General features: G+C 35.9%; 8 protein-coding genes, 2 long non-coding RNA genes and 2 pseudogenes across 13 annotated transcripts; 6 read left to right on the forward strand and 6 right to left on the reverse strand.

Annotated features, from left to right (window-relative positions):
* Positions 1-16,628: 16,628 nt before the first annotated feature.
* On the forward strand, positions 16,629-28,033 carry LOC146935765 (uncharacterized). The gene is made up of 3 exons (XM_085749094.1): positions 16,629-17,515; positions 18,345-18,728; positions 27,890-28,033. The coding sequence occupies exons 1-3, from the start codon at positions 16,646-16,648 to the stop codon at positions 28,031-28,033; spliced, it is 1,398 nt and encodes a 465-aa protein (XP_085605220.1). The 5' UTR covers positions 16,629-16,645.
* Positions 28,034-30,431: 2,398 nt separating this feature from the next.
* On the forward strand, positions 30,432-35,255 carry LOC146935766 (putative disease resistance RPP13-like protein 1). Of its 2 annotated transcripts, XR_015030354.1 has the most exons (3): positions 30,432-34,101; positions 34,227-34,355; positions 34,669-35,255. XR_015030354.1 is itself a non-coding variant. In XM_085750860.1 (2 exons), exon 1 carries the CDS (start codon positions 30,525-30,527, stop codon positions 34,086-34,088), a length of 3,564 nt encoding a protein of 1,187 aa, XP_085606986.1. In that variant the 3' UTR covers positions 34,089-34,101; positions 34,227-35,255. The 2 variants fall into 2 exon arrangements, 1 of the variants encoding a protein (XP_085606986.1); XM_085750860.1 differs by having other exon boundaries at positions 30,525-34,101; positions 34,227-35,255.
* A 644-nt stretch (positions 35,256-35,899) lies between these two features.
* On the reverse strand, positions 35,900-43,145 carry LOC146935767 (putative disease resistance RPP13-like protein 1). Its single transcript, XM_085750857.1, has 5 exons — positions 38,395-43,145; positions 36,914-37,773; positions 36,653-36,742; positions 36,413-36,534; positions 35,900-36,294 (listed from the first exon to the last, which is right to left on the reverse strand). The coding sequence occupies exon 1, from the start codon at positions 42,974-42,976 to the stop codon at positions 38,408-38,410; it is 4,569 nt and encodes a 1,522-aa protein (XP_085606983.1). The 5' UTR covers positions 42,977-43,145; the 3' UTR covers positions 35,900-36,294; positions 36,413-36,534; positions 36,653-36,742; positions 36,914-37,773; positions 38,395-38,407.
* Positions 43,146-43,810: 665 nt separating this feature from the next.
* LOC146935768 (uncharacterized) lies at positions 43,811-45,530 on the reverse strand. Its single transcript, XM_085749095.1, has 2 exons — positions 44,037-45,530; positions 43,811-43,927 (listed from the first exon to the last, which is right to left on the reverse strand). Exons 1-2 carry the CDS (start codon positions 45,528-45,530, stop codon positions 43,811-43,813), a joined length of 1,611 nt encoding a protein of 536 aa, XP_085605221.1.
* Positions 45,531-49,157: 3,627 nt separating this feature from the next.
* LOC146935769 (putative disease resistance RPP13-like protein 1) lies at positions 49,158-58,804 on the forward strand (annotated as a pseudogene).
* A 4,416-nt stretch (positions 58,805-63,220) lies between these two features.
* Positions 63,221-67,050, reverse strand: LOC146935770 (putative disease resistance RPP13-like protein 1). The gene has a single exon (XM_085750859.1). It carries the CDS (start codon positions 67,010-67,012, stop codon positions 63,227-63,229), a length of 3,786 nt encoding a protein of 1,261 aa, XP_085606985.1. The 5' UTR covers positions 67,013-67,050; the 3' UTR covers positions 63,221-63,226.
* Positions 67,051-68,602: 1,552 nt separating this feature from the next.
* LOC146935771 (putative disease resistance RPP13-like protein 1) lies at positions 68,603-73,984 on the forward strand. Of its 3 annotated transcripts, none has more exons than XM_085750862.1 (4): positions 68,603-72,116; positions 72,239-72,386; positions 72,597-72,729; positions 73,548-73,984. In XM_085750862.1, exon 1 carries the CDS (start codon positions 68,603-68,605, stop codon positions 72,101-72,103), a length of 3,501 nt encoding a protein of 1,166 aa, XP_085606988.1. In that variant the 3' UTR covers positions 72,104-72,116; positions 72,239-72,386; positions 72,597-72,729; positions 73,548-73,984. The 3 variants fall into 3 exon arrangements, with proteins under 3 accessions (XP_085606988.1, XP_085606987.1, XP_085606989.1); XM_085750861.1 differs by having other exon boundaries at positions 73,553-73,984; XM_085750863.1 differs by having other exon boundaries at positions 72,597-72,680; positions 73,553-73,984.
* Positions 73,985-96,129: 22,145 nt separating this feature from the next.
* Positions 96,130-97,751, reverse strand: LOC146935772 (uncharacterized; annotated as a pseudogene).
* Positions 97,752-100,443: 2,692 nt separating this feature from the next.
* On the reverse strand, positions 100,444-100,959 carry LOC146935773 (uncharacterized). The gene has a single exon (XM_085757354.1). The coding sequence runs from the start codon at positions 100,957-100,959 to the stop codon at positions 100,444-100,446; it is 516 nt and encodes a 171-aa protein (XP_085613480.1).
* Positions 100,960-127,253: 26,294 nt separating this feature from the next.
* On the reverse strand, positions 127,254-130,364 carry LOC146935774 (uncharacterized). The gene is made up of 5 exons (XR_015030355.1): positions 129,785-130,364; positions 129,648-129,698; positions 129,483-129,517; positions 128,664-128,724; positions 127,254-127,556 (listed from the first exon to the last, which is right to left on the reverse strand). It is a non-coding gene; the product is annotated as an uncharacterized LOC146935774 (long non-coding RNA).
* A 2,028-nt stretch (positions 130,365-132,392) lies between these two features.
* Positions 132,393-136,014, forward strand: LOC146935775 (putative disease resistance RPP13-like protein 1). Its single transcript, XM_085750864.1, has one exon. The coding sequence runs from the start codon at positions 132,393-132,395 to the stop codon at positions 136,005-136,007; it is 3,615 nt and encodes a 1,204-aa protein (XP_085606990.1). The 3' UTR covers positions 136,008-136,014.
* A 427-nt stretch (positions 136,015-136,441) lies between these two features.
* Positions 136,442-137,385, forward strand: LOC146935776 (uncharacterized). Its single transcript, XR_015030356.1, has 2 exons — positions 136,442-136,578; positions 137,041-137,385. It is a non-coding gene; the product is annotated as an uncharacterized LOC146935776 (long non-coding RNA).
* The last annotated feature ends 6,794 nt before the right edge of the window (positions 137,386-144,179 follow it).

The raw sequence follows: 144,179 nt of genomic DNA on the forward strand, positions 1-144,179 counted from the left end.
GAACCGAACCGGCCGGAGCTAGCAAATCGAACCGGAGTGGAAAACGGACCGGACGGACGGCGGCGGTAGTAGCTCGGACCGGATTTTGTCAAGAACAAAGGTAAATACGTTTCTATGTAAGCTTATGTATAGATCCGGTAATTTTGGTGTGTTTCATAAACTTTTCTTTTTCAAACTTCAAAGTTAGATCTACTCCGATCGGAACCTTTTCTCAAAAAAATAAATTCGGATTCATAACAAGCACAAAAATGGATGTTCAAAACTTAAAAAATAATCGAATCCGAGCAAAAATAAAATTCCGACGCGGTGGTCGGCCACCGCGCCGGAATAAAAGTCCGACCGGAGAAGAAGGTGGGGGGCCGCCGTGAATTGTAGAGAGAAGGGAGAGCATTTTTGCTTTGTTTTTTTAGAGAGAGAAATAAGTTTGTGAAATGAAGATTTGTGAAGAGTATATGCTTTTATACCCCCTTTATTCCCTTTGATTCTGCGCGCCCCCTCTCCCTGCTGTCTACCATATTCCATCGTTTATAGCCTTCAGATCTCTCTCTTTTCTTTTAATCCAATGGTTACTGTGTATTAACTGTGATTTTGTGCTTGCTGTTCATTATATGGCCATGTGACCTCAAGACTAGGCCGTTGGATCCTAGATCCAACGCCCGAGGATGCTCTTGGGAGGATTCACTCTCTGATCTTGATCAACTTTGATCAAATGGCTACTGTGTTCCCAACTTTTTACCTTGATTTTTTCCGTGTTATTTTTTTTAGCCTTTAGATCAATCTAGTGGCTGTGATGAGCCCTTTAGTGATTACATTTGGACCCCTTGATGCATCAAGTGGTCCAGATTTATTCCTGCTGAGCCAATTTTAATTTTATTAATTTCTTCTCCATTTTTACTATTTTCTACACCACTTTTGGCATTTAAATGCCTCTTTTTATTCCTAAAAATATATCTCCATCCTTTTAAACTTTCTAACCTTAAGATTTGTTTTAAATGCCTATTTTCATTACTTTCTAACCTTAAGATTATGTTAATTGTGTTTAGAATTTTTTGCATGCATATTTTATTTTTGTCATTCATTTTATTTTTGCTTTTGGTTTGTTTTATTATTGTTATTGATTTTAGTGTGTATTCTAGGTAATTGATGTAATTTACTTTTCGCATTTTTATTTCTTGCTTTAGAATCCCCTTAGGATGGTATGTAATAATGTAGTAATTGCACACACCGACACAAGCACCGACACTATCACTTTATTTATCGCTTACGCTTGCTTTATTTTTCCGCATCGTTACGCTAGCTTTACCGTTAGTTTAGAAAAACCTTTTTATCTCAAAAATCAAATAAGCAAAAAGCCAAATATTTTCTCAATAAACCTTGGATCCAAATCCAAGTTGTTTTTCTTTTTATTTTCTTAATCAAATTCCTAAATGAATCTTAATTAAACTTAGACTAAATTTTTCAAATAAAATGAAACAACCTCACTTCTATTTTATTCCTCTATACCTTGAGGTCTCGCAACCCTTCTTAAAATCATTTTCAAAAATAAATTAAAATCAACCTAACCCACAAAAAATACTTTGAGAGTGAACTACGGCGGTTTTGATCCCTTTTTAGGGTACGTAGGCAGAGGGTTTATTCCTTCCAAATCGATCAAATAAAAATAACAAAAGCTCATACCTCTTCACTTAGACTTTTAGCAATAAATTTTCAAATAAAAATAACCTAGTACAAGATAAAGTTAGAAAGAGGTTCTCACAGAGTATCGTGATCTTTAGAGGTGCTTAACACCTTCCTCTATCGAAACCAACCCCCGGATCCAAAAAGGGTTTTTAATTCATCTTTTCCCTTCCCACGAATAAAGATCGAAAAGTCCAAACGATTGAAGGTTCAAAACCAATTAATGGATTGACACCCGAAAATCAGGGTCTATAAAATGGCGACTTCACTGGGGATGCTACGCGGGTTAAACCCACCTTTCTTCCTTTATTATCGTGCTTTATTTGTTTATACTTTGTATATATTTACCTTGTTGCGTGAGGGGTGAGAAAATAAGTCCTATACCCGGACTTGGGTGAAACATAAGATAGGAGTGGTAGACTCATAGTGGCATACCGAGAGTATTCTCGTGTCTTGTCACACGTGAGATAACCACACTTAGAGGAGGAGCTTAAAGTGATATATGTCGGCGGGTGTTGTCACACTTAGACTCTATTGCTTTTAAGTTTCCGTTGAACGCTAGGGACCTTTAGTAACCCTTAACCCATCTTGGCCTTTTTAGGATGTAGTGCGGTAGGCTAACCGGGTGTTGTCTCGGTATTAGTCGACTTGCAAAGCTACACCCAAACTAGACTTTCCTACGAACGATGTTGGACCGGGTGTTGTCACGGTATCCGATAAAGTTCTGTGGCGGTTGTAATTTGGGAACCTTGGTAGAACCCTTGTTACTTGTGCAAATGGAAACCATAGTCCTTACCAAATGGTGTTGTTATCCCTAAGCTCCAACATTGTATACCTTAAACCTCATCATGTTTTCCTTGCATAATCATGCATACATGCATTCATCCATAAACCTTTTTTCATCCAAAAAAAATATTGAAAGATTTAGCCAAGCTTTTTGTAAACATCAAAGGTATGGGCCTTGTAAGAATGAACACCAAGTAATACAATTTCAAAAATCTCAACTAAGCTTTAGCTTTTGTTAAGAACTTCTTCCGGGTTCGTTCTTACCTTTTGAAAAGGAAACCTATTGCAATATCTTTACAACTTTCAAACGAAACCATGTTCCTTTATGATGTTTACAATTCACTTTGACAAAAAGTATCGGTATATTTTTGCATAAGCATTTCATGCATCATGTGCATTCATAGTTTCTAGTCCGTGTCTTATACTTTGTTTCTATCTACAAAAGGTCAATCCATCAGTAAAGTGATCCGATGTCTTCATCCAAGTTCGGTTCGCATATGCAAACACTCGTGCAAACGCAAAAGATTGACCAGCTTGAGCAAGAGGTCCATGAGCTTCGTGGAGAGGTAACAACACTTCGGGCTGAGGTAGAGAGGTTAACTAGCCTAGTATCTTCATTGATGGCTGCAAAGGATCCACCGCTTGTTCATGAAAAGTCTCAGCCATTATGTCAGCCAATGTGCATGAAACGACCTCGACAACAGGTTCCTCAACAGCCTCAGCCATTTACTTCCCAGAATCAGGATCCTCAGTCGCTTACTTCCCAGAACCAGGCTCCTCAGCAACATATTCTTCAAAATCAGGCTTGGAAAACATCACAGTTTGACCCAATTCCTATCAAATATGCGACTTTGCTTCCCATCTTGCTTAAGAAGGAACTTGTTCAAACCAGGCCACTTCATTGGGTGCCGAATCCGTTGCCATCTTGGTATTGCCCTGATCTCAAATGTGATTTGCATCAAGGGGCACCAGGTCATGACACTGAGCAGTGTTATTCTTTGAAGGAAGAAGTTCAGAAGTTGATTGAAAATAACATCGGATTCTGCGAAGACCCGGATATAAAAGTGCTACTTCAGCAATAACATCTGGCTTCTCACTCTGTTACCGCTGTTAGGCCCATCAATGCTGTTCAAAATCCGGGTTATCAGCCCCAGTTTCAACAAAGTCAACAACAGTATTTGGTTTCTCACTTTGTTGCTGCTATTAAGCCCATCACCAATACTGTTCAAAATCCGGGTTATCAGTCCCAGTTTCAGCAATATCAACAACAACCTCGACAACAGACTTCAAGGTAACAGATTGAACCTATTCCCATGACGTATGCAGAGTTGTTTCCAAGGTTGCTTGAAAGGAATTTGATCTTCACCAAGGCACCTTCTCCCGTGCCAGCAAAGTTGACATCCCGGTACAGGCCTGATCTCTTTTGTGCTTTCTATCAAGGGGCACCAGGTCATGATATTGAGCACTGTTTTGCATTGCAGAAGATAGTTCAGAAGTTGATCCAGAAAAACCTCATACCTTTTGAAGAGTTTGAAAACGCAAGTTAATCCGCTATCGGATCTTGGAACCTGATGTTGATGCATGGAATGTTAAGATGCAATTGGGTCTTTGCTGATGTTTATTTCTATTACTCATCTATTTAATTAATATGTTTGTTTGTTGCTTTATGCCTTTCAAAAGAAAAATCCTTTCGTCCCACCCGAGACGGAAGTGAACTTGTTTAGGGCTTTTTGCTTTATGTATTTTCGTCATTAATTAAAAGGTCGTATCGATCCCGACTTTGTTTTTATTTTGTGCTTTTTCTGGAAAAATGGTACTACAAAAACCAAAAAAATTCTTTTTCTTTAAATCATTTTCGCATATCTGCATAATCATAATGTTTATATCAATAATCAAATCATGCATTAATAAACCCGTTGAACATTAAAACCATGTACTCTCTCTCGACTTTGAGTTCCTTGTATCCGAGACTGAAAAGGAGGATGATGAAGAAGTTTTCAATGAGATTTCTCGCCTACTGGGGCATCTTGGCCGTCGAAGCTGCAAATATCAAGAAAGATTGTCCAGAAGAGGACTTTCATGTACAAAGACTAGCACGAGATGCTACCATCTTCCTTGCAGGGATATTGTACTTCAAGTGCACACTTTAACAGGGGCAACCCCCCCACCATCCCTCAGTATACAATTTAAAGGCAGTGTCCCACATGGAGGTCAAAGTTCTGTCAACGGAATTTCCAATGAAAGTTAAGCTTGATTGAATTTAAAAGTGTTATTGCCGTGTGCCATGGACAATTATATCAAAAGGATAAAGCAAGTATTCGACAAAGAAGGCTCGTCCCCGTGAATGTCAAGAAAGTGACCTTGTGCTTCAAAGTTATATGATTACAGGGGCATTGAATGCCTAATTACAAAAGATAGTGACAAACCTGTATGTCCTGTGAATACCGATGCAGTCAAGAAATACTTTGTAAAAAAAAAAAACGTCTCGATGGATTGAAAACCCAAAAGGGCGGTCCATGCAAAAGTTAGAGACATGAAAAAAGAAAAAAGCTCGATAAGTCGCAAACCTAAAAAGGCGGCTTAGGCAAAAAAGAGCGTCTCGATGGACTGAAAACCTGAAAGGGCGATCCATGCAAAGGTTAGAGACATGTAAAAAAAAGAAGGAAAAGCTCGATAAGTCACAAACCTGAAAAGGCGACTTAGGCAAAAAAAAGTGTCTCGATGGACTGAAAACCCGAAAGGGCGGTTCATGCAAAAGTTAGAGACATATGAAAAATGAAAAAGTGTTTATCCTGATAGGTTGAAACCTACAAGGGCGATCTATGCAAAAGTTAAGGATTATGACAAAGTAACTGCATTTGGTCGGACATGATTCACTTGGGGCATTTCAGTCGTCAAAAGACCGCCGACTCATGGCAAAGTAACTGCATCAAATAAGATATGATTCATCTGGGGCATTTTCAACTGTCAAAAGACTTTCGTTATGAAGCATTTGCAAATCAAAGACTCGGAACAGTGGAGGTCAAAGTTGTTAGGGAGAACAGTGGTTATTGTGTTCAATGTACCTTTCCCATATAATTACCATTTTCCAAACTTTTAAAATCTGTGGAGCCACGCCTTTGGCAGGTCACCACTCTTTTACATCTAATTTGAACCTGTGCCCATTTATTTAAAATTCTCAGTTATTCTGTTTGCATAATTTTCTTCTATTTTTGATGTGCATACTCAAAGCGAAAATTTAAAACTTTTTTTAATTGTCTTTTGAAAAGCATAAACAGCAGGTACATCTTCTTTGAACTCATGAGTAATAGAAGCATTCATCAACATTCGTCCCAAGGACAGTTAAACTCTGCAAGGAAGGTATGAGCAAGTACTGTGAGATGTCCTCTGTCAAAAAAAAAAGAGAAAAAGAATACAAAAAAAAAAAAAAAAAAGAAAAAGCTTGCTAAGTTGAAAACCTAAAAGAGCGGCTTAGGCAAAAATGAGCGTTCCGGTGGATTGAAAACCTGAAAGGGCAGTCCAGGCAAAAATTAGGGGCAAGCAAAAAAGAAGTATATTCCCGGTGGATTGAAAACCCAAAAGGGCGGTCCAGGCAAAAATTAGGGATTCAAAAAAAAACAATACAAAAAATGAACAAAAGAAAAACACAAAGACAGAGGCATCACAATTTCAAGTGGGTTAAATGGAAGAATGCACTTTGTGCTAGCTTACAAATGGCGACTTCTGCCAGACTTTGATTGATGGGTTTTATCCCGAGAAATGGCAACTTCTGTCTGTGGTTTGATGAACGACGTCTTTTGCCTGTGGTTTGACAAATGGCGACTTCCGCCAGTGGCTTGATTAATGGCATCTTTTGCTTGTGCGTTGATTGATGGGTTTTTATCTCAAGAAATGGCGACTTCTGTCAGGTTTCTGATTGGCGGGCTTTACCCCAAGGAATGATCGATTCACCATCAACTGTGATTGTTGGGTTGTTGGGTTGTATCCCCCATAAGTGGGTTTGATTATTGTGGTTTTGATTATTGGGTCATATCCCCATCAGTGGTTTGATTATTGGGATGTATCCCATCAGCGGTATAATTAATGTGCTATTACCCCCTTTTGCGGTATGATTAATGGGTTGTTACCTATCCAGTGGTTGAATTGACGATATGTTACATCTTCCGTGGCCTGATTAAGGAGTTTGTTACATCTTCAGTGGCCTGATTAATGGGTTGTTACCCCTTCAGCGGTATGATCAATGGGTTGTTATCTCTTCAAGTGGTTTGATTATGAGGCATTCTCTCCTCAGCAGTATGATCAGTGGGTTGTTATCCCTTCAAGTGGTTTGATTATGGGACATTCTCCCTTCAATGGTTTGATTAATGGGTTGTTTCTCCCTTCAAGTGGTTTGATTATGGGGCATTCTCCTTTTAGTATTTGATTATTGGGCCCTTCCCCTTGCAGTAGTTGATTATGGGTCCTGACCCCATCAGTTTGGTTTGAATATATGCTTTACCCCATCAGTTTGGTTTGAATATGAGCTTTACCCCATCAGTTTTGTTTGAATATAGGCTTTGCCCTGTCAATGGTTAAGAATGCGGGTTTTACCCCATCATTGGTTTGAAAGGCTTTACCCTGGCGGTGTTTGGATTCATCCCCAGTAATGTTATCCCCAATGAAGGGTGCTGGATGCTTGTAACATGATGTCGGGCCACTTCCGTGTCACTTGCCCAATCGTGTCTCAACAATCTTTCTATTATACTATCATATGAGTCTCATACATATGCATTCATTCATGCATACATAGCATGCATACAAATATCATTTATACATGGTTGCATTATCCCTAGTGTCTTATTTCAATTGAAAAAGGTGTCATCCCCAAAATATTTGATTCAAAGTTCACCACCATTTAAATTCATTTCAAAGGGCAGGTCCCACCAAGTATTCATCTTTACCAAATGTTTTTTTTAATTACCCCAATGTTTGCTCAAGCCTTGTGTTTGTCTTTACCAATTCTAAAGGTAATAGACATGTGTTTTCTATCTTGCGTTGTTTGTCTTTACCTAATTCACGGTAATAGACAAGTCTTTTACCTAATTCATGGTAATTGACTGATTTCTTTCTTGGTTGTCTTTACCTAATTCACGGTAATAGACAGGTCCTTTACCTAATTCACGGTAATTGACTGTTTTCTTTCTTGGTTGTCTTTTACCTAATTCACAGTAATTGACTGATTTCTTTCTTGGTTGTCTTTACCTAATTCACGGTAATAGACAGGTCTTTTACCTAATTCACGGTAATTGACTGATTTCTTTCTTGGTTGTCTTTACCTAATTCACGGTAATAGACAGGTCTTTTACCTAATTCACGGTAATTGATTAATTTCTTTCTTGCATTGTTTGTCTTTGCACAATTCACGGTAATAGACAGGTCTTTTACCTAATTCACGGTAATTGATTAATTTCTTTCTTGCATTGTTTGTCTTTACCCAATTCACGGTAATAGACAGGTCTTTTACCTAATTCACGGTAATTGATTAATTTCTTTCTTGCATTGTTTGTCTTTACCCAATTCACGGTAACTGATAAGTCTTTACCTAATTCACGGTAATTGACTGACTTCTCCCTTACTTTGTTTGTCTTTACCAATTCTAAAGGTAACTGATGTATATCTTTTATCCTTGTAATGTCGTCTTTACCAATTCTAAAGGTAACTGACGTATATCTTTTCTCCTTGTAATGTCGTCTTTACCAGTTCTAAAGGTAACAGGCATGTGTTTATGCTTCTTGTAAGGACGTCTTTACCAATCTAAAGGTAATAGGCAGTCATTTCCTCCCCAGTGATGACTACCAGTCTGTTCCCCAGTCAGTATATGTTCGTCGTCGTTGCATTCATAATTGCATGGCATGCATGCATACTATAATACTCATAAGCATTGCATTCTTAGTACTACGACTGGTCCAAAAGTGGTGTACTTAATATTTAAGTCTCCTCGACCCGTCGATTTAAAAGTTTTCTTTCAAATCTTCGCGACGAAGAAACTTAAATAGGGGCATCTGTCATACCCTAATTTTGAACCAGTTAAAACCTTTGGTCGTATTTTAAAGCGGCTCAAGATCTCTTTTACTTTGTTTTAATCAGTTAAAATCCTTGTTTTGTCGTGTTTAACATTTTAAAACTTTTATCTTGTATTCGTGTTTCACGTACTTTTAAAAATCGCTTTTTAGGTATTTTAAATTTTCACGCTTACTTTTACAAAATTTAAAGTCTTCTTAATTCATTTCTTTTTAACCTTTTTAATTAATTTCCTTTTCGTTCGTATCGTTTAAACCATTCAAGGAATTTTCGCTCGCATTTTAAATACCGTTTTTTAACTACTTCAGTCTAAATTTCGGCAGAGATGTATTTTAAAATACCTCATTTACTGAAAGGGACAATTTTAATATCTTGTTTTTTTTATTTTATTTTATTTTATTTTTTTTATTTTCATTTACTTTATTTATATATATATTTAGTTTTTATTTTTGTATATATATGTATAGGAATGTCACTCACGTGACAATTCCCTTTCCCCTTTATAATTTTTTTTTTTTATTTTTTGTTTATTTTTAAGTTTTAGTTTGTCCATATGGCAGTCACAGATTGGTCCTCTTTGTCCTCTTTTTCAAGTCTCTGATACAAGGGCAGTATGGTCATTTGGCTGTATCAGAGATAACCCTAATTTTTTATTATAAAAAGCCTATCACACTGCAGAACGCATCAGAGTTTTTTTGGCAGTCACTATTCATCTGTCACATCACAAACAATTTCCAATTTTCTCTTCCTTCTCTTTTGGATCAAACACCCAAAAATATCAACAAACCTCATGAACATCATGAACACCTCATCAATGTTCATCCATAAAAAAAATCCAGCAACACAAAACTAATCAAAAATCATCATCAATCAACACTATTATCACAAAATCACTCAAACACATAACATCACACAAAAACCGAACCGGATCTACACACCACTATTCACAACCGAACCGGATTATTGAGGGAGTGCTAGAACCGAACCGGAAAAGGATTAGGAAGAAAGGGAGCTTGCAAGAATCGAACCGGCCGGAGCTAGCAAATCGAACCGGAGTGGAAAACGGACCGGACGGACGGCGGTGGTAGTAGCTCGGACCGGATTTTGTCAAGAACAAAGGTAAATACGTTTCTATGTAAGCTTATGTATAGATCCGGTAATTTTGGTGTGTTTCATAAACTTTTCTTTTTCAAACTTCAAAGTTAGATCTACTCTGATCGGAACCTTTTCTCAAAAAAATAAGTTCGGATTCATAACAAGCACAAAAATGGATGTTCAAAACTTAAAAAAAAATTCAAATCCGAGCAAAAAAAATTCCGACGCGGTGGTCGGCCACTGCGCCGGAATAAAAGTTCCGACCGGAGAAGAAGGTGGGGGGCCGCCGTGAATTGTAGAGAGAAGGAGAGCATTTTTGCTTTGTTTTTTTTTTAGAGAGAGAAATAAGTTTGTGAAATGAAGATTTGTGAAGAGAATATGCTTTTATACCCCCTTTATTCCCTTTGATTCTGCGCGCCCCCTCTCCCTGTTGTCTACCATATTCCATCGTTTATAGCCTTCAGATCTATCTCTTTTCTTTTAATCCAATGGTTACTGTGTATTAACTGTGATTTTGTGCTTGCTGTTCATTATATGGCCATGTGACCTCAAGACTAGGCCGTTGGATCCTAGATCCAACGCCCGAGGATGCTCTTTAGATCAATCTAGTGGTTGTGATGAGCCCTTTAGTGATTAAATTTGGACCCCTTGATGCATCAAGTGGTCCAGATTTAATCATGCTGAGCCAATTTTAATTTTATTAATTTCTTCTCCATTTTTACTATTTTCTACACCACTTTTGGCATTTAAATGCCTCTTTTTATTCCTAAAAATATATCTCCATCCTTTTAAACTTTCTAACCTTAAGATTTGTTTTAAATGCCTATTTTCATTACTTTCCCCTAATGTATGCTTGTTTATTTTTAATTGTGGTACTCAAATTAATTTGTGCTTACTTATGTTAATTGTGTTTAGAATTTTTTGCATGCATATTTTATTTTTGTCATTCATTTTATTTTTGCTTTTGGTTTGTTTTATTATTGTTATTGATTTTAGTGTGTATTCTAGGTAATTGATGTAATTTACTTTTCGCATTTTTATTTCTTGCTTTAGAATCCCCTTAGGATGGTATGTAATAATGTAGTAATTGCACACACCGACACAAGCACCGACACTATCACTTTATTTATCGCTTACGCTTGCTTTATTTTTCCGCATCGTTACGCTAGCTTTACCGTTAGTTTAGAAAAACCTTTTTATCTCAAAAATCAAATAAGCAAAAAGCCAAATATTTTCTCAATAAACCTTGGATCCAAATCCAAGTTGTTTTTCTTTTTATTTTCTTAATCAAATTCCTAAATGAATCTTAATTAAACTTAGACTAAATTTTTCAAATAAAATGAAACAACCTCACTTCTATTTTATTCTTCTATACCTTGAGGTCTCGCAACCCTTCTTAAAATCATTTTCAAAAATAAATTAAAATCAACCTAACCCACAAAAAATATTTTGAGAGTGAACTACGACGGTTTTGATCCCTTTTTAGGGTACGTAGGCAGAGGGTTTATTCCTTCCAAATCGATCAAATAAAAATAACAAAAGCTCATACCTCTTCACTTAAACTTTTAGCAATAAATTTTCAAATAAAAATAACCTAGTACAAGATAAAGTTAGAAAGAGGTTCTCACGGAGTACCGTGATCTTTAGAGGTGCTTAACACCTTCCTCTATCGAAACCAACCCCCGGATCCAAAAAGGGTTTTTAATTCATCTTTTCCCTTCCCACGAATAAAGATCGAAAAGTCCAAACGATTGAAGGTTCAAAACCAATTAATGGATTGGCACCCGAAAATCAGGGTCTACAAATCAGTTACAAAATATTGGAATTAAAAACATGTCTCAACACCAAGTCAAGCCTTATAATTAAATATAATATGATAATAGTTTTCTATTAAAATATTTTTCTATATTTCTCAATTAAAAATATGGGACACAAAATATTTGAAACTTTTGAAATATAATCAAAAATTACAACAAATGCTACATATGTAACATTGCGTTCCAATGAAATTGAAACCAAGGTAATGGTTGAAAAGAAAAATGGTAAGTTATACTTCAGAGATGATTTGCATAACTTGGGTGATTACTAAAAGATTACTCACAAAGTTACCGACAATTAATTGAGTTCTGGTATGTACTTAGTTTTAAGGTATTTTATTTTAAAAAATGATAAGTTCAAATACTTGCTTTTAATTCATATGAAAATAAAATTTCACTTGGCTTGGATTTTGTAGAATTGCTCTCATGAGCATTGAGACAGAAGTGACTGTGGTGGATTACTTAGGCTATTTGATGTTTCGCCATGAGTACTCAGAGATGACCTGCCAAAAAAAAGAGGTGACCCACACAATTTGTAAAGAGTGTGGGCTAATCTTTGCAATGTACAAAGGTTCTTTGAAGGATTGTCTATCAAGTTTTAGAGCATCTGAAACATTTGATAAAAATGTCATACATGTGAGGATACAAATGTAACATTAAATATGGTTTATAAGGAAATATTTCAAAATGTATTTTAGTTAGCTCTTATTATTAGAAAACTTTCCATTAATTTATTGACATTGGTGATAAATTTATACTTTTGCATATCATTATTAGAGTATTGTCTTTTTTTAACCATAATATGAATGCTTTGTTAATATATTGTCATATGTTAATAACTAATTCACTGTTGGTTATTAAATAATATAATGATCTAACGCTATAACAGACCCGTGCGGTAGTACGGGTCAAGAGTCTAGTAAACACAACTGCTACACCAGCTGCTATAGCAACGCCTAACCCATCTAGCAGCAGCCCACGCCAGAAAATGACAGCAAAAACCAAACAAAACCTGCTGGCATCCCAGGCACACCATCCAGAACCGCAAAGCCACTGCTGAAACATCACTGCACCGCAGAAAAAACCGATACTCCCAACCCCACTAACGACAAAATTAACGCACCAAGCAATCCCTCGGTAAGCGGGATTCAAATAATATACTAACGGCAAAACAAACCGATACTCCCAACCCCACTAATGACAAAACAAACAGAGATGTAGATTTGAAGATACGGTAAGCGGTGTAACAAATAATATACTAACGATTCATGGCTAAAAACTAGTAAAGGTACTTATCCAAATCAAGACGCTCAATCTGAATTCTGACCTCGTTCACTTCGCTACAGGATTAAAATATGTGTAAATCACAATCATTCATTTTACACAATTTTAAAACAGAACCCCATGCCATGTAGTGCCCCATAGACTTTGAAAGTTTGCAAGAGCAATACAATACAAGTAACAGGTAGAATTAGAATACAAGTTGATATTTGAAAAGAAATCCGACTTATTTACTCACCAAAAACTTCAGCAAACAGTCTTGTAAATAGGTTGATTTGTTGATCAAGTAAAAGCTAAAAAACTTAAGTGCTTGACAGTGTAAAATTGTTTCAAAAAATAAGAATTCATAATGCTTCTTGTTTGTTAATCAAGTAAAAGCTAAAAAAAATACAGTGTTTGACTGTGTCAAACTATTTCAACAAATAACTTAGAAACGTTAAATAAATCCGGTAATGAATTTCAGAAACAAATCTAATTAATTTCAAAAGGGAATTTATAAATGAAACAAAAAAGATTTGTTTCTTTTTCCTTGTTTCACTAAGCAATCGTGTTCTGTCCTTTTTTTCTCCTCAATAAATAAAATCAATTTACTTTGCTTCTTTCATCACTATCATCATCCATATACATAGCCCACAAACCCCATTTCAACAAGTTTAGATTTTGATAAAACATCACTACTACACTACTAAAAGAACCCAAATCAAATTTTTCACTGTACCAAAAGAACCCAAATCAAAATAACCTAAACGTGTTAACTTACCAAAAGAACCCAAACCAAAATAACCTAAACGTGTTATGTGTATCCTCACAGGTTATGGCCACATAACTAACTTAAAACATGTTAACTTAAAACATTTTTCACTGTACCAAAAGAACCCAAATCAAATTTTCTAAATCAAAAACTTAAAGCAAAGGTGAAGGATTACATAAATAAAAAAACCCAAATCAGAAACCCTAAAATTTTAAATCACAAATTAGCAACAATAAAATCAATTTAGCAAATTTGATTCACTAACCTTTTAGAGCAATGAAATCAACGGTAATGGATTGTGGACTGGGTGAGTTGGAATCTGAGCAATATATTGGGTGCGAGAAGAATCTGAATCAACTATTGCACCGATTGGACCGATTCAAAGCTAGGTTAGGGTTTGGGAGTGACAAGAATTTGAATCGAGTGTGTAGGCTAGGTTGGGAGTGTGAGAGCGAGAGTGTGTGAAGCCATAACGAGGAAGAGGAAGGAGGAAGGAGTGAGGAGCGAGTGTGAGTTGGTGAACGACGAAAAGGAGCGAATGAGTTGGTGGTGAGTGAGTTTGAGATTTGGGGGAAAATGAGAAAGCGGGGAATGAAATTTTGGGTAGAGAGGGTAAATGAAATTTGCAACACGCCTTTTAATTCATTTAACAAAAAACACCTGCGACAGTTGCAACAAACAGTCAAAACAAGTGTTGCAAATGTACATTTTGAGGCAGTTATAAGGTAGGGGTCGTAGATGAAGTGTCACAATTTGCAGTTTTTCTTGTAGTGAGACAACCGCTTGTCTCCCACGTTCTCCCTTGAGGAAACCGCTTCTCCTTTGAAATTTGAATCTTTCCCGCTCCAAAGGCAAGTGCTTGAGTTCTACGGCTTCGCCTCTTGCTCCGTTTCTTGTCGAACTTCACTGCTTCGAGACTTTTCACGCTAAATCCAACATCTCGTCGAACTCCTTCATTTGAGGCAAAGACTTCGATTCCTCCAAAAGTAAAAGTCAACTGATGTTGACCACATTAATTGAGGCTGGTGAAAATACCAGCTAACAGCCATTACAACGACTCTTCATTAACCCACCTTTATAAATAGGAGGCTCCCCGCAACCTCTAAGGTAGAATCTCTTTCACTTCTAAACCCTCATTCTGAACCTCTACTAACTTGAGTGTCAGTGTGTTTGCATGTACACACCCCCCGCCATTCAAGTACTCAACTGACGCGCTTTCACCACCATCAACCACCGCATTAAAGAAGCACCAGCAGCCATCTTCTGATCAGGTACTATCAAAAACGCCTCAACAAATAGGGGAAAATCATCGGACAAGAGTGTTGGAACAAAATGTGTTTGACAATGAACCTTAAAGAGTTTTGATGATAACAAGGTATTAAAAATTGTAAATTGGACTAGCTAATATTTGTTCAAGTGTACAGGACCATAATTATAAAGTTACATCATCATTGGTTCTGAATGAGCAAATAAAGGGCTATGGAAACAACAAAAATTTGAAGCTTGGACGCTCCTGAAGGCAACTTGCTCCTGAAGAAATAGCGCTCCTGAGGTAAGCTGCTCCTGAAGAATAGTGATCCTGAAGACAAGAGGTCCAGAAGCCACATCATCAGAAGCTGCATCATCAGAAGCTGCAGAAGTCATCTCATCAGAAGCTGCATCATCAGAAGCTGCATCATCAGAAGCCGCATCATCAGAAGCTGCCTCATCAGAAGCCATTTCACCAGAAGCTGAATATCAACTGGATTTGCAAAGAATCAAGAATTGAAGAATTATCAATGCAAAAGCTGTCTATTGGATTTGAAAACACAAACAAAGGATTAGTGGAGTTTGCAACGGTCATTTCAAAGGTGTTTGAAGGTGTGTGTTTGCAATTTGGACGAAAGCGTTGACATTGTACTTTGTACGAATTGTACAACCACGTTCTCCACTACTCTGTTTTGTGTCTGCGCTTCAAGACAAGAAAACAGCTCCAGAATACGGTCTCGCCTGCATATATGTTCCTTTGGATAAGGAATGGTTTTCAAATTTGTTCTTCATAGGACAACAACCAAATCAGGCAAAAGATCATTGGTGAAAGATCAAGCTTCAACAACGACTCTTTGGTGTGCTGGCAATTTCACAACGTCTCTTTCACACCTCTATATAAAGGAGTGAAGACCTAGAGAATTGGCAATGCATGAACTCTGAACGAAAGACTCACAAAGATTTTCACAAGTACCAAACCTCTGCTGAAATTGTTCTGCATTCACTTAAAATTTCTGTGTCTCAAAGTCATATCTTAGAAATTCTTAAGTCCATTGAGTCTGTATCTGATTTGTATTGTGAGCACCTCTGATTGTATATCAAGTGTTCAACCTTAAACAATTTTCTGTGTAATTTTGTTTAGTTAGGAAGTCTCTTGCAGTTGTGCTTGAGCAGGAAGTCTCTTGATTGTGTTCTTGAGCAAAGGAAGTCTCTTGCTTGTGTGCTTGAGCATTGGAAGTCTCTTGCTTGTGTGCTTGAGCATTTGTAATCAGATATTACTCATAGTGAAATCTCCTTGGAAGTGCAAGGGGGACTGGACTACTTCCGGTTTGTGGAAGGAACCAGTATAATTGCTTTGTGTCGTTCTTCTTCTCTCTCTCTGTTTTATTCCGCTGCATTTAGATTCTGATCATCACTTCAGAAGCTGTCTCACTTAGCTTCTGATCAGTGTATTCAGTTGTTTAGAGAAACGAAGAATTTTTCAAAACACAATTCAACCCCCCTTCTTGTGTTTTTCTCACCTTCAATTGGTATCTAGAGCCTTGGTCTGTTGTGTAACACTTAACCGTGCAACAGTCAAAGATCTGAGAAAAACATGTCTACTCCTACTCCTACTGGTCCTGGTGATACTAGCTATAAACATGTCTCACATGATTATAGTGATAGTAAGAAAACCAGTGTTGGAAAAGTTCCAAAGTTCAATGGAGATGCTGAAGAGTTCTCTTGGTGGAAGACCAACTTTTACAGTTACATCATGAGCCTAGATGAAGAATTATGGGATATTCTGGAAGATGGTGTTGGTGATTTAGTCCTTGATGAAGAAGGAGCTGCTGTTGATAGAAAGAAACATACTCTAGAACTGAGGAAACTTTACAAGAAGCATCATATTATCAGAGGAGCTCTTGTCACTGCCATACCCAAAGCAGAATACATGAAGATGAGTGACAAATCCACTGCTAAAGCTATGTTTGCTTCTCTCTGTTCAAATTATGAAGGGAGCAAGAAGGTCAAAGAAGCAAAGGCTCTCCTGCTTGTACATCAGTATGAGTTATTCAAGATGAAGGATGATGAAACTATTGAGGAGATGTACTCAAGGTTTCAAACCTTAGTTTCTGGTCTACAGATTCTAAAGAAGAGCTATGTTGCTTCTGATCATGTAAGCAAGATACTCAGAAGCTTACCTGCCAGATGGAGACCAAAAGTGACTGCCATTGAGGAAGCTAAAGATTTAAACACTTTAAGTGTCGAAGATCTTGTTAGTTCTCTCAAAGTTCATGAGTTAAGTCTTAATGAACATGAGTCTTCTAAGAAGAGTAAATCAATAGCTCTTCCATCCAAAGGCAAGTCATCAAAAGCTCTCAAAGTGGTTGAATCTGAAGAGGAAGAACAGTCAAGTTCAGATTCTGAACCAGATGCTGCAGAAATGGCCATGCTTTCAAACAGACTTCAATATCTGGCCAAGAAGAACAGAAAGTTTCTCTCCAGAAGGGGTAACTCCAGAAGCTCAAGGAAAGAAGATCAGAAGGGATGCTTCAACTGTAAGAAGCCAGGTCACTTCATTGCTGAATGCCCTGATCTTCAAAGAGAAAAGTCAAAGGACAAGTCAAAGAGGTCTACATTCAAACCAAGCAAATTCAAGAAGCAGATTAAGCAGAGTTTAATGGCAACCTGGGATGATTTGGGTAGTGAATCTGGATCTGATAAAGAGGAAGCTGATGAAGATGCAAAGGTAGCTGTTGGGTTGGTAGCAACAGCAACTTCAGAAGCTGGATCAGATTCAGACTCAGAAGATGAAAATGAGGTATATTCCAAAATTCCCAGAGATGAACTTGTTGAGTCACTTAAAGAACTTCTTACACATTTTGAAGTAAGAACCAATGAGTTGAAGGATTTAAAAGAAAAATATGCTGATTTGGTACAACAGCAAAAATCAACTCTATTGGATCTGAAAGCTTCTGAACAAGGACTCAGGGGCTTTGACTTCATGTGTAAAACATATGAAGATCAGCTCAGGTTCTTATGTCAGAAGCTACAAGAAAAGTGTAATGAAAAACCCTTAAGTAATCATGAAATTGCTCTTGAAGATTTCATTATATCTGGCATTGACAGAAGCAGAGTAGCTTCTATGATTTATAGCATTTACAAGAACAATGGCAGAGGAATTGGTTTTCCAGAAGTGAAACTGGAGAAAACCAATCTAAAGTCTTGTTGTGAATGCATCAAGGAAGGTCTGAAAACATTCTTTGTACCAGAAGGGGCTGAGTTGGAAACTGTTGTTCAATCAGAACCTGAAGCTTCTAGTTCTAAGGCTAAGACTACTTCAAAGCCAAAGAACTCTAAGTCAAAGGCTATGATCAAATCTGATTCCAAGACTTCAAAGGTTAGGATCCTGAAAAGATCAGAACCTATTCCTCAGAGTCTGGTGAAACCAAAATCTGGGGTTCTGAAGTCTAAGTTTCAGAAGAAGACAGTTACTGCTTCTGAAGTATCAAAACCTAAGGTGATGGTTAATCAGAAGCAACCCAACTCACAGCACAAGGTACAAGAAGTGAAGAGTAAAGCCTTAAGTACTAACCTTCCAGGACCCATAGAACAATGGGTACCTAAATCTAAAAATGTCAATGATGCAGGTATGTCTAAGAGCAGTGCCAAAGCAAAGGTCATGGTACCTAGACAGCGGTTGCTCAAGACACATGACAGGAGACAAGTCCATGTTCCTCAGCCTAACAATGAAAGAGGGAGGAAATGTGAAATTTGGAGGCAACCAGTCAGGCAAGATCATAGGTACAGGAACTATTGGTAATTCCTCTACCTCAATTAATAATGTATGGTTGGTAGATGGTCTTGAACATAACCTTTTGAGCATTAGTCAATTTTGTGATAATGGTTATGATGTGCTTTTTGAAAAACCCAACTGTACAGTAATCAACAAGGAAGACAAATCCATTGTGTTCAAGGGAAAGAGAGTTGACAATGTCTATAAAATCAATTTTTCTGAACTGGCTGATCAGAAGGTGATTTGCCTACTATCAGTGAATGATAAGAAATGGATGTGGCACAGAAGGTTGGGACATGCTAACTGGAGATTAATCTCTAAGCTTAGTAAGTTACAACTTGTGAAAGGGCTACCAGACATTGACTATCATTCAGATGCACTCTGTGGTGCATGTCAGAGAGGGAAAATTGTGAAATCATCTTTTAAAACCAAAGACATTGTTTCAACCTCAAGACCTTTAGAATTACTCCATATTGATTTATTTGGACCAGTGAATACTGCATCCTTATATGGAAGTAGATATGGATTAGTCATTGTTGATGATTACAGCAGATGGACTTGGGTGAAATTCATAAAGAGTAAAGATGTTGCGTGTGATGTATTCAGTAGCTTCTGCACTCAAATTCAATCTGAAAAAGAATCAAAAATTTTGAAAGTCAGAAGTGATCATGGTGGAGAATTTGAAAATGAGCCATTTGAAGCTTTTTGTGAAAAACATGGAATTTTCCATGAATTCTCTTCTCCTAGAACACCACAACAAAATGGGGTTGTAGAGAGAAAGAATAGAACTTTACAAGAAATGGCCAGAACCATGATTCATGAAAACAATTTACCAAAACATTTTTGGGCAGAAGCAGTGAATACAGCATGCTATGTTCAAAACAGGATCTATATTAGACCTATTTTTGAGAAAACAGCATATGAACTCTTTAAAGGAAGAAAACCCAATATCTCTTACTTTCATCAATTTGGATGTACATGTTACATTCTGAACAACAAGCTCTACCTAAAGAAATTTGATGCCAAGGCCCAAAGAGGAATCTTTTTAGGTTACTCTGAAAGGTCAAAGGCATACAGAGTGTATAATTCAGAGACACTCTGTGTTGAAGAATCTATGCACGTTAAATTTGATGACAAGGAGCTTGAAGATAAAACTTCAAAGCAAGGTGAAAGTTTTGCAGAGATACAGGTTCCTGAGGCTACTCCAGAGCCTGATCAGATAGCTGAGTCTGAAGATAGTCCAGAAGCTGAACCCACATCAGAAGCGCAAGATGAAACTGCTTCTGATGAAGCACAAGATGGCTCACATCAAGAAGATCCTCCCAGAAACACATTCAAACACAAGTCTTCACATCCTGACGAGCTAATCATTGGAAACAAAGATAGTCCAAGAAGAACAAGATCACATTTCAGACAAGAAGAGTCAATGATTGGACTAATCTCAATGATTGAACCTACAACAGTTGATGAAGCACTTTCAGATGATGGATGGATCCTAGCTATGCAAGAAGAGTTGAATCAATTTCAAAGAAATGATGTGTGGGATCTGGTACCCAAACCTCAGCACAAGAACATTATTGGAACAAAATGGGTATTCAGAAACAAGCTGAATGAGCAAGGTGAAGTAACAAGAAACAAAGCCAGACTTGTTGCACAAGGGTATAGTCAACAAGAAGGCATTGATTACACTGAAACGTTTGCTCCAGTTGCAAGATTGGAAGCAATCAGGTTACTTCTTTCCTATGCAGTTAATCATGGCATAATATTATATCAAATGGATGTCAAGAGTGCATTTCTAAATGGTGTCATAGAAGAAGAAGTGTATGTCAAGCAACCTCCTGGATTTGAGGATATTAAATATCCTGACCATGTTTTTAAATTGAAGAAATCACTATATGGCTTGAAACAAGCTCCCAGAGCTTGGTATGATAGACTAAGTAATTTCTTAATCAAAAATGATTTTAAGAGAGGACAGGTTGACACTACACTCTTCAGAAGGACCCTTGGGAAAGATATTCTTGTTGTGCAAATATATGTTGATGATATAATATTTGGTTCTACTAATGCATCTCTTTGCAAGGAATTTTCTGAGTTAATGCAGGATGAATTTGAAATGAGCATGATGGGAGAGCTGAAGTTCTTCCTTGGCATTCAAATCAATCAATGCAAAGATGGAGTCTATGTTCATCAATCAAAGTACACAAAGGAGCTTCTGAATAAGTTCAAACTTGAAGATTGTAAAGTGATGAACACTCCAATGCATCCTACGTGCAACCTGAGCAAAGAAGATGAAGGAGCTAAAGTAGATCAGAAGCTATATAGAGGTATGATTGGTTCTTTGTTATACCTCACTGCATCTAGGCCAGACATTTTATTCAGTGTATGCTTGTGTGCAAGATTCTTGTTGTGCAAATATATGTTGATGATATAATATTTGGTTCTACTAATGCATCTCTTTGCAAGGAATTTTCTGAGTTAATGCAGGATGAATTTGAAATGAGCATGATGGGAGAGCTGAAGTTCTTCCTTGGCATTCAAATCAATCAATGCAAAGATGGAGTCTATGTTCATCAATCAAAGTACACAAAGGAGCTTCTGAATAAGTTCAAACTTGAAGATTGTAAAGTGATGAACACTCCAATGCATCCTACGTGCAACCTGAGCAAAGAAGATGAAGGAGCTAAAGTAGATCAGAAGCTATATAGAGGTATGATTGGTTCTTTGTTATACCTCACTGCATCTAGGCCAGACATTTTATTCAGTGTATGCTTGTGTGCAAGATTCCAATCAGATCCTAGAGAATCTCATATGACTGCTGTCAAGAGAATCTTCAGGTATTTGAAAGGAACAACTAATCTTGGACTCCTTTATAGGAAATCCTTAGATTATAAGCTAATTGGATTCTGTGATGCTGATTATGCTGGTGATAGGATTGAAAGAAAGTCAACCAGTGGCAATTGTCAATTTCTGGGTGATAATCTTATATCCTGGGCTAGCAAAAGACAAACAACTATTGCTATGTCTACAGCAGAAGCAGAATACATTTCAGCTGCAAGTTGTTGTACACAACTACTTTGGATGAAACATCAGTTGGAAGATTATCAGATAACTGCTAACAGTATTCCCATTTATTGTGATAATACTGCTGCTATTTGTTTGTCTAAAAATCCAATTTTGCATTCAAGAGCGAAGCACATTGAAATCAAACATCATTTTATCAGAGATTATGTTCAAAAAGGAATTTTAGATATACAATTCATTGATACTGAAAATCAATGGGCTGATATATTTACTAAGCCTTTAACTGTTGAAAGATTTGATTTTATAAAGAAAAATTTGAACATGCACTTTGTATCTGATTAAATGCTTGCTTGCTCCTGAATAGGATTTTAGGTTCTGAAGTTAGTTCAGAAGCGGTAGTCCATCAGAAGCTCTTTATTGAGGTTCTGAGGAAAACTTGCTTCTGATGATGACGTCAGCATCTGAAGTCCAGAAGCTGGATTTGTTGCTCCTGAATAGTTGAATTAGTGGAAACGTTGGAAGTTACCTTTTAAAAAGTAACTTCTGGCCCACTAACTTGGTAGTTACTCTGTGAACTTCTTACGTGGCCTGTATGTGTTGGTGTATAACTAAAAGGGCAATGATGATTTAAAAGCTTTGAAAGTACTTTTCACGCGCCCCCAATTTTGTCATTAATGTTATGTTTGTTTGTCTCTTTTGAATTGCAATCGTTTTACTTTTAACACTTTGTCAATTCACACACTACTCACTCACAACAAACACATTTGCTCTCAAACCTCTTGCGAAGTAAGCACATTCTCTCAACCTTAGAACCCTAAAATCTTCATCTTCTTCAAATCTTCGTCAATCATCAAATGGCATCATCAAGCTCGCAACGAGAAGATTCAGTATCTACTTCACGAATGGTCCCTGAATATGACTACAGAGGAAGAAGCATGAAATTGGAAGAATGGGATTTGCAGGTTCAGATAGAGAATCCAGTGGACTTTGATTCTCTGAATTTTCATAGGTGTTCAATCAGAAGCTACTATGAAGAGCAAGGACTCATGGATTATTTCAAAATGTTGAATGGACCAACATATGAAGCTCTGGTTAGACACTTCTGGGTAAGAGCAAAATTCTACAACAAAGCGGCATCCTTAGCTGAGGAAAGTCAGATGGTGCTAATGTATCCTGAATTAGAAGGGAAAACAAGAGAAGAAATGGGTCTTGCGCCATTTGTTGAAGATGAAATCAGGTCCAGCATCTGTGGTATTCCAGTAAGACTTGCACAATGGCACATAGAGTATGTTCTCAAGGCTGCAGCCTCTGGATACTACTCTGGAATTGATCTTTCAGATGCTGCTGAAAAACGCATTTGGAAGAAGCAAGCCAACTTGGTGATATACAATTCTGAGAAGGAGAAGAAATATGCTGAATTGAGCATGGAAACTAAGATGCTTCTGAAGATTCAGAATGAGAACCTGTTTCCAAGTGGTGACTGTGTGAAACCAAATCTAGCTCAGAAGGTCCTTCTCCAGCACTTCATCAAGAAGGAAAAGGTGAATGTGCCCAAATACATGTTCAAGTATTTGGTAGAGTGTTTAAAACAGAGTCAGCTACTGGATAAACCCTGGGTTCCTTATGGAAGACTCCTCTCAGAGATATTCTATCAAGGAGGTATCTTGGATAGTCTCAGTCAGTCTCAAGGCTTCACAGATCAGCTACTTGACACAAAAACTGGAAAATTCATTAATGCTCATACTCTCTTGAATATGAAGCTAATCAGTAAAGTCACCAAACTTCAAACTGATTTAAGTGAATCTTTTGTTAAGTCTGATCTTATGAAGGACTTTCCACCCATCTGCAAGAAGGATCCCATTGAAGTGCAGATGTACTATATCAAGGAACATTTTGAGGCAACCAATGAGAGAATCAGATTGGAAGATATTCCAGAGGAAATGTATGGTGGTGCTCTGCCACGAGCCAGAGGCAGAAAGTCAAAAAGGAAGATGACTGCAGAGGAATATCTAGAGGTTGAACAACCTGCTAAAAAGGCAAAAGTTGCTTCTGACAAGCTCAAAATTGGTAGTTCATCAGTACCTTCTATTGAAGAAGCCATTGAAGACATGGATTTCAGGATGATCATGGGTGTTGGCATTTCTCTTGATCAACCTGCTATACCAAAGAGGAAGAGGAAGCCAGCCTTGAAGAGAACCAAGGATTTTCCTCATATCACCTTAACAGCTCTAGCTGCTTCTGATCTAGAGTTAAAAGAGTTACAAGAGAAGAAGGCAGCAGCTGAAAAAGTCTTGGAAATTGCTGCTGAGCTACAAGAGTCTGTAGTATCAGAAGCCAAGCAACTGTTGCAGATGTCCAGTGAGCCTGCTAAGGAGGATTCTGATCCTGAACCAGAAAAGGTAATTAATATATCATCAGATTCCGCATCCAAATCATTATCAGATTCTGATGATTCTGATGATGATATACCCTTAGCTCAACTGTTTCGAAAACCAGTAAAAAGCCAATCAACATCAACCAAAACCAACGATAAGCCCTCTCAGTCAACTACTTATGAACCAGTTGGTCACATAATTAATGAGAAGTTGGCTGAATTGGCTGAGCAGAGAGAAAGAGTCATTGATACTATTTTTCGCCTTCATCCTCAACCTCTTAACATTCAACCTCTCAACATGATTCCTCCAGAAAATGTTGAATCTACTTCAGAAAAGGCCTCTGAAACAACTCCAGAAGCAGCTGCTTCTGAAAATGTTGTTTCAGAAAACCCCCATCAACAAACACCTGAACCACAAAAACCCACAACACCCCCACAATCACCAATAGCTACCATTGACCCCCAACTCAACACTCAAACATCAGCTTCACCACAACAACCACCAATTGAAACTGAGTTTCAACCTTTACCTGAACACTCTCCTGAACCAACTCCCATGGATGTTGACATCTCTCTAGTCAATGTTCAAGCCTCAACCTCCACCACACACATTGATTCTGACCAGCCTTCATCTTCTAACACACAAGCACTCCTTACCATTCCAGTTCCTAATCCTATTCAAGATTTAGAAATCAGTGATTCTGATCTTGAAACCCTTGATCATCCACCCACAAACATCCTGGAATCTGGATATATTAATTCTGAGCTTCTCACAATCTTGAGTCAGATGCATAATCTGGTGGATCAAAGAAGGACAATTGATCTCACAGGTGCATATGAAGACTCCTGGGCATCTCTTCAGAACCGGGCAGCTGGGCTTATTGAAGAAATCAAGGCTAAATGCATCAGAGTCAAGCAAGCATCAGTCAGAAGGGTAATGGAGCATGTGAATCAGAGTCTTAGAGTAAGAAGCTCTACACTGCTCCTGGCAAACCAGCCTTTCTTCTTTGAAACGGATTACTTGACCAGAGAAGCAAGGCTGTGTAAGCTTCTGAAGAAACAGATGGCACAGCAGCAGCAAGAAGCTAGAGAAAGGGAACAAGCTCTTCTTCAGAGGCAACAACAACTTGAAGAACTGTTGAAGAAGAAGATTGAAGAAATGGAAGAAATGAAGAAACAACAACAAACCAACCCTTAGTTGCACACCCTTGTGTTTTACTTTTTGTTTTGTTGTTTGTTTTATTTTCTTAGTTCTTGCTTCTGAAATCATCTTGTCTTATTTTTTTTGCTTCTGAATGCTTACTGATTCTGACTGTTTAGCTGCTTCTGACAATTGAATATACATGATTTTTGCTCTGATTTATTTAGTTCATTGCTTAGTATACTCTCTCACGTTTGAGTTTTTCTCATATCTTTTTGTCTTTTGTGCTTAAATTTAATTTCAATTTTTTTTTGATAATGACAAAAGGGGGAGTATATGTGACAAGTATTTAATGGCTCTGAGCCCCATTAATGGCATTTGAAATTTTTGAAAAACTTCTATCTTTTTACCTTATTGGTATAAGCTATGAACGAACGAAGGAGTATCAAAATTCAAGTAAAGTTAATTGAACCATTCTTCTTATCTATAAGTTAATTCTTTCAATGATTCAATTTTGCTTTTAAGCTCTGATAATATTATTGCGCGAAAAATGAATTTAATTAACCTGGATAGAACTTAGGGGGAGCTTACAAACCTCACCTTAAAGACTATCAGACTCAGGGGGAGTTTGAGCTTACAAACCTCAGATTCTGAGCTTACAAACCTCAGAACCCCAAAGTCAACTTGTTAATTAGATTAACAACAATTGATCAATTTTAAATACTTTTGTTTGTCATCATCAAAAAGGGGGAGATTGTTGGAACAAAATGTGTTTGACAATGAACCTTAAAGAGTTTTGATGATAACAAGGTATTAAAAATTGTAAATTGGACTAGCTAATATTTGTTCAAGTGTACAGGACCATAATTATAAAGTTACATCATCATTGGTTCTGAATGAGCAAATAAAGGGCTATGGAAACAACAAAAATTTGAAGCTTGGACGCTCCTGAAGGCAACTTGCTCCTGAAGAAATAGCGCTCCTGAGGTAAGCTGCTCCTGAAGAATATTGCTCCTGAAGACAAGAGGTCCAGAAGCCACATCATCAGAAGCTGCATCATCAGAAGCTGCAGAAGTCATCTCATCAGAAGCTGCATCATCAGAAGCTGCATCATCAGAAGCCGCATCATCAGAAGCTGCCTCATCAGAAGCCATTTCACCAGAAGCTGAATATCAACTGGATTTGCAAAGAATCAAGAATTGAAGAATTATCAATGCAAAAGCTGTCTATTGGATTCGAAAACACAAACAAAGGATTAGTGGAGTTTGCAACGGTCATTTCAAAGGTGTTTGAAGGTGTGTGTTTGCAATTTGGACGAAAGCGTTGACATTGTACTTTGTACGAATTGTACAACCACGTTCTCCACTACTCTGTTTTGTGTCTGCGCTTCAAGACAAGAAAACAGCTCCAGAATACGGTCTCGCCTGCATATATGTTCCTTTGGATAAGGAATGGTTTTCAAATTTGTTCTTCATAGGACAACAACCAAATCAGGCAAAAGATCATTGGTGAAAGATCAAGCTTCAACAACGACTCTTTGGTGTGCTGGCAATTTCACAACGTCTCTTTCACACCTCTATATAAAGGAGTGAAGACCTAGAGAATTGGCAATGCATGAACTCTGAACGAAAGACTCACAAAGATTTTCACAAGTACCAAACCTCTGCTGAAATTGTTCTGCATTCACTTAGAATTTCTGTGTCTCAAAGTCATATCTTAGAAATTCTTAAGTCCATTGAGTCTGTATCTGATTTGTATTGTGAGCACCTCTGATTGTATATCAAGTGTTCAACCTTAAACAATTTTCTGTGTAATTTTGTTTAGTTAGGAAGTCTCTTGCAGTTGTGCTTGAGCAGGAAGTCTCTTGATTGTGTTCTTGAGCAAAGGAAGTCTCTTGCTTGTGTGCTTGAGCATTGGAAGTCTCTTGCTTGTGTGCTTGAGCATTTGTAATCAGATATTACTCATAGTGAAATCTCCTTGGAAGTGCAAGGGGGACTGGACTACTTCCGGTTTGTGGAAGGAACCAGTATAATTGCTTTGTGTCGTTCTTCTTCTCTCTCTCTGTTTTATTCCGCTGCATTTAGATTCTGATCATCACTTCAGAAGCTGTCTCACTTAGCTTCTGATCAGTGTATTCAGTTGTTTAGAGAAACGAAGAATTTTTCAAAACACAATTCAACCCCCCTTCTTGTGTTTTTCTCACCTGCAAAGAGTAGAGAACTTTAACTAAGTGGAAGAAATTACATGACATCTCTCTAAATGCAAGGAGAGTACATTACTATTATAAATAGAAGAATACTAACTAACACTAACTAGAAGAAACCTCACGGAGAAACTATTTTTTCTCTCAATATTTTTCTCTCACTCACAACAACTTGTTGTCTTTCTTCTGATTTGGGATGTTAACAATATTGGGAAAAACCCAAGTTTCACATTAGATAGATATGATTCTTGATGAGAGATTATAAAGATAAGACACTCCTCACCTTATAAGTCGGTTTTATAAGGATGAGTTAAACCTAAAATTTCAACAAACAATGGTTCACGAGCAAATTATTTATGAGAGTGTACATCCGTTTCTCCGACCACAGGAGTGTACATCCGTTTCTCCGACCACTTGAATTTATGACCATACACATAAGAACAGTAACCAACCAATTGTGAAAGACAAAGCCATTTTGTCAAAATGGTTTTACTAAGATGCATAGACAATTCCACATAAGTGTGCTTTACCCACTTTCTCGCGTTCACATTTTACATTTTAAATAAAATAAATTGACTAGAGAAATGTAGAGAATCTCTTTTACTTTTGCCCTTACACACACTCCTGCGTTCACACTTCTTTTTCGTCTTACAAACTAAGAAACTGATGGAGACTATTTTGGGAGAAACATTACTCTCACTCCCAACTTTTGTGAAGAGGTTGTTAGACAATCTTGATTCGATTGAGTTTGTTGACAACTTTCGGAGCATGAAGTTTGACTATTTTGGGAGAACAGCTAGGTGAATCTTCTACACGTTCTGATAGTGTCTTTTTTTAATAAAGGAAATAACTTATTGCATTTCATTAATCAAAATATGTTCAATATAATGTAGTATCTCAACTAATATTTGGAATAGAAACTAGCTTCTAATGTGGCCGCCTTAGCTAAAGCATGAGTAACCTCATTTTCCTCTCTGCACAAACTCAACATGTGAGTTTTCATAATAATTCCTAAAGAGAGATTTACAATTATCAATAATATTCTCAAATTCTATAACATCACTCGTTTGAGAAAGAAAGTTGTCAACCACTCTCTTAGCATCCATCTTGAAACCAATAGGTCCCAAATTAAGAACATGGACCCATTCCAAGACTCATAAATGTCCAAGAGCTTCTCGAATGTGAACCTCACGAATGGGGCTGAACCATTATGTCTTGGCTAGGACAAAAGTGTCATTTTCATCTCTAATGCACACTCCTATTCCGACCTTGTTAGAGAGCTCAAAAAATAGAGACATCGATGTTACATTTGACTCTACCGGCATTTGGCTTCATCCACATTACATTTCGCTCCGGCTGCTTACGGTTAGATGAAGTATCCTGAATAGCTCTTCTGTCTTCCGATAAGAGTTTGAAACATTAAGGTGGAAATAAATTAAACAATAAATTTAAGTATAGAAATCAATTTTGTAGCCAAAAGCTACAAATCAATTAATTTTAGAGGCAAAATCAATTATAATTAAGAACCCCAAACATATTAAAATCAATTTTATGTCTACAGAATCACTTGAGCTCTCCCAAAATCAATCCAAACATGCACTAAATCTAGTGTTTTCAAACGTGGATGGATATTTTTTTTATAATATTATATCTCTTTTTCTCTCTCCGTTTAATGGTATAGATGTGTTTAATGGTAGGTGTCGTTTAACCTGGGAAAGCAAACTTCTTTCCCACCATGGGAAAGTTGCCTTTCCCAGACACTTGTCCATTGCAATCGGTTGTGGAGAAAGAATAAAAAACTCTTAGCTTAACTTTTTAATATTGTTTGTAATTTTACTAGTGCACCTCACCTTTTCTTCACAACAGCACAAAATACACATCACCATTATTACTGTTCATGTTATGTCTTTGCTTCTGAGAGTATTTTTAATGTCTTGCTTCTGAACCATTAAAGCTTTACATAACATATAAAAAAGAAAGAAAAAACTTAATCTATTTCATCTTCCATCTTTGAACCATTAAAGTATTTTTAATGTCTTGCTTCTTGCATATTCACATTACTAGTGTATGGCCTTTTTTTTGTTCCTCCTTCAATTTAAACACCTCTCAAAACTGACTTTCCTTCATAGACCAAATCCCATAGTTTTCCTCGGCTGAACTGCAAAATTTCAACTACAACCAATTTTTTGACTTCAGAGAACTTTGTCATGTTTTCCTTCTCAAGTTCATGAAACTGTGCTTCAAGTGTTTTTTGTAGATCTGGATCTCAGTTTCAATCTTCAAAGCCATAATCTCGTATTCAATAGTTTTAGTTTTAGCTGAGGAAGAAATTGGAACAAGAACCATTTTTATTTTTCTCTACTCATTTATATATATATATATATAACTTAGTGTCGTTTTTCTCTACCGCTCGAACAAAAAAAGTGGTATTATACCAAAAAAAAATTAAATCATATTCTAGCAAAAAAAAAATTAATTTTTGCTTTTAATAAGTAAATAAAGCTGTGACCGGTTATTAGAAGAAGAAAAAAAACGGAAACCCACATTCAATTTTTTTTTTTTTTGAACAAGGGAAGCCCACATTCAATTATAAACATAAAACAATTTTTTGTGGGGTCAATTTTTTTGTTTGCCAAAAAGTTGCAAGAAGGTTGCCATCAACAAATCTGAACCATTTATCTAAAATAATACTCCATTCGTTTCAATATGAGTGTCGCTTTAGCCAATTGCGCACACATTAAGAAATAGAATAAAATAATCATTAGACATAACACTTTTACTAAACTGCCCTTACTTTATAAGAAAAAGACAAATTTAAAGTTGGATTAAAAATTGTGTGAGAGAAAAGTTGGAAGAAAAATATAGAGTTGTATTGGCAATGTTAAAGTGACATTTATTTTGAAACAATTTTTTTTAGATAAAGTGACACTCATTTTGAAACGGAGGGAATAATATACCAATGAGTGAAACATATTCTTTTCCATGATCGGAAAGAAGTTTGCTTTCCCAAGTTAACGGCACCTTAATGGTATATACAATTGAGAAAAATGAAAAAAGTTCCACCTACCATAATCCATTCCCATTAAAACCCACACATTTCAAAAGGATTTGTGCACCGAAAGCACAAGTGAATTGACAGCATAGATACATATACGCGTATCTCTTTTTCACGTTAAATTGACTTTACTAAAATCAAAGCGGGATCAGAGAGTGAAGGACACACTTGCATTTTTTGTCATTTCTTAAGCTATTCTTCTTCTTCATCATCTGCTTATTGTTACAAACAAAACAAGCAATGGAGGGTATTGTGTTAGAAACATTCATCTCATTTACTGTGAAAAAATTGTTAAACAAGATTGTTTCTGGCGTGTTCGAGGACAAATTCCAGATCATGAAGCTTGATGTTTCACTCTTGAAACAGATCAAGTCAAAATTGGTGAAACTTCGAGCTGTATTTCAGAATGCTGAGGAGAAACAGATCACTGCCAATCTTACTTTTGTAGAGAATTGGTTGGATACGCTGAGATATGCTGTCTTTGAAGTTGAAAGTTTGTTTGACGAAATCAAGACTGAGGCGTTGCGCTGCAATGTTGAAGCTGAGCCTGCTACTTCTCAGGTGCTGAATAATCTTTCGTCTCCTTTCAAACGTTTTAATAGTGGAGTCATTAATTCTAAATTGCAAAACTTAATTCAAAGATTAGAAGACTCGGTTCTAAGTTCCATCCATGTTTGGTATGGAGCTCCAACAAGTTCTGTTGTAATTTATGGAAGAGATGATGATAAAAAGAAACTTAAACATCTTTTATTGTCTAGTGATGGCGATGATAGTAAAATAAGAGTTATTTCCATTGTCGGTATGGGAGGGATTGGTAAAACAACCCTTGCTAAACTCCTTTACAATGACCCCGAAGTAGATGACAATTTTGAGTTCAAACTGTGGGCAGATATCAGTTCCATAGATTTTGATATTTGCAGAATTTTTGAAACCATTCTTCAATCTATTGTTTCACAAACCATTTACCCAAATCTTTTGCTCGTATTGGATAACGTGTCAGATGTACAATCTATCAATTGGATATATCTGATGAATATCTTTAATGCTGCGAAAATAGGAAGTAGGATCATCGTCACAGCACGGGATGAAAGAGTTACAACATCCATGCAATACTCTCTTTATGTCCATTATTTAAGACCTCTTGAATGGGAAAGTTGCTGGTCTTTAATTGCAAATCATGCATTTGGAGCATGTAACTACCAACAACGTTCCAATCTAGAAGATATTGGCAGGGGGATTGCAAAAAAAGGTGGTGGATTACCATTAATTGCACTAGCACTTGGGACTCTTCTTCACACCAATATTTCCCCAAATTATTGGAATTATGTGCTAGAAACTAATATTTGGGAATTGAGAGATGATAAGGTGCAAGCTGCTCTACAATTGAGCTACAGTTATCTTTCGGCTCCTTTAAAACTCTGCTTTGCATATTGTTCAACTTTTCCGAAGAAGACTATCTTAGAAAAGAAAATGGTAGTTCAGTCGTGGATTGCAGAAGACTTGGTAGAATCACCCACAAGTTCGAAAAGTATGGAAAAAGTTGGGGAAGAATACTTTGATGAGCTAGTATCAAGGTCGTTGATACAACGACGATCTATTGTTGATGAGGAAGATAGCTTTGAAATGCATAACCTCGTCCATGATTTAGCTACAAATTCTTCATCTCAATATCCCATCCGGTTTGACTACCATAGATTCTCATACAATAGAGGGATGTATGACTCATTTAATAAATTTGATAAATTGTATGGATTATATGGTCTACGTACCTTTCTAGCATTACCAATACAGAAACCACAACCTTTTTGCTTGTTATCGAACAAGGTAGTACATGACTTGGTGCCAACATTTAAACAGTTATGCATGTTGTCTTTGTCAAACTACAAGAGTATCACTGAGGTTCCCAACTCTATTGGAAATTTGTTATACCTGCGGTACTTAAATCTTTCTCACACTAAGATTGAAACGTTGCCTTCTGAAACATGCAAGCTTTTCAATCTGCATTTCTTGTTACTGTCAGGTTGTAAAAGGCTCACTAAGTTGCCAGAGGAAATGGGAAAATTGGTTAATCTACGTCACCTGGATGTTACTGACACTGCATTGAGAGAGATGCCCATACATATAGCCAAACTAGAAAATCTCCAATATTTATCTGATTTTGTTGTCAGCAAACATAATGGTGGATTGAAGGTTGCAGAGCTGGGAAAATTTCCCCACCTATATGGAAAGCTTTCCATCTCACAATTGCAAAATGTCAATGACCCCTTTGAAGCAGTTCAAGCCAATATGAAGATGAAAGAACAGATAGACGAGTTGGCTTTGCAATGGGATTCTGGTAGTATTTTTTCAGATTCACAAAGTGTTGTACTTGAACATTTGCAACCCTCAACAAATTTGAAGCGTCTCACCATCAAAGGCTATAGTGGAATCAGTTTTCCAAATTGGTTGGGTTGTTTTTTATATAGCAACATGGTGTATTTGAGGATCTCAAATTGTGATGATTGTTTATGGCTTCCACCTCTTGGACAATTGGGTAATTTAAAAGAACTCATTATTGAAGGGATGCAATCAGTAGAGACAATTGATATTGAGTTCTATGGAGGTGATAGTTCTACTTCATTTCAACCATTTCCCTCATTGGAGACTCTTCACTTTGTAAATATGCAAAAGTGGGAGGAGTGGAACCTGATTGAAGGTACAGCTAAAGAGTTTCCTAGTCTAAAAACTTTGTCATTAAGTAAGTGCCCGAAACTTAGAGTAGGAAACATACTTGACAAATTTCATTCCTTAACTGAACTTGAGTTAAGAGAATGTCCTCAATCGATGCAATCGATGCCATCATCAGACCATGTATTCAGGCAACCGTTGTCCCCTTTAAATTTTATTCAAGAATTGAACATAGACGTCTTTCCTTCTCCAATGTCTTTGCCAACAGTCTGTCTACCAAAAACCTTGAAATCGCTCATAATTAGTAATTGTGAGAATCTAGAGTTCCTTCCTCATGAATACTTGCACAATTACACGTCGCTTGAAGAATTGACAATATCTTATAGCTGTAATTCAATGATATCATTTACCTTGGGCACTCTCCCTGTCCTCAAGAGTTTGTTTATTGAGGGATGTAAAAATCTGAAATCGATATTAATAGCAGAAGATGAGTCGCAAAAGAGTCTCTTATTTCCTAGAAGCATCAAAATATGGGACTGTAATGAACTGGAGTCATTTCCCCCAGGCGGATTGCACACTCCAAACCTCATTCATTTTGTAGTGTGGAAGTGTCAGAAGCTTCAGTCACTACCAGAAGCAATGAATACTCTAACTGACCTTCAAGAAATGGAAATTGATGATCTGCCAAATCTTCAATCTTTTGTCATAGATGATTTGCCTATCAGTTTGCGGGAACTGACTGTTGGCTCTGTTGGAAGTATTTTGTGGAATACCGAGCGAACATGGGAACATCTCACTTGTCTTTCAGTGTTGCGAATTAATGGCAATGCTACGGTGAACACGCTGATGGTGCCGCTTCTACCTGCATCGCTTGTTACACTATGCATCCGTGGTTTTCATGATACAAATATTGATGGGAAGTGGCTTCAACATCTCACTTCTCTCCAAAACCTTGAGATTGTTAACGCTCCCAAACTCAAGTCGTTGCCAAAAAAAGGATTTCCTTCCTCTCTTTCGGTACTAAATATGACTTGTTGCCCATTGCTAAAAGCAATTTTGCGGAGGAAGCGAGGGAAAGAGTGGAGAAAGATTGCTCACATACCTGCCATAATTATTGATGATGAATTGATCACATGAGTTTCTTATCATGGTCAGTCACTGAAATACCTATTTTTCTGTTTCTTTCTTATCATGTCATCATCAATTAATATTGTTAATTTCAATAGTAACATCAAAATACAAAATTATAACACTAACACTCTTTTTTAATTATAGAATTATATTCGGTTTCACCTCTGCTTCTGCTCAATATTGTTGTTGTGAGAAAGCAAATTCGCATGTCCAGTAAATGTTTTACTGATGATGAACATATGAAAAGGAGAAACATCAACCGAGTCAAAATATGTAAGGGGCTCTTGTTGTCTATATGAATTCATATATATTTTAATGAGTTGGCTTAAATGCATTGAATTTTTTCAAACTTTTGTAATGTGGTTTAGGTTCTTCTCCAATCTACTAACATAGTAAATATAATATTTGCATTTCCACATTTCTGTGTTTATCTAACTGTTTTGACTTAACATCAGCATATATTAAAACACAAACTCATGTTTTAAACATAGAACTATTCTTTGTCATCTCTGATTGTGCCAATATGGATATTTTATTCTTCTTTTTCTACTTGCCACCTTTAAGCAGAGTTCTCTAATGGTTGCAGCTGAATTGGATTGCTTATGAAGGCCAACAAACTTTCAAATCTCTGTGATTTTGAGTTTGCTGTCTTTCTTTGTAGATGTGTCTCAATTTTATGTGAGTATTTATTGTTCCTTTTGCCGATGATGCTGGTTTTTAACTTTCAAAAGTTACATTCATTTTGATTAACTAATGATCCCTTCTTTAATTTTTTCCCTATGTTTTTAATATATATTGTGATGCATGTACAGAAAATTATCTTTTATCTCTGTTAATATAATTTCCTTTTATCCATAGAGTCATGCAGGCAAGACCATACATCCTTAAGATACTCCCTTAAGATACTCCCTGAACATGTCATTCAGAGAAGGATCATCCTTCCAAGCATGAAAGAGCATAGAGTCATGCAGGCAAGAGTACAGCAGCCATCTATTCAGTTCATTTACAGACATTGCAGAACCACTTTTTCATTTATTTAAAAAATACATCGTATTTTGAATCCTACACTTGATCTGTAAATATGAGTTTGATACAATAGAATCATTGCTATGTGGATGAAAAAATGGCCAGTATATGCGTGTTTGTTAATACAGTTCCATTTTTATGAGAAAACTGTATAGAACTTGCAAATGCAGAAAAGTGATGTGTACCACATGTAAATGGTGAAAAATAAATAATAAACACCATATGATTGATGTTAGAATAGTAGTCATAAACGACTGACTACTTGCCAAAGAATTCATACACACTAGTAGCCATAAATCATTGGAGAAATGAGGATATATGCATAAAACTAAACAAGGTGAAAATAATTGATTTTTGTAACTAGGAACTTTTATGAGATGATTTCTTACACGTGGTTTTGGCAAATCTAACTAGGAACTTAGGGTGGAGATGTGTATCAAATGGTCCATGGGTGGATTTTCCTTCTCTTCACTTCCTCTCAGCATATAAATATGCTATTGCTATACATTTTACTTCCAGATCAAGCTCTCGAGAAGATTACTCAATCAAATTAAAAAAAAAAGTCTCTTTGGGGTAAATATTTTTGGACATCAATGAATAATATATTTGTTTAGAGGCGAACATAAAAATGACTCTATTTTTTCTTCATTAGATTTTTTTCCACTACATGTATAGAAAACCAATTGTCTTTTAGACCACTGCTCATGTGAAAATAATAGCTTATCTTTCCTTGCCAGCTTAATGGTATCATAGCTTATTCAGATACAAATGGTATTGTAGCAACAAATCAATTTCTGAATAACTGTGCAGAGTGTTTTATTCCATTTTGAGAATTTTATTCATTCATAATGAGCATGTGGCAAAATGAAATTAAAACTAATGTTTTCACCACCTGATTCACAGCAGGTATCAGAAACAATATTTTCAAAAAAAAACACCTCCACATAAGCTGGAAAAAGTGCTTCTATCACAAAACCCACCCTAAGTTGCTTAATTTGAATGAATACAGATAGCTTTTGAAATTACAAAAAGTATTCAGCTTATAAGAAAAAACTTCTCCTCTTTGATTTTCATGAGTAGGGATCCTCTACTGCATCCAGCGCTTGGCGGGAAAGAAGTTTCTGCGAAATCAACTCTGACAGACAGTTGCTTCTTCTATGAGTTGCTCCAATAATTATCTCCTTTTCTGAATAATGTAATAAAACCGGAAGAGAGGTAGGAGTAAATAATAGTGAATAGCAAAGTGCAGCGAAACAAAAGCTTGTAAAAATTAAATAACTTGGTCTCGGGGAGGGAAAACTCACAATAGTTGTGGTGTCTGAGAACCTCAGGGCTCAAACAAAAATCACATGCACAAAGGGCCAAAACAAGCATAGATTTTCAAAGAAGACGATTCCTCATCCATTAGCTCAACAGTATACCGACTCTGTGAGGTTGAAGTTAAACAATTTATCAGTTATGTCATGAACACGTGTATTTAAAGGACTAATGTTAAAAAAAAAAAAAAAAACTATCAAAGAGGAAGTTTAGAGAAGAATAATTACAAAGAAGTATTGAATTTAATTAAAAGAGGATGTTGCTGCTTCCATCTTGGTTCCAGTCACACAATCACCCTTGAGACTAAGCCACCAAATCTGATAGATGAAGTAGTTAACATGTAGTCCCAGAACACAATTACTTAATTGTTGTTGTAAAAAATAAAGGAATTCAATTTGATGTGTTGTATTGTATGCTGATGTGAATATCGAAATTAATATTTATTGGTGATAGAATAATAAATAAGAAAGAATATTTCGGTGACGCACCTGGACACAACACTCATGCGATCATTTTGTTGCTGATAACTATGGAGGAAATGTGAACAATCTTGCACCACTATTTATTGGTAATGAATTGAGCTTGGTAGCTCATTCTATGACAAGGTATTTGAGAGAGGTGGGACGTTGAAGCCACTTCCCATCCAAGCACTTTATATCTTTAACAAAATAGAATGCAGGTCAGAGTGCACATCTCTTTTCGTTTGCACCTTAACTATACCACCACTAAAAATTCACAGCACTGGGGTAGGCAATTGAGATGTTCCCATAATCTATTCCCCAAAATCCTCCGATCGAGCCAATATTCAGTTCCTGTAAACTGATAGGCAACCCATCGATGGAAGTAGATTTCAGATTTGGAAGATTTCTAATTTTCATGTCGTGAAGGCCAGCCACAGTGTTTCTTACAATTTTGCACCACAAATTAAATGAGCTTAGGAGTGGGTAATCCACCTAGGGAAAATAACTCCAGTTCATCACAAACTGTATTGTGATGCTTCTAGAAATGATGAGAGACTCTGCTGAGGCATATCTTCTGCAATCAATATTGATTTCAAATTTTTAGAACTGGCAATACACAAACTTTCATAAAAAGCAGAAGATTTTTGCCAAAGAGGGACGGAAATCTCAATAAATATTAGTAACAAATAAATCTACAGCAGAGACAACAACTCATGAACAAAAACTAGTAAAAATAAACTGAGGGAAGGAGAAAAACACAATACTAGTGTTGCGAAGAAAGGCACTTCAGGCTTCAAGAAAAATCTCCTTCTCATCCACTTTTGATCGAAAAAATAGTTACTGGACTAGCTGCAGGCCATGCATCTGTGTTTTGCCCCTTGTAACAGCTGCCAGATTGTCACAAGCATGAGCGACTTAGTATATACATCTACATTTGAAAAATTATTTAGTGTTATCTTGTATGCTGATGGTAAAGTTAGTTACCAATATTTATCGATAGCAAAATAACAAACAAAAGAGAAGCTCAAGAAAAAAAGTAATTTATTGATGGAAAGAAAGATGAGCATTATCGAACATGCATGTAGTAAAAGCTATCGAAGGGGAAATTAATTTATAGCTGAGATGCCACTGCTGAAATCTTGGTGCAAGCCATAAATCACGCTCAATACAACCATTGCACATTAAAACCAGCTCATTAGAATATATATAGTCATATATACAAATAGAGTACCTAACATATTTGAAGTCAGTTTCTGTTTCTCTTTTTCATTTGTTCCTAATTAGTAATACATTAATGGACTTGGTTGCAGGTTGTGCTTGCAAATTTGACTCTCGCAACAACATGATTGGGAAGAAGCAGGGGTGACAGAATACAATTCTATAATTAAAATAACAAGTCAGTGTTAGAGTTATAATACGGTATATTGATGTTGCTAATGAAATTAAGAATGTTAATTAAGGATGACATAATAAGAAAGAAACAAAAAAAAAGCCTTTCAGAGACTCACCCGAATAGGAAACTCATGTGATCAATTCGTCATCTATAATTATTGAGGGAATGTGAGCAATCTTACGCCACTCTTTCCCTTTCTTCCTCCGCAAACTTGCTGCCAGTAATGGACAGTGAGTCATACTTAATACTAAAAGAGAGGAAGGAAATCCTTTCGTTGGCCACGACTTGAGTTTCGGGGCATTAACAATCTCAAGGTTTTGAAGAGAAGTGAGACGTTGAAGCCACTTCCGATCAATGCTTTTACCACTAAGACCACAGATGCATAGTGTCACGAGAGATGCAGGTAGCAATGGCACCATGAATGAGTTCACCATATCACCACCTTTAATTCGCAACACTGACAGACAATTGAGACGTTCCCAAGTTGGCTTTGAATTCCACAAAACCCCTCCAACAGATCCAACAGTCAGTTCCCGTAAACTGGTAGGCAAATCATCTATAACAAAAGATTGAAGATTTGGTAGATCATCAATTTCCATTTCATGAAGACCGGTTAGAGTGCTCATTTCTTTGGGCAGTGAACGAAGCTTCTCACACTTCCACACTGAAAAATAAATGAGGTTTGGAGTGGCCAATCCACCTGGGGAAAATGACTCCAATTCGTTACAATCCCATATTTTGATGCTTCTAAGAAACGAGAGACTCTTTTCCGACACTCCTTCTTCAATTAATATCGATTTCAGATTTTTACAACCCTCAATAAACAAACTATTGAGGACAGGGAGAACACCGAAGGGAAATGATATCATTGAATTACAACTATAAGATATTTTCAATTCCTCAAGTGATGTGTAATTGAAGTATTCATGAGGAAGGAACTCTAGATTCTCACAGTTACTGATTATGAGAACTCTCAAGGTTTTTGGGAGACCGTCTATTGCCAAAGACATCGGAGATGGAAAACCGTCTATGGTCAACCGTCGAAGAAAATTTAAAGGGAACATGATCAGTTGCCTGAATGCATGATCTGATGATGGCATTGATTGCACCAATAGAGGAAATTCTCTTAACTCAGGTTCAGTTAAGGAAGGATATTTGTCAAGAATGTTTCCTAATCTCAGTTTTGGGCACTTAATTAAAGACAATGTTTTTAGACAAGGAAACTCTTTATTCGTTCCTTCAATCAAGTTCCACTCCTCCCACTCTTGCATATTCTCAAAATGTAGAGTCTCCAAGGAGGGAAATGGTTGAAATGAAGGAGAACCATCACTTCCATAGAACTCGGTTCCAATTGTCTGTACTGATTGCATCTCTTCAATAATGAGTTTTTTCAGATTACCCAACTGCCCAAGAGGTGGAAGCCATAAACAATCATCACAATTCGAGAGCCTTAAGTACACCATGTTGCTAAATAAGGAATCACCCAACCAATTCGGAAAGCTGATTCCACCATAGCCTTTGATGGTAAGACTTTTTAAATTTGTTGAGGGTTGCAAATGTTCAAGTACAACACTTTGAATTTGTGAATCTGAAAAAGTAATACAGCAATCCCATTCTAAAGATAACTTGTCTATCCGTTCTTTCATCTTCATATTGGCTTGAACGGCTTCAAAGGGGTCATTGACATTTTGTAGCTGTGATATGGAAAGTTTTCCATGTAGGTCGGGATGTTTTCCCAGCGCTCCAACATTAGACCCATCAGTATGTTTACTGACAACAAAGCTAGACAGACTTTGGAGATTTTCTAGTTTGGCTATTTGTACAGGCATCTCTCTCAATGCAGTGTCACTAACGTCAAGGTGGCGCAAATTAACCAATTTTCCCATGTCCTCGGGCAATTCAGTGAGCTTTTTACAGCCTGCCAGCAACAAGAACTGCAGATTGTAAAGCTTGCATGTTTCAGAAGGCAACCTATCAATCTTAGTGTACGAAAGATTCAAGTACCGCAGGTATAACAAATTTCCAATAGAGTTGGGAACCTCAGTGATACTCTTGTAGCTTGACAAAGACAACACGCGTAATTGTTTCATTGTTGGCAGCAAGTCATGTACTACATTGTTTGATAGCAAAGAAAGAGGCAATTGTTTCTGTAATGGTAATGCTAGAAAGGTACGGTGATCTTTTAATCCATACAATTTATCAAATTTATTATATGAGTCATATATCCCTCTATTGTATGAGAATTTATGTACCCTATCATGTAAGTTATGTTCGTCCATATATCCTTCTGTTGCTAAATCATGGGCGAGGTAATGCATTTCAAAGTTTACTTCATCATTACCAATAGATCGTCGATGTATCAACGACCTTGACACTAGTACATCAAAGTATTCTTCCCCAACTTTTTCCTGATTCGTGGACGATTCTACTAAGCCTTCTGCAATCCACAACTCAACTGTCAAATATTTTTCTATGATGGATTTCTTTGGAAAAATTGAACAATATTCAAAGCATCGTTTTAAAGGAGTTGGAAGATGATGGTAGCTCAATTGTATAAATGGTCGCACATCATGATCTATCAATAACCGAATGTCACTTTCTAGCACATAATTCCAGTAATCTTGGGACAATTTGGTGCGAAGAATATCCCCAAGTGCTACTGCAGCAAATGGTGATCCATAACATTTTTTTGCAATTTCTCTGCCAATTTCTTCTAGATTGGATTGGTATTGGTTGTTACATGCTCCAAATGCATGTCCAGCAAGTAAAGACCAGCAATCTTCACTTTCTAGAGGTGTCATGTAGTGGACAAAAAGAGATATTTGTATGGATAGTGCAAGGGACTGCATTGATAGTGCAACCCTTTCATCCTCTGTTGTGATGATGATCCTACTACCCGTTTCGCAAACATTAAAGATATTCACCAGTAATGTCCAATTGATAGATCTTGCATCAGACACCTCATCCAAAACTAGCAAAAACTTTGGGTAAATGTTACTCAGGTCACTTATGTCATCTGTATTTGTATTCAAGTTATCAAGATTGGTTTCCAAAACACTCAAATCATCAAAGTCGTTTGAAACATGTGCCCACACTTTTAACTCAAATTTGTCATATACTTCAGGATCATTGTAAAGAAGTTTAGCAAGGGTTGTTTTACCAATCCCTTCGATACCCACAATGGAAATAATTGCTGTTTTACTATCACCATCACTAGACAACAAAAGATGTTTAAGTTTCATTATATCATTTTCTCTTCCATAAATTGAAGAAGATTCATCATTCAAAATAGAACTGGTAGGAGTTTCACGCCAAACACTTTTGGAACTGGAGCCACCAAATTGACCATGTGCTCGTGAACTAAAGAATTCAAATCTTTGAATAAATTTTTGCAATTTAGAATTAGTGACTCCATTAAACCATTTGAAAGGAGAAGAAAGAGTTGTCATCACCTGAGAAGAAGGCATTAGGGGTTGATACTCTGCTTCCACTTTGCAACACAATATCCGAGGGCTGATTTCGTCAAACAAATAACCAACTTCAAAGACAACATTTCTCAGCATATCCAGCCAAAACCCTGCAGGAACTATCTCCCCAGCATCATGAAGATCCAACAATGTTATCTTGACATCAACATCAATAAGAACTCTCAGAAGTGTTATCTTAAGCTTTTCCAAGAGTGTAAAGTCAAGCTTAGTGCTCCGGAAGTTGTCAACGAACTCACTAGAAACAATCTTCTCTAACAACGCCTTCAGAGAAGTTGAGAGTGAGATGAGTTGCTTGGAAGATTTATCAACCAGAACAGAACTTGTAGGAGGAGTTCCATTCCAATCGATTTTGAAAACACCTAACCGTAAAAACGAGAATCCTAATCTTTGAGTTAATTTTTGCATTTTAGAATTCATGGCCCTATTGAACAATTTGACAGGATTATAAAGACTATTCAGCACTGGAGAAGGAGTTAGGATTTCATTCTCTAGTTCCCCTTTGAAGTGCCACGCCCCACGGTTGATTTCGTCAAACAAATTGTAAACTTGAAAGACATCACTTCCCACCATATCCAACCAAAGTACCGTACTCTCCCCAATACCATCAATGACATAATTAACAGTAATATTAGGGGTGATCTGTTTCATCTCAACATATTTAACTATGGCATGAACTTTAAGCAGTGTTGACTTGAGCTTTTCTAAAAGTGAAAAGTCAAGCTCTGTGCCTTTGAACTTGTCAACAAACTCATTAGAAACAAGCTTTTCTAACAACACCTTCACAAAATCTGAGTATGTTTTTCCATTAACAGCCTCCATTAGTTTCTTTTTTCCTGAGGGGAAAGCCTCCATAACATCAGCATTGAAAACACGTAATTCACCTACCTGTTCTCCTGAACTCAAGCCTTCTAATTTTTCAATTAATTTTTGCAATTTAGAATTAATGACCCTCCTGAACTCAGCCTCTACTTTGCAGCGCAACGCCTTAGTCTTGAATTCATCAAACAAATTGTCAACTTCAAAGACAGCATATCTCAGCACATCTTTGACATCATCAGCAACAGAAGCATCATTAAGTACAATTGAAACCCTCAAGAGTGTTTTCCTCATCTTTATCAAGAGTGAAACGTCAAGATTTGTGCGTAGGACCAGCTCTATAGAAGAAAGTTTGTCTAACAATGCTTTAACAAGATCAATTCTAAAATCCATCAGGTGCTTAGTTTGTAAGAAGAATAACAAGAACAAAATGCAAGTCTACGGATAACAAAACTCTGTTCCTATTTGATTTTAGTGACAAGTCTCATTAACTAACGTGTGATTGTGAAAGAAAGAACTAATGGTTTGAGATAGATGGGTTATCAAGTGGATAAGAAATGTCTGATCCTCTTTGATTACGGAATTATTGGCTGAAATATAAACTGAAGACCAAAACAAATGTGTACATGTCTAGAGACCATTAAAAAATGTTTAAATGTCTAGAGACCATTAAAATGTTTGTAAAACTTGTTTTTCATAAAATATTTTATAGAAAATAGATTGATTGTGATTATTTTAACAGGAAGATTGATTGTGATTGAAATGTTAAAAGAAAATTTTCTAAAATTATTTTGGTGCTTTTTTGAAGTATACTTATTTCTTAATAATCCTCTATTAATGTCATGATCAACATTGATGTATAACAGGAATAATTAATTTTGTATATGCAAAAATAACATATAATAAAATATTGGGATGCTTTTCATAGTTATGAGTTAAGACCATACATATAAAATGAGTAAAATTGAAAATGTACTTGCATTTCCTTTTGGCGATGCCATGAAGGAGATTTTTTTTTTGATAGGCCAAGAGAAAGGTTAAGCATCCGGGAGAATCTGAAGCATCCCAACAAGGTTGGCACCCAACAGAAGCCCCCATCCTCTACCGCCTTTCCAATACGTAATATTATTAAAAAAAAAGGGAAAAATATTTACAATAAGGGGGGACTAGGCTAAAACCCTCAAAAGAAAAATAAATATATACAGGAAAAACAAGGGACCGAAATAGCTAAGGAAATCTATAATTAGGCATCCCATTCCTGTCCCTAGTAAAATCCGCCAACAAAGAAGAAGGCAACATAGTGAACCACGTAGTATCAAGCCGGGAATCATTATTACCAATCCCCTGGATGTTCCAAAAAATAATATTCATTTAAACGGAGGACGAGGACCCTGAGAGCGGGTTTTGTATGAAGCCTTTTGCACGTTCTTTTTTTCTGAGACTTTGAAACTACCTCTTTAAATGGCACCTCATTAACTGCAGCCTTTGCTAGCCAAGTTTGCATAAAATCTAAGTCTTTCTGCAACACCGGGTCTACAGGAGTACCATCCGGCGCCATAATACTACTGACATCTAATGTTTTTTCCTTGACTGGGGATAAAATATTTTCTTGGTTCTTCTCCAAATCATTTCTAGCTATCTCATCAGATACATTCTCAAGTTGTATGCTAAAAGTATTATTAGTAATAGCAGGGCTATGAGAAATAGGAGTTACCATAATTGTCGGTGTTACAACCGGGATGTCATCTCTGTGGTCAATAATATTGTCCCCTTGGGATTGGGACGCTGCATCCATCTCTAAAGTAGCCTCCAAAGATGCGGCCTCAAGTGGTATTTGAGCTAGAATATCTGAATTTGTGGATTGGTGCTGCGGATGTGGGACAATTTCCATTTCCTTCTCCAAAGGTGTCACCTCAATTGTTTTCTGAACGGGAACATCTGAATTCATTGATTGTTGTGGGACTGCTTCCGTTTCCTCATCTACATTTATCAGTTCTGAATCATTTTCTTTTGAGGAGCCAAAAGCTACAGAGGAACCAATGCCAGATGGGTTATCTTTTATTGGTACCCAAGTAACCTTATTTGCAGGGACTTGCTTCTTCCCCTGCGCAATTTGTTCCTTATGTGTCGTTGTTTCCTTCCTAGGATAAAGCCGTCTGCAAGCAGTGACATCATGACCTATATTCTGACAGTGAGAACAGAAATCCGGTAACCATTCATTGGCCACTTCAACTGTAAAGGAGTACCCTTCTCTTTCGACCTCAATTTCGTGAAAGAGCTTGCGAGAGAAATCCATATCAACCAGAATTCGTGCATAGTGACCGAACAAGCGCTTGGACGTCGCGTTGTCAATCAAAAGAGGTGTACCAATCGCACTGGCAATCTCTCGGAGTGTCTGCTCCATCCAATACTCCTGAGGCAATTCAAGCAATCGAATCCACACCTGAGCATGTGTGTTGCGCTGAGTATGCATATTAAAATCTTTGGACCACTCAAACAGTCGAAGAACACCCGGCTTCAAGTTGATCGTGCCCGCAGCCCAGACCGTGCGAATATCCATCTCTGTTGCAAAGAAAAATTCATAGTACCCTCTTCCTAAAGGCGTCATACTCCATGCTCCTGTTGTCTTCCAAAGTTTTTGGAGTTTCAACTGAATTTCTTTGGTCGCATAAGGCTTGTCGCCTTTGTTCAGAACCAGCCTACCTCGCAAATTTGTCTTACATAAAGCCATTCCTTTTTCATAGATATTCTGCGTAATCTTGATGCTAACTCTTTCACCTCGAATCAAAGGTTGAGGTAAATTGTCGTTGGAAGCAACCTTGGTCGAAGCTGTCAAAGCCTGTGCAAATGAAATCACCGGAGAAGCAACTGGTGGGGGTGGTGTGACAACCCTCGCAGCCTTTGGGGGCGCTGCCGGAACAGACATCTCAGCCTGCCAGTCAAACATGGCAGCTGAGATCGAACTTAGAAAATTTAAGAACGTGAACCAACCAAAACGGTTTCACGTAAACCAAAAGAAGTAAAAAGCAATTAATCCACAATTGGGAAGCAAAATTGGCTCATTGAATGGCAAAAGCTAATCCCACCGAACAAGCAAAATCAATAGGTGAACAATTGTTAAGAAGTAGTTTCAAGAGCCGATCACCTATTGAATGGAATTCCCAACACAAGACTCCAAAAAAGTGCAGAAAATACCACTAACGTAATTTTGATGGTCAATGGTATTTTACCTATAAGATTTTGTGCACAATCTTTGACATGCTTTTTCCCAACACAAGACATGCCAAAATCACACACAATTTAAAAAAAAAAAAACACAAGATTCCTGTTCAGAATCTGCAATAAACAACAAGAGAGACTTATGACATTAAAGTTTGATTACTTAATCGAGGCAGGTTAATGAAACCCCCAAAGAATTTTTTAGATTAACATTATTTTATTACACTTTGGTTTCAGAGATAAACAACTATGCTACAGCATGTTCTACTGAAACATAATATTTGATTAACAGCACATAAGTTCTGTTTGTGACATGAAGAATAAGGAAGTTATATACCACTTGAGTAAAAGGATCACAAGGAATTCTCATAAGAAGTCCTGTTTGGACTGAAGTTCTGTTTTATTCATTTTCTTCCACTAGATTACAAGTGCACTATTCAACAACAATTGCCGTTGAATGGGTTAGCTACAATGGTCAAACAATCTCGTTGTATGCTTTCAGTTTAAAAAACACATGTAGTATTAATCTAGATTATGCCAAATTATTCCTATAGTACAAGTTAGATATTTATAAATTCAATTATACAAAAATAGTAACTACATATCAGTAAAACTTTAACTGGACTTGGTTGCAGGTCGTGGATGCAAACCAAGTTATAACGACTTCTCATAACAGCAAGGTTCGGCAAACCAATTTAATTGTGGAAGGTAATGAAAGAAACAAAAAACAAGTACTATGGAGACTCACCAGAACATGAAATGAAAGTCATGTGATTAATTCATCATTGATAATTATAGACGGAATGTGAGCAATCTTACGCCACTCTTTCCCTCGCTTCCTCCACAAACTTGCATCCAGTAACAGACAGTGAGTCATACTTCCCATCAATTCTTGGAGAATTAAGACCACAAATGCATAGCCTCACAAGCGATACTGGTAGCAATGGAACCATCATTATGTTCACCGTATCATTACTGTTGATTGGCAACACTGAAAGACAGGGGAGATGTTCCTAAGTTGGCTCATTATTCCAAATAATCCCTCCAATAGAACCAACAGTCAGTTCCTGTAAGCTGATAGGCAAATCATCTATGGCAAAATATTGAAGATTCGGAAGATTATCAATTTCCATTTCTTGAAGGCCAGTAAGAGTGCTCATTGCTTCAGGGTAATGAATGAAGCTTTTTACACTTCCACACTGCAATATAAACAAGGTTTAGAGTGGGCAATCCACCTGTGGAAAATGACTCTAGTTCATTACAATCCCATATTTTCATGCTTTTAAGAAATGAGAGACTCTTTTGCGACGAATCTTCTGCAATTAATATCGATGAATGTAGCAATCTTATAAATATTAATATATATTTATATTTATTTAAGAAAAAATTCTACATCTTACATTTTTTTTTCCATTATAGAATATTTTATCAATTAAAGTTTGAAAACACAATGCTATATATCATATACATTTTCTCTTAAAAAAAAATCCTACACAGTTATACGTTGCAAATATATAGGCCTTGAAACTATAGATATCATGTTCATTATTATTGCCAGATTCAATTCCCATGTATTTTGATTTGATTCCAATCTAATCTATCATCACTTTATAATATAAATTGATATTTTCTACTTTGACTTAGGCTTTGGACAGTCTGCATTGCATTACTGTCACAGTATGTGCACACACAACTTTGCCAACTTTTTCCTAGTGAGACTGAGAGAGGAGGGAGTCAATGCAATATGGTGAAAGGCTTAATTTTGAGGGGGTTCAAGACAATAAAAACATAGTAAGATAGATTTAAATTTGAATAGTTGAGAAGGTGCAGTTCAACCGCCTGGCCACCATGTGGCTCTGCCAATGTTGTTGAGGTTAACTTAAAATCAATTTAAGTAGGTACATGTAAACTTAGTTTACATGACCCACTTAAATTGAGTTTATATGTACATATTTAAAATGAGATTACGTAGAATCATTAAACAAGATTGAAGAGTTTAAAGTCAAATTTAACTTTTAGTATGTACACTTAAACTCTGTTTACATGACCTACTTAAACTAAGTTTGCATGACCTACTTAAACAAAGTTTAAGATTAAATTACAGTAGAATCAAGTCTTCTCCATTGTTAAAGCAAGTCCTTTCTTTCCTTTAAATTTCGTTTCACTCAATCTCAATTACAGTAGAATCAAGTCTTCTCCATCGAAGGGAGAAATATTGCTTCGTGTTCTAGGTTTTTGAAGAAGAAAGAAGGAAGAGCTGTTAGTTTTCTGGATGAATTTGAAAGTTAAATTTATTTAAGGGTAATTTTTTCATTTTGTGGTGTAACTAGGAATACATGCGGTGTAATTAGAAAAATTCAAAAGAGAAATAATATATCTATAATTACAACTTTTGAATAATTTTCTCTCTCCTACTCACGTTGTGTTTTTATTCTTTTTTTTTCTCTTTCTATCGTTTTTAATCAATAAGAAAAAATAACAAGAAGGTTGTCCTAGAAGTTGTACAAATATCAATTCTCATATAAAAAAAAGTATATTATATATCCTCTTTCATTTATACTAGGTGGGCTTAGTGTTTTCAAATCCGAACCGATTCAAAATAAAACCGCAAACCGATCCAGAAAACAAATAAACGATTATCCATTCCTAGACTAACTATGTTTATTTGAACAATTCAATTAGGTCTAAGTTAAAAGCTATGGTCAGTGGTCATTCATTCTCACGAAATCATGTTTATAGTTGATCAGGATATAAAAAGCATTAAGAACAATTGAATTGAATAAAAACTAGATTGTTATTCACAATAAATAGAGTTTTACAGCAACATGTTTCAATTAGGGTTACACAGAATCATCGAAGACCTAATCTCGAAGAGATTTAGCTACTCATAATTGAGTTTACAAATAACATAATCAATGGAAGAATTAAAACATACATGAACTGAATAAAGGATGATGAAATCACCCTCCTAGCAATCTTCAGGTCTCAAAATCGTACTTTTGCTCTCTAAAATCGTAATACTTAATTCTGGAACCGGCATCAGCTTAAATAGGAAAAATTTACTTAAGCAAAAATCGCGTCACGCCTGTAAAAATCGTGTCACGGTTGCCTTAAAACCATAGATTCCTTCCAGATCCTTCTTCAAAATCGTACCACGCGACCAGAAATCGGACCACGATTTCCGTGGCAGAACCTAACCTTCATTCTGTACTAAAAATCGTGTCAAGCCATAAGAAATCGCGCCACAATTTTATACTTTCAGCACCTCCAGAATTTCTGCTTTTCACACCCATGGATACCTCATATTGCCTCAGAACACTATCAAAATGTCAATATAAGTCCTAAAAATTACGTAATGACAGTAGGTCATCATTGCACTCCACTTAGGCATGGCAACAAATCCCATACCCGTCGTTACCCACCCAAACCAAGCCCAATTTGACGGGTTTTCCCAGTTTTGACTCGGGTTGGGTATGTGTTTGGGTTTTCCTCATTTTCAAAACACGGGTATGGGATTTATAACCGATCAATACCAGTTTTCATTTTAAATTCGGAAAAGTTGTGCTGAAAGTCCATAAAAATTCACTGTGACCTACGTGCAGTAATTTGACCATAACTCAAGTTCTATAAATCCTTTTGAAGTCAAACCAACAGCATTAGAAAGCTAACATCCATACCTACAACTTTCGTGTTTACACCTAAAGCCAATTCAAAACTGAAATGTGTGAAGAAGATGCTAAAACATGAAACAGAGAATGCTGTCAAAGATAGCTCTCGGGAAAACTCCCTTTTTCATCCCAAAATCCCAATTTTGAATCCCCTAAGCCCAAATTTGGTCCAAAAGTTTGTTTAAACGTTTCTAAACATGAAAAGACACCCAAATCCATATAAAACTTGAACTAAAACACCCTTTCAACAAAAATCACCATTTGACCCATTTTTCATGAAAACCTTCAAGAACACCATAAATTCACTTCAAGTTCTATGATTATGATTACCCATTGCATCAATCATTAACAAAAACATATCATAACAATAACAGTAACAAGCAGCCATGAATTCATCAACAACAACATTATATTTCATCAATTTTGAGTGAAATCAAATTTCTCTTATCATCAAAATCAAACAACAACAACCATTAATTCTCAATTCTTCACTTAAACCCTAATTCTCGATCTCTCAAAAACTCTTCCTACAACTCGTTAAATCTAATCGTTAGAATCATACACATAATAAGATTGAATGCTAGTCTCACCCTTACCTTAGAATTATCGATGCAGCCTCTTCTCTCTTCTCTTTGTCTTCTCTTCTCTTCTCTTCTATTCTCTTCTCTTCTCTTCTCTCTAAACCTTGTTTTCTCCAAAAACTGATCGTACGTTCTATGTCTTTCTAAACCCAACTTCTCTTATTTATAACCCCTCATCTAATTTCTCTTACACCTCAAAATTACTCTTTTCCTCGTAATCTTATTTATTTCTAAATTAAATATATATCTCTCCCACTTAATAATATTAATACACCAAATAACGCATAATAGCATATTTCATCAAAATATATATGTATATAATATTTTAACACCAAATAACAAATATACCTCTTCACTGAATAACAAATATATTTCTACACCAGATAACATATATATTTCCATACAAAATAACAAATATATTTCTACACTAAATAACATATATATTTCTACACAAAATAACAAATATATTTCTACACCAAATAACATATATATTTCTACACAAAATAACAAATATATCCCTACATCAAATAACAAATATATTTCTACACAAAATAACCCCACAACTTAATATTTATTTTATTTTCGAATCTTATTTTATTAAACAATAAAATAAGTCACAACGTCTCATAAATTTCTCTAAAATCATATAAATCACATAAATCTTATAAATCACACTAATCATATAAATATATTCTAAAACTCATTAAAATAATTAAATAATCGAAACAGGCGTTACAATTACCATTACAAGAACAATCGCCTCTATGTTTGCTATCAAACAAGGTAGTACATGATTTGCTTCCAACAATGATACAGTTACGCACGTTGTCTTTGTCAAACTACAAGAGTATCACTGAGATTCCCACCTCTATTGGAAATTTGTTATACTTGCGGTACTTAAATCTTTCTCACACTAATATTGAAAGGTTGCCTTCTGAAACATGCAAGCTTTCCAATATGCAGTTCTTGTTGTTGGCAGGCTGTAGAAGGCTCATTGAATTGCCAGAGGACATAGGGAAATTGGTTAATCTCTGTCGCCTTGATGTTAGAGACACTTCATTGAGGGAGATGCCTATACAAATAACCAAACTATTAAAGCTCCAAACTTTGTCTGACTTTGTTGTCAGCAGACACAATGATGGATTGAGGCTTGCGGAGTTGGGAAAATTTCCGCACCTATTTGGGAAACTCTCCATCTCACAGCTACAAGATGTTAATGACCCCTTTGAAGAAGATCAAGGCAATATGAAAAAGAAACAAAAAATAGAAAAGTTAGCTTTAGAATGGGATTGTGGTGGTACTTCTTCAGATTCACAAATTCAAAGGGATGTTCTTGAACATTTGCGACCCTCAACAAATTTGAAAAGTCTCACCATCAAAGGCTATGGTGGAATCAACTTTCCAAATTGGTTAGGTGATTTTTTATATAGAAACATGGTGTATTTAAGCATCGCAAATTGTGATAATTGTTTATGGCTTCCACCCCTTGGATATTTGAGAAATTTGAAAGAACTCATTATTAAAGGGATGCAATCCGTACAAACAATTGGTAATGAGTTCTATGAAACTGATGGTTCTTCATTTCAACCATTTCCCTCTTTGGAGACTCTACACTTTGAGGATATGCAAGAGTGCGAGGAATGGAACTTGATTGGAGGCACGAATGAAGAGTTTCCTAGTCTACAAAATTTGTCAATAACTAAGTGCCCGAAATTGAGAATAGGAAAAATACCCGACAAATTTCGTTCCTTATCCGAACTTGATTTAAGAGAATGTCCTCTATTGGTGCAATCATTTCCATCCTCAGTTCGTGTATTCAGGCAATTGATGTTCCCATGCAATTCCCTTCGACAGTTGACCATAGATGGCTTTCCATCTTCGATGTCTTTCCCAAAAGACGGTCTACCGAAAACCTTGAAATTTCTCATAATTAGTAACTGTGAGAATCTAGAGTTCCTTCCTCATGAATACTCGCACAATTACACATCTCTTGAGGAATTGAAAATATCTTATAGCTGTAATTCCATGATATCATTTACCTTGGGCGCTCTCCCTGTCCTCAAAAGTCTATTTATTGAGGGTTGTAAAAATCTGAAATCTATATTAATTGCAGAAGAAGGGTCGCAAAAAAGTCTCCCATTTCTTAGAAGCATCAAGATATGGGATTGTAATGAATTGGAGTCATTTCCCCCAGGTGGATTTCTGTAATATCCCGCCTGTCAGTATCGGAATATTACCAATCGATAGCGCCTGAGGATTTATATTTTGGAAAGTAAGTATAATGGAAATATTTATTATGTTATGTCAGCTAAATACGAGTCAAGTATCAGAGTCGGATTTAACACGCTTAAGATAAGGGTATAATGGTAATTGCTCGCAAAAGGGGTATTTAAGTGATTTTTGGCTCAAAATATTCATTCTTCACTTGTCTTTCTCTCTCTAGGGTTGAGAGAAAGATTTTTCTCCTCCTTCTCTCTAGGCCATCGCCCCTTCCTCTCTCCCAATTCATTCAAACTCTCTCAAGGATCCTTTGGTTGGGGTTGTAGCAAGCATCATGATCTTCTTCTTCTCCTTCAAGTAGCAACTAGAAAGCTTGGATTGATTGTTAAGCTAAGAACCATGGATGAAGCAAGAGTTAGAGTTTGATCTTTGGAAGCTTAAGCTTGTGCAATCTTATTTAGGTGAGTTCCATAGATAGATATCCTACCTTTGGGTTGTTCAATCTTGTGAAGAAATCATGTTTTATGTTAGTTTAGCTTTTATGAATCTTTAGTACCCCAAAATAATTCTTGTTTTTTATAAGTTAAAATTGCCATGAGGTATGTTTAAATGAAGCTATACATGTTGCTGGATGTATTGGAGCATTACAGGGTTCAATTGGACGAGTTTTAGGTCGAAAATGGCGAAAACCCGTAGCCGAAAACACTGAAAACGCAAAATTCGCAACGCTGCGCCTGAGCAAGGGCGCTAGGCGCCCACAAGTCAGGGAGCTAGCGCTAGGCACCCTCCCTCTGGCGCCAGGCGCCCCAGACAGGACAACGTCCGCGTTGTCTTGTGTTCGGGTGCTTGGGGCCAGTCGTGTGGGGGTCCGAGGCGATCGTTTCGAAGTATTCTTTTGCTGTTTTCACTTACTTTCCTACTGGAACAAACTTGACTTTATCAAATCTTAAAGTTTATAAACGCTTGAAACTTGGGTTTATGGCATTATCGGTCTCTAGACATTATTGAAAATTTGCATACATCGTCCATTGATCCTTTAATCAAAAACCATGGCAATCTTAACATGAAAGGCAAGAATGACTTATGAGAGTTTAAGCCGATTTACTCGGGTAGATGATGAACTAAGAAAGGGAATGAACGTAGAGCCTCGACATAGCTTGTCGAGAACTAGAAGTTAAGCATGAACCGTATGTAGGTTAAGACGCGAAGTATATTCTCTTCGCACGTGACTAAGAATGATTAAGTATGTAAGATAAGCCGTGAATTGATAGCAAACTCTTCACATATGATTAGATATGAATATGAATGTTTATGAATGTTAAGACCATGATATGTATGTGTAGTTTATCACACTAAGGATCGCTTAAGGATTCGTGGTAAATGAGTAAGTAAGGCGTAGGTAACGTGAGAACGGGATAAGGTTCTTTCGAGAGGGGCCCACACGTCACTGAGGGAGTCCGATTACCTTAGCTAGGTATTTTCGGTATGTATGGGATTGTACTCGGGTTTACTCCACCCCGGGGCTCTCCGTAAAATGAACTCAAATAATGTTGTTTGTTAAACGCTAACTTAATGATTGAATCTGACTATGCATATTTATTAGACACGTATATGTTATGTCATAGAGCCTTGACGTAGATCGTCAAGAATTAGTAGAGCATGGACGTAAATTATCAAGAACTAGTAAGATAGCAAGATAAGATACGTTGTTAGATACATCGTATTATGCAAATAGAGAAAGATGTGCCGATGACGGTCTTAGTTTTCCCCTAATCGTCCAGTTTAGAAACGTGTCATGATTATGTTAGACTTAGGCCTCGCTACGTAGAGCGTATGCTTGGCATTGCGGTTTTAGAATTCCCCTTACCGCCATGACACGTGTAGAAGTGAAGCCTATAACAAGTAAGATGAACCCATGATGGTCTAGCATGCACTACCGTCTAGGAAAGCAAGATCACACACGTATAATCAACCGTCAGGTTGTAATGTAGACACGTGGTGACCATAGGTTTCCCCTGAGGTTATCTATAGCCTAGGATTTAGGGGAACTCACTGAGACATTATGTCTCATCCCAATCCTTATTTGTTGCAGATTAACAGGTTGGACATCAAGGTAGTAGCCGGATGGATATTTCAGCAAAAACTCGTTCGTACTCGCAGCGTGATGATTATGGATTTCAAGGACGTATTTGTGATACTATAGTCAAGATGAATTGTATTGATAATGTACGAACGCGTTTTGTTGTATAATATATATTCATACGAAGTTTTTATGTTGTAAATTTTTAATGTATCCAGTACTAAACCAACACACATGCTAGACTTTCTAGATACGTCTAGTGTGGGTGTTACAATTTCCCACTTCAAACCTTGTTTACATTGCAGTGTGGAAGTGTGAAAAGCTTCGTGCACTACCTGAAGCAATGAGCAGTCTTTCAGGCCTTCAAGAAATGGAAATTGATAATCTACCAAATCTTCAATCTTTTGTGATAGATGATTTGCCCATCGGTTTACAGGAACTGACTGTTGGCTCTGTTGAAGGGATTACGTGGAATACTGAACCAACTTAGGAACATCTCCCTCATCTTTCAGTGTTGAAAATTAATGGTGATGATATTGTGAGCACGATGATGAAGCCATTGCTACCTACATCGCTTGTGACACTTCACATCTGTGGTCTTAATGATAAAAGGATTGATGGGAAGTGGTTGCAACATCTCATCTCTCTTCGATACCTTGAAATTGTTAACGCTACCAAACTCAAGTTGTTGCCAAAAAAGGGATTGCCTTCGTCTCTTTCTGTACTAAGTATCACTCATTGTCCATTACTGGTTGCAAAGTTGCAGAGGAAGCGAGGGAAAGAGTGGCGTAAGACACTACTACAAAATTGGGAAAATATAGCGCCTCATAAATAGCGCTTTTAACACTAAAGCGCTATAAATTAAAACACGGAGGTCTTAGCTAGCGCTTTTTTGAAAAAGCGCTATCTATCATTTTAAGTATATATAGTGCTTTGTATTGAAAGCGTCAGTATAGGCTAAGTAAAAATAATAGTTATTTAAATAAAAAACATGATTAATCGTATATGGCACTTTTTATGAAAAGCGCTATATATAAATCAACCTTAAATAGCGCTTATAGGTTAAAAAAAGCGCTATTGTATGCTTGAGAAAGATAGCGCTTATAGGTTAAAAAAAGCGCCATTTTATTAACTGATTTAATGTACATTAACTAACAGGTCCCCTGTTCGATCCCCTGCATAGCATATTTCAAATATTTTTTGAATTTTTATGAAAAATGGATTGCATCTTTCAAAAAAAAAAATGAAAAATGGATTGCAGTAACAAAGCACACCTTTTTTTTTTTAAAAAAAATTGGTACAAACTTTTTTAATTCTTTTATCATATATATAACAAACCTTTGTTATGTATATTATATATAACAAACTAAATCTAAACTTTTAAAAAAAAAACAAATCTAAACTTTTTCCCAAAAAACAAATCCAAACTAAAAAAACAAATCAAATGTCCTGGTCCCACTAAATCCTACTTTTCCATAAATCCTACTTTGCACGTTGCGTTTTTTGTTTTTTTATTTATATTTGAAAAAAAAACGCTTTATACACTAACAACAAAGCGTAACTTCTTTTTTGTTATATACTCAAAAGTAACAAAGAATCCTAATTTTAATGGAAATCCCTATTTTAATGCATCCTAAAGATAAAATAAAAACTATAACATAATTTTCATGAAGTTTGCGTTTTTTGTTTTTTTATTTATATTTGAAAAAAAAATGCTTTTTTTTGTTACACAAAAAAAAAAAAACGCTTTATACACTAACAACAAAGCGTAACTTCTTTTTGTTATATACTCAAAAGTAACAAAGAATCCCAATTTTAATGGAAATCCCTATTTTAATGCATCCTAAAGATAAAATAAAAACTATAACATAATTTTCATTAAACGTATTTTTTAAAGCAATTAATAACATAACCCAAAACTACTTTACTCAAAACTTTCATTAGATCGTGTGCAGGAAATTCAGTCCAGAACCACCACATCTATTGATTCATTCATCACCAACCACCTATATCTATCAATTCATTCATCACCATCACTCGCTTCCTTCGATCTATTCCAAAACCATAACCGTCTCTTTCGATTCATTCCAGAACAACCACCTCTATCTCACTCTTAATTGCGGTGCATCCTATCGTCGCTGCCGTCGACCGGTTACAACTTTTTCAATACTCAATTCTTCATCTCAGGTACCATCTTCATTCTTTCCTTACCTCAATTTAACTCAAATATTCTTTAATTTTTTCATATTTTCATCTGGATATTTTAGGTTTTCAAGGTTCAAACTAAATTTAAGACTTCACTGTTAGTGATTAGGATGAATTTGACAATCGAAAATTCAAAATTTTTGTTTGATGAATAATTATTGAAATTTGACAATTGTTTATTAAAGATTTTGGGTTTAATTAAACTCTACACAACTAGTAAGATGAATAATTTTTCTTTTGGTTCAATTTTTTTTTATATATATAAACAATAACACTTTTTGTGTGTGACTAGAATTATTTTCTAATAAACTAATTGAATGATGTGATAATATGATATACACTATGCATATGCCTTTTGTATAACCTACTAATCAATTCCATAATCATCCATCGTGACTTCTACATGGCATACCAAATAAACTAACTTATACAATTACTTATTATTTTATTTTTTGTAGTGTCCTTGCCAAGAAAATGGTATAGATTGCGGGTACTTTGTGATGAGGTTTATGAAAGATATTCTCATTTCAAAACTAAATGAGATTCCAAAGTTGGTATGTTTTTTTATATTAAAGTATAATATCTATGTATAATTAAGTTTATTAAGTAACATGGTTATTTTTAATGTTATAATATATACAGTACATTGATGGTTTCAAGTGTATGACATACTCAAAAGATAAACTAATAGAAATCTAAGAAGAATGGTGTCGGTTCATGATCAGCCTAAAAGTTATATGATTTTTTTTATAATAAGGTGAGTTTAATGTTTCTAAATATATTTGCTAGAAGTGGTACGTAGTTGTTTTAATTTATAATCTTGCTTTAATTTCTACTCATGATCAGTAGTACTTTGAATTTATCTCTAATATAATATAGCGTTATTGCTTAATGGCGTTTTCTGGTATATATTCAGGTGGAGGAGAGTGAACGAAATTTGGAAATGAATGATGATTTGCGTGCTTGTTTTGGATAAAAATGTTGAGAAGACCAAGAAAATAGATGAAGACTGCATGATACCAAAGAAGATTTTGATCTTTATGTCAACTAATTAGTTGTAACTCTTAGAGATATCCATGTTACCATATTAGAGGCTATACATTTCTGACTTTTATGCTATATATACATACATTTTTTATGATATGGTTATGTTTTATTCGATAAATAATAGTCTCAATTATAATGTGCCTAAATTATATACATTTCCCTTTAAATTTCAGACTTTATATATATATATATATATATATATATATATATATATATATATATATTACTTTAAATTAATAAAAAAAAACGCTATCTGGAAAGGAATTTTTTTTGACAAAAATAAAATAAAATAAATACTTTTCCTAGCGCTTTTTTTCCTTTATAAAGCGTTATCTAAACCTATTGTTACATAGCGCTTTTAAAACAAAGGGTTAATTATATTTCTAGTCCCTATAAAATAGCGACCTTGTAAGTTTAGTCCCTACTTAATTTTAATAGCATTTTTAGTCCCTATAAAAAAAATTTACTTATAATTTTAGTCCCTGCTAAAACAAAGTTTGATTAATTATCCTTAAACTCTTAAATTTTTGAACGATTTTTTTGAGACAAGATTAGAACACTATGAAAGGTTCGTTTACTAAAATTTAGAATTTTCTGACATGAAATGAATTAAATATGAATTTTTTAAAACGACAAAAGTTAAAGATAAAAAGTAATAAAATCTGGATGTAGAAATCAAATTTTGCGATAATTTTTTGCGGACGAACTTTTAGTAATGTTCTAAACATGTCTGCAAAAAATTGTTCAAAAATTTAAGAGTTTAAGCATAAATTAAACAAATTTGAATTGAGTAGGGACTAATACTCAGTGCAGAAAAACAAAATTAGGGACTAAAAATGCTATTAAAATTAAGTAGGGACTAAACTTACAAGGTCGCTATTTTATAGGGACTAGAAACATAATTAACCCTAAAACAAAAATGCTGTTTTTAAACTTGTCTTAGATGACGTTTATTTTTGAAAGCGCTATCTAAGGATAACCTTTGCTAGCACTTTTTGACATAAAGCGCTATATAAACCCTGCTATAGCTAGCGCTTTATACAGAAAAAAAAGCGCTATATTACCTTTACCAGCGCCATTTACAATAGCGCTTCAAAAGCGCTACCTAAAGCCAAAAAAAAGCGCTATATAAGCCCATTTTTGTAGTAGTGAGATTTCTCACATTCCCTCCATAATTATCAATGACAAATTGATTACATGAGTTACCTGTCCGGGTGAGTCTTCGAGTACTTCCCTTTTTTTTTCTTTATTATTATATCATCATCATTTAATATTGATAATTTCAATAGTAACATAAAAATACAAGATTATAACGCTAACTTTTTAATTTGTAGAATTATATTATTTTGCACCCCCTGCTTCTGCCCAATCTAGCTGTCGTGGGAAATAAATTCGCACGCGCGAGATGGAACAGATGAAAAGGTTAAATTAGGTGCTCTTTTTGTCTATATGACTTCATAGATTTTTTTTTTAAGGACTTCATAGATATTTTAATGAGTTGGTTTTAATGTGTTGACTGTATCAAACTTTTGTAACATTGGTTAAACTACTCTCTAATCTATCTATTAGTCATATAAATATCCTTTATGCATTTCCACATTTTTGTGTTTGTCTAACTGTCTTGACTTAACCATAGCATATACTAAAACACAAATTCATGTTTTTAAACATAGAATTAGTCTGCGTAAAAAAAAAAAAACCATAGAATTAGTCTTTGTCTACTTATTGTGCCAATATGAATATTTTATTCTTCTTTTTCTACTTGCCACCATCCCAAACAGGTGCCACCATTGAGCAGATCCAATTTTGTGTGTCTGTTGGTTGCTTCTGAATTGAATTGCTCATGAAGGCGAACGAACTTCTCCAACACCGGTGACCTGTTTTCCACGTCTCCAGTCTATGAGCCTCAATTTTATGTGAGTTTTTACTTTACCCTTCACCAATGAAGCTGGTTATTAACTTTCAAAAATTGCACTCAATTTGATTAACTAAAAATTCCCTTGTTTAGTTTTTCCACAACATATACTGTGATGCATGTACAAAAAATGTAAATTAATTCATGTGTAATATGCTTTTGTAAGTGCAAAGACCGTAATATCTCAAACAAACATAAATTGTATGTTTACGTGACTGTTGCAGTTCTAGACGTTATATTATTTGAGAAGCAGTAAGCTTAAGTCCAAGGGTGTGTTTGGTTGGAGGGTTTAGGAGGGGAAGGGAGAGGAGGGTTTACTTTTCATTTTTAAATAAACGATCATATAATACTTCAATTACACTTAATTTATTTTAGAAAAAAAATGTTATATAGTCCGTAATTTAAAAAAGAAAAATAAACCCTCCCCTCCCTTCCCCTCCTAAACCCTCAATCCAAACACGCCTGAAGAGAAATGTTAATCTTTCAGGATATTTATTAGTAACTATGTAGTGAAATTCAGGTTTGACCCAAGGTCGTTAATTCCATTTTTAAATTATGCTGTATTTGGTTCTGGTAGTTGCGTTTTACTCCCTCCGTTTCAAAATGAGTGTCGCTTTAGGTGTTTACACACTTATTAAGAAATGCAATGATTAAGAGAAAGAGAATGGTTATTTTACCAAATTATCCTTATTAACTATTGGTTAGTTTTAAAAGTAATACTTTGGAAGTAGTGTGCAGAGTATTAATTGGAGGGTACAATTGAAAAGAAAAAGTTATTATTGCATTGGAAACTGAAAGCGACACTCATTTTGAAACAAATTTTTTTGGCTAAAGCGACACTCATTTTGAAACGGAGGGAGTATTTACCAAAGCTAGTCTTTTACTTCGCAATATTTATAAAGTATGAGACATGTAACCTGTGAAAGAGCATCTTAGAGACTTGTAGATTTTGATCTCTCAATTGTGAGTAAGCAATTGCTAAACGTCATTAATTTTGTTGCAATATTTGTGGAGTTTATCTAGCACTCTAGATATATCTACGGTGATTATATCAAAAGGTTATTTTATATCCCTTCTATCGTGCACATAATCTGATGCATTTCCTACAAACTATTTTGTATCTTACAGTATGTTGCTGTTCTTGAGTTTTCCTAAACGAAGTACAAGTCCTCTGTTTTGTGAAAGTATATGTGATTTTGACATGTCTTGTGTTGCAAAGAATCTTTCAAAAGACGTTGGCTTATTCCTAGATTTAATGCCGTGGACCATCAAAACTATTTGCGAGTTTTAAATTAGTCCCATTTTTTGACATGATTTTAGTACAAAATATATCTCAATAACATGATTGATAAGTGGCTGAAAAAACATGATACAAAATATTTCAAAGATAGATTGAGAATCATCGTCTTATTATCCCAAATTCAAAGGATTGAGAACCAGTGTCAGGTCATTCATATTTTGTACATGAATTCCAAATAAAATTTCGGCCACCTTGAGAATCTTAGTTTCTAATCTTTGGTTGCTGTTTCGAACTGGTTATCTTACAGTTCTAAAGTATGAGGACTTCCTACAAGGACTCCTTACGATCCTTTTACTGATAAGTGGCATATAAGTTCCTCATCTTCACGTAACAAACCGAACTTATGGTTATAGAACACAGTTGTCTGTACTTAAAAAAAGAGAACATTCTATCTTTAGCTTCTCTGCTACCTAAGTCTAATAAAATAATGTTAAATCTACAAAACTTGGCAGTTTGACTAACCAGCTGCCTAAATTTTGCTATCAGAATTTAATGGATCAACTTGAAATTAACTATTATAAATAGTTAAATTAAATGGATATTACAATTATTTACTCCCGACTCTCTTGTGGTATGTCGCAAACGCAGAAAAGGAGGTATAAATAAGTCTTCTGTTTTTGATAATATGTGAGATTTTGGCATGTCTTCTGTTGGGAAGGAGCATGTCAAAGATGCTGCACAAAATCTTACAGGTAATTCTCTCGACAATCAAAATTATTTTAGTGGTATTTTCTGTCCTCTTTTAGAACATGAATTTCCGTGGCATTGCCAAGTGGAGGCACAAAAATTGGTATTAAGTTTGTGTACATTTTCATTTTTACTAAAATTTTACATGCAATGGTCTTAACGCTTGACTACGAAAAGCATCACATTTTACTACCATTTTATTTATACGTATTGAAAATTACTTATTCCTGTTAGGCATCAGCATTGATAATGATACTGTCGATGAAGTTGGCTAGGATTGACATGCCGTAACTTTTCTTGTTGATAGTATGTTAGAAGTTAATTGTAGTTTCTTAGCAAACACTGACCAACTCCATCATAAGTTTCTTTGTATTTGTTGTATTTGACACATTACCTGTAATGTTAGGTTTGTGTTTGCCCAACTGGAGGTAGATTCATCCAATGGTTCCATGCACACATTTAAATGATTTCTGGGGAATATCCAGGCCTTGATAGAGATATCGTCGACAATAGGCATGGGACATTCATCCTATATTTCACATTCAGAAATGGAGCATCCAAACCATGAAGCGTGTAGAGCCATGCAGGCAAGAGTATAGGAACAATCTACCCAGTTTTGTTAAGAGACATTGGTGAAGCATCTTATTAGTGATTTTTAAAATCCATTGAAGATTGAACCCTTACTTGACCAGTAAAGATGACATGAGTTTAGTTACTAGCAATATATACATATGTCACAGTAAAAACAATCATTGCCAATGGCTCAAAAACATGATGAAGAAATCGCCAGCATTTATTAGTTTATTAATACGGTTCAATTTTTATTAGAAAACTATCTAGAAGTTGCAAATGCAGAAAACAAATGTGTACCTCATTTAGATGGTAAAAAGTAAATAACAAACGACAATATATAATTGATTTTAGACTAGTAGTCTTAAATGACTAAATAGCAGCCAAAGTTGCAAATGCAAAAAACAAATGTGTACCTCATCCCCTCCCTTTATCTCCCCTTCCATTAAAATCTCTCTTCTATCCGTTGAACCAAACGAGCCTTAGGAATAAAACATAGTAGAATCATGTCTCCGATCATAATATGCAGTACTACTTATGAACAAGAAATTTTAAAAATTAAAACATTATTTTTAAAACAGCACCACCACATAAGCTGGAAAAGGTGCTAGAATAAGAATATCTTTAGAAATCACAACAGCATGCAGCTTATAAGAAAACAGTGCGGCAAAGTAGTTTCTGCGAAATCAACTATGACAGACAGTTGCTTCTTCTATGAGTTGCACCAGCAATTATCTCCTTTTCTGAATCCTGTGATAAAACCAGAAGAGAGGTAGGAGTAAATAATAGTCGCATAAAAAAGTAAAGATAAAGGAGTAATGACAAAAGCTATTAAATAGGAAATTTATACCTGAGATGCCACTGCCTCCATCTTGGTTCCAGTTACACAATCATCCCTAGTTGATCTGCAAACAAGCCAAAGCATAAAAATGATTAAAAAATGTTCCACACAACACAAAGACTAAGCCACCAAATCTGATACATGAAGTAGTAAACATATAGTCCAAAACACAATTAATGGACGTTGTAAATAAAATAAAAGATATCAATTTGATTTGGTGTATTGTGTGCTGTTGTGAATGTTGAAATGAATAATACTTATTGATGATATAGTGACAGAAGCATTTCAGTGGCGAACCTGGACACGACACTCATGTGATCATTTTGTTGTTGATAACTATGGAGGCAATGTGAGCAATCTTACGCCATTCTTTCCCTCGCTTCCTATGCAAACTTGCTCTCAGCAACGGGCAGTTTATGATACACAGTTCAGAAAGAGAGGAAGGCAATCCCTCTTCTGGCAATGAATTGAGCTTCCAAGCCCATTCAATGTAAAGGTTATGGAGAGAGGTGAGATGTTGAAGCCATTTCCCATCCAAGCATTTTATATCTTCAAGATCATAGATGTATAAGGAAACAAGAGAAGAAGGTAGGAGTGGCACCTCCATTTTCATTAGGGCCTTCACTATATCACCACTATTAATTCGCAACACTGAAAGACAATTGAGACGTTCCCACAATGCATTCCCCGAAATCCCTCCAATTGAGCCAATAGTCAGTCGTGTTAAACTGCTAGGAAAACCATCTTTGGCAATAGATTGTAGATTTGGAAGATTTTGAATTTCCATTTCTTGAAGGCTTGCTAAAGTGTTTATAGGTTCTGGTAGTGTACAAAGTTTCTTACACATTCGCACTTCCAAATAAACGAGGTTTGGAGCGGGTAAACCACTCAGGGAAAATGACTCCAATTCATGACAAAACAGTATTGTGATGCTTCTAAGAAATGAGAGACTCTGTTGTGGCATACCTTCTGCAATTAATATTGATTTCAGATTTTTACAAGCTCCGATATACAGAGTTTTGAGGACTGGGAGAGAAGCCAAGGTGAACGTTGTCATTGAGCTACAACTACGAAATATTTCCAAATTCTCAAGTGATGTGTAATTGCTCAAGGATTCATAAGGAAGGAACGCTAGATTCTCACAAAAATGAATTTTGAGAGATTTCAAGGTTTTGGGTAAACCATCTCTTGGGAAGCATGTCAAAGAGGGAGAGTTATCTATATCCAATTTTTCAAGAAAATTCAAAGGAGGTAGCATCAGTTGCCTAAATACAACACCTGACGGTGGCCTGGTCATGTTGGTATTGTCATGTGAATCCCTTGACCCCACAAATAAGGGACAACTTGTAAGCCTAAGTGTCGTCAAGGACGGAAGGTTTCTTGGTATGTTACCTTTGAGTTTAGGACACCCTTCGAGTGTAAGATATCTAAGACTAGGAAACTCTGTACCTATACCATCAACCGGCTCCCATTCCTCCCACACTGGCATACTGAAAAATGAGAGTTCCTCCAATGATGGAAATGGTTGAAATGAAGGAGAACCACTACTTCCATAAAATTCAGTGCCAACTCTCTTTATAGACCACATCCTACTAATAAATAATTCTTTCAGATTACCTAACTGTCCGAGGGGTGGCATCAATGAACAATTATTGCAATTTGAGATCTTCAAATGCACCATGTTGCTAAACAAAGAATCACCCATCCAATTTGGAAAGTTGTTTCCACCATAGCCAAAAATACAGAGATTTTTCAAATATCTTGACGGCCGCAACTGTTCAAGTACAACACTTTGATTTTTTGAATTTGTAGTTCCATACCTTTCCCATTCTAGTACCAACTCATCAATATGTATTTTCTTCTCCAAATTTGCTTGAAAAGCATCTGCGGGGTCATTAACATTTTGTAGCTGGAAGATGGAAAGCTTTCCCTGAAGATGGTGAAATTTTCCCAGATCTGCAATCTTCAATCCATTACACTGTTTGCTGACAAAAAAGTCAGACAAAGTGTGGAGATTTTCTAATTTGACTATTTGTGCAGGCATTTCCTTCAATTGAGTCCGCTTGATGTCAAGGTGGCGTAAATTCACCAATTTCCCCATATCATTTGGTAATTCTTTGAGTGACCAGCAGTCTGATAGCAACAAGGTTTGTAGATTGTAAAGCTTGCATGTTGCAGAAGGCAACCTTTTAATCCTAGTGCGAGAGAGATTCAAGTATCGAAGGTGTATCAAATTTCCAATAGAGTTGGGCAAATTAGTGATAGTATGATAGTTGGACAAAGACAGCACGCGTAATTGTTTTGTTGTTGACAACAAGTCATCTAATACCTTGTTCGATAACCAACAACATTCAAACTGCATGCCTTGTAATGATAAGGCTAAGAACGTTCGCAGACCTTTTGATCCATACAAATTAACAAATTTATAATAAGAGTCATATTGCCCTCTATTGTACGAAAAATGACGTATCCTTCCAAAACTTTCATGTTGATTCAATTCATCCATCCGCACACAATTGGGTGATGAAACCATTGCAGCTAAATCATTGATGAGGTCATGCATTTCAAAGCAATCTTCTCCATCAACATATCGTCGATGTATCAGAGACCTCGACACAAGTTCATCAAAGTATTCTTCTGCTACTATTTCCCATCTTTTCTCATTTTTGGGTTGAACTACTAAGCCTTCTGCAATCCACATATGAACTACCATTGTTTTTTCTAAGAAGAAGTTCTTTGGAAAAATTGCACAATAAGCAAAACATCCTTTTAAAGGAGCAGGAAGATAACGATAGCTCAATAGCAGAGCAGGTTGCACCTCATCATCTGTCAATTCCCATATGCTACTTTTTAGTACATCATTCCAGTAATCTTGTGACAATTTGATCCGAAGAAGACCTCCAAGCGCGATTGCAGCTAATGGTAAACCTTTACATTTATTGGCAATTTCTTTCCCAACTACTTCCAGGTTGGATTGTTCATGGTAATTACTTGCTACAAATGCATGTCTAGCAAGTAAAGACCAACAATCTTCACTTTCCAAAGGCTTCAAACGGTGAACAAAAAGAAAGGTTTGCATGGGTAATGCAACTCTTTCATCTCGTGTTGTGATGATGATCTTACTCCCCAAACCCCCAACATTAAATATGTCATTCAAATTGTTCCAACCAACATATCTTCCATACCATATGTCATCCAATACAAGCAAAAAAGTTTTGTTGCTTAAGCTTTTCTGCAATTGCAATTGTAGAGTATTAAGGTCCCAAGTATCATTTCTTTTTGAATTGACAGATTCAAGATGTAGAGATTTCGGGTTATCGTTATTAGTTATTTTTGAACTGACGGAATCAAAAAGGGTTCTAGTGATCTTAAAAACATCAAAATCATTTGAGATATGTGCCCACCCTCTCAAATCAAATTTCTCCTTCACTTCAGGATCATTGTATAGGAGTTTGGCTAGTGTTGTTTTGCCCAGCCCTCCCATGCCTACAATGGATATCACTCCTATTTTACTTCCACCATCACCAACACCTTCTGACAATAAAACCTCTTTGAGTTTCTTTCTATCGTCATCTCTACCATAAATAGCAGATTCATCACCAAGAAAAGAATAAGTAGGAGGAGTTCCATGACAAACATTACTCGAAACACCTTCTTTTAATCCAAGATTCTGTTGTCTCAAACATTCTAATCTTTCAAATAGGTTTTGCATTTTTGAATTGATCTCTTTATTAAACAGTTTAAAACGAGAAGAAAAGATATTGTGCACCTTAGCACTGAAAGCTTGTCCTTCATACTCGGCTTCAACTTTGCACCTCAATGCCTCTGTGTTGATTTCATCAAACAAATTGTCAGCTTCAAAGACAGCATCTTGCAGCATAACCAGCCATTGCTTAACAGCGGGATTGGTGATTTGTTTCTTCTCAGCATCATAAAGTACAGCTTGAAGACTGAGCAGTGTTATCTTCAACTTTTCTAAGAGTGAAACATCAAGTTTCGTTCTACGAAAAAAGTCCATGAAGTCACCAGAAACAAAATTTTCCAACAATAGCTCAACAGAAGCTGAAAGGAGTGCTCCTACCACAATACTTGCCATAGATTAGTCTCTTCACAATAATAATCAGATAAGATCAGGTTTACGAGAACTCTGCTTCTCAGTATTTGGTTTTTATTATAGTTACTAACTAACTTCAGATTCAATGGAAGCAGTAAGCATGATTGCTCGACTATTAAATATATGTATTATTTTTTACAGGAAGCACATGGACTGTCTCTTTGTGCAAACTTTTCCACTGCAAAAATCTATTTTTATACATTTTCCCCATATCAATAACCGTGTAAATGATTATTATACATTTTTTGCAGTGTGAATATATTTTACCAGTAACACATGGTGACATGGATATGTTGACTTGATCCATCTTATAAAACAAGCAAGGTTCACACTTATTTATGTCTTATATTATATAAAACAATGCTGGTTGTCGGTTACTAAGCTAAAAGCAACAAAAACAGTGCCAATTTTTTCATTATAAAAAGTTCAAGTCCAGATGACTTAAAAAATATTCGTTCTGACATTAGCCTAGCAGTGTCGTCAAGACATTGTTAAGAGTTCATTTTTCAAGACTCTTAACTATTAATATAACATGGCTCGGTCTAGGGTGAGTAAGCTTTACATATCTCATACGGTGCATAAGTAGTTTTAACCATTAGATCATGAAGATCCATATTAAACTATTATAGATTCTCTACATATTTTTTTATTTTATCGCTGCATTACCACCATCCAGTGACCTTTCCTCCTCAGAACCACCACTAGACCCAAACATTCTTCTCCCACTCCACTCTTTCTCCTCCAAACACAACCATAGAGCCATGTGGAAAATCACTTATTTGCAGAATCATCAAACACCATTCTCTGACACTTTCTGATGTATTAATTGCTTTGTTTAGTAGCAAGACAAATTGACTCTCCTTTATCAAACAGTGCAGTGATCTTAATTTTAAATGTATCATGTTTTCTTATGCACTCCATGTTGGCTCCAAATGTAGCAGTTGTGGTGAAATCCGCTGCTAGACTTCATGGTTATCATTTAAAATCAGGTATAAAAAATTAAAGAAAAGAATTTGAATAAATTCGGTAACAAAATTTATTTGCTTGTAGATTTATTTTAGAAAACATTTATCCTAAACTCTTGGTAAAAAAATTATGCTAAAATAAAATAAGAACATAAAGGAATATATATATATATATATATATATATATATATATATATATTTGTGAACTCGGTGTCTAATTTTTATTGATATTGGGTAAATTATCTACAATTTCTAAAGGCAAACCTAGAAAAAACCAATAAAAAAGGTCATCTGAAGCTATAGAAACTCTTGTATCTTAAATGTCTCTTTCAAAACACATAAATTTCGATACCGACATTCCATAAAGAAACATAGGAAAAGACACCCAAGTATTTGAAGTACATCGGCACATATGTTATAAAAATCATTGCTGGCATTGGGATCATCGACATGTGAATACATGTTGGATGGTATGCGGAGTAAACAATGATGTTGTGATTTCTTATACACACGCGTTAATGGAAGACTTGCAAGTGATTTCTTATACATACACTTTCATTTTGTTGTGATTTCTCTAAACTAATATTCTTGCTCTTCTTACAAACTAATGGCCACAGAAACACTCCTCTCACTCTCAAATTCTGTGAAGGTGTTGTTAGACAACATTGTTTTTAGCGACTTCGTGCAATACTTCCGGACCACCAAGCTTGTTGTTTCACTCATGGAAAAACTGAAGTCAATTTTGGAGAAACTTCAAACTGTACTTCAGAATGCTCAGGAGAAACGGATCACCACATATCTGACTTTTCTAGAGAATTGGGTTGATAGGCTGAGATATATTGTCTTAAATGTTGAAAGTTCGTTCCAAATAGAAACTCAAAGATTACAAGACTTGATTCCCATGTTTGGTATCGAGCTCGAACAAGTTCTGTTCGAGTCCAGCAGCCTTGTTTGGTATGAAGCTTTATCAAGTTCTGTTTTGATTGATGATGAATCTTGTATTTTTGGAAGATACAATGATAAAAGGAAACTTAAACATCTTTTATTGTCTAGTGATGGTGATTATTGTAAAACAAGAGTTATTTCAATTGTCGGTATGGGAGGGGTTGGTAAAACAACCCTTGCTAAACTCCTTTACAATGACCCTGAAGTACACGACAAATTTGAGTTAAAACTGTGGGCAGATATCAGCTCAAAAGATTTTAATATTTCCAGGATTTCTGAACACATTCTTGAATCTATTGCTTCACCAACCTTTTACCCAAATATTTTGCTCGTATTGGATAACTTGTCGGCTGCACAATCTGACATTTGGATATATTTGATGGATATTTTCAATGATGCGAAAATGGGAAGTAGGATCATCGTTACAACACGGGATGAAAGAGTTGCAATATCCATGCAATACTCTCTTTATGTCCACTATTTAAGACCTCTTGAATGTCAAGATTGCTGGTCTTTAATTGCAAATTATGCATTTGGACTAGTTAACTACCAACAAGATTCCAATCTAGAAGAAATTGGCAGGAAGATTGCAAAAAAACATGGTGGATTACCATTAATTGCAATAGCACTTGGGACCCTTCTTCACACCAATATTTCCCCAAATTATTGGAATTATGTGCTAGAAAGTAATATTTGGGAATTGAGAGATGATAAGGTGCAAGCTGCTCTACAATTGAGCTACCTTTATCTTTCGGCTCCTTTAAAACTCTGCTTTGCATATTGTTCAACTTTTCTGAAGAAGTCCATCTTAGAAAAGAAAATGGTAGTTCAGTCGTGGATTGCTGAAGACTTGGTAGAATCACCCACAGGTCAGAAAAGTATAGAAAAAGTTGGAGAAGAATACTTTGATGAGCTAGTGTCAAGGTCGTTGATACAACGACGATCTATTGGTGATGGCGAAGATAGCTTTCAAATGCATAACCTCGTCCATGATTTAGCTACAAATTCTTCATCGCAATATCCTATCAGGTTTGACTACCATAGATTCTCATACAATAGAGGGATGTATGACTCATTTAATAAATTTGATAAATTGTATGGATTATATGGTCTACATACCTTTCTAGCATTACCAATACAGAAACCGCAACCTTTTAGTTTGTTATCGAACAAGGTAGTACATGAATTGGTGCCAGGATTTAAACGGTTATGCATGTTGTCTTTGTCAAACTACAAGAGTATCACTGAGGTTCCCAACTCTATTGGAAATTTGTTAGACCTGCGGTACTTAAATCTTTCTCACACTAAGATTGAAATGTTGCCTGCTGAAACATGCAAACTTTACAATCTGAAATTCTTGTTATTGTCAGGCTGTAAAAGGCTCACTAAGTTGCCGGAGGACATAGGGAATTTGGTTAATCTATGTCACCTTGACGTTAGTGACACTGCATTGAGAGAGATGCCAATACATATAGCCAAACTAGAAAACCTCCAATATTTGTCTGATTTTGTTGTCAGCAAACATAATGGTGGATTGAAGGTTGCAGAGCTGGGAAAATTTCCCCACCTACACGGAAAGCTTTCCATCTCACAATTGCAAAACGTCAATGACCCCTTTGAAGCAGTTCAAGCCAATATAAAGATAAAAGAAGGAATAGACGAGTTGGCTCTGCAATGGGATTGTGGTAGTATTTCTTCAGATTCACAAATTCAAAGTGTTGTACTTGAAAATTTGCAACCCTCAACAAATTTGAAGCGTCTCACCATCAAAGGCTATGGTGGAATCAGTTTTCCAAATTGGTTGGGTTGTTTTTTATTTACCAACATGGTGTATTTGAGGATCTCAAATTGTGGTGATTGTTTATGGCTTCCACCTCTTGGACAATTGGGTAATCTGAAAGAACTCATTATTGAAGGGATACAATCAATACAGACAATTGATGCTGAGTTCTATGGAAGTGACGGTTTTCCTTCATTTCAACCATTTCCCTCATTGGAGACTCTGCATTTTGAGAATATGCAAGAGTGGGAGGAGTGGAACCTGAGTGGAGGTACGCCTAAAGAGTTTCCTAGTCTGAAATTTTTGTCACTAAGTAAGTGCCCAAAGCTTAGACTAGGTAACATTCCTGACAAATTTCCATCCTTAACTGAACTCGAGTTAAGAGAATGTCCTCAATTGGTGCAATCAATTCCATCATCAAATCATGTATTCAAGCAACTGTTGTCCCCTATAAATTCTCTTCGAGAATTGACCATAGACGTCTCTCCATCTCCGATGTCTTTGCCAACAGTCTGTCTACCAAAAACCTTGAAATCTCTCATAATCAGTAATTGTGAGAGTCTAGAGTTCCTTTCTCAGGAATACTTGCACCATTACACATCGCTTGAAGAATTGAAAATATCTTATAGCTGTAATTCAATGATATCATTTACCTTGGGCGTTCTCCCTGTCCTCAAGAGTCTGTTTATTGAGGGTTGTAGAAATCTGAAATCGATATTAATTGCAAAAGACGGGTCGTCGCAAAAGAGTCTCTCATTTCTTAGAAGCATCAAAATATGGGATTGTAATGAATTGGAGTCATTTCCCCAAGGTGGATTGCACACTCCAAACCTCATTTATTTTGCAGTTTGGAAATGCCAGAAGCTTTCTTCACTGCCAGAAACAATGAACACTCTAACTGACCTTCAAGAAATTGAAATCGATGATCTTCCAAATCTTCAATATTTTTTCATAGATGATTTGCCTATCAGTTTGCGGGAGCTGACTGTTGGCTCTGTTGGAGGGATTATGTGGAACACCGAGCCAACATGGCAACATCTTACTTGTCTTTCAGTGTTGAGAATTAATGGCAATGAAACGGTGAACACGCTGATGGTGCCACTGCTACCTGCATCGCTTGTTACATTATGCATCCGTGGTCTTAATAATACAAGCCTTGATGGGAAGTGGCGTCAACATCTCACTTCTCTCCAAAACCTTGAGATTGTCAACGCTCCAAAACTCAAGTCATTGCCAAAAAAAGGATTGCCATCCTCTCTTTTGGTACTAAATATGACTTTCTGCCCATTGCTCAAAGAAATTTTGCGGAGGAAGCGAGGGAAAGAGTGGAGTAAGATTGCTCACATACCTGCCATAATTATTGATGATGAATTGATCACATGAGTTTCTTATCATGGTTAGTCACTGAAATACCTATTTTTCTTTGTTTCTTATCATGTCATCATCAGTTAATATGTTAATTTCAACAGTAACATCAAAATACAATATTATAACACTAACGTACTTTTTTAATTATAGAATTATCTTCTGTTTCACCCCTGCTGCGGCCCAATCTTGTTGTGAGAAGCCAAATTCGCATGCTCGACCTGCAACTAAGTCCAGTACATGTTTTACAGATGATTAACAGTTGAAAAGGAGAAATATCAACTGACTCAGAATATGTTAGGTGCTCTTTTTGTCTATACGACTTCATATATATTTTAATGAGCTGGTTTAAAAGCATTTCCACATTTTTCTGTTTATCTAACTGTTTGATTTAACATCAGCATATATTAAAACATAAACTCATGTTATAAACATAGAATTATTTGTCATCTCTGATTGTGCCAAATTGCCAATATGGATATTTTATTCTTCTTTTTCTACTTTCCACCAGCCCAAATAGGTGCCACCATTGAGAAGATTCTCTACTTGTGTGTGTCTGTTGGTCTCTGCTGAATTGGACTGCTCTTCATCACTGGTGACCTGTTTTCCACTTATCCAACTCCATCTAAGAGCCTTAATTTTATGTGAGTTTTTAATGTACCCTTCACCAATGATGCTGGTTATTAACTTTCAGAAGTTACACTCAATTTGATTAACTAATATTCCCTTGTTTAGTTTTTTTTTCTCCCTATGTTTTAATATGTATTGTGATGCATGTACAAAAAATCATCTTTATCTTTGTTAATATAATTATGAGGGCATAGAGGTTTCTACTTGTTTATGTAAGCAAATGAATCAGAACTAAATGTTTATGTTTGGTCTAACATGGTCTGGATTTTGTACAGTGTAATGCTTCTGTAACCAATGATTTCAACTAGTTAAAATTAGGTCTTTATTACATTTTCTACAAAGAAAATATTCAACTACTTAGCCTCCTCACTAGTCTTCTTAGCCACTTCACCAGTCTTCTTAACCTTCCTTTCATAAACGATGAAAAGCATCAAATTCTCATAATGCCCTTATCCTTAATGACACTCGAATCACATTCTTACGCATATTTTACAATTATGGTCTTAACTCTTAACCATGAAAAGCATCAAATTCTCTTTTTACATATATTTTAGGTTATTTTTTCATATGCAAAATTACTTATTCCTGTTAGGCATCAGTGATCTTAACTCTTAACTACGATCATGATACGGTTGACGTGCTGTAGTTTTTCTTGTCCATATTCAGTTAGGCTTTTATCACTTTCCTATTTGTCCACCTTCAGAAAAAGCTGAATAGTAAGTTATAGTAATTTCGAATGCAGTATGTTTTCTTGCCTCTAATCTGTATTATGTTAAAATTCATTGTAGTCTAAAATATCATCGATGACGAATTTTATTTTATTTTATGTTAGGTTAGGTTTGTATTTGCTTATCTGGAGGTAAATTTGTCCGATGGTTTTCTACACAAATCTAATTGATCTTCGGGGAATATCCAACTCTTTGTAGATAGATCCTTGACACTTGCCATGCCAAATTCATTCTTTATTTCAAACATTCAAAAAAGGAGCATCAAAACCATGAAAGAGAAGAGCCATTCAAGCAAGAGTTTAGTTGAGTACAGTAGCAATACATTGAAGTTTGAGTTGTAAAGATAATAGTAGTTTGATTTATAACAATATATATATGACAATAAGGTACAAATGAACACCGTATGCAGAAAATTAAGAAAGATGAAAAATGATTTTTTTGTAACTAGGCACTTCTATGAGATGATTAGTTTACATGTTATTAATTCAGATGGTTATTTGGTTGTAGGTTTAATGCTTTTAACGATTTAGTTTTACTACTACTTATGTTTAGTCTTTCCCTCCGTTTTTATGTTTTTGTAATCTGCAGGAAGAATTCAAATCACAATTATCTGAACAATATCCTCAAGATATATAAACAATGGCCCTATTTAGATTAACAACTTAATTTGCAGCTTATTAGCATAAGTGCTTATCAAGACAAATGCTTTTGTACAAGCAAGCTCAATAAAAAAAATAAAATAAAGTTAAATTGTTTTTGTATATGCTATATATAAGTTGTTTTCATAAGCTATCTTGGATTACTTATGAAAATAGGCTCAGAACATGTCATAAGTTATTTTCATAAATTGTGCCAAACACTTTTATAAGTGTTTATGCCACTAGATAACCTCAAATAACCCAATCTAAAAATGCCTGTTGTCATATGTTGGATCAGAATAAGCTATCTTAGAAGAGTAATAGAAATATGTAACTGATTTAAAACAGAAACACTTATTTACAAACGAATACTTCATGCAACAAGAATTCACTAAATACTCTTATGTTGAATCAGGCAGAACATTCTTCTTTCAAAGACACCTTATCGTCAAATAATAGTGTATTTAATACATGATTTCTTCATCACATGATTCAAAGAAAGTTCCAGAAACAATTTTTCAAACACATCGACATTAGTTGGAAAAAGTGTTTCTAGCGCAAAAGTCACCCTAAGTTGCCTAGTGTAAAAGAATAATAATAGCTTTAGAAATATAATTGATATCTATGAGTATGTATCCTCTACTGCAAACCTCAGCACTCTGCGGAAAAGTAGTTGTAGTGAAATCAACCATAACATATATTTGCTGCTCGTCGGAGTTGCTATAGAAATTATCTCTTTTTCAGAATTCTGTAATAAAACCAGAAGCAATAAATAATAGTCGCATAGCAGAGTGAGTCTAAAGGAATAAGGTTAAAAGCTATCAAAAGGAAACCGATACCTGTGATGTCACTTCTTCCGTCTTGGTTCCAGTCACACAATCACCCTTGAGGCCCCTGGCTGATCTTCAAACAGGCTAAAGAATAAAAAATAACTCAAATAAAATCTGGGCCAATAAATCTGATAGATGAAGTAGTAAACATACTGTCCCACAACACAAATAATTGGAGTCATAAAAAAATAAAAACCTAAACTTGATGTGGTGTATTGCATGCTGATGCAAATATTGATATTAACAAAATTTATTAATGACATAATAACAAATATGTATTCAATGATTTGCCCTCATCTTTAGCAAGCTCCTTCCCAACACAGTTGATGTCAAAAACACTCATCTTAACAAAACTGAAGATGCATGTAGTAAAACCTATCAAAGAGGAAATTTATACCTTAAATTCCAAATCTGCCTTCTTGTTGCAAGCCATTAATCCCACTTGAAGCCCTTGGTCAATCTGCAAACCATAAAGTCTGGTTAGAAGGATAATCACCTTAAGGAACCTTTCTCAAGGAAATAGTTCTAATTGACCAACAGGAGGAAGCAATATTAAGTCAAGACAGTTAGATAAACACAAAATGCGGAAATGCATAAATGATATTCATTGAACTAATATATTAGAGAAGTATCTCAGAGACTCACCTAGACATGAAACTTATGTGATCAATTCGTCATCAATAATTATGGCAGGTACGTGAGCAATTTTACGCCACTCTTTCCTCCGCTTCCTCCGCAAACTTGCTTCAAGTAATGGACAGCGAGTCAAACTTAGTACAGAAAGAGAGGAAGGCAATCCTTTTTTCGGCAATGACTTGAGTTTGGGGGCATTGACAATTTCAAGGTTTTGGAGAGAAGTGAGATGTTGAAGCCACTTTCCATCAAAGCTTGTATCAGTAAGACCACAAACACATGGTGTAACAAGAGATGCAGGTAGCAATGGCACCATCAACGAGTTCACCATATCGTTACCGTTAATTCGCAACACTGAAAGACAAGTGAAATGTTCCCATTTTGGCTCAGTGTTCCACATAATCCCTCCAACAGAGCCAACAGTCAGTTCCAATATATTGAATATTTTTTATTTAATCCTTATATTTTCACCGCTATCCTTTCTTCTCCAAAATCAAGATAATTATTTTGCCAGTTTGTCTTAATTTTTTTTTGTTTTTTTTTTTGTTTAATAGTTGTTCTTTTACGTTAACCACATTTCATATCTAGAAAAGAAACTCAATGGTTAGTTCCAAGGTTTGCAGTTCCAAGGTTCCATATTTTTTTAAGGTTGATATTAATTATTATATTTTGTTTGTATTTTTAATCTTCACTTTCTCAATAGTCTGTTGAACAATTTCTGGTCCTAGAATCACACTCTCACCTGTTTCAAACCAACACAACGGAGTTCTACACCTCCGTCCATGCAAAGCCTCAAAAGGTGTCATCCCAATACTTGAATGATAACTGTTATTATATGTGAACTCTATCAACGGAAGTTGACTATCCCAAGTTCCACCTTGCTCAAGTACACAAACTCTCAACAAGTCTTCGAGTGACTGAATCGTTCTTTCCGACTGACCATCTGTTTGAGGATGATAAGCCGAACTGAATCTCAACTTAGAGCCTAAGGCCTCTTGCAAACTCTTCCAAAATCTAGAAGTGAATCTTCGATCTCTATCTGACACAATGCTTGAAGGAACACCATGCAGCTTCACAACGTCTCGAATATAAATTTCTGCCAACTGAGCTACAGGAAAACTAATATTAATCGGAATGAAGTGTGCCGACTTCGTCAATCTATCAACAATCACCCAAATAGCGTCATTCCCTTTAGGAGTATTCGGCAAACTCGTCACAAAATCCATGGATATACTATCCCATTTCCATTCTGGTACATCTAACGGTGTCATCAACCTAGCAGGTTTCTGATGCTCCACCTTCGACTTCTGACAAATCAAACAAGAGTACACAAATTGTGCTACATCACGTTTCATTCCAGACCACCAAAACAACTTCTTTAAGTCATGATATATCTTTGTAGCTCCCGGATGAATACTCAAGCTACTCCTATGACTCTTCAAGAATCATCTACATCTCATCATTGTCTGGAATACAAATTCTACCTCGAAACCTCAACACACCTTGATCATCAACATTAAAGTCACTATCTTCAGTTTGATTACTAGCAACCAACAAGTCCACAAACTTAACATCAACTTTCTGCGCATCTTTAATACTTTTCAAGAAATCATTATCAATTTTCAGCATTCCTAGTTTAACACTCTGAGACGAAATTTCACAGACTAAGCTCAAATCTCTAAATTATTCAAGCAATTCAAACTCTTTAACCATCATAGCAGACATATGTAGAGTCTTCCTACTTAAGGCATCTGCAACAACATTAGCTTTACCCAGATGATAATTCAAACCAAAGTCATAATCTTTCAACAATTCGAGCCACCTTCGTTGTCTCATATTCAATTCTTTCTGATCAAACAAATACTTCAAGCTCTTGTGATCACTAAACACCTCAAATCTCGAACCATACAAGTAATGTCTCCAAATCTTAAGCACAAATACAACTGCAGCTAATTCAAGATTATGAGTAGAATAGTTTCGTTCATGAATCCTCAACTGTCTTGATGCATAAGCAACCACTTTACCATCTTGCATAAGCACACCGCCTAAGCCCAACTTGGATGCATCACAATACACCACAAAAGGTTCATCAGGTTTCGGCAAAATCAAAACCGGAGCAGTCGTCAAACGCTTCTTCAATTCATTAAAACTATTCTCACAATGAACATCCCACACAAAGGCCTTACCTTTACACGTCAACTGCGTTAACGGAAGTGCTAACTTAGAAAATCCTTCTATAAATCTTCGGTAGTAACCTGCCAAACCCAAAAAGCTTCTAATCTCTGTAACCGTCTTAGGAGTCTCCCATTGTGATACTGCTTCAACTTTGGACGGATCGACTGCAATACCACTACCAGAAATAACATGGCCAAGAAAACTTGCTTCCTTCAACCAGAACTCTCACTTAGACAATTTAGCATACAACTTCTTTTCTTTCAGCACTTGCAAGACAATATTCAAATGCTCAGCATGCTCTTCTTCCGTCTTAGAATAAATCAAAATATCATCGATGAACACAACCACGAAGCGATCCAGAAATGCATGAAAAATGCGATTCATAAATTCCATAAACACGCCAGGCACATTACTAACACCAAAAGGCATCACCTTATATTCATAATGTCCATAACGTATCCTAAAAGCCGTCTTCTGCATATCTTCATCTTTTACTTTAATCTGGTGGTAACCCGACCTCAAGTCAATCTTGCTGAACACACGTGCACCCACTAACTGATACATCAAGTCATCAATTCTTGGAAGTGGATACCTATTCTTTATAGTTACTTTGTTCAACTGTCGATAGTCAATACATAACCTCATACTACCATCCTTCTTTTTAACCAACAATACAGGTGAAACACTCAGTCTTATAAACTTCTTATCAAGCAAATCTTCCAACTGTTTCTTCAACTCATCCAACTCAGAAGTTGACATACAATAAGGTGTCATAGACACAGGCTTCGTTCCCGGAATAAGATCTATAGAAAATTCAACCTCCCTCTCTGGCGGCACATCAAGAATTTCATCAGGAAAAACTTCAGGAAAAATCGCACACCACTTGCAACTTATCAATCACTGCTTGATCCTCAATAGACAGTGACGCCATCAACGAAAACTCTATAAATTAATAATGTCAGGACCGGAGAAATTTATTAATTTAAAGAGTTATTAATTTATCGATAAATTAATAATTATTAATTTAAAGAGTTTTTAAGTAATTATACTGTACATATCAAACAAAAAGGCAAATTAGTCTATGTCTCTTAGAATTACGTTGCAGCGAACCTTGGGACTCAACGTAAATTAGTAACTACTGTGTTTATATGCATTGGAAATCAATAATGACTTTTGAAGTACAGTAAATGTAAACAAGAGGAACAAATGTGTTAAGTGTATTCTTAATATATTTTTTTTCAGTTTCTATTAATTATTAATTTATGATTTTCTTGGGACCGAAAATTATAAAGGGATCTCCCGAAAAATTATTATCTTATTATTTTATCGAGTTTTTCAATTTTTTACATTGGCCCAAGTTGGGACCAGACAAATTTATTATTTTAGAGAGTTTATTAATTTACCGAGTATTAAATTAAAGAGTTTCTACTGTATATAAGTATTAGTGATGTTGAGGTGATTTGTTTGTGTGAACATATGCATTGTAGTCGAGTCATATGTTCATGCATTCATGACTGATGGTGGTGGATTTTATATCCAATTGAGGTGATTACGATGTTTTTGTTGCATCGAAGGTGACGACTTTAGGCGATATGGTACCACATGCATCTAGATGAGTCTAGTACCATTGCATACATTGTTGGTGAATTGAAATGCATTTGAGTTGTGCATGATGATTGAATTTGTTAATTGTTAATTGACATGGTTGAAATTGTGATGCGTGTTTGATACACTTGTTGATATGAACTCGGAATGATGATATTGAATGATCTGGAATGATTTGAGTGTTGTGAATACTTGTGAATGCATGTATGATTTGCTATCCTTCGTTCTTGAATATATCTTTCATTTCCAATGTTCTTGATTAGATCTTATATGGATTATGATGATGTAATGCTAACCCTCAGTGGTTTACCACCTACTGTAACACCCTGTTTTCCCAACATAAAAATTCATAATAAATCATAGTATTTAAATCATAAACGGAATGTCACATACTACTTGAAAGTCATAAATTGGATAATTAACATTTATCCTACAAAATTCAACATCATAAAATCTGAAACTCCGCAGCGGAAAATAGTTCAACACAATAAAAGTCTTTGGCACGCAGGCCTCATCAGAAAAATCTCATAAGTTCTGATTCAATATTTATTCATAAAAAGTTCATAAATGACACGTAAGGAATAGAAGTAAAAGCAAGCCCCATCCCGTTACGTATCAGAGCACGTAGACACAATGTGAGGAGTCCACTCACAACCGCCACTAGTCTTTATTACCTGCAAGTTACCCATACGAAGGGCAACATTTTCAAGCAGAAGGGGTGAGATGTCACAGTCAACAAATTAAACATATGATTCATCAAAATGCATTTAACAACATAAAACATCATTAACATATCAACATTTATCACTTAGCATCATATCAAATCATAATCAAATATCATCTTTAATTCATAAGCAAATATCATCTTTAAAACATAAGCAAATATCATCTTTAAATCATAATCAAGTATCATCTTAAATCATCAGAAATCTTATTCAACTCAACACTTGACTCGACGATGCGACTCAACTTGACAATGCAACTCTTAACATCTTAAACCTTCGTAAAAACTTCTTGATATGCAAATGCATGTGGTACCATTCAGGGCATCAAGCCCCCAGCATATATGAGTGTAAATAGGCTCTTCAACAAAGTGAGCAAAAGCTGTCGGGCCTCAAGCCCCCAACGTAGTTTGAGCATTAAGCTGCCGGGCCTCAAGCCCCCATCTTTAATGAGTATGCAATGGACTCAATCTTCCTACAACTTAGACAACATCATGAACATCTCTTATAATTCCATTAACATGGAAAACTTCTTAGATATTTACAACTTGGACCGACTCATACAACTTTGTGACATTAAATGGTCAACAGCAGCAAACAACGACAAATGCAGCATATAAGAGTGCTTGAATAACATATCATTATTAAAGGAATGAATCATATTAACACTTATACATCATTACCAATGATCTCGGTCACCTAAACAGGCTTCTGGACATCTGAAGGTATTCTAAACAACCCTCATTCTTACTTCTAAGATCAACTCATAAGTATATGTGCGAAAGGATCGCAAGTAAAATAATTTTTAGGCAACTAACAGCTTAACTCGCAAGGCGAGTACTATTGCTCGCAAGGGAGAGCAAAACATACTCGTTGGACCTCCTAAAATGACTTGCTCGCGAGGCGAGCTACTTTGCTCGCAATGGCAAGTAGAAGGGCTTGCTCGCAATGGCGAGTGGTTGGGTTGCTTGCAGTGGCGAGCGATATTGCTCGTGAGGCGAGCGATGAATGTCAGCTCGGGCAGAATTCCAATTTTCTCAAATTTTCACCTAATCTCATGGTTCTATCATCTAAACAGCATCTAATTATCACCCTATGGAATATCTAAGGTCTGTACACAAGTTCCACATCAATCTAACAAGTTTTTATGGTTCAATCATCAAAATCGGTCATAAACCCTAATCCTTAATTCTCACAAAACTCATCCTAAATCATGCTAAATCCATTTTTCAGAATTATACACTTAATAATGTTGAAGGTTAGTCTCACCCTTACCTTGTTCGATGAAAATCGCCGCTCTCTCTCTTGTTGTCCTCTTTTCTGACTTTTCTCCCTTTTTCTCCAAAAACGTACGTTTTGTGTAAAACTTTTCTAAACCTAACCTCTTCTATTTATATCCCTCTTTCTACCTTTAAAATCTCTAAATTTTTAAAACAACCCCACAACTTAATATTTTATTTTATTTTATTTTCATATCTTATTTTATTTAATAATAAAATAAGTCACACCATCATTATAACTTCACAAAAATCATATACTTCACATAAATCTTAAAATCACATAATTCATCTATAAATCATGTAAATCACTTAAATTCATAAATCATATAAATCAGACATATAAATCATATAAATATATGCTAAAACTCATTAAAATAATTAAATAATTAAGACGGGCGTTACAACTCTCCCCAACTTATAGAATTTTTGTCCTCGAAAATTTACCTCAAGCAAACAACTCTGGATAAGACTCCCGCATCTTAGTCTCTAGTTCCCATGTCAAGCTTTCACCAGTCGCTCCGTCCCAAACGACCTTCACAAGAGGTATCTCCTTGCCCCTCAACTTTTTCACTTCACGTCCTTCGATCCTCACTGGTAATGTCTCAATCGTAAGGTTGTCTCTAACTTGCACATCATCTCTCTGGATCACATGAGACGGGTCTGGAACATACTTCCTAAGTTGCGATACATGAAACACATCATACAAATTCGATAAATACGGTGGTAAACCCACTCGATACGCCACCTTTCCAACTCTTTCCGATATCTGATACGGACCAATAAACTTTGGAGTAAACTTCTTTGACTTCAATGCACGACCAACACCGGTCATCGGGGTAACTCTCAAGAACACGTGATCTCCTTCTTGAAACTCAAGGTCTTTCCTACGCTTATCATGGTAAATCTTTTGTCGACTCTGCGATGCTTTCATCTTTTCTTGAATCATCTTCACTTTCTCAATAGTCTGTTGAACAATTTCTGGTCCTAGAATCACACTCTCACCTGTTTCAAACCAACACAACGGAGTTCTACACCTCCGTCCATGCAAAGCCTCAAAAGGTGTCATCCCAATACTTGAATGATAACTGTTATTATATGTGAACTCTATCAACGGAAGTTGACTATCCCAAGTTCCACCTTGCTCAAGTACACAAACTCTCAACAAGTCTTCGAGTGACTGAATCGTTCTTTCCGACTGACCATCTGTTTGAGGATGATAAGCCGAACTGAATCTCAACTTAGAGCCTAAGGCCTCTTGCAAACTCTTCCAAAATCTAGAAGTGAATCTTCGATCTCTATCTGACACAATGCTTGAAGGAACACCATGCAGCTTCACAACGTCTCGAATATAAATTTCTGCCAACTGAGCTACAGGAAAACTAATATTAATCGGAATGAAGTGTGCCGACTTCGTCAATCTATCAACAATCACCCAAATAGCGTCATTCCCTTTAGGAGTATTCGGCAAACTCGTCACAAAATCCATGGATATACTATCCCATTTCCATTCTGGTACATCTAACGGTGTCATCAACCCAGCAGGTTTCTGATGCTCCACCTTCGACTTCTGACAAATCAAACAAGAGTACACAAATTGTGCTACATCACGTTTCATTCCAGACCACCAAAACAACTTCTTTAAGTCATGATATATCTTTGTAGCTCCCAGATGAATACTCAAGCTACTCCTATGACTCTTCAAGAATCATCTTCATCTCATCATTGTCTGGAATACAAATTCTACCTCGAAACCTCAACACACCTTGATCATCAACATTAAAGTCACTATCTTCAGTTTGATTACTAGCAACCAACAAGTCCACAAACTTAACATCAACTTTCTGCGCATCTTTAATACTTTTCAAGAAATCATTATCAATTTTCAGCATTCCTAGTTTAACACTCTGAGACGAAATTTCACAGACTAAGCTCAAATCTCTAAATTATTCAAGCAATTCAAACTCTTTAACCATCATAGCAGACATATGTAGAGTCTTCCTACTTAAGGCATCTGCAACAACATTAGCTTTACCCAGATGATAATTCAAACCAAAGTCATAATCTTTCAACAATTCGAGCCACCTTCGTTGTCTCATATTCAATTCTTTCTGATCAAACAAATACTTCAAGCTCTTGTGATCACTAAACACCTCAAATCTCGAACCATACAAGTAATGTCTCCAAATCTTAAGCACAAATACAACTGCAGCTAATTCAAGATTATGAGTAGAATAGTTTCGTTCATGAATCCTCAACTGTCTTGATGCATAAGCAACCACTTTACCATCTTGCATAAGCACACCGCCTAAGCCCAACTTGGATGCATCACAATACACCACAAAAGGTTCATCAGGTTTCGGCAAAATCAAAACCGGAGCAGTCGTCAAACGCTTCTTCAATTCATTAAAACTATTCTCACAATGAACATCCCACACAAAGGCCTTACCTTTACACGTCAACTGCGTTAACGGAAGTGCTAACTTAGAAAATCCTTCTATAAATCTTCGGTAGTAACCTGCCAAACCCAAAAAGCTTCTAATCTCTGTAACCGTCTTAGGAGTCTCCCATTGTGATACTGCTTCAACTTTGGACGGATCGACTGCAATACCACTACCAGAAATAACATGGCCAAGAAAACTTGCTTCCTTCAACCAGAACTCTCACTTAGACAATTTAGCATACAGCTTCTTTTCTTTCAGCACTTGCAAGACAATATTCAAATGCTCAGCATGCTCTTCTTCCGTCTTAGAATAAATCAAAATATCATCGATGAACACAACCACGAAGCGATCCAGAAATGCATGAAAAATGCGATTCATAAATTCCATAAACACGCCAGGCACATTACTAACACCAAAAGGCATCACCTTATATTCATAATGTCCATAACGTATCCTAAAAGCCGTCTTCTGCATATCTTCATCTTTTACTTTAATCTGGTGGTAACCCGACCTCAAGTCAATCTTGCTGAACACACGTGCACCCACTAACTGATACATCAAGTCATCAATTCTTGGAAGTGGATACCTATTCTTTATAGTTACTTTGTTCAACTGTCGATAGTCAATACATAACCTCATACTACCATCCTTCTTTTTAACCAACAATACAGGTGAAACACTCAGTCTTATAAACTTCTTATCAAGCAAATCTTCCAACTGTTTCTTCAACTCATCCAACTCAGAAGTTGACATACAATAAGGTGTCATAGACACAGGCTTCGTTCCCGGAATAAGATCTATAGAAAATTCAACCTCCCTCTCTGGCGGCACATCAAGAATTTCATCAGGAAAAACTTCAGGAAAAATCGCACACCACTTGCAACTTATCAATCACTGCTTGATCCTCAATAGACAGTGACGCCATCAACGAAAACTCTATAAATTAATAATGTCAGGACCGGAGAAATTTATTAATTTAAAGAGTTATTAATTTATCGATAAATTAATAATTATTAATTTAAAGAGTTTTTAAGTAATTATACTGTACATATCAAACAAAAAGGCAAATTAGTCTATGTCTCTTAGAATTACGTTGCAGCGAACCTTGGGACTCAACGTAAATTAGTAACTACTGTGTTTATATGCATTGGAAATCAATAATGACTTTTGAAGTACAGTAAATGTAAACAAGAGGAACAAATGTGTTAAGTGTATTCTTAATATATTTTTTTTCAGTTTCTATTAATTATTAATTTATGATTTTCTTGGGACCGAAAATTATAAAGGGATCTCCCGAAAAATTATTATCTTATTATTTTATCGAGTTTTTCAATTTTTTACATTGGCCCAAGTTGGGACCAGACAAATTTATTATTTTAGAGAGTTTATTAATTTACCGAGTATTAAATTAAAGAGTTTCTACTGTATATAAGTATTAGTGATGTTGAGGTGATTTGTTTGTGTGAACATATGCATTGTAGTCGAGTCATATGTTCATGCATTCATGACTGATGGTGGTGGATTTTATATCCAATTGAGGTGATTACGATGTTTTTGTTGCATCGAAGGTGACGACTTTAGGCGATATGGTACCACATGCATCTAGATGAGTCTAGTACCATTGCATACATTGTTGGTGAATTGAAATGCATTTGAGTTGTGCATGATGATTGAATTTGTTAATTGTTAATTGACATGGTTGAAATTGTGATGCGTGTTTGATACACTTGTTGATATGAACTCGGAATGATGATATTGAATGATCTGGAATGATTTGAGTGTTGTGAATACTTGTGAATGCATGTATGATTTTGCTATCCTTCGTTCTTGAATATATCTTTCATTTCCAATGTTCTTGATTAGATCTTATATGGATTATGATGATGTAATGCTAACCCTCAGTGGTTTACCACCTACTGTAACACCCTGTTTTCCCAACATAAAAATTCATAATAAATCATAGTATTTAAATCATAAACGGAATGTCACATACTACTTGAAAGTCATAAATTGGATAATTAACATTTATCCTACAAAATTCAACATCATAAAATCTGAAACTCCGCAGCGGAAAATAGTTCAACACAATAAAAGTCTTTGGCACGCAGGCCTCATCAGAAAAATCTCATAAGTTCTGATTCAATATTTATTCATAAAAAGTTCATAAATGACACGTAAGGAATAGAAGTAAAAGCAAGCCCCATCCCGTTACGTATCAGAGCACGTAGACACAATGTGAGGAGTCCACTCACAACCGCCACTAGTCTTTATTACCTGCAAGTTACCCATACGAAGGGCAACATTTTCAAGCAGAAGGGGTGAGATGTCACAGTCAACAAATTAAACATATGATTCATCAAAATGCATTTAACAACATAAAACATCATTAACATATCAACATTTATCACTTAGCATCATATCAAATCATAATCAAATATCATCTTTAATTCATAAGCAAATATCATCTTTAAAACATAAGCAAATATCATCTTTAAATCATAATCAAGTATCATCTTAAATCATCAGAAATCTTATTCAACTCAACACTTGACTCGACGATGCGACTCAACTTGACAATGCAACTCTTAACATCTTAAACCTTCGTAAAAACTTCTTGATATGCAAATGCATGTGGTACCATTCAGGGCATCAAGCCCCCAGCATATATGAGCGTAAATAGGCTCTTCAACAAAGTGAGCAAAAGCTGTCGGGCCTCAAGCCCCCAACGTAGTTTGAGCATTAAGCTGCCGGGCATCAAGCCCCCATCTTTAATGAGTATGCAATGGACTCAATCTTCCTACAACTTAGACAACATCATGAACATCTCTTATAATTCCATTAACATGGAAAACTTCTTAGATATTTACAACTTGGACCGACTCATACAACTTTGTGACATTAAATGGTCAACAGCAGCAAACAACGACAAATGCAGCATATAAGAGTGCTTGAATAACATATCATTATTAAAGGAATGAATCATATTAACACTTATACATCATTACCAATGATCTCGGTCACCTAAACAGGCTTCTGGACATCTGAAGGTATTCTAAACAACCCTCATTCTTACTTCTAAGATCAACTCATAAGTACATGTGCGAAAGGATCGCAAGTAAAATAATTTTTAGGCAACTAACAGCTTAACTCGCGAGGCGAGTACTATTGCTCGCAAGGGAGAGCAAAACATACTCGTTGGACCTCCTAAAATGACTTGCTCGCGAGGCGAGCTACTTTGCTCGCAATGGCAAGTAGAAGGGCTTGCTCGCAATGGCGAGTGGTTGGGTTGCTTGCAGTGGCGGGCGATATTGCTCGTGAGGCGAGCGATGAATGTCAGCTCGGGCAGAATTCCAATTTTCTCAAATTTTCACCTAATCTCATGGTTCTATCATCTAAACAGCATCTAATTATCACCCTATGGAATATCTAAGGTCTGTACACAAGTTCCACATCAATCTAACAAGTTTTTATGGTTCAATCATCAAAATCGGTCATAAACCCTAATCCTTAATTCTCACAAAACTCATCCTAAATCATGCTAAATCCATTTTTCAGAATTATACACGTAATAATGTTGAAGGTTAGTCTCACCCTTACCTTGTTCGATGAAAATCGCCGCTCTCTCTCTCTTGTTGTCCTCTTTTCTGACTTTTCTCCCTTTTTCTCCAAAAACGTACGTTTTGTGTAAAACTTTTCTAAACCTAACCTCTTCTATTTATATCCCTCTTTCTACCTTTAAACTCTCTAAATTTTTAAAACAACCCCACAACTTAATATTTTATTTTATTTTATTTTCATATCTTATTTTATTTAATAATAAAATAAGTCACACCATCATTATAACTTCACAAAAATCATATACTTCACATAAATCTTAAAATCACATAATTCATCTATAAATCATGTAAATCACTTAAATTCATAAATCATATAAATCAGACATATAAATCATATAAATATATGCTAAAACTCATTAAAATAATTAAATAATTAAGACGGGCGTTACAACTCTCCCCAACTTATAGAATTTTTGTCCTCGAAAATTTACCTCAAGCAAACAACTCTGGATAAGACTCCCGCATCTTACTCTCTAGTTCCCATGTCAAGCTTTCACCAGTCGCTCCGTCCCAAACGACCTTCACAAGAGGTATCTCCTTGCCCCTCAACTTTTTCACTTCACGTCCTTCGATCCTCACTGGTAATGTCTCAATCGTAAGGTTGTCTCTAACTTGCACATCATCTCTCTGGATCACATGAGACGGGTCTGGAACATACTTCCTAAGTTGCGATACATGAAACACATCATACAAATTCGATAAATACGGTGGTAAACCCACTCGATACGCCACCGTTCCAACTCTTTCCGATATCTGATACGGACCAATAAACTTTGGAGTAAACTTCTTTGACTTCAATGCACGACCAACACCGGTCATCGGGGTAACTCTCAAGAACACGTGATCTCCTTCTTGAAACTCAAGGTCTTTCCTACGCTTATCATGGTAAATCTTTTGTCGACTCTGCGATGCTTTCATCTTTTCTTGAATCATCTTCACTTTCTCAATAGTCTGTTGAACAATTTCTGGTCCTAGAATCACACTCTCACCTGTTTCAAACTAACACAACGGAGTTCTACACCTCCGTCCATGCAAAGCCTCAAAAGGTGTCATCCCAATACTTGAATGATAACTGTTATTATATGTGAACTCTATCAACGGAAGTTGACTATCCCAAGTTCCACCTTGCTCAAGTACACAAACTCTCAACAAGTCTTCGAGTGACTGAATCGTTCTTTCCGACTGACCATCTGTTTGAGGATGATAAGCCGAACTGAATCTCAACTTAGAGCCTAAGGCCTCTTGCAAACTCTTCCAAAATCTAGAAGTGAATCTTCGATCTCTATCTGACACAATGCTTGAAGGAACACCATGCAGCTTCACAACGTCTCGAATATAAATTTCTGCCAACTGAGCTACAGGAAAACTAATATTAATCGGAATGAAGTGTGCCGACTTCGTCAATCTATCAACAATCACCCAAATAGCGTCATTCCCTTTAGGAGTATTCGGCAAACTCGTCACAAAATCCATGGATATACTATCCCATTTCCATTCTGGTACATCTAACGGTGTCATCAACCCAGCAGGTTTCTGATGCTCCACCTTCGACTTCTGACAAATCAAACAAGAGTACACAAATTGTGCTACATCACGTTTCATTCCAGACCACAAAAACAACTTCTTTAAGTCATGATATATCTTTGTAGCTCCCGGATGAATACTCAAGCTACTCCTATGACTCTTCAAGAATCATCTTCATCTCATCATTGTCTGGAATACAAATTCTACCTCGAAACCTCAACACACCTTGATCATCAACATTAAAGTCACTATCTTCAGTTTGATTACTAGCAACCAACAAGTCCACAAACTTAACATCAACTTTCTGCGCATCTTTAATACTTTTCAAGAAATCATTATCAATTTTCAGCATTCCTAGTTTAACACTCTGAGACGAAATTTCACAGACTAAGCTCAAATCTCTAAATTATTCAAGCAATTCAAACTCTTTAACCATCATAGCAGACATATGTAGAGTCTTCCTACTTAAGGCATCTGCAACAACATTAGCTTTACCCAGATGATAATTCAAACCAAAGTCATAATCTTTCAACAATTCGAGCCACCTTCGTTGTCTCATATTCAATTCTTTCTGATCAAACAAATACTTCAAGCTCTTGTGATCACTAAACACCTCAAATCTCGAACCATACAAGTAATGTCTCCAAATCTTAAGCACAAATACAACTGCAGCTAATTCAAGATTATGAGTAGAATAGTTTCGTTCATGAATCCTCAACTGTCTTGATGCATAAGCAACCACTTTACCATCTTGCATAAGCACACCGCCTAAGCCCAACTTGGATGCATCACAATACACCACAAAAGGTTCATCAGGTTTCGGCAAAATCAAAACCGGAGCAGTCGTCAAACGCTTCTTCAATTCATTAAAACTATTCTCACAATGAACATCCCACACAAAGGCCTTACCTTTACACGTCAACTGCGTTAACGGAAGTGCTAACTTAGAAAATCCTTCTATAAATCTTCGGTAGTAACCTGCCAAACCCAAAAAGCTTCTAATCTCTGTAACCGTCTTAGGAGTCTCCCATTGTGATACTGCTTCAACTTTGGACGGATCGACTGCAATACCACTACCAGAAATAACATGGCCAAGAAAACTTGCTTCCTTCAACCAGAACTCTCACTTAGACAATTTAGCATACAGCTTCTTTTCTTTCAGCACTTGCAAGACAATATTCAAATGCTCAGCATGCTCTTCTTCCGTCTTAGAATAAATCAAAATATCATCGATGAACACAACCACGAAGCGATCCAGAAATGCATGAAAAATGCGATTCATAAATTCCATAAACACGCCAGGCACATTACTAACACCAAAAGGCATCACCTTATATTCATAATGTCCATAACGTATCCTAAAAGCCGTCTTCTGCATATCTTCATCTTTTACTTTAATCTGGTGGTAACCCGACCTCAAGTCAATCTTGCTGAACACACGTGCACCCACTAACTGATACATCAAGTCATCAATTCTTGGAAGTGGATACCTATTCTTTATAGTTACTTTGTTCAACTGTCGATAGTCAATACATAACCTCATACTACCATCCTTCTTTTTAACCAACAATACAGGTGAAACACTCAGTCTTATAAACTTCTTATCAAGCAAATCTTCCAACTGTTTCTTCAACTCATCCAACTCAGAAGTTGACATACAATAAGGTGTCATAGACACAGGCTTCGTTCCCGGAATAAGATCTATAGAAAATTCAACCTCCCTCTCTGGCGGCACATCAGGAATTTCATCAGGAAAAACTTCAGGAAAAATCGCACACCACTTGCAACTTATCAATCACTGCTTGATCCTCAATAGACAGTGACGCCATCAACGAAAACTCTATAAATTAATAATGTCAGGACCGGAGAAATTTATTAATTTAAAGAGTTATTAATTTATCGATAAATTAATAATTATTAATTTAAAGAGTTTTTAAGTAATTATACTGTACATATCAAACAAAAAGGCAAATTAGTCTATGCCTCTTAGAATTACGTTGCAGCGAACCTTGGGACTCAACGTAAATTAGTAACTACTGTGTTTATATGCATTGGAAATCAATAATGACTTTTGAAGTACAGTAAATGTAAACAAGAGGAACAAATGTGTTAAGTGTATTCTTAATATATTTTTTTTCAGTTTCTATTAATTATTAATTTATGATTTTCTTGGGACCGAAAATTATAAAGGGATCTCCCGAAAAATTATTATCTTATTATTTTATCGAGTTTTTCAATTTTTTACATTGGCCCAAGTTGGGACCAGACAAATTTATTATTTTAGAGAGTTTATTAATTTACCGAGTATTAAATTAAAGAGTTTCTACTGTATATAAGTATTAGTGATGTTGAGGTGATTTGTTTGTGTGAACATATGCATTGTAGTCGAGTCATATGTTCATGCATTCATGACTGATGGTGGTGGATTTTATATCCAATTGAGGTGATTACGATGTTTTTGTTGCATCGAAGGTGACGACTTTAGGCGATATGGTACCACATGCATCTAGATGAGTCTAGTACCATTGCATACATTGTTGGTGAATTGAAATGCATTTGAGTTGTGCATGATGATTGAATTTGTTAATTGTTAATTGACATGGTTGAAATTGTGATGCGTGTTTGATACACTTGTTGATATGAACTCGGAATGATGATATTGAATGATCTGGAATGATTTGAGTGTTGTGAATACTTGTGAATGCATGTATGATTTGCTATCCTTCGTTCTTGAATATATCTTTCATTTCCAATGTTCTTGATTAGATCTTATATGGATTATGATGATGTAATGCTAACCCTCAGTGGTTTACCACCTACTGTAACACCCTGTTTTCCCAACATAAAAATTCATAATAAATCATAGTATTTAAATCATAAACGGAATGTCACATACTACTTGAAAGTCATAAATTGGATAATTAACATTTATCCTACAAAATTCAACATCATAAAATCTGAAACTCCGCAGCGGAAAATAGTTCAACACAATAAAAGTCTTTGGCACGCAGGCCTCATCAGAAAAATCTCATAAGTTCTGATTCAATATTTATTCATAAAAAGTTCATAAATGACACGTAAGGAATAGAAGTAAAAGAAAGCCCCATCCCGTTACGTATCAGAGCACGTAGACACAATGTGAGGAGTCCACTCACAACCGCCACTAGTCTTTATTACCTGCAAGTTACCCATACGAAGGGCAACATTTTCAAGCAGAAGGGGTGAGATGTCACAGTCAACAAATTAAACATATGATTCATCAAAATGCATTTAACAACATAAAACATCATTAACATATCAACATTTATCACTTAGCATCATATCAAATCATAATCAAATATCATCTTTAATTCATAAGCAAATATCATCTTTAAAACATAAGCAAATATCATCTTTAAATCATAATCAAGTATCATCTTAAATCATCAGAAATCTTATTCAACTCAACACTTGACTCGACGATGCGACTCAACTTGACAATGCAACTCTTAACATCTTAAACCTTCGTAAAAACTTCTTGATATGCAAATGCATGTGGTACCATTCAGGGCATCAAGCCCCCAGCATATATGAGCGTAAATAGGCTCTTCAACAAAGTGAGCAAAAGCTGTCGGGCCTCAAGCCCCCAACGTAGTTTGAGCATTAAGCTGCCGGGCCTCAAGCCCCCATCTTTAATGAGTATGCAATGGACTCAATCTTCCTACAACTTAGACAACATCATGAACATCTCTTATAATTCCATTAACATGGAAAACTTCTTAGATATTTACAACTTGGACCGACTCATACAACTTTGTGACATTAAATGGTCAACAGCAGCAAACAACGACAAATGCAGCATATAAGAGTGCTTGAATAACATATCATTATTAAAGGAATGAATCATATTAACACTTATACATCATTACCAATGATCTCGGTCACCTAAACAGGCTTCTGGACATCTGAAGGTATTCTAAACAACCCTCATTCTTACTTCTAAGATCAACTCATAAGTACATGTGCGAAAGGATCGCAAGTAAAATAATTTTTAGGCAACTAACAGCTTAACTCGCGAGGCGAGTACTATTGCTCGCAAGGGAGAGCAAAACATACTCGTTGGACCTCCTAAAATGACTTGCTCGCGAGGCGAGCTACTTTGCTCGCAATGGCAAGTAGAAGGGCTTGCTCGCAATGGCGAGTGGTTGGGTTGCTTGCAGTGGCGGGCGATATTGCTCGTGAGGCGAGCGATGAATGTCAGCTCGGGCAGAATTCCAATTTTCTCAAATTTTCACCTAATCTCATGGTTCTATCATCTAAACAGCATCTAATTATCACCCTATGGAATATCTAAGGTCTGTACACAAGTTCCACATCAATCTAACAAGTTTTTATGGTTCAATCATCAAAATCGGTCATAAACCCTAATCCTTAATTCTCACAAAACTCATCCTAAATCATGCTAAATCCATTTTTCAGAATTATACACTTAATAATGTTGAAGGTTAGTCTCACCCTTACCTTGTTCGATGAAAATCGCCGCTCTCTCTCTTGTTGTCCTCTTTTCTGACTTTTCTCCCTTTTTCTCCAAAAACGTACGTTTTGTGTAAAACTTTTCTAAACCTAACCTCTTCTATTTATATCCCTCTTTCTACCTTTAAACTCTCTAAATTTTTAAAACAACCCCACAACTTAATATTTTATTTTATTTTATTTTCATATCTTATTTTATTTAATAATAAAATAAGTCACACCATCATTATAACTTCACAAAAATCATATACTTCACATAAATCTTAAAATCACATAATTCATCTATAAATCATGTAAATCACTTAAATTCATAAATCATATAAATCAGACATATAAATCATATAAATATATGCTAAAACTCATTAAAATAATTAAATAATTAAGACGGGCGTTACAACTCTCCCCAACTTATAGAATTTTTGTCCTCGAAAATTTACCTCAAGCAAACAACTCTGGATAAGACTCCCGCATCTTACTCTCTAGTTCCCATGTCAAGCTTTCACCAGTCGCTCCGTCCCAAACGACCTTCACAAGAGGTATCTCCTTGCCCCTCAACTTTTTCACTTCACGTCCTTCGATCCTCACTGGTAATGTCTCAATCGTAAGGTTGTCTCTAACTTGCACATCATCTCTCTGGATCACATGAGACGGGTCTGGAACATACTTCCTAAGTTGCGATACATGAAACACATCATACAAATTCGATAAATACGGTGGTAAACCCACTCGATACGCCACCGTTCCAACTCTTTCCGATATCTGATACGGACCAATAAACTTTGGAGTAAACTTCTTTGACTTCAATGCACGACCAACACCGGTCATCGGGGTAACTCTCAAGAACACGTGATCTCCTTCTTGAAACTCAAGGTCTTTCCTACGCTTATCATGGTAAATCTTTTGTCGACTCTGCGATGCTTTCATCTTTTCTTGAATCATCTTCACTTTCTCAATAGTCTGTTGAACAATTTCTGGTCCTAGAATCACACTCTCACCTGTTTCAAACCAACACAACGGAGTTCTACACCTCCGTCCATGCAAAGCCTCAAAAGGTGTCATCCCAATACTTGAATGATAACTGTTATTATATGTGAACTCTATCAACGGAAGTTGACTATCCCAAGTTCCACCTTGCTCAAGTACACAAACTCTCAACAAGTCTTCGAGTGACTGAATCGTTCTTTCCGACTGACCATCTGTTTGAGGATGATAAGCCGAACTGAATCTCAACTTAGAGCCTAAGGCCTCTTGCAAACTCTTCCAAAATCTAGAAGTGAATCTTCGATCTCTATCTGACACAATGCTTGAAGGAACACCATGCAGCTTCACAACGTCTCGAATATAAATTTCTGCCAACTGAGCTACAGGAAAACTAATATTAATCGGAATGAAGTGTGCCGACTTCGTCAATCTATCAACAATCACCCAAATAGCATCATTCCCTTTAGGAGTATTCGGCAAACTCGTCACAAAATCCATGGAAATACTATCCCATTTCCATTCTGGTACATCTAATGGTGTCATCAACCCAGCAGGTTTCTGATGCTCCACCTTCGACTTCTGACAAATCAAACAAGAGTACACAAATTGTGCTACATCACGTTTCATTCCAGACCACCAAAACAACTTCTTTAAGTCATGATATATCCTTGTAGCTCCCGGATGAATACTCAAGCTACTCCTATGACTCTTCAAGAATCATCTTCATCTCATCATTGTCTGGAATACAAATTCTACCTCGAAACCTCAACACACCTTGATCATCAACATTAAAGTCACTATCTTCAGTTTGATTACTAGCAACCAACAAGTCCACAAACTTAACATCAACTTTCTGCGCATCTTTAATACTTTTCAAGAAATCATTATCAATTTTCAGCATTCCTAGTTTAACACTCTGAGACGAAATTTCACAGACTAAGCTCAAATCTCTAAATTATTCAAGCAATTCAAACTCTTTAACCATCATAGCAGACATATGTAGAGTCTTCCTACTTAAGGCATCTGCAACAACATTAGCTTTACCCAGATGATAATTCAAACCAAAGTCATAATCTTTCAACAATTCGAGCCACCTTCGTTGTCTCATATTCAATTCTTTCTGATCAAACAAATACTTCAAGCTCTTGTGATCACTAAACACCTCAAATCTCGAACCATACAAGTAATGTCTCCAAATCTTAAGCACAAATACAACTGCAGCTAATTCAAGATCATGAGTAGAATAGTTTCGTTCATGAATCCTCAACTGTCTTGATGCATAAGCAACCACTTTACCATCTTGCATAAGCACACCGCCTAAGCCCAACTTGGATGCATCACAATACACCACAAAAGGTTCATCAGGTTTCGGCAAAATCAAAACCGGAGCAGTCGTTAAACGCTTCTTCAATTCATTAAAACTATTCTCACAATGAACATCCCACACAAAGGCCTTACCTTTACACGTCAACTGCGTTAACGGAAGTGCTAACTTAGAAAATCCTTCTATAAATCTTCGGTAGTAACCTGCCAAACCCAAAAAGCTTCTAATCTCTGTAACCGTCTTAGGAGTCTCCCATTGTGATACTGCTTCAACTTTGGACGGATCGACTGCAATACCACTACCAGAAATAACATGGCCAAGAAAACTTGCTTCCTTCAACCAGAACTCTCACTTAGACAATTTAGCATACAACTTCTTTTCTTTCAGCACTTTCAAGACAATATTCAAATGCTCAGCATGTTCTTCTTCTGTCTTAGAATAAATCAAAATATCATCGATGAACACAACCACGAAGCGATCCAGAAATGCATGAAAAATGCGATTCATAAATTCCATAAACACGCCAGGCACATTACTAACACCAAAAGGCATCACCTTATATTCATAATGTCCATAACGTATCCTAAAAGCCGTCTTCTGCATATCTTCATCTTTTACTTTAATCTGGTGGTAACCCGACCTCAAGTCAATCTTGCTGAACACACGTGCACCCACTAACTGATACATCAAGTCATCAATTCTTGGAAGTGGATACCTATTCTTTATAGTTACTTTGTTCAACTGTCGATAGTCAATACATAACCTCATACTACCATCCTTCTTTTTAACCAACAATACTGGCGCTCCCCAAGGTGAAACACTCAGTCTTATAAACTTCTTATCAAGCAAATCTTCCAACTGTTTCTTCAACTCATCCAACTCAGAAGTTGACATACAATAAGGTGTCATAGACACAGGCTTCGTTCCCGGAATAAGATCTATAGAAAATTCAACCTCCCTCTCTGGCGGCACATCAGGAATTTCATCAGGAAAAACTTCAGGAAAATCGTACACCACTTGCAACTTATCAATCACTGCTTGATTCTCCAAAGATAAAGATGCCATCAAGGAAAACATCAAAATTCCATCGCGTTCTAACTGCTTCAGCTGCTTAGTAGACAAAAACTCTCCTCCACTTTCTTCTTCAGCAGAAGAGAAATACACCGATTTACTAAAACAATTAATGTGGGCATGGTTGTACTCTAACCAGTTCATACCAAGAATTACATCCATTCCACTCAAAGGTAGACAAACTAAATCAATCTCAAAATCTCGATCAAACATAGACAAAGGACATCATAAACAAACAAGAGAAGTAGTCACCGAACCCTTAGCCGGAGTTTCGACAACCATCTCTCCATTCATATCAGACATAGCAAGACCCAACTTAGAAGCACAATCAAAAGCAACAAAACAATGCGTAGCACCGGTATCAATAATAGCAACTAAAGGAGTATCATTAATATAGCAAGTACCTCTGATCAAGCGATCCTTATTCTCAGTCTGAGTACCAGTCAAAGCAAAAACTTTCCCTTTGGTCTGAGCCTTCTTCGGATTCTTGCATTGAGACCCAATATGACCCTCTTCATTACAGTTAAAACACACAATGTCTTCATGCTTACACTCTGCGAGTGTATGTCCCTTACTGCCACAATGAAAGCACCGTTTAATATCCTTAGTGCAAGCATTACTCTTATGGCCTTTCTCGCCACAAGCGAAACAAACGATCTCAGCAACAGCATCTTTCCTATCTGACCTTCTTTCATCATTAACTCTCCTTTTTCCTTTATCAGCAGGAGCACTGTAAGGCTTTGGGCAACTCTACTGACCCTTACCTCTCTTCTCATTCACAATCTTATAATGAGCTTTAGTATCATCTTCATAGATTCTGCATTTGCTTACTGTAAGGCTTTGGGTAACCAATGGCCCGCTTGATGTCAGCACGCAAACCATTCTCAAACTTGATACACTTGGAAAACTCAGCATTGTCACCAGTGTAGTGACGATAAAACTTAGCTAGCTCCATAAACTTTGTTGCGTACTCTGTCACCGAAATGTTGTCTTGCTTCAGCTCAAGGAACTCGATCTCTTTTCTTCCGCGAACATCCTCAGGAAAGTATCTGTTCAGAAATTCCCTCTTAAACATGGCCCAAGTAACAACTGCATCATCTTGCTCTAGGGTAGGTTGGAGGCTCGCCCACCAGTCATCAGCTTCCTCAGCCAGCATGTGCGTACCAAAACGCACCTTCTGATCATCCGTACATTGCATAACTCTGAAAACTCTTTCAATCTCTTTGATCCATGTTTGTGCCCCATCAGGGTTGTATCTTCCTTTGAAAGTAGGGGGGTGATTCCTCAGGAAGGTCTCCAACATTGTCACTTCAGCATTAACACCAGCACCAACATTAGGATGTTGTCCCACAGCTTGGGCCACAGCTTCCAACGCAACAACAATCGCAACATCATTCCTTCCAGCCATTCTAGTTCTCTAATAACATATGAAATTAGCATTCTCCAGGTCTCTACTTCTTCTCTGCGCAACACACAACAATTAGAATAACATAATAATGGTATTACAGCTATTAAACGACACTACTTGACTCAACTACTTGGCTGGACGGACCGATCTGCTCTGATACCAATTGTAACACCCCGTTTTCCCAACATAAAAATTCATAATAAATCAGAGTATTTAAATCATAAACGGAATGTCACATACTACTTGAAAGTCATAAATTGGATAATTAACATTTATCCTACAAAATTCAACATCATAAAATCTGAAACTCCGCAGCGGAAAATAGTTCAACACAATAAAAGTCTTTGGCACGCAGGCCTCATCAGAAAAATCTCATAAGTTCTGATTCAATATTTATTCATAAAAAGTTCATAAATGACACGTAAGGAATAGAAGTAAAAGCAAGCCCCATCCCGTTACGTATCAGAGCACGTAGACACAATGTGAGGAGTCCACTCACAACCGCCACTAGTCTTTATTACCTGCAAGTTACCCATACGAAGGGCAACATTTTCAAGCAGAAGGGGTGAGATGTCACAGTCAACAAATGAAACATATGATTCATCAAAATGCATTTAACAACATAAAACATCATTAACATATCAACATTTATCACTTAGCATCATATCAAATCATAATCAAATATCATCTTTAAATCATAATCAAGTATCATCTTAAATCATCAGACATCTTATTCAACTCAACACTTAACTCGACGATGCGACTCAACTTGACAACGCAACTCTTAACATCTTAAACCTTCGTAAAAACTTCTTGATATGCAAATGCATGTGGTACCATTCAGGGCATCAAGCCCCCAACATATATGAGCGTAAATAGGCTCTTCAACAAAGTGAGCAAAAGCTGTCGGGCCTCAAGCCCCCAACGTAGTTTGAGCATTAAGCTGCCGGGCCTCAAGCCCCCATCTTTAATGAGTATGCAATGGACTCAATCTTCCTACAACTTAGACAACATCATGAACATCTCTTATAATTCCATTAACATGGACAACTTCTTAGATATTTACAACTTGGACCGACTCATACAACTTTGTGACATTAAATGGTCAACAGCAGCAAACAACGACAAATGCAGCATATAAGAGTGCTTGAATAACATATCATTATTAAAGGAATGAATCATATCAACTTAACATCATAAAACATCATAATAACACTTATACATCATTACCAATGATCTCGGTCACCTAAAGAGGCTTCTGGACATCTGAAGGTATTCTAAACAACCCTCATTCTTACTTCTAAGATCAACTCATAAGTACATGTGCGAAAGGATCGCAAGTAAAATAATTATTGGGCAACTAACAGCTTAACTCGCGAGGCGAGTACTATTGCTCGCAAGGGAGAGCAAAACATACTCGCTCGACCTCCTAAAATGACTTGCTTGCGAGGCGAGCTACTTTGCTCACAGTGGCGAGTAGCAGGGCTTGCTCGCAATGGCGAGTGGTTGGGTTGCTCGCAGTGGCGAGCGATATTGCTCGCTAGGCGAGCGATGAATGTCAGCTCGGGCAGAATTCCAATTTTCTAAAATTTTCACCTAATCTCATGGTTCTATCATCTAAACAGCATCTAATTATCACCCTATGGAATATCTAAGGTCTGTACACAAGTTCCACATCAATCTAACAAGTTTTTATGGTTCAATCATCAAAATCGGTCATAAACCCTAATCCTTAATTCTCACAAAACTCATCCTAAATCATGCTAAATCCATTTTTCAGAATCATACACTTAATAATGTTGAAGGTTAGTCTCACCCTTACCTTGTTCGATGAAAATCGCAGCTCTCTCTCTCTTGTTGTCCTCTTTTCTGACTTTTCTTCCTTTTTCTCCAAAAACGTACGTTCTGTGTAAAACTTTTCTAAACCTAACCTCTTCTATTTATATCCCTCTTTCTACCTTTAAACTCTCTAAATTTATAAAACAACCCCACAACTTAATATTTTATTTTATTTTCATATCTTATTTTATTTAATAATAAAATAAGTCACACCATCATTATAACTTCACAAAAATCATATACTTCACATAAATCTTAAAATCACATAATTCATCTATAAATCATGTAAATCACTTAAATTCATAAATCATATAAATCAGACATATAAATCATATAAATATATGCTAAAACTCATTAAAATAATTAAATAATTAAGACGGGCGTTACAACTCTCCCCAACTTATAGAATTTTTGTCCTCGAAAATTTACCTCCAGCAAACAACTCTGGATAAGACTCCCGCATCTTACTCTCTAGCTCCCATGTCAAGCTTTCACCAGTCGCTCCGTCCCAAACGACCTTCACAAGAGGTATCTCCTTGCCCCTCAACTTTTTCACTTCACGTCCTTCGATCCTCACTGGTAATGTCTCAATCGTAAGGTTGTCTCTAACTTGCACATCATCTCTCTGGATCACATGAGACGGGTCTGGAACATACTTCCTAAGTTGCGATACATGAAACACATCATGCAAATTCGATAAATGCGGTGGTAAACCCACTCGATACGCCACCGTTCCAACTCTTTCCGATATCTGATACGGACCAATAAACTTCGGAGTAAACTTCTTTGACTTCAATGCACGACCAACAATGGTCATCGGGGTAACTCTCAAGAACACGTGATCTCCTTCTTGAAACTCAAGGTCTTTCCTACGCTTATCATGGTAACTCTTTTGTCGACTCTGCGATGCTTTCATCTTTTCTTGAATCATCTTCACTTTCTCAGTAGTCTGTTGAACAATTTCTGGTCCTAGAATCACACTCTCACCTGTTTCAAACCAACACAACGGAGTTCTACACCTCCGTCCATGCAAAGCCTCAAGAGGTGTCATCCCAATACTTGAATGATAACTGTTATTATATGTGAACTTTATCAACGGAAGTTGACTATCCCAAGTTCCGCCTTGCTCAAGTACACAAACTCTCAACAAGTCTTCGAGTGACTGAATCGTTCTTTCCGACTGACCATCTGTTTGAAGTTGACCTAACCTCTTCTATTTATATCCCTCTTTCTACCTTTAAACTCTCTAAATTTATAAAACAACCCCACAACTTAATATTTTATTTTATTTTCATATCTTATTTTATTTAATAATAAAATAAGTCACATCATCATTATAACTTCACAAAAATCATATGCTTCACATAAATCTTAAAATCACATAATTCATCTATAAATCATGTACATCACTTAAATTCATAAATCATATAAATCACACATATAAATCATATAAATATATGCTAAAACTCATTAAAATAATTAAATAATTAAGACGGGCGTTACACCTACCTTTCCGTATGGACGAGTAGATGGAGTGCAAGATGCTTAGATTATATGCTTGATGTTACCGAGGAGTGGAGCTCCTCTTTTATGTGCAAGTGTCTAGATTAGGGCTCTGATCTAGGGTTGTACTTGCATGATGGATGATGTTTGGTTATGTATTTTTTTGGAGATGAGATATTGATTGTATCTGAGAGATGTAGTTATTATCATGAGATTTGGAGATGTTATTCATATGCTATATATATGTTCCGCTGCTATGTTTATGAAACTTGATAATTTCTACATGTATGTTTGTGTTCTTTTGGGCGACGTAGCATCTATTTCTAGAATATATTTGTATATTCGCGCGTTTTACCGCTTATTAGAAGTAGGGTGTTACAAGTTGGTATCAGAGCCTGATTAGTCTTGTCCGGACTTGTATCCGTTGAATTTTCCTGTTTGTACGTGAATGGTAATGGATTACCTTCAGTACTTGTTTTGTTGTGCTTTTGTTCTTATCTGTTGGTTGGTTTTGTGTAGTCTTGAGATGGTTGGTGGTAGAGATGATGGAGCAATTGCAGAGGCTTTGACTGCAATGGCACAAGTGTTGGCTCGGGCTAATGAGCAGGCGGCATTTGGTAATCGTGATCCTGGAGAGGCTGAAGAGCGGAGGGTTGATCGTTTCTTGAGAAACAGTCCGCCAACTTTCAAGGGTAGGTATGACCCGGATGGAGCTCAAACATGGGTGCAGGCCATGGAGAGGATCTTCCATGCTATGGTGACTAGTGAGGATCAGAAGGTCAAATTGGCTACTCATATGCTTGCTGAGGAGGCTGAGTATTGGTGGACCAATGCCAAGGGGAGGCTTGAGGCTGGTGGAGTTGTGACTTGGGCTAGGTTCAAGACTGAGTTTTTGAGGAAGTACTTTCCTGAGGATTTGAGGACTAAGAAAGAAGTGGAATTCTTGAACTTGAAGCAAGAGAACCGTTCAGTGGCTGAGTATGCGGCAAAGTTTGAAGAGCTTTCGAGGTTTTGTCCGTACATCAATGCGGAGGATGCTATGGTTTCTAAATGTGTGAAGTTTGAAAGCAGTTTGAGGCCCGACATCTACCAATACATGCGTATTCAGGAGATCCATTACTTTGACACTTTGGTGCATAAGTGTCATATGTTTGATGATGTCGGGAGGGCTAAGGTTAATCATTACAAGGCTCAGAATGAGAAGAGAGGAAAGGTTCATGGATTTGGGAAGCCGTATAGTAAGGACAAAGGAAAGAAGAAAGAATTTGGTGGAGGCTCTAAGTCGAATGTTGCTGAGGTGAGGTGCTACAAGTGTGGAACTTTGGGTCATTACTCTAATGATTGCAAGAAGGGAGAGAGTTGCTACAAGTGTGGGGAAACAGGTCACAAGGCTTTTGAGTGCAAGAAGGAGATCACTTGCTACAATTGTGGTGAGAAGGGGCATATCAGTACTAAGTGTACCAAGCCGAAGAAGGCGGCGGGGAAGGTGTTTACATTGTATGCGGAAGAGGTGGAGCATCCGAATAATCTCATATGAGGTATGTGTTTTATCAATAGTACTCATTTGATTGTAATTATTGATACTGGTGCTACTCATTCTTTTATTGCGGTTAGTTGTGTTGAGCGTTTGGGTTTGGTTGTGACTCCGTTGTCTTGAGGGATGATTATCGACACCCCGGCTAGTGGTTCGATGACAACTTCTTTAGTGTGTGCTAAGTGTCCTGTTAGTTTTGAAAATTCTGATTTTGATATGGATCTTGTGTGTCTTCCGTTGAAGCATATGGACGTGATTTTCGGTATGGATTGGATGTTGACTTTTGGTGTTAACATTAATTGTTTGACCAAGAGTATAATGTTTTCTAAGCCGGTAGCTGAGATGGGTGAGAAGTTCTTGACCGCGGAACAAGTGAAGAAGTCTTTGTGTAACAGCCCAGGGCCCACCCGGTCTCACTATTACTCACAAGCTTAATCACTACCCCCCTCTCTAGTAGTGTTTTTGCCTCCCGTGGGAATCGAACCTAGTACCTGGGGATAAGTACTACTTCAATGTATTCCCACTACCAATTGAGCTAAGCTTGTGAGTAATAGTGAGACCGGGTGGGCCCCGGGCTGTTACAAAAAAAGGCGCCTTTTTTTTGTAACAGCCCGGGGCCCACCCGGTCTCACTATTACTCACAAGCTTAATCACTACCCCCTTCTCTAGTAGTGTTTTTGCCTCCCGTGGGAATCAAACCTAGTACCTGGGGATAAGTACTACTTCAATGCATTCCCACTACCAATTGAGCTACTAGCTCAATTGGTAGTGGGAATGCATTGAAGTAGTACTTATCCCCAGGTACTAGGTTCGATTCCCACGGGAGGCAAAAACACTACTAGAGAAGGGGGTAGTGATTAAGCTTGTAAGTAATAGTGAGACCGGGTGGGCCCCGGGCTGTTACACTTTGGACGGTGAAGCTAGTGTGTTCATGATGTTTGCTTCCTTGAATGAAAGTAGTGAGAAAGGAGTTGGTGATTTGCCGGTAGTGCAAGAGTTTCCAAAAGTTTTTCCGGACGACATTACCGAGTTACCGCCGGAGAGAGAAGTTGAGTTTGCAATTGATTTGGTACCAGGAACGAGTCCTATTTCGATTGCGCCGTATCGGATGTCTGCATCAGAGTTGGGTGAATTGAAGAAGCAGTTGGAAGAGTTGCTCGAGAAGCAGTTTATCAGGCCGAGTGTTTCTCCGTGGGGTGCTCCAGTGTTGTTGGTTAAGAAGAAAGATGGAAGCATGAGGTTGTGTGTGGATTATCAGCAGTTGAATAAGGTGACAATTAAGAATCGGTATCCGCTTCCGAGGATTGATGATTTGATGGATCAGTTGGTTGGTGCGGAAGTGTTCAGCGAGATTGATTTGAGATCAGGATATCATCAGATTAGAGTGAAGGCAGAAGATGTATCCAAAACTGCGTTCCGAACGAGGTATGGACACTATGAGTATTCTGTGATGCCATTTGGAGTATCTAATGCACCAGGTGTCTTCATGGAATATATGAATAGGATATTTCATCCTTTTATGGACCGTTTTGTGGTGGTGTTTATCGATGATATTTTGGTGTATTCGAAGTCAGAAGAAGAGCATGCCGAGCATTTGAGGATTGTGTTGGGTGTCTTGAAGGAGAAGAAGTTATTTGCTAAGTTGTTAAAGTGTGAGTTTTGGTTACGGGAAGTGAGTTTCCTTGGTCATGTGATTTTTAAAGGTGGTATTGAGGTGGATCCGTCGAAGGTTGCTGCAGTGTTGCAGTGGGAATCACCTAAGTCTGTTTTTGAAGTTAGAAGCTTTCTTGGTTTGGCAGGTTATTATAGGAGGTTCATTGAGGGATTCTCTAAGTTGGTGTTGCCATTGACACAGTTGACTCGGAAGGGACATGCTTATGTTTGATATGCTAAGTGTGAGAAGAGTTTCCAAGAGTTGAAGAAGAGGTTAACTTTAGCTCCAGTGTTGATTTTGCTGAATCCGAAGGAATCATTTGTTGTGTATTGTGATGCTTCTAAGATGGGTCTTGGTGGTAAACTTATGCAGAATCATCAGGTTGTGGCTTATGCTTCGAGACAATTGAAAGTGCATGAGAAGAATTATCCGACTCACAATTTGGAATTAGCGGCCAATTGTGTATGTGTTAAAGATTTGGAGACATTATTTGTATGGTTCTAAGTTTGAAGTGTTCAGTGACCACAAGAGTTTGAAGTACTTGTTTGACTAGAAGGAGTTGAATATGAGGCAGAGGAGATGGTTGGAGTATCTTAAGGATTTCGACTTTCAGTTGAGTTATCACCCTGGGAAGGCGAATGTTGTTGCTGATGCCTTGAGTAGGAAGTTGTTGCATATGTCTGCTTTGATGGTTAAAGAGTTGGAATTGATCGAGCAGTTCCGAGATTTGAGTTTGGTTAGTGAGTTGACGCCGGATGGTGTGAGGTTGGGAATGTTGAAGTTGACGAGTAATATTTTGGAAGAGATTAAGAATGGTCAGAAGGAAGATGTGGAACTTGTAGATCGTGTGGTGTTGGTTAACCAAGGTAAAGGTGGAGACTTCAGATTGGATGAGAACGGTGTTTTGATGTTTCGTGATCGTGTTTATGTACCAGATGTTCTTGAGCTTAAAAGACAGATTTTGGAAGAAGGTCACAGAAGTAGTTTGAGTATTCATCCAGGAGCGACTACGATGTATCAAGACTTGAAGAGGTTGTTTTGGTGGCCTGGAATGAAGAAGGAGATCGCAGAGTTTGTGTATGCTTGTTTGGTTTGTCAGAAGTCTATGATTGAACATCAGAAGTCGTCGGGTTTGATGCAACCGTTGTTTGTGCCAGAGTGGAAGTGGGATAGTATCTCTATGGATTTTGTCGGAGCTTTGCCAAAGACTGTTAAGGGTTTTGATTCAATTTGGGTGATTGTTGATCGGTTGACGAAGTTGGCACATTTTGTTCCTATCAAGACCGGTATGGCTGTTGCGAAGTTGGCTGAGATCTACATTGAGCAGATTGTTAGATTGCATGGTATTCCTTCTAGTATTATATCGAATTGGGATCCGAGGTTTACTTCTAAGTTTTGGGAGAGTTTCCAAGTTGCTTTGGGAACTAAGTTGAGGTTGACTTCTGCTTATCACCCCCAGACTGATGGTCAGACAGAGAGGACTATTCAGAGTTTGGAAGATTTGTTGAGAGCTTGTGTGTTGGAGCAAGGTGTCAGGTTGGTCGAATGTTTACCTTTGATTGAGTTTATTTACAACAACAGTTTTCATTCTAGTATCGGAATGGCACTGTTTGAGGCTTTGTATGGTCGGAGGTGTAGAACTCCTTTGTGTTGGCATGAGTCAGGTGAAAGTGCTTTGTTAGGACCGGAGGTTGTGCAAGAGACTACGGAAAAGGTTAAGATGATTCAAGAGAAGATGAGAGCGTCTCAGAGTAGGCAGAAGAGTTATCATGATAAGAGGAGGAAGGACATTGAGTTTAAGGTTGGTGATCATGTGTTTTTGAGAGTGAATCATGTAACCGGTGTTGGTCGTGCTTTGAAGTGTCGGAAGTTGACTCCTCGTTTTGTTGGACCGTTTGAGATTATTGAGAAGGTTGGGGTTGTAGCGTATCGGATTGCGTTACCACCGTCTTTGTAGAATCTTCATGATGTGTTTCATGTGTCTCAGCTGCGGAAGTATGTGTATGATGCGACTCATGTGATTCAAGTGGATGATTTGGAAGTAAGAGATAATTTGACCGTCGAGACTTGGCCAGTTAGGATTGAGGATCGGGAGGTGAAGCGTTTGCGTGGCAAGGAGATCGTTTTGGTTAAAGTGATTTGGGTTGGACCGACTCGTGAGAGTGCCACTTGGGAATCGGAGAGTAGGATGAGGGTTTCATATCCAGAGTTGTTTCCTTCAGGTAATTTTCGAGGGCGAAAATTCTTTTATTGGGGGAGAGTTGTAACAACCCGATTTTTCGCTAGATTTATTTTATTATTTATTTATGTGTGTTATATGTGCTCTTATGTGATTATTTGCCTCTGTGTGTATTTTTGGTTGAGAATTGTAGAATTCGGTGTTAGAAGGGTATTTTAGTCATTTTGGACTCAGGGGTATTTTGGTCATTTTGAGAGTAGGGGTAATTTACTAGTTGCGTTGAGAATTATTTTTGGTGTTTTGTGAGAGTTGTTATTTTACTAAGTGCTAGGGAGTTGTAGTAATTATTTAATTACCGGTAGTGACCGTTAGTATTACATTTTACCGTTAAGTGAGTAGTAACATTTGTGGGTTAGAATAGAAATGGGTTAGGCCCATTAAGACTTTGTGAGTTAAGCCCAATTAGGTGAGCCTATATAAACTCGTGTTAGTAGAGAAAATAAGTTTTCACCAACATTTTCATTTGAGTAGAGTTAGAGATAGAGAGGAATAAGGGTTTGAAGAGGAAGAACAAGAGAAAGGGGTTGGAGGCTAGAGCTAGAAGAGGAATTCATCATCTAGGAGCTAAATTGAGGCTTGGGTTAGAGATTTTTGGTGCTAGAGGTAAGAGGGTTAGAATTCAACCATAATTCATAACTTTTTTTTTTTTACCCATTTTGTGAAATTGATGAATTGAATCTAATTCTTATAAATTCGTGCATAATTGTTGTTGCTATGTTTGAGAACATGATTAGTATGATAATTGTATGTTAGTATGTGGATTAACATGTTGAAATGCATAGATATTGGTATATTGTGTTCTTGAGCAAATTTGTTGAGAAATGAAGTTGTGGTGTTAAATTGTGCATGAATTCATGTTCATTAGTTGTTGTTATTGATTTGGAACATGTGGTTGTTGGATTGATGCTTTGGGTAGCAAGATTGATGAATTGATGAAGAGATTTTATGTTGTTGTTGAAAGTTGAGAAAGTGATGATAGTTTGATTAATTATGTGCAATTGATGTTATAATTTCAAGTTTGATGTATGTTTGAGTGCTTTGTAACATATATGACCTGTAAACACGTTTTGGGTTGAGTTTTGAGGTTTGGGAAGATCAAATTGGGGGTTTTTGGGTGAAAATAGGTTAAAACCTGAAAGTTGAAAGTCTGGAAAACAGACTGCACGCTTAAGCGTGCTGTAAGCGCGCAGAACCCAGACATACGGCTTTTTGGACGCCTATCCGAGCATTTTCTAACACTTCTTTTCACCTCTATAAACACTGTTTGCATCTATAATCCTACTGGAGTAACATTTGAATCGAATTGGATTGATTTTGAGAGATTGAGCTTGAAACTTGAAAATGGTCAAGAACACGGACTTTCCGAAACTTGATTCTTTTCAAGGAAACCAAGTAGGATTATACTTGAATAATGTTTATATGATTTTTTAATGATGATTACCATTGGTCCCATGGATTAATTACTTGTTTTACCTTGAAAACTTAGAATTTTGGAAAAGTGGCAAAAGTGAGACGAACTTCGTGATTTTTTGGGAATTCTTCATACGTGGCCGATGAAATGCTTATGTAACCTCTACTGCACGCATATGTAACTCGTGAGAATACATGGCATAGGCAATTGAGCTTGTTTACTTGGTTTTGACTTAAATACTCAATTATTCTTAATGTTGTGACCTTGAGAGACGAATTTGATTGAAAATAATTTTTGAGAGCCAATTGCATATGAATCTGAAAATTCTGGGAGGCTAGCTTTCATGTGTTTTATACGATGTTTTGATCAGAATGTCGAGTAAGATGTTTTAACATCGAGCTAGCAGAAAACAGACAGATCAATACAAATATAACAGATATAGAATTTTAGCGCATTAGTTATAAGCTGTTTTTATGTGATGTTTCAGTTCTAGATCCGCAGAAAGCAGGTGTTTCTTTTAATGTTCCAACATCATTCTGGCAGTAAGCATAAACAAACAGCAAAATAAACAACAGGGAAGTAAAAGGTACAGTGAGTTTGTTGACCCAGTTCAGTACAACACGCTTACATCTGGAGGCTACCAAGCCAGGAAGGAAATCCACTAGTGTAGTCCGTATTCAATAGCTCTCAGCAAACTCCTCGTTTACACTATATGACCTAGGACCTACCCGTATAGACTTCAACCTAGGAACTCCTAGATCTGAGATCCCATCTCACTATCCTAATGGTCAGTCACTGCCCCAGTGACCTATCAGACCTCAAACACAACAAAAAGTAGAAGTTACCTTCCAACACAATCAACTAAACCTTGTTTCACAACTTCGGTGTAGTACAAGAGTATCAAACTCACACACTCAGTCCTAAACAAGTATCTAAAACGACACAAGAAAGGTACACAGTAAAGATTCTAAACCTGCATCAATATGATACAAGAGTAGAATACATGGAAGACGACTCAAAACCCTAAAAATCTATTCTTTTACAAATCGATGGTTTTGATAAATTACAACTCAACTAAAGGTCCATCTCAATGCATCAAGGTGATACAAGGAGAGGCTCACAATTACGGCACGAGTTGAAACCCTAAAGACTCAATCCAATATTCTTGAATTGGTGAATAAAACTAGGGTAGAAGTCTTTCTTATATAGCCTTTCAAAGCATGGGCATTTTTGTAATAGGCTAAACATATATTTGTATCAAATATTCTCTTCAGAAATATGTTGAAACAATTATTCTTCAGAAAATATATTTTCTAAAATCTGTTTTGAAAATATATTTTACAAGTATGGTAACTCCTAAAAAGTAGGAACATTTTTAGGAACTTCCATATACACAACCAAGGAATCGTAAAATATTATTTATATTTTAGAAACAAATCTTCCAGTTTATTCTGGGCAATAACGCGCTGCTTGGTGAACAAGAAATAGGGCGTGGTTTCCTTACTGAGATAAAGATTGCGTAAACCAAGCCACATGAATCGGGCACACTGAACCGTGCCAAGATGTTGGAACATTGTATCCAACATACAGGAGTATTTGTTTTAGCAACAATGAAGCCAATATCCAAATACCCAACAATCTCCCCCTTTGGATTTAGTTGTTGTTAAAACAAATCTTTGACCATTCAGACAAGGTAGAGAGACACCACACATACATTTCTTCATCCGCAATCATGAAGAAAAGTAACTGCAAAATGGACATGTTAAATCATCATCCAGCACATTTATCCAGCATCTTGCAGAGATGCCTAAGCATATGCTAGAACATCGGTTCCAACTTACAGAACGAGGATATTTGTTTTAGCAATAACGCAGCCAACACAAATACCCTACAATCTCCCCCTTTGGCAAATTTTTGGCTAAAACAAATTAAGGCCAATACTTATGAAACAGAGGGATACATAAATATCATTCCTTCAAGAGCATGAGCACACACCAATGAAGAAACAGCTAGCACACAGAATCCAAAGAGACATCATAGATTCACTTCCTCAAGTCATCATGAACACATATTCAAGAAGAAGAAGTAGAAGATAGTATCACTCTAGAGAAAGCAAAAGTGTGCATACATAGAATACCTCATGTATCTTCAATCTCAGCTTAAGTTGGCAGAGGTATTACACTGGATCAGAGACATGCAGCAGCGGATCATATCAGTAGCATAGTCTCAAGAGCAAAGGAACAATAAATTCCTAAGCTACAACTAAGGAACTTAAGTTCTTGTACAGAAGATGAAGAGATAACCAATTTCTCTCAAGAGCAGAGGAAAAATAAATTCCAAAGCTACAGTCAAGGAAGATAACTTCCAACACAGAAGTGGAGAGAGGCAAGATCTCTCAAGAGCAGAGGAAAACCGAATTTCCAATGCTACAGACATAGGATGTTCCAACATCCTTCAACACATCAGACATGAGAGCCTGCCACACATAGAGGCAAGGGAAAAAATAAATTTCCCATACCTACAGAGTACTGTCACCAACAGACCATAGAAGAACAAAAACCTAAATTCCTATACTTACATGTGACAGACTAGGATGTCTTCAGATACCTATCACCAACAGCAACAGAAGTCAGGAAACACAAGTTTCCAAACTTACAAGTGATAGACGCAGATGTTTAAACCTTTGACTCAACATCCTTTACCCAGCTTGGACTTAGCACAAGCACACATAGAAGTATCACTCCCCCTGAATATAAGATCTCACGAGTGACTACTTACAGGAATATTCCATTACTCCCCCTGAATACATGCATACAGAAAATCTTGAACAGATAAACTCCTAATGCATAGACATAAAAGATTCAGGATCTGGACATAGACATTCAAGGAATATTCACAAACTAGCAAACTATCAGCAGATACATGCTAGTAGACCTGTCAAAGGTCACACACAATAGCTTAGACTTTACGAAGTCATCAGACATGTTCCATAATTTAAGACAGTAGTAAGAAACATGTACACTTAGAATTCTAAGAAAGATAAATTCTCAGAATTACATCAAGATGTTGTAGCTGAAGTGTCAACATCTGCACAGAGTCTCACAGACATGTTCCAACCTTGTATTGAGCAGTTGCAGGGAACATGTACATCTAGAATTCTAAGAAAAATAAATTCTCATAATTACATCAAGATGTTGCAGCTGAAGTGCCAACATCTGCACAGAGTCTCATAGACATGTTACAACCTTATATTGAGCATTTGCAGGGAACATGTACAGCATCTGAGAAAACCAGAATCTCAGAAGCATAGAGATGTTCTAGCATAAGTGCTAACATCTACACTAGTCTTCATAAACATGTTCCAACATATCAGAGAATGTCAGCAAGGAACATGTACAAACCTGAATTACTGAGAACAGATTCCCAGATTATCATGAAGACCTATCAAACCAACAAGATGTTGCAACCTGAGAGCCAACATCTACACATAGTCTTCTTAGACATGTTCCAGTATTCTAGAGAACATCAGCAGGGAACATGTACAACAGAAGGTCTGAGAACATCAAATTCTCATAGCAGAATTTCAAGATGTTTCAGCTTCAGTGACAACATCTTCACAAACTCTCACCGACAGCAAATTCTCATAGCAGAACTTCAAGATGTTTCAGCTTCAGTGACAACATCTACACACCATCTGCTTGAAATAGTTGCAAAATAAATGTTGCAACACCAGAGAATACAGGCATTACAGACAAACAACCAGAGACATAGATATATGCAGAATAGCATATATACAGGCATATAACCATATCATTTTTCTCCCCCTTTTTAGCCACAAAATGTGCCAACAGGAAAATAAAGTATTAAGGTTAGACTTCTCAGAACAGAAGGAGAAAGCAACAATACCTGAGCCTTTGCATTAATTGCTATAAGTCCTCATGTAAGCAGATACCTAGCTTGCTCCTTAACTTTCCACTTGTTTGACATCCAAGGCCAATGTCAGCCAATTGTTCTTCAGTTAGTCATATGCTCATGAGTTACTACCTTCTTTTTAACAAGATCCCTGATAAAGTGATGGCGTATGACAATATGCTCCGTTCGGCTGTGCTGTATAAACCCCCAAGAGTACTTCTTCTGTCATCTGCACTGCCTTCCCAGTCAGATAGAAAGTCAAAGTCACTAGCCCCATTGATGTGTTTCTGAATCCTTTTCACTTGAGTCAGATGACTCATCTTTCAGCTCAGCTTGCTATCTGGCACAAATCCCTACAATCATGCTTCAGTACATTATTTGATGCTTGAAGTGAGATATAACAGACTTTCAATCATGCTTCAGTACATGATTTGATGCTTGACGTGAGATATAACAGACTTCCTATCATGCTTCAGTACATGATTTGATCAACATCAACCCCTTTTACATCTTTTGACAACTTCAAGTGAGTGGCGGCTGGTGTTCTCTTGTGACTAGTATTGTTCATGCCAAACTTCTTTACTATGTTCATTGCATACTTACTCTAGGAAATACATATTGTGTCTTTCATCTGTTTGTCTTGTAGACCAAGAAAGAAGTCAGATTTCTCACAGAATTCATTCCAAATTCAGATTGCATTTGATGAACAAAATGTTGGACCATCTGGTTCGACACTCTTCCAAACACAATATCATCTACATATATCTGGGCTATCACAAGTCACCCCTTTTCTCCTTTGACAAACAAAGTCTTGTCTGTCCCTTCTTTTATGTATCCTTGATCAAGAATTTTGTAAGTCTTTCTTAAGTTCTTCATGCATATATACTTCAGGAGGTACCAGAAGTCCACAAATTAGCATAATACCATATCATCCGGAAAAAAATGCATAGAACCAGAAGGCTAATCAAAGTACAGAATACCATAAGGATTACAGACAAAGGACGTGCTACAGGAAGAACTTCATGAGCCAAAATGAAGTTTAGACAGATGAGATGTTTCAACTTCATTGGGCACACCAACATGGCATCAGGAAAAACATGAATGTTCCAAAGTGCACACAAATAGAATACTACCATGCAACATAAATGCAGAAATGACAGAACAGAATGCTTTCAACAATCTACCTCCCGAAGATATCAGACCTGCAGCAATAGCACTTCCAGATGTTCCAACAATGTCTGGAACATAATCCGTATCAGAACCACTTATAGTGTAACATGAGAGGGGATTCCCTCTTAGCAACAACATTGACAGTCTTACTACTAGGGTGCTGGTCTAAAATAATACTACTCAACAAGGTAGAAAAGCTATGGGGGACTTAACAACATTAGGTTCTGCATGCTTAACAGTTTGTTTAAGAATATATGCACACAAGAAAAAATCTTTAGCCTTAGAACCTATAGCATAAACAAACTTACCCAACCATGTGGCAATATCAGTGGACTGAGTGGTAGGGAACCAGTTTGCTGCAACAATCCTTTTGAGAATAGCATAGTTTATAGACAATTAGCAGAGGAAATCTTTTTCTTCTTAGGCAATACTTTGACCTGATTGACAGTGATCTCCTTGCACACCTGATTATCAGTCACCTCTAGCTCAGGAATATTGGTCTCTTCCACCCCAAGAAACTTGTTGATGGTGTTGGAAGTGAAGTTGACACATTCTCCTCTAACATAGACTTTTTGGTACTTCTTGCTCAGAGGATAGTCACAGACATGAGAGACATACACCAGAAACTTCTTCAGCAGATTTCCTTCAAGGGCCAGCATCCCACTATTCAGCATGGTGTTCTACAGAATCTCAATTGTACTCAAATATCCCAGTGTTGGAACATCTTGTTCAACATTAAATTCTTTTAAACTTTCCTTCCTCCACACATGGTTAGATCCATTGCCACCAGCTTCTGAGTACTCAAATCCATCAGTAGATTGAAACACACAATAATGATTCTCACAGACACATAGATTTGGTTATTTCTTGAGTAGAACAATATGAGATCATATAGACAAACCAGTGGGATACAATCATACCTTCTTTCATTTAAACACAAGAACTCGTCTTGAAAGAAAGTAACAAATTTCAGCATTACTTCAAAAGAATCGTCAAAAGAAATAATAGTAATGCATAGTTGGATATGTTGAAGAGTTTCCTAGAATATAAGAGGCATATACAGCAGAATAGAGATAGAACCAAGCCTCATAGAATAACCCAGTGAGAAATAAACTCCCATAAGTATCCAATTTCAGAGAAAAATAAATTCTCATAACAGGATGTTAGAACATATGGTACGACATTAGTTCACCAGAATACACATACCGACATCCAGCCATACTTCAATAAATCAATATCATGACATTATCAGGCTAGTTAAAAAAATGCTCCCCCTCAACGGCAGATTATCAGAACAGACCATACTACTCCCCTTTAATAGGCATATATATATGAACAAAAGAACAACTCAATTACCTCCTTCCTTGAATCTGTCCACGAGTCCATAATTTATCTTCCCTGGAGTTCACCCAGTAGCAGGTCGGGTGCCTGCTCTGATACCAAATGAAAATTCTGGGAGGCTAGCTTTCATGTGTTTTATACGATGTTATGATCAGAATGTCGAGTAAGATGTTTTAACATCGAGCTAGCAGAAAACAGACAGATCAAGACAAATATAACAGATATAGAATTTTAGCGCATAAGTTATAAGTTCTTTTTATGTGATGTTTCAGTTCCAGATCCGCAGAAAGCAGATGTTCCGTTTAATGTTCCAACATCATTCTGGCAGTAAGCATAAACAAACAGCAAAATAAACAACAGGGAAGTAAAAGGCACAGTGAGTTTGTTGACCCAGTTCAGCACAACACACTTACATCTGGAGGTTACCAAGCCAGGAAGGAAATCCACTAGTGTAGTCCGTATTCAATAGCTCTCAGCAAACTCCTCGTTTACACTATATGACCTAGGACCTACCCGTATAGACTTCAACCTAGGAACTCCTAGATCTGAGATCCCATCTCACTATCCTAATGGTCAGTCACTGCCCCAGTGACCTATCAGACCTCAAACACAACAAAAAGTAGAAGTTACCTTCCAACACAATCAACTAAACCTTGTTTCACAACTTCGGTCTAGTACAAGAGTATCAAACTCACACACTCAGTCCTAAACAAGTATCTAAAACGACACAAGAAAGGTACACAATAAAGATTCTAAACCTGCATCAATATGATACAAGAGTAGAATACATGGAAGACGACTCAAAACCCTAAAAATCTATTCTTTTACAAATCGATGGTTTTGATAAATTATAACTCAACTAAAGGTCCATCTCAATGCATCAAGGTGATACAAGGAGAGGCTCACAATTACGGCACGAGTTGAAACCCTAAAGACTCAATCCAATATTCTTGAATTGGTGAATAAAACTAGGGTACAAGTCTTCCTTATATCTTGTCAAAAAAAGTCTTCCTTATATAGCCTTTCAAAGCATGGGCATTTTTGTAATAGGCTAAACATATATTTGTATCAAATATTCTCTTCAGAAATATGTTGAAACAAATATTCTTCAGAAAATATATTTTCTAAAATCTGTTTTGAAAATATATTTTACAAGTATGGTAACTCCTAAAAAGTAGGAACATTTTTAGGAACTTCCATATACACCACCAAGGAATCCTAAAATATTATTTATATTTTAGAAACAAATCTTCCAGTTTATTCTGGGCAATAACGCGCTGCTTGGTGAACAAGAAATAGGGCGTAGTTTCCTTACTGAGATAAAGATTGCGTAAACCAAGCCACATGAACCGGGCACACTGAACCGTGCCAAGATGTTGGAACATTGTATCCAACATACAGGAGTATTTGTTTTAGCAACAATGAAGCCAATATCCAAATACCCAATAGAATCCTTTATGGAAGGTGGTTATACCTTCTGTGAAGATGATTGGTGGTGTATATATGTGACAACTATATGTTGCTTGAATTATGGATGTTGTTGGTGATTGTATATATGTTAAGTGGTGGTGAATTTTTGTTGATTGCATATATATAAGTATTAGTGATGTTGAGGTGATTTGTTTGTGTGAACATATGCATTGTAGTCGAGTCATATGTTCATGCATTCATGACTGATGGTGGTGGATTTTATATCCAATTGAGGTGATTACGATGTTTTTTTTGCATCGAAGGTGACGATCTTGAGGCGATATGGTACCACATGCATCTAGATGAGTCTAGTACCATTGCATACATTGTTGGTGAACTGAAATGCATTTGAGTTGTGCATGATGATTGAATTTGTTAATTGTTAATTGATATGGTTGAAATTATGACGCGTTTTTGATACACTTGTTGATATGAACTCGAAATGATGATATTGAATGATCTCGAATGATTTGAGTGTTGTGAATACTTGTGAATGCATGTATGATTTGCTATCCTTCGTTCTTGAATATATCTTTCATTTCCAATGTTCTTGATTAGATCTTATATGGATTATGATGATGTAATGCTAACCCTCAGTGGTTTACCACCTACCTTTCCGTATGGACGGGTAGATGGAGTGCAGGATGCTTAGATTGTATGCTTGATGTTGCCGAGGAGTGGAGCTCCTCTTTTATGTGCAAGTGTCTAGATTAGGGCTCTGATCTAGGGTTGTACTTTCTTGATGGATTATGTTTGGTTATGTATTTTTTTGGAGATGAGATTTTGATTGTATCTGAGAGATGTAGTTATTATCATGAGATTTGGAGATGTTATTCATATGCTATATATGTGTTCGTTTGGGCGACGTAGCATCTATTTCTAGAATATATTTGTATATTCGCGTGTTTTACCGCTTATTAGAAGTAGGGTGTTACAAGTTGGTATCAGAGCCTGATCAGTCTTGTCCGGACTTGTATCCGTTGAATTTTCCTATTTGTACGCGAATGGTAATGGATTACCTTCAGTACTTGTTTTGTTGTGCTCTTGTTCTTATCTGTTGGTTTGTTTTGTGTAGTCTTGAGATGGCTGGTGGTAGAGATGATGGAGCAATTGCAGAAGACTATTCAGAGTTTGGAAGATTTGTTGAGAGCTTGTGTGTTGGAGCAAGGTGTCAGTTGGGTCGAATGTTTACCGTTGATTGAGTTTACTTACAACAACAGTTTTCATTCTAGTTTCGGAATGGCACTGTTTGAGGCTTTGTATGGTCGGAGGTGTAGAACTCCTTTGTGTTGGCATGAGTCAGGTGAAAGTGCTTTGTTAGGACCGGAGGTTGTGCAAGAGACTACGGAAAAGGTTAAGATGATTCAAGAGAAGATGAGAGCGTCTCAGAGTAGGCAGAAGAGTTATCATGATAAGAGGAGGAAGGACATTGAGTTTCAGGTTGGTGATCATGTATTTTTGAGAGTGAATCCTTTAACCGGTGTTGGTCGTGCTTTGAAGTGTCGGAAGTTGACTCCTCGTTTTGTTAGACCTTTTGAGATTATTGAGAAGGTTGGGGTTGTAGCGTATTGGATTGCGTTACCACCGTCTTTGTCGAATCTTCATGATGTGTTTCATGTGTCTCAGCTGCGGAAGTATGTGTATCATGCGTCTCATGTGATTCAAGTGGATGATTTGGAAGTAAGAGATAATTTGACCGTTGAGACTTGGCCAGTTAGGATTGAGGATCGGGAGGTAAAGCGTTTGCGTGGCAAGGAGATCGTTTTGGTTAAAGTGATTTGGGTTGGACCGACTCGTGAGAGTGCCACTTGGGAATCGGAGAGTAGGATGAGGGTTTCGTATCCAGAGTTGTTTCCTTCAGGTAATTTTCGAGGGCGAAAATTCTTTTAGTGGGGGAGAGTTGTAAAAACCCGATTTTTCGCTAGATTTATTTTATTATTTATTTATGTGTGTTATATGTGCTCTTATGTGATTATTTGCCTCTGTGTGTATTTTTGGTTGAGAATTGTAGAATTCGGTGTTAGAAGGGTATTTTAGTCATTTTGGACTCAGGGGTATTTTGGTCATTTTGAGAGTAGGGGTAATTTAGTAGTTGCGTTGAGAATTATTTTTGGTGTTTAGTGAGAGTTGTTATTTTACTAAGTGCTAGGGAGTTGTAGTAATTATTTAATTACCGGTAGTGACCGTTAGTATTACATTTTACTGTTAAGTGAGTAGTAACATTTGTGGGTTAGAATAGAAATGGGTTAGGCCCATTAAGACTTTGTGAGTTAAGCCCAATTAGGTGAGCCTATATAAACTCTTGTTAGTTGAGAAAATAAGTTTTCACCAACATTTTCATTTGAGTAGAGTTAGAGATAGAGAGGAATAAGGGTTTGAAGATGAAGAACAAGAGAAAGGGGTTGGAGGCTAGAGCTAGAAGAGGAATTCATCATCTAGGGGCTAAATTGAGGCTTGGGTTAGATATTCTTGGTGCTAGAGGTAAGAGGGTTAGAATTCAACCATAATTCATAACTTTTTCTTTTTTTTTTACCCATTTTGTGAAATTGATGAATTGAATCTAATTGTTATAAATTCGTGCATAATTGTTGTTGCTATGTTTGAAAACATGATTAGTATGATAATTGTATGTTAGTATGTGGATTAACATGTTGAAATGCAAAGATATTGGTATATTGTGTTCTTGAGCAAATTTGTTGAGAAATGAAGTTGTGGTGTTAAATTGTGCATGAATTCATGTTCATTAGTTGTTGTTATTGATTTGAAGCATGTGGTTGTTGGATTGATGCTTTGGGTAGCAAGATTGATGAATTGATGAAGAGATTTTATGTTGTTGTTGAAAGTTGAGAAAGTGATGATAGTTTGATTAATTATGTGCAATTGATGTTATAATTTTATGTTTGATGTATGTTTGAGTGCTTTGTAACATATATGACCTGTAAACACGTTTTGGGTTGAGTTTTGAGGTTTGGGAAGATCAAATTGGGGGTTTTTTGGGTGAAAATAGGTTAAAACCCGAAAGTTGAAAGTCTGGAAAACAGACTGCACGCTTAAGCGTGCTGTAAGCGCGCAGAACCAGACATACGGCTTTTTGGACGCTTAAGCGTGCGTTGGACGCTTAAGCGTGCTGGGTTCTGTACAGCCATTTTTGACTTTTCATTTGTGAACCTTGGGACCTATCCGAGCATTTTCTAACACTTCTTTTCACCTCTATAAACACTGTTTGCATCTATAATCCTACTGGAGTAACATTTGAATCGAAATGGATTGATTTTGAGCGATTGAGCTTGAAACTTGAAAATGGTCAAGAACACGGACTTTCCGGAACTTGATTCTTTTCAAGGAAACCAAGTAGGATTATACTTGAATAATGTTTATATGATTTTTTAATGATGATTACCATTGGTCCCATGGATTAATTACTTGTTTTACCTTGAAAACTTAGAATTTTGGAAAAGTGGCAAAAGTGAGACGAACTTCGTGATTTTTTGGGAATTCTTCATACGTGGCCGATGAAATGCTTATGTAACCTCTACTGCACGCATATGTGACTCGTGAGAATACATGGCATAGGAAATTGAGCTTGTTTACTTGGTTTTGACTTAAATACTCAATTATTTTTAATGTTGTGACCTTGAGAGACGAATTTGATTGAAAATAATTTTTGAGAGCCAATTGCATATGAATTCTTTATGGAAGGTGGTTATACCTTATGTGAAGATGATTGGTGATGTAGATATGTGACAACTATATGTTGCTTGAATTATGGATGCTGTTGGTGATTGTATATATGTTAAGTGGTGGTGAATTGTTGTTGATTGCATATATATAAGTATTAGTGATGTTGAGGTGATTTGTTTGTGTGAACATATGCATTGTTGTCGAGTCATATGTTCATGCATTCATGACTGATGGTGGTGGATTTTATATCCAATTGAGGTGATTACAATGTTTTTGTTGCATCGAAGGTGACGACCTTGAGGCGATATGGTACCACATGCATCTAGATGAGTCTAGTACCATTGCATACATTATTGGTGAATTGAAATGCATTTGAGTTGTGCATGATGGTTGAATTTGTTAATTGTTAATTGATATGGTTGAAATTGTGATGCGTTTTTGATACACTTGTTGATATGAACTCGAAATGATGATATTGAATGATCTCGAATGATTTGAGTGTTGTGAATACTTGTGAATGCATGTATGATTTGCTATCCTTCGTTCTTGAATATATCTTTCATTTCCAATGTTCTTGATTAGATCTTATATGGATTATGATGATGTAATGCTAACCCTCAGTGGTTTACCACCTACCTTTCCGTATGGACGGGTAGATGGAGTGCAGGATGCTTAGATTGTATGCTTGATGTTGTCGAGGAGTGGAGCTCCTCTTGTGCAAGTGTCTAGATTAGGGCTCTGATCTAGGGTTGTACTTGCATGATGGATTATGTTTGGTTATGTATTTTTTTGGAGATGAGATATTGATTGTATCTGAGAGATGTTGTTATTATCATGAGATTTGGAGATGTTATTCATATGCTATATATATGTTCCACTGCTATGTTTATGAAACTTGATAATTTCTACATGTATGTTTGTGTTCGTTTGGCGCGACGTAGCATCTATTTCTAGAATATATTTGTATATTCGTGCGTTTTACCGCTTATTAGAAGTAGGGTGTTACAGCTTCAAAAACGCAACTTTTAATTCTCACGTTCGATCCAAGATTAAATTCAGTCAAACATTTTTTATAATCTATTAATCTTTAAGTGTGTTGTTCTAATTTCTTTTTGCATTGTTCATCTCTTATTTATTTTATTTGATCTATTTCTTTTTACTATTATATAAAATAAAATACGGTTTTATTTTTAACACTATATATATTGAACAATTTTTTTTCACTTTATTACTCTATATCAGAAAATTATTCACGAATCAAACTCTTATACAGAGACAAGCTATATAATTTATTCTTTAAAAGAAAGCTATATAATTTATAATAATTTAAAAAGCTCATGTGCGTATGTGACAGTTTTCAATTGACTATTGTTATTTTTGTTAATGTACCAAGAAAAAAATTACAAGTATTAATGATTTTTTGAGTAAATTAATAAATTATTTCTTAAATTTTAATATATACGTCAATTTACTTTTTGGGGAAAAATATCAACGTTAACTATTGTGCCCGTAAAAAAAGCTGTCGATTTTTTTTAATTACTTCTTTGAAAAAAAACGTTTTTTTTTATTACATACATTATATTTTCAAATGTCCAATTATTATTTTTTTTTTGGCTAAAGTGCACTTTTCGTCTCCTAAGTTTTAAAATATTACGATTTTATCCCCCTAATAAAAAAATGAAAAATTTGGCCCCCAAGAATTAGTCCATTTGCAATAATAGTCATTTTAGCCAATTTTGACTTAGTCAATGCCTATGTGGCAGGCCACATGTATAATTATTGATTTTAAAAAAATAAAAACTCCACATAATCATTTTTTAAATTAAATAAATGAAAATTGATTTTTTTTTAAATCAGAATTAAAAGGAAAGGAAAAAGGATGGCGCGTAATTGTTGTAGTACTAGAAATGCATCTAAATATCCCCTCAAGCTTCTGCAAAAACACATAAAAATCCGAATGAATGAGAAATTGAGAATCATTATCATACATCCAATTGTTTCTGAACATTTTTGGGTCAGGAACCAGTTATCATAAAAATATCCTCCTCGATCTCATCCTTTAAAAGACCGATAAAAAATTTCCACTTTTCCTTCTTCTCAATTTTTTAATTTTTTAATTTCATTTTTCATTTATTTAATTTAAAAAATTATTATGTGGATTTTTTTATTTTTTTAAATTCGATAATTACACAAGTGGTCTGCTAGGCTTGACAAAGTTAAAATTGGCCAAAAGAATTATTATTGCAAAGGGCTAATTCTTGAGGGGCCAAATTTTTTATTTTTTAATAAGCGGTCAAAATAGCAACATTTTGAAATTTAAGGGGTGAAAAGCACTCTTTATTCTTTTTTATTTGCAAAACATATCCAATTTTTATCATGCAGTCTTGTTGACCCACAATTTTTCGGCAGCAAAATTTAACCCGACCCAATTACCTGTGAACAAAATTTATTCGGTTCAAACAAGTGCATGTGGGAATGGATGAACTTGCAACCTGTTGTACTTGGGAATTGGATTTCCCACCTGTGGCGGAGCCAGAATAAAAAATTCGGGTGGACCACTAAATTATGAAACTTTTTTTTTGGTAGTATAACTATTGATTGAAGGGAATTTGAGTTGACATGACAATGTAAGAGATGTTTGAAATCCCCTACAAATTAGAAGATATGTAAACCTCTGCTAACCAGCGAAGTATAAACATGATAAAAAAAAAAAAATCATGTATGCCACTTTTGAAACCTCTTAAGATTAAAATCGTTGAAAAGTTGATTAAAATCTCACAAAATGGACTTATGATTTTTAATTTTTAATAGCTCTGAGTGACCACTACACCATTTTGTGGAGATTTGGATGTACTGAAAACTAAAATCGTCGTAAAATTGTTTAAAATCTCGCAAAATGAACCTATAATTATTAATTTTTTCAGGTGAGCCGTGACCCACCCCAGCCCATGAAGGGCTTCGCCCCTGTTTCCCACGGTTACAGCAGGGTGCGGTAACTGATCTGGACCATCCGATTTTAAGTGGGTGGCTGAGATCACTTTACACTGTAAAACTGTGTTTAAATCTTAACTGTCATATCTCAAATCTATGGCTGAGATCCACTACAACATGTAACTACGTGGTATCTTTACAACAGAGAATCTAGGTTCTTTGTCTGTTGTACATGTCCTCCACGTTTAATCTTCAGCGCTCGTTCCTAGAGGGCCTTAAGCATAATATGAGAAAAGACCCCTAACATAATATATCATTAAATTTGTTAGTTCATTGTTTTGATTTTATCAACTCTTCATTTATTTTTATTTTTCAAAAAAAAAAAAAAAAATTAGGCAACATCTAAAAATAAATCAAATACTCCGCAAACACAAAAACAAAATAAAATATCGTAGAAGTATAGAACACTGGCACATGTGAAGTAGACTAAAATTTTAACACCTAAGAATAATAACACAAAAAAAGTAAAAATATATCAACACGTTATTATATTTTTTTTTAATCAAGTATATGAACACGTTATAATCATCCCAATTTATTGAATAATAAATAAATACCACCAATATTTTTAATATTAGTGAAGCACATTATTAGGAACAAAAGACCAAAAAAAATATAACCAATTTCTTCGATAATAATTTTTTTGGCACATTACTAAAAACAACCAATTTTTTTTGATAGGGAGGTTGTATATAAAAAAATTTGTGCTAAACGGGGTACATGTAGCAAATCGCGCCAAAATGACCAAAAATATTAACAGACTTAAGCTCATCATCATGTCAATGTTTGGAGCATTTATGTGAACTTTGATATATATATATATATATATATATATATATATATAGAGGGTGTATCAAATGAGAGTAGTAGATACAATGAGAGGGTGAGAGGAATTAATTTGGATTGTTGGATCTAAATCATCGGCTCAGATCAAAATGCTCTTTCAAAAGTAGTGCAACTTATACCCTTCATCTTCTATCTTTCGTCGTTCTCTCTCCTTCAGGAGTAATTTGTACCGTTTCTTTCTTTGTCTCTTCTTCTTTTCATGGTTTTAATTTCACCTTTTTGTCAAAAAAAATCACTATCACCATCATAAATTGTTCCAGACCCGAATCGTCACAGAAAATGGGTTGCTATAAAATTAAATCTTGAAAAAGGGTTTGGGGTGATTCTAATTTGTTCAGAATCAGATTCAATAGACAATTTGATGATGCCCCAAAATTATTTCAGTGTCACAAATCTGGCAAACGTGATTGTGTTTGCTCCTAATTCTTCCATGCTGGAGACCCCTTGTTTGTTCAACACCAAATTGGATTAAAATTAACATAACTTGAATGTCGTGAGTTATTTTTTGACAAGCATAAATACCAGATCAGATTTAAGTTAAATACCCCTTATTTTAAAGCTCATTCCAATCTTCAGCAACGATACAAAAAAGGTAGAAGGAGAAGATGCAAAGGAGATGAGAGGTATGAAAGAAAGACCAATCTTCAGACCCTTTTTTGGTAAGAAAGAACAAAAAATCGCTAAAGAAAAGGAAGAAGGAGAAGATGCGAAGGAGACGAGAGGTGAAAGAATTGGGTGCCATTACAAAAATTGAGTATTACCGTAAAGATTAATCTAAGGGTCACAATTTAACCCTCTCATCTCTCACAATAAAAGTCCTCTCACTTGATATGCCCTCTATATATATATATATATATATATATATATATATATATATATATATATATATATATAGGGTGGGGATATTTTGACTCCAAGAGTAAGTGCAATATCTTACTCCAAATCTTGACCTTTAATTCCCATATTGGTTAATGGCTTAGATTAATTGATATGATAGGCTTTAATTCCATTTTCTATTGTAGTCAACACTTATCACCACAAAATAACAAAATAATAAATGTCTTTTAATTGCTTATTTTTTTTCTTCTTCCATTAATGTTTTTTTGTTTCACGCTAAAAAGAATTTTTGAGGGTTAAGAGCAAAACTTAAAAACTCTTTCATGGCAAAAATGTTTATCAGTAAAATACACAAATTTATTTATTTTTTTATGCAATTATTGTAAATGAATTAGATATAAGAAAAGATTAGGGTTGCTTCCTCTATCGTGTTTTTTTTCGTGACAGATTAGTACAAAAATGTGTGTTTACAAAAAACATAAGAAAAGATCAGGATTATAATGAAGAAATAAAAAAAAATGTCGTATAAAAAATAGTAACAGGAGAAGATTAGATATGCAATTCTTTGAATTTTACAATTGTTTTCTTTAAAAAAAAAATATGCAATTTTTTTAGCGTAAAAATCATAAAGGGAGAAGGAAAAAAAATCAATGGGAGAAGAAAAAAATTCTTTTAGCGTAAAAATATATATGCAAATTTTTTTTTCTTATGCAATTTTTTTGAAGAATAGAATGAGTGAATCTTGAAATTTTTATTTCAAGGAAAGGATTTTAATTTAACCCTCAAAAAATATTTAAGCGTGAAACAAAAAAAAAACAGTGGAAGAAGAAAAAAAATCATGCAATTAAAAGACATTTATTGTTTTGTTATTTTGTGGTGATAAGTGTTGACTACAATAGAAAATGGAATTAAAGCCTATCATATCAATTAATCTAAGCCATTAACCAATATTAGAATTAAAGGTCAAGATTTGGAGTAAGATATTACACTTACTCTTGGAGTCAAAATATCCCCACCTATATATATATACTAGTTTTTCCACCCGTGCAACGCACGGGCAAAAAAATATTTATTGTTGTGTTAACAAAATATTACTCTGAACGTACCACCAAAATAAAAACATATAATGCACTTCTTAATAAAAAATAAATCAGATGTTGTTGTCATCATCAAAATAAAGATGTCATCATTTGACAAATAGTTCAATTTAATTTAAAGCAATTACATAACTCTGATCAATAATGATTAAATGATTACATAAGTTAAAAGTAACACCAAAAAGTTGTGAACACTTGGAATCACAATTAATCCAAAAAAAGCCTTCATGAATATAGATGAGATGCATCATCACTTTATAGCTCCAAGGTTATTTACAAAATTAAACAAAGGTTTTTGCGGGAGAAAGAGAGCAACTCTTATAATGTTGATGATGTTGATTATGAATATAACAAAACATTACAAAATATATGATGTAATTAATCAATTTCAAAAGGCATTTATATTCATAGAAAATGAAATGTCATATACCAAAATATAATTAACTCAAATTGGTTCCATCAAACAACATCGGTTATTAACAATGTGATTAAAACATAAGTTTGACGGATCACAACATTACTTATACCTACAAAATAAATAGAAACATAAACTAATACCTATGTTTGAAGAATATGACATTTTAGACTTAAATCAAATGCTTATAGCCCCCATGGTTAGGGAATATAAAATTTTGAACTACCATCAAATACTTATAGCCCCCCATGTATAAGAAATACTGATCTGTTTGAGGTTTATCATTGATACATATGTGTGTGTGTGTGTGTGTGTGTGTGTGTGTGTGTGTGTGTGTGTGTGTCATATGCAGAGAGAGAAGAAGAAGAAGAAGAAAGAGAGTGAGAGATTGAAAGTGTGGATATTTAAATTGTGGGTGAAGTTTGTCATGTAATTTAATTGAATTATGAACAAAAGACATGTTTACAACTACTAACTTGTTGGATTAATGGACTAAAAATAGGGAGTGTTTGTATATTATTGAGAGAGTGAAAAACTGAAAATACACTATCCCGAGGATTTTGTAAGTCTCTCGTGTAATGTTTTACATCCTTTTTTTTTTCACCCAGTACCATGAATTTATATCCATTTTGCATATTTTCTTCAATATTTAGTTAACTCAATCATATAATTGAAGAAGAAACTTATAAATTTACAGTGATATAAAACACAATCAAGTATACAGTTCTGAATAAGAACAACACATTTTTGGTTTAAAAATTACTCATAATCTATACATAAACTTGTTGTAAGTATATTGCTGGACTAACACCGTGTTTTTAAGTTCAATAACCTAGAAAATAACCTATCAAAACAGAATAAACAAACTTATCAATATCTAATATGATTTAAAAAAATAAATAATTTATTAGGAATAACCAACTGAAAGAAATAGAGATAGATATAAAAACACCAACTTCATCAAACAACAAATAAAATAACCTTATTACATCCTCTTCAGTCATAACGTATTCGTACAAAGAGATAGAATGCAATAACCAATCTTAGGAATACAAATTTCATGTGGAATTCATCCTTCCAACAACTCAAAAAATGGCAGCAAAAGGTAGAAAAACACTAATCATGTTACCCAAACCTATTGTCAAATAACTTTTTGTCTAATAACATGTAGCACAACTAATTTAGATTCATGTCAATCAACATGTTAAATTTGTTCACAATGAATTTATTTTAAATATCTCTATATATTTGTAAAGTTTAATGTAAAACAAAGAAAACACTCTGGTATTTCAGCAAAAAAAAAATTCACAATATCAAAGCTGGAAACCTCCCATCTAAACATATAATTGATCTTTATCTTTTTGTTCTTCAAGAATTTGAACTCCAAATTAAGACATCACCAACTGTTGAACCTGTCAAAAGTTTCAAAAACAAAATAGACTTTACAAATTAAATGGACAAACATGAAATGCTTATACGATTGAATTCTAATTTCAAAATACACAATCATGATAATAACTTATAATTAAAAGAATTGTATCCAAAAAAAATGTTTGTAGTTTTCTATATCTTAAGTTCTTCAACAATGCGATGGATAATTCAAGGTCCACATAGTTCAAGGTCCACATTTAGATGCACATTCACTATTTATAATATAACTATTTCCTTTGCCACAAATATGGATATCCTTGAAAAAGTGGGAACTATAAATCAAGAAACCAATATTCTTTTGCAAAACAAAAAATGACGTATGTTTATGTATTGATTGGTTGAAGGCACAATGAAAGCCTAGAGTTGATACAAAAATGTGTATTTGTTATGAGAAACCATAAAAAGGACATAGCTATTCTATGAGCTGTATAGATTTGACAAACAAATTACCAAAAAGACGCAACGAAAACTAAAATAGTTTTTGGTAATTCTATCAATCACACAGCTATAAAACTAAATGAAATAAACAATAATCTGAACAAAAATAATATCATTGTAATCATGAATCATTAACCGGATAGTTAAGAGAATGCAAACGAAAAATGACTAAGTGAAATTCCATCAACTATCCACATATAGAAATGATTCATAATGTTGAGACAATCATCATGAATATAAAACTTTGGTGGATATATGTTTTAATTTCAAAGGGATAGTGTGGGAAATTTGGAAATTTGATATGCTTTCAAACTGAAAAAGTGGAAATTTCAAAATGAAAGAGTGAAAAAATAACTCTAATTAGCAAGTGGAAGAGTGATTATCACTGCCCATTATAAGAAATGAAGTACAATATAAATATGAGAATGAAATGTTGTTAGTAGTTTAGAGAGATTAGTTACTTAATTAATTATTTTATATAGTTGGTTAAGTCCCGTATTCATTTCTCATTCATCTTTTAAAGAATTTATCACTCAATTTCTCTAAATTTTTAGAATCATAATATTTTGACTTTGACTATAATAAATGATAACTATAATATACAAATCTAATTTCATGACACCATTAAAACAAAATAGAGAACAATATACCTCATTTCATCATTGACTTCAAATCTTGATTGTACGAACCATATTCATTATACTTTCTCTCCTAAGAAACCAAAAAACAGACAGCTCAATCAATCAATAGACAACCATAATGCAAGTAACAATGTTTTTGCTACCAAATTCAAAACAACTTAAAATCGAATGGAGTTTCTATATTTTAGCAAGTCACGAAAACTGACAAATGAAACTCACAATAGACTTGATATGTGGCAATCATAAATGGGACAATGCACTAACTTATGTAATCAAGTTTCAAAGGGATTTGGAACTTAGATCATTAATGAAACATAGACTGACCTCAAAAAAACATTATTAGTAACTTACTTATACAATATTCTATATTAAGAATACTAATTATCTTACCTTCAAATGACTAAACCCATTGGTTCCGTAAAGGCTTTCTTTCAAACTTTATCTAAATTGTTTAATGCTAATCAAAAGTTGTCAAAAATTCTAAATGAGTGTATATTATTAAGACTCTCTTCAGTTCAAATGCATTTAGTCACACTCACCCTAAAGAATAAAGATTATGAATAACTAAAACAAAATTTAGAAAACATCACAAATTTTTGTAGCACCAAAGAATTTAGAAACAACATATATGATTCAAAATCAAATCAATAATATATACATGAATTTCATCTTTGGTTACAAAACAAAAACGTTTCTCAACATATGAATCTAAGTAACTAAAAGCAAAACCTCCATTAAACATGTTCAAAGCAAATAAACTTTTGAATAGTTGGCATACCAATTGAAACCATCAAAACAAAATGAAGAAACAGGGTAGAAAGCAAATACCTCTTTTTTCTCTGGTACAAAAAGTGACAATAAATCTGCAAAATGAAATGAAGAAACGGGATTATCGTTCAATTGAACCAAACAGTATCAGAAGCAGAAAATATTAAACGAAGATTTGAATTAAAAATTAACTCATAAACACTAATTTCTATGAACACAAATTACCTTCTCATAAGATGATTGATGTTGAACGACGGCGATTCGTGTCTGCCTGAACTAAAGCAGAAGAAAAAAAAATTGAAAATAGGGTTTTGAAAAATCATAACAAAACTAAACATTACATTTCAAAGAAAGAACATTACCAAAAAGTTCAAAACCCGGCGGAGGAAGAGATACTTGAAGCGAGAGAGAAGAATGGAGGTGAGTTTTGTGAGAATTTTGAGAGAGAGATAGAAGGGTGAGAAAGAGAGAGTGAATTGAATTTGAATTTGAATTGTTGTAAAGCCATTTTAGCTGCTGCTACTTCAGAAGAGAGAGTGGTTGATGTTGAATCGTTTTCACGTATGAGGGTTGGGAGAAAACCTTTTGAACGTGAAAGAAGGGAAAGCTTCCCCAATTGGTATTTTGCATTTATTGTTTCTGAGAAAAGTTACAAAAGAGTTGGGTTTGGAGTGTTGGGCTTTCTTTCATATGGGCCATATTTTGAATTTGTTTTTGTTTTTTTCTTAATAGTACACCCGAAAATGATGTTTGTTGGAGGGAAATCAACACTTTCAAATTTTTATGGTCTAAAATGAATTTTGATGAATTATTTATTGTGAAAATGTGAGAATTGTTATGGTTTTGTGGTCCCTATTACTAAATATGATGATAAATTGTACTTACAAAATTTGATGATTTGGCATTGGATGCTTAGAATTTTGACACATTGGATTGGAGGTCTAAAACATGCTTCACATTTGTATATTATTAAGATATATATATATATATATATATATATATATATATATATATATATATATATATATATATATATATATACCCCCATAAACGAATTTCTTTTATCTACACCCATGTTCATAAAATAATAATAATAATAATAATTGGGCCCCCTAAAGGCAAGGCCCTAGGCAATCATACCTGCGACCTATGGGCGAGGGCCGGCCCCGTCAATCTTGTACGTTAGAATACATTATTAATAAATCAATGGCTCTCTATGAAGTGGTGCAAGTTGGACATCTCATTTTGGTGGTGCAAGTTGGACCAATCATTTTGGCCGTGCAAACTAAACTCCACCTAACTTCAAGGTCTATCATGATTTTGAGAGCCCCTACCACAACTTATCTAAACATTTTCTTATAGAGAGAAAATCTGAAAATTTAATATTTATTTATGTCAAAATAACGGTTTTTTGTCCCAAATATCCATGGTTATTTGCTTGTAAGTTGACTTGAAAATTGCTTTTTTTAAAATAGAAAAGTTCACAACGACACAAGTAAATGACCAAATTACCCCCAGCGGTAGTTAACTGCCTCTGGCATATCCAGATGCAGTTAACTGCCGTTGGCTCCACTGCCTCTGGCTTTGCTGCATTTTAGTGCAGTTCCAGTTGTGATTTTACGCGTTTCGGTCGAAAAATAAAAATAAATCGAAACTTATTCAGAATTCAACGAAACTTTACACACCCTCTATATATATTATTTTAGTGTTGTCTGCAAAAAACCAGCTCAAAATTCAATTTCTAGGTCGACGTTTTGATGTTTTGGTTTCTTGAGTTATTGACGCATTAAAAATTCATATTTAATTCATCCGTTGTCGAAAAATTCTATTTTTTTGCGGGAAATGTTTTTTTTATGTTCTTAATATGTGTGCAAAAAATAATGAAAAAATTCAACCTCTATATAACTTTTCCGGACGCGCAGTTGGAAAAATATTGCAATTTTACGCGTTTCAGTAAAAATTCAAAATAAATTGAGGATTAATCGAAATACTAAGAAAATTTGTAGATCCTCTATATGTATTTTTATAGAGGTGTCTGCAAAAAAAAAAAAACAGCTCAAAATTCAATTTTTTGGTTGATGTTTTGATGTTTTCGTGTCTTAAATTTTAGGCGCGTTAAAAATTCATATTTAATCCTTCCCTTGTCGAAAAATTCAAATTTTTTGTGGGAGATGTTATTTTCTTGTTCTAAACATGAGTGCAAAAAATCATGAAAAAGTTCAACCTCTAGGACACTTTTTCGGACTCGCACTTGGAAAAAAATTGTGATTTTGCGTGGTTCGATCGAAAAATCAAAATAAATCGAGACTTAGTCGAAATGCTATGAAACTTTGTACACACCTCTATAAAAATACATATAGATGATGTGCAAATTTTCGTAACATTCTGAATAAGTGTCGATTTTTTTTTATTTTTGCAATTGCAATTTTGCGCGTTTCGGTCGAAAAAATAAAAAAAATCGAGACTTATTCGGCATGTTACGAAACTTTTCACATCATCTATATGTATTTTTATAGAGGTGTCTCTAAATTTTCGTAGAATTCTGAAAAAGTTTCAATTTATTTTGATTTTTCGATCGAAATGCGTAAAATCACAATTGGAATTGTACTTAAGTGCAGCAAAGCTAGAGGCAGTTAACTGCCTCTGGAGGAGCCAACGACAGTTAACTGCTGCCGGATATGCCAGAGGCAGTTAACTACCGCCGGAGGTAATTTAGTCATTTACTTGTGTCATTGTGAACTTTTTGATGTCAGTGGGTCAAAGCATTCGTTGCCCACCTACCACTACATGTCTGACCTTTTCTTTTACACATTAAATAAATAAATTGACACAGCACATAAAGAGTAGTAATTATACACTTGCATTTTATTGTGATTTTTGGGATACATCCATAAATTTTGTTTTGATCACTGATACATACATACACACATACATACACTCAGAATTTTCTTCATACAAACACAGCAACTAATGGCTGATGTTGATGGAGAAACACCCTTTTCAGCTTATGTGAAGATGTTGTTAGACAAGATTGTTTCTAGTGACTTCCTCAACAACTTCAAGAGTAAGAAGCTTGATGTTTCCCTCTTGAAAAACCTGAAGTCAACGCTGCTGATGCTTCAAGTGGTGCTTCATTATGCTGAAAAGAAACATATCACCGATCCTACTGTCGAGGAATTGTTTTATTATCTGAGATTAGCTCTCTTTGAAGTTGCCAAGTTGTTTGACCAAATGAATTTGTTTCAGTATCAAACCCAAACTGCTATTGCTCAGGTGCTGAATAATATTCCTTCTCTTTTCAAACGGTTAAATTCTGAAATGCAAAGTTTAATTGAAATATTAGATTGCTTGAGTTCAGAAGAACAGCTAGGATCTTCTATTTTGGTTGATGAATATTCTCTTTATGGAAGAGACAGTGATATAAAGAAAATAAAAAATCTTTTGTTGTCTAGTGATTGTGATGATGATAGTAAAATAAGAGTTATTTCCATTGTCGGTATGGCTGGGATTGGTAAAACAGCCCTTGCTAAACTCCTTTACAATGATCCTCAAGTAAATGACCAATTTGAGTTAAAACTCTGGACAGATATCTCAAAAGATTGTCATGATTTTGATGATTATGATGGTTTGAGTGTTTTTGAAACCATTTTTGAATCTGTTACTTCACAAACAATCATAAATGATAACTCAAATACAAATAGAAATGACAGAAGTGATGTGAAAACCGTTTACCCAAAATTTATGCTAGTGTTGGATGACGTGTGGGATCCAAAATCTGTTAACTGGATGTTAATGATGGATATCTTTAATGTTGGGAAAACGGGAAGTAGGATCATCATCACAACACGACATGAAAGAGTTCCAATATCCATGCAAACCTTTTTTTCTGTGCACTATTTAAGACCTTTGGAAATTGAAGATTGCTGGTCTATAGTTGCCAGACATGCATCTGGACCAAATAACTACCAACAACAATCCAATCTAGAAGAAATTGGCATGGAAATTGCAAAAAAGTGTGATGGAATACCATTAGCTGCAGTAGCACTTGGGGCTCTTCTTCACACCAAATTCTACCCAGATGGGTGGAATTATGTGCTAGAAAGTGACATTTTGGAATTGGGAGATCATACGTTAAACTCTTCTCTACATTCAAGCTACCATTATCTTTCGGTCCCGTTAAAACAGTGCTTTGAATATTGTTCAATTTTTCCAAAGAAGTCCATCTTAGAGAAAAAGATGGTGGTTCAATTATGGGTTGCAGAAGGCTTTGTAGAATTTTCCACGACCCAAAGTTGGGAAAAAGTTGGAGAAGAATACTTTGATGAGCTAGTGTCAAGGTCATTGATACATCGACGATCTATCGATGACGAGGAAGCAAGTTTTGAAATGAATAACCTCATCCATGATTTAGCTACAATGGTTTCAGGTTCAAATTATACCAGGTATGGACGGGGACGTCATTTGTCATACAATAGAGAGCTGTATGATTCATTTACTAAATTTGATAAATTGGATAAATTGTATGGATTAAAAGATTTGCGTAGCTTTCTAGCATTGCCATTACAAAAACAACTACCTCTTTGTTTGCTATCAAACAAGGTAGTACATGACTTTCTGCCAACAATGAAACAGTTACGGGTGCTGTCTTTGTCAAACTACAAGAGTATCACTGAGGTTCCCAACTCTATTGAAAATTTGCTTCACCTGCGGTACTTGAATCTTTCTCACACTAAGATTGAAAGGTTGCCTTCTGAAATATGTAGGCTTTACAATCTGCAGTTCTTGTTGTTGTCAGGCTGTAGAAGGCTCGTTGAATTGCCCGAGGACATGGAATTGTTGGTTAATCTGCTCCACCTAGACGTTAATGACACTGCATTAAGGGAGATGCCCGTACAAATTTCCAAACTAGAAAAACTCCAAATTTTGTCTGACTTTTCTGTCAGCAGACATAATGGTGGATTGAAGGTTGGAGAGCTGGAAAAATATTCCCACCTACATGGAAAACTTTCCATCTCACAACTGCAAAATGTCAATGACCCCTTTGAAGCAGTTCAAGCCAATATGAAGATGAAAGAACGAGTAGACGAGTTAGCCTTAGAATGGGATTGTTGTAGTGCTTTTTCAGATTCCCAAATTCAAAGTGTTGTACTTGAACATTTGCGACCCTCAACAAATTTGAAAACTCTCACCATCAAAGGTTATGGTGGTATCAGCTTTCCAAATTGGTTGGGTGATTCGTTATTTAGCAACATGGTGTATTTAAGGATCTCGAATTGTGATGATTGCTTATGGCTTCCACCTCTTGGACAGTTGGGTAATCTTAAAGAACTCATTATTGAAGGGATGCAATCAGTACAAGTAATTGGTACTGAGTTCTATGGAAGTGATAGTTCTCCTTCATTTCAAGCATTTCCATCCTTGGAGACTCTACACTTTGAAAATATGCAAGAGTGGGAAGAGTGGAGCTTGATTGGAGGTACAGCTAAAGAGTTTCTTAGTCTAAAAACTTTGTCACTAAGTCAGTGCCCGAAACTGAGCATAAGAAACATGCCTGACAAATTTCATTCCTTAACTGAACCTGAGTCATGCGAATGTCTTCCATTGGTGCAATCAATGTCATCAGCAGATCATGTATTCAGGCAACTGATGTTCCCTCTGAATTCTCTTCGACAGTTGACCATAGACGGCTTTCCATCTCCGATCTCTTTCCCAACAGATGGTCTCCCAAAAACCTTGAAATTTCTCATAATCAGTAATTGTGAGAATCTAGAGTTCCTTCCTCATGAACACATGGATAATTACACATCACTTGAGGAATTGAAAATATCTTATAGTTGTAATTCAATGGTATCATTTTTCTTGGGCTCTCTTCCTGTCCTTAAGAGTCTGTTTATTGAGGGTTGTAAAAATTTGAAATCGATATTAACTGCAGAAGACGCGTCGGAAAAGAGTCTCTCATTTCTTAGAAGCATCAAAATATGGGATTGTAATGAACTAGAGTCATTTTCCCCATATGGATTGCTCGCTCCAAACCTTGTTTATATTGCAGTGTGGAAGTGTGAGAAGCTTCATTCACTGCCAGAAGCAATGAACACTCTAACTGGTCTTCAAGAAATGGAAATCGATAACCTACCAAATATTCAATCTTTTGTCATTGATGATTTGCCTATCAGTTTACAGGAACTGAGTGTTGGCTCTGTTGGTGGGATCTTGTGGAATACTGAGCCAACTTTGAAACACCTCAATTGTCTTTCAGTGTTGCGAATAAACGGTGGTGATACAGTGAACAAGTTCATGGTGCCATTTCTACCCGCATCTCTAGTGACACTATGCATCTGTGGTTTTAGTGATACAAGAATTGATGGGAAGTGGCTTCAACATCTCACTTCTCTCCAAAACCTTGAGATTGTTAACGCTCCAAAACTCAAATCATTGCCAAAAAAAGGACTGCCTTCCTCTCTTTCAGTATTAAGTATGACTCACTGTCCATTACTGGAATCGGGTTTGCGGAGGAAGCGAGGGAAAAAATGGCGTAAGATTGCTCATATTCCCTTCATAATTATCGATGCGGAATTGATCACATGAGTTTCCTGCCTCGGTGAGTCTATGAAATACTCTTTATTTTTATTTTTTTTTTCTTTCTATCTTATTATGTCATCATCAACCAATATGGTTAATTTCAATAGTAACATCAAAATACAATATTATAAGTTTATAACAATGGGTTCAATGGGTTCAACTGTGATTGATCAAAATACAATACTCTTTTTGAATCATTTTATCCTGTTTGCAGATCTACCAATGGGTTCAACTGTGATTGATGGCTTGCAGTGGTATCTCAGGTATAAATTTCCACTTTGTTTGGTTTTAATATTATTACTTTTACTACATGCATGCATGCTTGGTCCAGTGCTCATCTTTCTATCCAAGTTTATTCTTAATATTGCAACAGTTAATGTACCAATGCCATTTTAAAGCCAAAATGAAGACTGTAGCTTCTAGAGAAAGTGACAGATGTTGTTCATGAAGGGATTGATAAAACAATTCAATTTCAGTGTAGGTGTGTCGCTGAGCTAGTGAATGGAAATATTGTATTCTTTGTGAATCCATGCTTGTCTGAGTCCTTTCTGCAAGGGACTTGTTTTAAAGCCTAGAGGTACTTAATTCTTCCTTCCTTACACTAAAATTATTATGACATATTTCTCCCTCCCTTAGTTCATTAATTTTTACATGCAGTTGTTCATGAGTTTTTCTATGCTTTAGTTTTAAATATTGCTATTATTTACTAGTCTGTTTTTTTGAAAGTATATGTGATTGTGGCATCTCATATGCAAAATTATTTATTCCTTTTACGATTGATGTAGTTGACCAGACTTGAAATGTTGTAGTTTTTCTTGTTGGTATTTTAGTTAGGCTTGAATGTAACCTGTTTTATTTGCCTCTAATCCTGGACAGTTAATTCATTGTAGTCTCAGCAAACACTGACCAATTCCATCACTAGTGCCTAAAATATCATCCACGCCTAATTTTATTTTCTTCTGGTTACTGCTTTGTTCTATTAAAAAATGAACACCATCAATTTTGACATGGTATCTGTATTTATTAATTTTTAAGGTAGGTTTGTATTTGCTCAACTGGAGGTAGATTCGCCCAATTGTTTTCTCCACAAATCTTCATGATGCTCGGGGAATATCCAGGCATTCGTTGAGAGATCCTTGACAGTTGCCATGGTACATTCATTCATTCTTTATTCAGACATTCCTCAAAGGAGCATCCATAACATGAAAGAGCAGAGAGCCTTGCAAGCAAGAGTTTAGTTGAGTACAGTAGCAATCTTTCCAGTTTTGTTACAATGCAGAACCATTTTTTCATTGATTTAAAAAATACATTGAAGTTTGAATCTTTTGCTTGACCTGTAAAGATAATTTGAGTTTAATTAATAACAATATACATGGCAATAAAATCATTGCTACGTGGATGAAAAACGTGATGAAGAAATATACCAGCATATGGCAAAATAATACAATAGTTTTTCATACCAGAACAAAAAAAAAAAAACACGACAATAAAATAATATAGTATTTAATGGGAATTATGCCAAACATTTTGGAACTATTTTCAGTTGGTGTCTATAAGAGATATGGGGGAAATACAAAAGTGAAATATTTAGTTGATGGTAAATATATATATTTTTATTTTTTTTTGTCCTCATGAACTCAGTAGATAGGGACCGTATAATATATGCAAGGGTCGGAGTTCGAACCCGAATTCTCTACTAATCCACCTTAAAAGAGACGAGTTGCCAAATATATATATATATATATATATATATATATATATATATATATATATATATATTTTCTTTTTTGAAGGAATTGATAGTAAATATATTAGTAAACTAATAAAGTGACAGAAAATTAACTGGTTCATTTACAAATGAAATACCAAGATGCAATGCAAAGCATGCTAAAATAGTTCTGGGGTCAAATCTGTCATAAAGATCACTATGATATGCAAAGTTACATCAATTTTATTTACAAAAATAAAGAAGGAAGAAGTCAAATTTTAGAATGAAAGATAGTAGCATCATGTCTCCAATTAAATTATGCATAGACAACTCATTAGTCATCAACAAAAAGTTGCTAAATACACTTATTTTGAATCAGGTAGAACATCTTATTGTCAAATAATAGTGTATTTAATATATACATGATTTCATCATCACATGATTCAAAGCAAGTTCCAGAAACAATTTTTCGAACACATCCACATAAGCTGGAAAAGGTGCTTCTAGCACAAAAGTCACCCTAAGGTGAAAAAATAAGAATAGCTTTAGAAATAAAATTGATACTCTACTGCAAACATCAGCACTCTGCGGCAAAGTAGTTGCTGTGAAATCAACTATGACAGATAATTGCTGCTCGTTGTAGTTGCTATAGCAATTATCTCTTTATCTGAATTCTGTAATAAAACCAGAAAAATATAAATTAATAGTCGCATACACTACAACATAATTGACATCCAGTAACACTTGAAAATTTTACTGAATCAAGAAAAATGTTACTGATTAAATTTAGTAACATTTGTACAATTGTTAGGTAAATCCCGTGTTACTAAAGTGCTTTAATTACATTTTATAGTATTATCTGTAACATTCAAAAAGTGTCGCAAAATGTTACATTATTGTAACACTTCTTCTATCACCGGTAACACTAAAAAAATGTTACATTTATAATTTTTGAGAAGTTGTAAAAAGTTTCGCAAAATTATCTCTACTAAAAATCTATCAAAAGGAAGCTTATTGCTGTGATGTCACTGCTTCCATCTTGGTTCCAGTCACAAAATACCCTTGAGATCCCTGGTTGCAGTGGCGGAGCCCTTCATGGGCTGAGGTGGGCCACGGCCCACCCCCAAAAATTAAAAAATCAACGATTATAGGTCTATTTTGCGAGATTTTATACAATTTTGTGTCGGTTTTAGGTTTCGGTTGATCCAAATTCCCGCAAAGTGATGTAGTGGCCCACCCGAAAAATTTAAATAATTCAATTATAGGTCTATTTTGCGAGCTTTTATACAATTTTATGTCGGTTTTAGGTTTCGGTTGATCCAAATTCCCGCAAAGTGATGTAGTGGCCCACCCGAAAAATTTAAATAATTCAATTATAGGTCTATTTTGCGAGGCTTTAAACAATTTTTCAACGGTTAATTTTAATGGCCCACCCTAGCTTTTTTTTCTAGCTCCGCCACTGCCTGGTTGATCTGCAAATAGGCTAAAGAATAAAACATAGCTCAAAAATAAAGACTGGGCCAAAAAATATGATAGATGTAGTAAACATACAGTCCCAAAACACAAATAGTTGCAGTTGTAAACAAAAATAAAAAGATCGATTTGATGTGGTGTATTGTATGCTGATGCAGATATTGAAATTAACAAAATTTATTGATGACATAATAACAAATAAAGTATTTCAATGACTCACCCTCATCTTTAGCAAGCTCCTTCCCAACACAATTGATGTCAAAAACACTCATTTTCACAAAACAGAAGATAAATTTGATACTATATTATTGATACTATAGATCATACTGCTGCCATCTTTTTGCATGCCATCAATATCACTTGAAGTCCTTGGTCAATATGCAAACCATAAAGTCTGGTTGATTATCAGAACATAATTTAGAATCAAATAGCTTTCTTAAGCATCTTTATCAGACATACATGACAAGGGTAGAAGGATAATCACCTTAAGGAACCTGTCTCAAGGAAATAGTGCTAATTGACCAACAGGAGGAAAGCAATATTAAGTATCTCAAGAGTCCCCTAGACATGAAACTTATGTGATCAATTCGTCATCAATAATTATGGCAGGTATGTGAGCAATTTTACGCCTCTCTTTCCCTCTCTTCCTCCGCAAACTTGCTTCAAGTATTGGACAACGAGTCAAACTTACTACATAAAGAGAGGAAGGCAAATCCTTTTTTTGGCAAGGACATGAGTTTGGGAGCGTTAACAATCTCAAGGTTTTGGAGAGAAGTGAGATGTTGAAGCCACTTCCCATCAATGCTTATATCAATAAGACCATAGACGCATAATGTCAAAAGAGATGCAGGTAGCAATGGCACCATTAGCGAGTTCACCGTATCATTACCGTCAATTCACAACACAGAAAGACAAGTCAGTGTTCCCAAGTTTGCTCAGGATTCCAAATAATCCCTCCAACAGAGCCAACAGTCAGTTCCTGTAAACTGCTAGGAAAATCGTCTATGACAAAGGATTTAAGATTTGGTAGATTATCAATTTCCATTTCTTGAAGTCAAGTTAGACTGTTCATTGCTTCTGGTAGTGAATTCAGCTTCTCGCACTTTCACAATGCCTATATAAACAAGGTTTGGAGTTGCCAATCCACCTGAGGGAAATGACTCCAGTTCATTACAGTCCCATATGTTAATGCTTCTAAGATATGAGAGACTCTTTTCCGATGCATCTTCTGCAATTGATATCGATTTCAGATTTCTATAACCCTCAATAAACAGACTCTTGAGGACAGGGAGTGCGCCCATGTTAAATGATATCATTGAATCACAGCTATAAGATATTTTCAATTATTCAAGTGAATGTGCAATTATTAAAGTATTCACGAGGAAGGAACTCTAGATTCTCACAGTTATTGATTATGAGAACATTCAAGGTTTTTCATAGAATGTCTGCTGGGAAAGACATCGGAGATGGAAAGCTGTTATTATGAAACTAGAAAACTGAATCTTATTATTGAATAGAGCAAAGAGTACAAGAGTATTTATACTAAAAAGCAGTTGCACCATAACATACAATGGTGATGCAATAGCGTATAATACAAGAACCCTAACTGACTTGCTTGGATCCCAAGGTATCCTTATTTATACTATTATCATGTAATAGCCCCCCACAAGTTAGAGGTTGGTATAAATCTAACAACCCTAACTTGGATAAGAGGAGAGTAAAAGGCTGAGGCAATAAGGACTTGGTGAAGAAATCAGCAAGTTGATTTTGAGATGAAACTGGTAAAAGCTTCATGATTCCAGATTGAAGTTTCTCTCTGACAATGTGACAATCAATCTCCAAGTGTTTGGTGCGCTCGTGAAAAACTGGGTTAGCAGCTATATGGAGAGCACTCTGATTGTCACAAAACAAAACAGGAAGCTTGGAGCATTGAATCTGAAGATCCTTGAGAAGATAGAGAATCCATTGAAGCTCACATGTTGCTGATGCTAGAGCACGATACTCAGCTTCAGAAGAGGATCTAGAGACAGTGGTTTGTTTCTTAGTTCTCCATGATATCAAAGAGGAACCTATGAAGAAACATTGCCCAGAAATGGAACGTCTGCTATCCAAACAACCAGCCCAGTCAGCATCTGAAAAACCTTGAAGATGAAGAGAAGAGGTCCTGGGAAAGAATAAACCTTTTCCTGGGCATCCCTTAAGATATTTGAGAACTCTCAGAGCTGCATGATGATGGGATTGAGTAGGTTTAGATAGAAACTGACTTAACTGCTGTGTTATGAAGGTAATGTCTGGCCTGGTGGAATTAAGATAGAGCAGTCTCCCAACCAATCTTCTATAAGAGGGTATGTCTTCATATGGTGGAGAAGAATCATTATGAAGCTTTAAAGATGCATCAGAAGGAGTGGAGACAGGTTTGGAGCTGATTGCGTGTGAATCAGACAGTAAATCTAAGCAATATTTCCTTTGACATAGTGAAATACCTTGCTTAGAGTGAGCAACTTCAAGACCAAGAAAATACTTCAATTGTCCCAAATCTTTAATCTTGAAAGAAGCATGCAGAATGGATTTGATATGTTGAAACTCAGTAAGAGAGTTGCCTGCCAATATGATATCATCCACATAGACAAGTAAAATTGTGAAGGAAGAATCAGTCTTTTTGGTAAAAAGTGAATGATCTGCAGATGCTTGAGTGTAATGTTGTTGAAGCAGGATTGAAGTTAATTTCTCATACCACTTTCTACTAGCTTGCTTTAATCCATATAAAGATTTGAATAATTTGCAAACTTGATTTGGTTTAGAAGATGTGACACCAGGAGGAAGCATCATATAAACATCCTCTTGTAGCTCTCCATGAAGAAAGGCATTGTTGACATCTAATTGATGAAGATGCCAATTGTGTATGGAGGCCAAAGCAATCACAAGCCTGATAGTGGTCATTTTGGCAACTGGAGAATAAGTATCAAAATAGTCAAGGCCTTCAATTTGAGTGTAGCCCTTGGCAACCAATCTAGCCTTGTACCTTTCAACTGTACCATCAGCATGATACTTAATTTTATAAATCCATCTGCAACCAATAGGTTTGATATGATCTGGTAAATCAACAATCTGCCAGGTACCAGTTTGCTCAAGAGCTGACAATTCAACTTGCATGGCTTTATTCCAACATTCATGCTTGCTTGCCTCAGCATAGGTTTTAGGTTCAGTATGTGAATGTAAAGACATGACAAAATGAGAATGAGAGTTAGATAAATTTGCATGAGACAAATAATTGGAAATAGGATATGGAGAAATATGCAAATGGTTACAGACATAGTCTTGTAGATAGGCAGGTGCATTTCTAGTTCTAGTTGAGTGTCTGGGTGAAGGAGGTGTATCTGGAGATGGAACAGATGAGGAAGGAATGTTAGGGGATGGATCAGGTGAAGAAGCAGAAGGTGAAAGAGGAGGAGATGATGAATGATAAGCATCATCATCAACAATGGGAGTTGGTGAAATGGTGTCCACATGATCAGAAGTGGAAATGGGAGATGAAGGAGAGGAAAAATATTCCCATTGAGTAGTGATAGAGTCTTTATTTGATGGATAAGGTAAATAATGTTCATGAAAAACAACATGTCTTGAAACAAAGACTTCTCTAGTATGAATATCCAAAAGAAGAAACCCTTTATATCCTGACTTATAGCCCAAGAAAACAGTTTTCCTGGCTCTAGCTTGAAGTTTGGTTCTATGAGATTGAAGGGAAGATGCATGACAAAGACAACCAAAAACTTTAAAGGTATTGATGTCAGGTAGTTTTTGATAAAGCATGTAATATGGAGACTGACCTTGAAGTAAAGGAGTGGGCACTCTATTAATAACAAACACAGCATGCAATAAGGCATATGACCAATAAGAAGCAGGAAGTTTGGATTTATACAAAAGGGCTCTTCCTACATTCAAAATATGTTGGTGTTTTCTTTCTACCCTACCATTCTGTTGGGGGGTCTCCACACATGATCTTTGATGTAAAATACCATGAGATTCATAAAATGAAGGAATGGAGAATTCAGGTCCATTATCAGACCTGATACATTTGGGAGTGACATTAAATTGATTTTGGATCATAGTAATGAATGATTTAACATGATGAGACACTTCAGATTTATTTTTGAGCAAGATTATCCACAAAAATCTACTATGATCATCAACAATAGTGAGGAAATATTTATGACCATGTATAGATGAAACAGATAAGGGACCCCAAATGTCTAAATGTAACATTTCAAAGTTAAATGAAGCATTAGAGGTACTCAATGAAAAAGGTAAATGCCTTTGTTTAGCAAATTGACAAATATCACACACAGAGTTTTTATTATCTGAAACAATATCTGAATACAAAGAAGACATCATAGTCAATCTCTGATGAGAAAGATGTCCAAGCCTAAAGTGCCAAATGGCTTTATTAGGAATGATAGTACTAGAGTTACAAGAAACAGATGAAGCTAAACTAGCTTGCACTTTATTAGCAGAAACAGATGGGGCATGAAACTTGTATAATCCATCCTGCTGACTAGCCAAACCAATCATCTTCAGGGATTTGGAGTCCTGTATGATGCATTGATCAGGTGAGAATTTAAAGAAACAAGACAATGATTCACACACTTTGGCTACAGACATGAGATTGAGTCTAAATGAAGAAGAATATAAAACATTGGTAAGATAAAATTGAGGACTGAATTGAATATTGCCAGAGTGAGTGACTGTGACAACAGATCCATTAGGTAAAGTGACATGTGCAGGAGGAATAGCATGATATGAGCTAAACAAGTGCAAATTACAACATATGTGCTCATTAGCACCAGAGTCAATTAACCAATAGGAATCTGATAAAAGAGGAGAAGTGGTATTGATTATACCTGCAGAAGTGTTGGAAGAGGGAACAACAAAGCTGGAGGAAACTTGAGGAGAGGCACTGATATTATTGACAGTGCTAGAAGTGGGAGTTGATACTGAGG

This window comes from Medicago sativa, chromosome 3 (genome assembly GCF_051527215.1).
Source record: "Medicago sativa cultivar Bolivia chromosome 3, Bolivia_mono, whole genome shotgun sequence".
NCBI classification, from domain to species: domain Eukaryota; kingdom Viridiplantae; phylum Streptophyta; class Magnoliopsida; order Fabales; family Fabaceae; genus Medicago; species Medicago sativa.

Excerpts from the sequence above, each read along its gene's own strand:
- LOC146935767 (XM_085750857.1), bottom strand. The coding sequence starts at position 42,976 with ATGGATTTTAGAATTGATCTTGTTAAAGCATTGTTAGACAAACTTTCT.
- LOC146935770 (XM_085750859.1), bottom strand. The coding sequence starts at position 67,012 with ATGGCAAGTATTGTGGTAGGAGCACTCCTTTCAGCTTCTGTTGAGCTA.
- LOC146935766 (XM_085750860.1), top strand. The coding sequence starts at position 30,525 with ATGGAGGGTATTGTGTTAGAAACATTCATCTCATTTACTGTGAAAAAA.
- LOC146935765 (XM_085749094.1), top strand. The coding sequence starts at position 16,646 with ATGAAGATGAGTGACAAATCCACTGCTAAAGCTATGTTTGCTTCTCTC. Across the intron at positions 17,516-18,344 it reads ACTCAGAAGATGAAAATGAG|GTATGTCTAAGAGCAGTGCC; the intron begins GTATATTCCAAA and ends TCAATGATGCAG. Across the intron at positions 18,729-27,889 it reads CTGAACTGGCTGATCAGAAG|AAACTGATGGAGACTATTTT; the intron begins GTGATTTGCCTA and ends TTACAAACTAAG.
- LOC146935768 (XM_085749095.1), bottom strand. The coding sequence starts at position 45,530 with ATGTTTGACTGGCAGGCTGAGATGTCTGTTCCGGCAGCGCCCCCAAAG. Across the intron at positions 43,928-44,036 it reads ATGAGGTGCCATTTAAAGAG|GGGATTGGTAATAATGATTC; the intron begins GTAGTTTCAAAG and ends TGGAACATCCAG.
- LOC146935771 (XM_085750862.1), top strand. The coding sequence starts at position 68,603 with ATGGCCACAGAAACACTCCTCTCACTCTCAAATTCTGTGAAGGTGTTG.
- LOC146935775 (XM_085750864.1), top strand. The coding sequence starts at position 132,393 with ATGGCTGATGTTGATGGAGAAACACCCTTTTCAGCTTATGTGAAGATG.
- LOC146935773 (XM_085757354.1), bottom strand. The coding sequence starts at position 100,959 with ATGAAAGCATCGCAGAGTCGACAAAAGAGTTACCATGATAAGCGTAGG.